This window comes from Rhinolophus sinicus, chromosome 3 (assembly GCF_057876585.1).
Source record: "Rhinolophus sinicus isolate RSI-liver-muscle chromosome 3, RSI-T2T, whole genome shotgun sequence".
NCBI classification, from domain to species: Eukaryota; Metazoa; Chordata; class Mammalia; order Chiroptera; family Rhinolophidae; genus Rhinolophus; species Rhinolophus sinicus.
Window position 1 is genome coordinate 84,053,034 of NC_142503.1, and position 144,179 is coordinate 84,197,212.

Below are 144,179 nucleotides of genomic sequence, written 5' to 3' on the forward strand. Positions count from 1 at the left end.
TTTCAAATGTTCTCTTTCTCCCACAGTTTCTCTGATGAGCAAGAGAGAGAGAGAAAATGTGAGTGTGTGTGAGAGAGAGAGCACACGAGAGAGAGAGAGAGAGAGAGAGAGAGAGAGAGAGAGAGAGAGAGAGACTGTTCCTTTTCCTGTCTTTTATGCATACTACCACAGAGGTAGGAATCTTCTCTATAAAACCACCAGAAAACTCTGTGAGCAGAGTCCACATTGTTTTTGATACACTAAAGGGGAAACAAAGGAATCTAAAATACCATCCCAATTCTGGTTTATATGGTTATTCCTCCTGCTATAAAGTTCTAAGGTGCATGTCAGAAGCTGACATCTCTGCTGGCTTTCTTTCTGTAACCAAATCTTAATTTTCCTCTAGGCAGATGGATTCTTCAGAGAGATTAGGGCAAAGTTAATGTGTTCAAAGAGGCAACAGAGAAAGCATACTAATAATAAAATATGACCCCCTAGTACATGTTATGTGTGGTGTCTTTGAAAAAATCTTTCAGGATCATGGAAAACTGGTGAGATTCCAGAATAACATAAATTTACTTACAAAGGTGATTTTTATCCAAATTCCAGTTACTCCTTGCCTGAGATAGAGCTGCAAATGTAGGAATATTTGCAAATGTCATGTCTTCCCACTAAAATGAAAACATCCCCATATCATCACACACAGAACCACCCTTTCTTAATATAGTACCTGGTACTGCCCAGTCACCTCAGCCCAAATTTTGCATAACCTTACGCTGCAAATAAACCCATATTCTTACAAGAACGTGTGTATGTGTGTGCGTAATCTCCATGAAGCCTTCATCTGTGTTCAAATCCATCAAGAAACATTTTTTTATCTAGCTCATTATCTTTGATATTAAGATAAATTAATTATAAGCAATTCTAATGTGGTTAGTATAAGCTTTAAATTATAACTGCTTTGTCTCATTGATGGATTTGAATGATTTTCACTCATGAGCTGTTAATTAAAATTTCTGGCCTGCTTATTTGTCAGATTTTTTACTTAAATAGTCCTTTTGCCAAATCTGTACCTGTTTAATTTATTTAGGAACAAGAGTCTTTACGTTCATTTCTTGTTCTGCTGCCAAAGTTAGCCTCCTGGAGTTTTAAAAAATGTGATTCGCTACATAGTGACAACACAAATGCTGACCAGAAAGAGAGAGAGGGGTTCTGCTTCTCCTAGTTCATTATTAGAACTGTCGGCACCAAACATAGTGCAGACTTGGGTTTTACGTTGGCCTATGGGAATTTTGCATGTGCGTCTGTAGAAGGTGATAAGTACAAAGCTGCAAAGTGCACTTTGAAAAGGGAAAAAATGTGCACCAACAAAATGTGCCTTTGGTGGGAGATGCACCCTAACTTTCTCCCACTCTGCCGGCTGTGGCACAGCCTCACACATGAGGTAAATGGCGCCCAGCACTGTGAAGCATTAGGTTTTTAGAAGTGAAGTTAAACTGATAAATTAGACCTCATTTATTGAACAGCAGTTAGAGCCGATCGCCTAGGGAGTCGTTTGACACCTTTGAAGACCCTGCTAACTTAATTGGTGATAGTTTGGGGGCTGAAGGAAACATTTAAGCCAGGAGCAGCAGGACACCAAGCTGCATGAAAATGGAGGAGACTCACATCCTCTCTGACAAGGGGAGTCATATATAGATTTTTGTGTCCATTGTTTTCGCTTATTTGTGTGTGTGCTTTACTCAGTCAATCAAATATAATTGACACCACTGGGTTCTGTTGTTTTGTAGATGACAGGAGCTAATGCAAGGGGAAAAAGCTGGAAGTAAACTTCCCCCTGAAAGCCTGTGAAAAGGTTTTTTCACCGGGCTGGTGACATTTTTTGCTCAATTGTATTAATTGATGTAGTGACAAGGCACTTGGAAAGATGATTGATACTGATCACTACACCCTTTTTAAGGATGGGTTATATCTTGCTATTAGCATAAGCAGTTGTTTGTGAAGAAGTGAGCAGCAGCTGGATAGAACAAAAGAAATAAGGTAGTAGCGTACCTGCAGTAAGCACCTGCGATGTGACAGACGAAGAGCCTTGGGTTTGCCGTTTAAGGGTGCCAAGGCTGCACTGGACATGCAAAGACAAGCTCCCAACTTCGAATTCAACATCTACTCCCCTGGATCTGTGGTCTTTGAAGAGGTTCTGCCCAGTTTTTAAATCATTTGCTCGGAGCGGTAAATGATTCTAAGAATTTCCTTAAAGTCCTAAGTGCTTAAGTGCCAGGACAGGAAACTGGGGGAACCCTCCCAGCACTGGGGCATCCTGGGACTAGTACGGCCAAATAATTGAGGTTAAAGGAGCTCTAGGCGGATGCTCATTTCGCAGAGTCGGTGACAGTGGCAATGAGGCCACTGAGTAAGCCACATGGCATAGCAAGACAGTACCAGGGCTGAAATGATTTTGACTACACATGGGTAGAGCTATTCAAAGAAAACCCCGAATACTTAAAAGGAGAGGATGCAGAGGAAGGAGTCCTTTTTTTTTTTTTTTTTTTTGGTCTGCAGAAGTCTACCTGAAGGTTGTAAGAATATAAGGTTCAGTTAAGGTACCTGGAATTGTGCAATATTATCTTGAGTCTTCCTTGGATCATCTCTGGTGTGTAAATCACCTTGAGTTGCTTGAATTTATCCAAAATTCACAGCACAAATGTGTTTTCAATCACACTAGGAAGAATCTTTAAAACATTTAATTTTATTAGTTTATGGAGTTCATTCATCAAGTGCTTTTCATAATTTCTATTGTTTGGCACTTAAATTTTGAACTGCATCATTCAATATGATGAAACTTAGAGCAAGGGTTGGGACACAGATTAAAGGAAAATATCTACTATTCAAATCCTCCAGAGGAAAATCAGTAGTTAAACGCACACTTCAAGGAAAATGGAAGCCCAGGCTTCACTTCCAAGAAAGCATTTTATAAACTTTATCACAGAAGAGTTTCCAACAAAACATCCTGAGCAAAAAGGAAAACTCAGTTTTCCAGAACAAATCTAGTTACTCTTACTATTTTTCAGGTGAGGCATCAGTAGATAGTCATGGCAAGTATATAGGAGAAATCTCTAGAAGGTCATTACAGTGGGTATCTCATGCTCTTTCTCAGAGAAAATCCTTCATTCATTCATTCATTCATTCATTCATTCATTCATATATCCATTCATTCATTCATCCAACACATATTTATTGAGCACCTGCTATGTGCAAGGTACTGGGATGTAACAATGAGCAAATAATAATAATAATAATAATAATAATCTCTTCCCTCCTGGATCATTCAGTCTAATATTTAGGCATTAATCCAATGATAAACCCAAATAAATTTAAAATGCAGTAAGCGCTCTGAGTGAGCAGTAAATGGTACTATGAGAGTTTATAACCGAGGGTTCCAGGAAGACTTTGCTAAGGAAGTAATGGCTGAGCTGAGATCTAAAAAAGTGAGTTACTCACACATGAAGGGAGGGGAGTGCAGGGAGGAAAGAGAGAATGTTTCAGTTGGACCCATGTGACAAGAGGATTGAATGTAATTCTAAGAACTCAAATAAACAAGAGTGTAACAGGGAGTATGGTAGGAGTTGAGCCACAGGTGGGATAGGCAGGGGCTGGACCAAACTGGAGCAAACAGCTCTAAATTCCAGGCACCATGTAGGTATACTGTCCAGCTCCACCAAACTCACCTCCTTATTAACCTTTTGCTATTTTTGTTTTTGAGATGTCAGACTGGTGGTAATAGGTTATCAAAATAATGGCAAAAGTCTGAAGACTGCCTTTGGCACAGATTCCTAAAAACAACAGCTGTAGCAGGAGTCTGAACAAGAAAAAAGGGTGAAAGGAGTACTGCCGGTAATCTGTGGCTAGGAGAATGCTACATAGCAATGAGTCAGCTCTCCCTGTTTATATCTGGAATGAGATGAATCCTTATTATTGGATGATACTGATTCTCTGCATTAACTTCAGTTTAGGAAATGATTCCGATTACTTGATGAGGAGGAAATTTGCCAGAGTGGTGAAATTATGCTGCAGTAACATGGAGCCATCTTGGTCTATATTCTTAATACCATCAGAGAACAATACACTTTTTAAAAATGTGGAGATAGATTTTTTTTTCCTGTAGTCCTTGCAACCAAAATGCTACTAGAGAGAATCTTTGGGCAGAGGAACAAGCTTTGGCCCTCACTGATTGCTGGCACCTTGGCGTGGCAACAGCAGTGACAGAAAGCAAAAGTACCTTATAAGAGTACCTCCAGTAGCCTTTGCCCACTTTCATCTCTGAATTCTAGAGAAAAGCAAAACGTAAAGTCAAGAAAGTCATCTATGACTTACAATGAGGTCCTGGAAAAAACTGAACGTGAGTGTAGTCCTCATGGTAGAGATGCTTCTGGCACAAGGAACCATGTCGACCTTGGAGACAGCGGGCTGCCCTGGGCTGGAGCCATTACGCAGCCTCCACCTGCGGAGCACAGAACGAACAGTTCACAAGTCTGCTTTATAAGACATTGCAGAAGAGTGAATGATCAGAAAACACTATCCGCAGAGATTAAGTCTACAATATACCTTGGGCCAAAACTCACATGGTTTCAAACCCACAAGATTGGTCAAGGTTCAGTTATTCCCCTACACACACACACACACGCACACACACACACACACACACACACACACACACACACACACACACACCTACATGACATACTACTAGGTATTCTGAAGCCACACATTCTAGGAAAGCTTATCTTGTCACTGTCCACTACCCACACTGTTTTCATTCCCATCTCCACACATTTGCCTGTGTTTTTCCTCTGCCTGGAAGCGCTCACACTCATCCATCCTCCTGTAGAATTAGATCCTGCATAGACATAGATGTCCACCCCAAATCCTTTTCTCCTTGGTATGTCCTTTTACTACCTCAGCCCACTCTAATTACTTCCTTCTCTCTAGTCAGAATTACTTTTTAGTAATTGTGTGTTCATTTGACCTACCCAACAAGATTGCAAGTGTAACAGAGAGTACACGTGAATAGTGATTAGTTATCTATTGCTGCTGACAAACCGCTCCCAAATTTAGTGTCTTAAACAACAAACATTTACCATTGTTCACAAGTCTGTAGGCAGGTCAGGACTCTCATTCTGCGGATCTGGGCCAGGCTTGGGTGATCTCAGTTGGGCTCATAACAGTCAGCTGCAGATTAGGTAAATGAATCTAGTGATTTGGCTGAGCTCTCTCGTATCTCTGTGGCGTCAGGACAACTGGCTGACTGGACTCTCGCTCATGAGGGCTGTCAACCTCTAGCAGGGTTTGTTTACCTGGTGAAGGCAGGGGTCCTAAGGGAGTAAGGCCTGGGCTTGGTGTGGACACTGTCGCTTCCACTTCATTCTGTTGGCCATATGTGTGCACATATACACATACGAAATGGGACAGAAATAATAAATATATATAACAACAAGGCAGTTATGTCAATTCCAAACTTCCCTCATGCATGGCTAAGGGAAATGCTGTGAGCCCCCTTCTGTTTCTAACTTTTATCCAGATCATCTGCTGTCCTCTTCTGTGTTTCGGGCCAGTCCATGACACGCTGATTTATATTGAGACACATCAAAATGGTCACCTCCTTATAACAAACTAGAATTTTAAAACTCTATGTAATTAATCAAAGTTCGGATTCTATTATGAAGTCTTCATCTAATTAGCTATGACTCCTCACTACTGCTGTAAAAATCTGTGCTAATATCAAAATGAAAAAAAAAGAAAGAGAGAAAGAAAAATGATCAGAAATGTGGCTGCTCTCTGATTCTGCAGATATGCCAACCCCAGGTCCCCGTACATGCCAAAATCCATCCACTTACCTGGCTTCCTCATAGCTTTTAACAAAAAAATAAATTATTTCCAGCCTAGGATCTGCCTCAAGGCCCTCAACCCATCAGGGACCAGTTCCTTACTTGATGCATACTTTGTCCTTTAAATAGCCCTCCTCATTCCCCCTCTTTCCAGCACCATGGCTAAAATTGCCTACTTATTGTTTTGTTGCATAGCTTCTTAATTCTTATGTATGTTCTGGCAGGAATTGTGTTTTATATATCCCTTTTTTCCAGTGCTGTGAAATAGTTTGAACTCTAAATAAGTATTTAATTAATTTATAACCAAGTCTAAATCTTTGCTAAAGAAACAGACAGGAAATCTCTTCCCAACCAGGGAGAACCACCAGTTTGAAATCATTATTTCATGACAAATTTTGTAGAAGAAGCGGGGTGAGCCAGAGCTATGGAGTCTAGTTTCCTGCCATTTTTTTCAGGCACTGTTGTAGACACCAGAAATGCAATGTTGAACAAGACACAGATGGCTTCTATCTGTAAAGAGTACTTCTAAATGGGGGAAATAGACACACACACAAAAAATCAACAAAAATGCTTGAAGAAAACCGAAGTGGATATTGCGATCGACACTGCCTGGAGGAGATTTTAGATTGTACAGTAGTACCTCGGTTTTCGAATGTCTCCATTGATGAACATTTTGGTTTACAAACTGCTGTAAACCCGGAAGTAAATGCTTCGGTTTTTGAACACGCCTCCAAAGTCAAACATGTCACAAGACTTCACCTGAGTGCAAAATCCTGAGGTCTACCTGTCGGCTGTTTTCGAACATTTCAGAACTCGAACGGTCTTCCGGAATGGATTACGTTCGAAAACCGAGGTACCACTGTATGTTACTAAAGGCTTCACTAAAGGCTTCACTAAACACACAATATTTAATCGGAGACCCAAGTGATGTAACCATCTATGCAAAGAGCAGTAAAAATAACATTTCACAAAGAAGAAAATGCTTCTGCAAAGACTCTACTGTAGATATAATTTAAGAGTGTTTGGAGAACAGCAAGAAAGCCAGGATTGCACACATGTAATGGCAGCTGTGTCAGGTCAGGTAATCCAGAAAGTGGACCCAAACCCGAATTAGAAATGCAAGAGATTCGTTGGGGGAAAATACCTGTGAAATACAGAGGGGAGAGGAAGCAGGGGAAGGCTGCAAGATTCCCAGATCATGATACAGGTCTGACACATGGGAAAGGAGAGGGAGGAGGAAAGAGGGTTAGGTAGAAAGCACTTGAGACTGCAGTGCATCTCTGAGGAAATTTCAGCCACGCCATGGGGAGCCGGAGTAAATAGTGCCCATTTGAAGTGTTCCATGTTGGGCAGAAGTGGTCCAGCTCCAGTGCCCTTGTTGTACTGAATCATTAGCTGAGAGCAGCATGGTGAAAGCATGGCCTTAGCCTGACTGCTGTGGCAGCTGGAGACCCCTCCCAGAAAGTTCTTTCTGGAAAGCAGATCTGAGTGGCACACCTCCTTGGCTGACAAAATGACTTCAGAACTTCTTTGTAAAAGTGATTCAAAATGTCAATCTGCGGATAAGAGGGAATCTTAAAGTACATGTCATATATTACTTTAGCTCAGTGTTTCCTAATAGGGAGCAAATTTGCCCCCTGGGAGATATTTGGAAATGTCTGGAGATATTTTTGAATGTCATATATGGGGTGGGAGATGGCATCGAGTGAGTAGAAGCCAGGTATGCTTCTATAATAAATATTCTACAATGCACAGGACAGCCCTCCACTGCAAAGAATCATCTGACTTAAAACGGCAGTAATGCGCAAAATGAGGAAAACTGCTTTATATCAAATTGAAATATATCTATATGTGTATATATGTATATATATATATATATATATATATATATATATATATATATATATATCAGCTATATTTATAAAAGAACATAAGGTGGTGAGTGTGGGAAAGCTGATAACACACATGTGGCACATCCACATAGCATTATAAACCCAAAATTCCACCTACAAACCTAGGTCATTTCCTAATTCAGTGTGTATAGTCTACAGAATAAATCACACCCACATTGAGAAGATAGTATGAAGACGGAATACACCCAGGAGTCCTGTTTCTGGACTGTTGGTATGTTAGTTGTTATGTTAGTCCCATGCTGTTTTCATTGACAGCAGGGCTGAGGAAGGATGATCTCTTTTTGTCAGAAGAGAAGAAAATGGCCCAAATTCTACCTTTCTATGCAACACGTACAGGGTTCTTCATAGAGTTACCATTCCAATTTAAAACCTAATTGTTTAACACATTTTAGTTATGGGTGGGGATAACAAAACCCCAATTTTCCTTTTCTATGAAGGTGCCCAAACACTACTTTCTTTATTACATTTCTCTAGGGTGAAACTGTAGTTGTGAAAATGTACTGTGACCATCCACTGACAACACTCTCGCGGCCAAGAGTAGAATTTCTCAGAGCAGATATGAGAATAAGAGTCTTGGAAATAACTTATTTGAAAATAGGAAAAGTAGCCCAGAATGTGAGATCACTCTTGGCAGCTTAAAAAATGGAAACAGAATTGACTCTTGTGGTCATAATGTGCAAAACCGTATCAGCCTTCAAAGAGCTCAGCTGAAGGTCGCAGGAAGACATCAGACACAGAGAAATTTTAAAAAGGAAAAAAGGAAGAAAAGAATAGAAAACCCTGTTCTATCCCCTGCCTCTGGTCTGCTGATGCCCACAGAAGGAACAGTAGATTATACTGAGGCAAAGTAATTTCATTGCCAGTAAATAATTCTGGGGAAAGATGAGTTGGAAAGGATCAACGGAATTGAGAGATAGAGGTTATCTATGGATTTCAAATATCTGTTCCACTCTTGTTCCACTTTATTATAAATAATTATTAAGTGACAGTTAAATTTTGTAAAAGTATCTAAAAGAATGAATAAGGAGAGTTGGCAGACTTCTAGGATGACTTTCCTTGGTTTGTGAAATTATCTGAATACCAGGTATGGCCTAACATAGTGTGAATGTTCATTGCAGCTATTACAATCTGATAATAAAATTATAGAATGTCTCTCTCCTCTGTGATTAATGGAGGCTTTACTTACAAGAAAAAAACCAGCATCAGTTTTCGATAGGAACCTGGCTTCCATTCATGGCAGAGATCCAAGGAACAGAGCCTCTGGGTTAGAGCTGCTTCTATGGTGTAAGGAAATTCACAGAAGAATATGCATTGAATCTCTGGGGGTTGAGACCAAACTGAGGGGTTTTAAACTTACTTGTGCCATTTTAAATCTGTATAAGATTCAAGAAAAGGATTTGCCTTCTCTTTTTTAAGTCCATGGGAGAAAGAGACCAATTTGGAAGTTGGAAAAGTGAACCCCATTGTGTTACTGACGCCATGACTTTGCCAAGTAAAACCAATGTCGCCGTGTCAGATTTTTTTTTCTTTTTTGTATACCTGCCTGTCTTACCTCACTCAACAGGAAATAAATTTCATAACAGAAATAAAATCCTTTGGCTCTTTGAAAAGCAGGATGCCATGGAAGAAAGACTTTTTAGATTATTTCCTCTACTGCGATGGGCTTAGATCGGGGACATAGAGTTAAAACCGCCAATCCCCCTGCTTGTGTATATTCACATTCACTACCTGAGGCTTCCCATTTTGATTGTTCCCCTCGGTCAGAAAATATAGAGTGCAAATGTGCGTTCTTAGATGCAGGAAAAATAAACATCCACGAGCTTCAGAAACACGCATGAGGAGACTTCAGATTACAGAGCAGGGGCTTCAAGTAATAACCCACGATGTTTACATGATTCACTACAGCTTTTGACACTTCACAAATCAAGTCTGATTGGGTTTCTCATTGAAGCGATCTGACAGCCTAACCAAGATGCCTCCTGGGGCTGTTCCCTTTTTTTTTTTTTTTTTTTTATTCTTAGTAATAGATAAAAATGAGCCCAGAAAACAGCAGTTTGGAAGTGGTAGCATCCAAACTTAGTTTTCTTTTTTATTTATTGTCATGCAATTGCTTCTTTAACCCACTCTATTGATCCTGAGTAGGAGGCAGAGGGGGTTGGATGGAAGAGAAGCATTACTCAGAGTCAGGCATCTGTGGGTTGGTCCTGAGGGAAAGAAATAAATAGTCCCAACCTAGAAGAAGCGGGGGAGGGGGGTAAAAAAAACCCAGAAGATTGACTGGTTTGCAAGGTTTCCCAGTGGATTCCTGCTTACACCAGAGCATCATTTAAGCCTGTGTTCTTCCATCTACCTTGTTTGCAGTAAATAGCTGCCCATTATATCAGGTCAGGCAAGTGCTGGGGCGTCACAGCTCAGTGGCCGTGATCTGCCCGCAGAGCAGCAAGCAAGGTCCCCCAGAGAGCAACCGCGTGTGTCAAGTTCTGGAGCCATCAAGGTTCTAAGCGACAGCTTATCTTGAGGGTTTAAAAGATGCAAGCTGTCCCTGCTTGCTTCTCTCTCCTCCCCCACCCACCACTCTTGCTCCTCTCCCATCCCCTCATCCCCCACCCCCTAGTCTTTTTTCCTCTTGACAATCTGCTTGAAAGAAGACAGATGCTGGAACAGTTTTCCTTAAGTCGGTTCTAATTCCATAAGGTGCAATCCACCAAACGCAACACTGTCCATCTTTTGAAAAGGCTAAGATCCTGAGGCAGCCCTATTTATTATTTGTCTTGACACTAACACACATATTTTCAGGTGGGTAAGAGTCTGTCACTTTACTATCCTTATGTTCTTTGCCCTCAATAAATAAGACACATTAAAGTTCTTAAAGGCAAACAAAGAGCTGTATCCTGGGTACTATTTGTCCTGCAGTTGCCACGTTTAATTGAACATTTTATAGCACTCTAATGCTATGTCAGGTTCTTAATGTGACGTGTGTTCCTCTCTTACATTATCAGAGGCTAAGAACATCACAGACTCTTCCTTGGATTCGTGTATATGAGAAATAAGATTTATCCTGTGCGCTTCGCTGAATCATTTATGAGTTACCTTATCTCACACAGGCAATTTTATAACTTGTAAATGGCCCCTCTGGTCTGCTGTCTGGATTTTGTTTACTGTAAAATCCCAAAATAGTATGACTATTTTCAAGATAGCAAGTTAAATTTTGCTGCAGTGTAGAATTACCCTGTATCTGTCCTTTACTTTGCCATTTATTGGTCCCAGATATGAGGCATGGAACCAATTGGGGGGGAGGGGTTGCTAATGTCTAGCATTTGGGGATATGTGGTTTTATAGTATAAAGGTAGGGGCCGCTGTCTGTAAAACCTCATAAAGCAACTATCGTTATCTATAGAGAATCTGCCCAGTTACAAGCTGAACAGCGGCAAAACCTCTAGCTGCTTACTTTGTCTCAGGAAGAGGCACACACCAAACCAACACTGAAAAGACACAGGATTTTGGTTAAACCAATAAGGGATTCACTATGTGTTAAAAAAGAGAGGAAAAAAAATACATGAATGTTAACAGTGGGCAATAAAAGGAGAATTGTGGGCAGCTGTGTTTTGTGTCATTTTCAATAAGGGACCATTTCATGAAGTAGATGGATGGGCAGTGAGTCCTTAAACCAGAGAGAGTCTGTTCCCTGCAGTGGATAAAGTCCTCGGCTCCGTACAGGGGGCTGTGAGTGGTCAGTCAGACAGCACAATTCTGTTCCAGCACAGACATGGACAATATAATTGAAACAGATTTCAGAGATGACTTATATAGACAATGCGGTTTTCACCAGCATACACCATAGTATAATGTTTCCCCCTGAGTATTCTGAGTTTTTCTATGTGTTTCTGGCAATAAATGCAACTCAATATTTACTTCTGATGTCTATTTATTTCAGGATGACCGCCTTAACTTTCAAAAGCTCCATGTAATATAGAAAATGTATAGGAGAGTTTTTGCTTTGAATCAAAAGCATATATTTGCTTTTCAAAAAATACCTTTAAAATGTAATCATCAATCAAACATGGGAAAGAATTTTTCAATATTTTTTATGGGAGGCAGTGTGGCACAGTGAACTGAATCTGGAATTCATAACTGTCTTTGCCATTTCCCTCTCAAGTCTCAGTTTACTTATCTATAAAATGGAAATAACGAGATTTATATCGTAATCCTGTTATAAACATTAAATATGAAGTGTCTAACCCAGAACTTGCAATATTCATAGGCACTAAAGAAATACCTGCTGTTATTTTTGTGGTTTTCATTATTATCAGATTCATGGAAGTTTGATCTGTGAAACCCTGGAAAAGACTATGTATAAAATTTGGCATTTTATCACTGTCTTTTTCTTAAACTTTCCATCAGAGATCATGGTAGTGAGAGGATGAGGGTGGGTGAGCTGAGAACATTCATTTATTATTTCCACAAATATGCATTGAGTGCCTATGACAAGAAAGATGGCAAATACTCCAGCTAAACAGTCATGAGGGTTAGAGTTACAACTGCAAACTTCAGTCCTCAAGTTCATGCAGACCCTCCTGATAGGTTTTCAAGGGGAGTGGAGAAGTTCTGGTTTTTATCCATCAATAGGGCACCCGTATTGGGAAATCCACTAAATCTAATGATTCCGACTTTTTGGTCCAAAAGCTCACTCCATTTCTATAGATTTCTTTAAATTTCCACCAATACTATCTTTACATAAAAACAATGTTGTATCTTTTATTAATTGAATTCATCACAAACGAAGGCTAACAGAGCCCTTCTTATCTCTCCATCCTTTCCAGTCATTGTAGAAACCTCTGTTATTAAAATATTCTTACAGATGGCCAATTCATATCATGCCTATAATAAATCTTTCCATTTTCCTCAAGATGCAAATGTGAGAAACATCAAAGAAATTCAATTATAAAAACCTATTTTCATTCAGTTAAGGGCAGGAAAATTTATTATGGGTTGCTGTTTGCCATGTTTCACATGGGCATAAATGAATTCAATTTCAATCAAGGTATCAACTCTGTCCTAATAGGTTTTGACTGAACTAAGCACAAGCTTCGTGGCTTGAGAAGATACAGTTTTATAAATATGCTTAAAAAATGAACATTCTATAAAAATAAGTTAGTAGATAACTAGACACAGTTAGGATTTGGTTCTGGGCATATTTATTTAAGCAGGGTACATATGAAGTAGGAAAGTTATGATTTTGATGGGTTAATTTTGTCCCATTTTAACAACCTAGTCTTACCCGAGAAAGAAAAGTAAGGAGATGCCTACCACTACTCTCCTGGGCACTCATTTGCTTCTCAAAGACTCGTTTCTCAAAGACTCCTGCTTGGTTTCTCTGCTTCATGCTGCTGTGGGAAAGATCCTGAGATGTGCTTAAGCACCTAGATATCAAGGGGCCTTGCCTTCTGTGTAATACGCTGGGTTATATATGAGTCAGCCATATATCCTCTCCCTAAAAGGCTTCCTCCTTCTGCTCACTCATCGCAGGAAGCGGCACAACAGAGAAATTTGATGTTCAGCCACAGGATCTGAGTAAAGTATAAAAATGGTGCTCCTCCAAATGAAGTCCACAACAGGTTCCCACAGCACCCCCATATCCCAGGTGGCAAACTGGGTCTTCAGCAGGAGAGGGCATATGGGTACAACCCCTTGTAACATAATTTGGCATTACTTTCAGATCATTCAAACCCTGCATGTCTCGAGTATATAATTAATTCCATTCCGGGGTATATACCACAGAGACAGTGTTGCCTACATGCACCCAAAAATCTGTACAAGAATCATCTTAGTGGCCCTGTTTATATGACAAAAACTGAAAGCACTCCAAGTGTCTACAAAGAGGAAAATGAATACATAAATTGTAGTATTTTCACATAATGGATTATTACAAAGCAGCGAAACTGAATAAATAGTATCTTCATGCAATAACAATATTAAAAATGTAATGGGCTATAAAGCTCAAAATGATACAAATCAAATCTAAGATACTATTTACCTCCAAGAGTTGGTGTAGGTGCAAGGAGGAGCACCTAAGTAGTAATAACAGTATTTGTAATTTTTGTGGTCTTTACTTGAGTAGCAGGTGTGCTAGTGGTTATTTTATTACTATGCCTCATAATCTATATATATTCTTTTGTGTGTATGAAATAGCACATGAAAAAAATTCCAGTTTTTAAAATTTTGCCTAAAACAAAAGGTCAGTGGACTTCAAACCAAACCACATGTACACAGACTTCGTCCTGATGGATCACTTCTGAGTACCCGACAGTGAAGAGATACATGTGTAGACGTGATTAAGATACAACACACTATGATTTCAGAGTTTATCTTTAAGTCTTGCTTTCAATTTGCCAATGTTATTTATAGGCCTGTTTCACATCTATCATAGGTCATGAATTAACTTCTAAGGGTCACATTTACTTGATCAAGCTTCCAGGAACTCTCTAAAATTGTCACGTTTAACATATCAAATGCAACTGTACATATTCCCATTTGGGACCTCAGAAGAGGGTCGTTCTTACTAAGGGATTTCACAGAGCTTTGCATGCAGACTCCCAGACTGAGGAGGTACTCATAATAACAATCCTACAGCAATAAATTCCCATTTATTATGTTTTAAACTGAGAGAAAGGCGTTATTCAAAGTCATGAGGAATTGTAATAATGAACGCATCTCCACCCCTTATATGCATAGTTAAAATAGATAAACAGTAACAAGTTAAAAATATGGAAAGAGAAATATGCGTTAGCGATTCTTATTTTGCAGCTGATATCATTGTGGAAAATGTTTAAGCCCTTTAGTCTGAAACATCAGAAATTGTTTTCATTACATCAAAAAAATGCCAAAATGGAAAGAAAATGTTAAGGTCAAAGTTCTGTAAAAGATCCTGATGGACCCCCCATTCTTGCAACTGTAGTTATTTTCACCCAGTGATTAGGAAATGCCATTACGAGAGAAATGATTGCTTGTAAAATCATGACAAAATATGTTGACCTAATGGCTATTCCTCAAAGGTAAGTCAAAATGTTCTACGAGCTTCTCGTATTGATTGTTGTTCCCTTGTGCGTCTCTGGGAACAGAACAGCAAAGAAATGTTTTCATCGAACAGAGTGACCTTTTCTATGGAAGCGTTTTAATGCTGTGATATGCTGAAATAACTAACTGAAAGGATAACAAAGGGGGGAAAAAAACCTTATTATTTTGTAACCCATGGGGAAATGGGCATTTTTACACTTTTCTGCAAAAGCAGGGCTCTGGTAAAATTCTTGAGGCTAGCTCAGCCATGCTGTGCTCTTGATTGGAGTAAGGTTTAATGTCATTGCATAACCAATGAAGGAGCACACACCGACACTCAAGGGCCCATAGGTGTGCTTCTCTAAGGATGTAAAGAACAGGAAGATACACACAAGTATGGTAATGAGAGCTGCCATCTCAGATGTACTCACCATGGTGCTCTGTACTTGCACCCGCATTATGACACTCCTCACACCAATACGCTCAAGTGGCCATTGTTATCCTCCGCTTACAGCCAAGGACACTAATCAATATAGCAGAACCCTGATTTGTCTGAGGTCACACGATAAGCGTGTGGCCGAGTCTGATTCTACGCCCTAAGGAGGGTTTCCCGCAATGAGAATTACAGGTGGGTGATCAAAGGACCTGTGATTTGTCTTTGGAAAAATTGCCAAATTTGAAGTGTATGTAATATGAGTAATTACTTAGTAGCTCTTTAAGAAAATGAGAACCAGTTTCTACATTAAGCCATTTGAAAAGATAAAAACAAACAAACAAAAAAGACATGGACTTACGGTTATTCTATCAGCATATTTCTACTTGAATTCAGCATTTTGGTCCGATCCTCGCTTTCTTTTTCCTTGTGAAGGGATTTTATCTTCTCTTATGATAAGAAACATTCCTTGATGTTAGCAGTTTGCTCTATTTATCAGCAATTTCATTCAACAGATCTCCATATTTAGATTTATCAGATAGGAGGACAAAAATATGACAAATAGCTCCAGAAAAGCAAAATATTTAATTCATAACGAAATAACTTGTCTATTTGAGCCTGCCATCTTTGTGAGTGATTCACTGATTTTCATGATTTGGTGTTGGTAGTCAGGATAAATCATGAGAGAGCATACAATCAAGGACATGCTGTTCTAATTTTCCCAATTAAAAACCACCTAAAAGTTATCATTCTTGAGAAAAGACTGTCAAATCCATGGACATTAAGAAATGGTTTGGTAACTCAAATAGCTGTTAGACCTACAGAAATTAGTTAGAAAGAAGATGCTATGTACCTGAAGAGTAGCAAATAAATGTTTCTTAGGTTTCTTCAAATAGATATCTAATCAAAAAATGAAATATTAGTACATAATAGGAATAAAGAGCATGGATTCTAGAGCCAGGCTCGCTGGGTTCAACTCTCAACTCTACTGTTTCTAATTTACATGATCTTAGGTTATAGTTGAAACTTGTAGGCCTCAGTTTTCTCATCTGTAAAATGGGAAAATAAACTCCCTTATAGGTATATTGAGAAGATGTATGATTTAATCCATATATAGCCCTTATGTGAGTTTTGGGCACATAGTAGTTCTGCAGACATGTTTTGCTATTATTAATAGTGCATTCAAACTGCTATATTTAGAGAAAAAGAGCCATGAAATGAGTTTTTCAGCAAAGTTGCAACCTCAAAGATATGTACTATACACAAAACTTCTATCCCACTGGGGTCTGATAACGATATACAGGGTCAATAATTAAGCAAAATATAAAATGAAGTTTGTCTCAAGCATTTCAGTTTTAGGACCTTCTATTCCCCCTCCTTTCTCTATGCTCCGACTTTATTTTAAGTGGCTAGTATTTTCTGAAACTTTATCAAAACACCTTCATTTATCTATTCAACCAATGTTTATTGAATACCTACTATGCACAAAGCATGTTCTACATGAGACAACAGTGACTAAGGTAATAAAATCTTTGCTCTCCTGGAAATTAATTCTAAACGTGTATGATGGGAGGGAGAGAAATACGTAAATAAATAAACAAGGAAGATGGTGATAGATTGTGGCAAGCTTCAGGATGGAAATAGCAAAATGAAGAGTAACGGAGGGCTGGCTAGACTACTTTAGTTGGGATGCATCAGTCTCTCTGAGTAAGGAATATGTCAACTGAAATCTGAGGGAGGACACAGCCATTCAAACACCTGGGGAACCACCAAGTGCCAGGGCTCTGGGGCAAGAAAGACCTGATGCTTTGAGGAACCATAAAAACACTGCGGTGGGATTTGGTGCAAGATGAGGCTGGAGAGAGAGGCAAGACATTTCTCTCAGATCCATGTCATCCAGGGTCAAGAGTTTGGTTGTTGAAATTTAATCTAAATGCAGTGAGAAGCCATTGGAAGGCTTTATGTGTGAAGGTGATGCAATATGAGTTATATTTTTTAAATATCATTTTTGTTGATCTGTGAAGAATGAATAATTTTTTTTAAGTCTGAATGAGTTTCAGTATAAATATTACTATATATATATATATATGTATGTATATATATATATATATATGTATATATATATATATATTTGTATTGAATGCTCAAAACAAACCTATGAAGTAAGTACTATTGCTCTTATTTTATAAATAAAGAAACTAAGGCTAAGAGATGTTAAGTAAGTTGGCCAAGGTCACACAGATGTTAACAAAAGTCAAGGGTCACACCCAAGTCGTCTCTCCTCAAAGGATGTAATTCTACTCCAATTCATTTTAAAATTGTGAAGCTTTATATCTGGTTATGTGGCACTATCCTTAATCCATGAGGTTGAGTGCTTTGTGGGAGTAGAACCTAGAGGAACTATCACAAGGATGTAATCATAGTTTTGACCATGAACTTCGTATTCAGCTGTGCATCCTCCTTTCTTACTACCGTACTGGGTGACTTTATTGCCCATGTACTTCGTTTAGGACACACCACAAATGTTTGTCCCAAAGACAGAGATGATTTCCTACAGGAAGCAATACCGAAGCTGAGTTGTAAGCAACATCTAGGAAATGAGTGAGGCAAAGCTCTTATACCTGTTAACGTCAGTGTCCAGGATGAGGGCAAAGCGGCATTACTTTACAAAGTGAAGACTTAAAATGTGAAAGGAATGGGGCTGTGGTATATCACTATCACAAGGGTCAGACTGCTATACTCGGTGGGTCTAAGAGCTTCATTTATAGAAATAAATATGCCTATTGGGGTCTTCCCCGTCCTTGGGCAAGATGACTTTAGTTCACTCTTACGAAATAAATAAACAAGTGGTAGATAATGTCTGTCAGTCTCATAGTCTTGATAAGGTCTACTCTAGGTTAGTTCCTGTTTAAGGGAGGCGTGTATTTTCGAGAGCCACTTTCTGTTTGGCCCTACAGGGGCGCCAGGATAAAATCAAGTCTCTCCAGACTATAGATCACTCTTTTTTAAAGTCTCAGCACATATTTGTATATTAAATCTAGCTACCCCAGAAGATAAGAGTGTATGCTGGCAAGATTCCTTTTTGTTGTGGTTATAATTATTATTATTTACCAAAATGGCTGAATATTTTTAAAGGTTTCTGTTTTCGTAGGCCTTTGGAGACACAAAAGAGATGTACCAATATGCTTAAAGAAATGCAGTTTTGCTCTGTCCTCAAGAAAACAAGTGAGTACTCTGTTGATGCTAGATATTTTCTAAAACTTGTGTACACAAAATCAGTCTTTTGGCTGTTGCATTGCTTTAAAAAAGCTCATTGCATCTGGATTTCTTAGGCAGCCACTTAGAGTTATCATGTGGGAAAGCAACCTTTGAAATATTTTAAAGGTCTGCGAGTTGCATTTTGAGGTGCCAAAATCAAGGTGCCAAAAATACTTACTAAAACAATTACTGTGCCAAAAATACATACAAATTAAATTTAAGTTGCAGAGTAACTCAGCAAGACACTTAATGTAGAGTTTCCAGTGGCTCGTGGGTCTCAGATAACAGACAGGCAGTAATGTGAGATTAGACATATTTTCTTTTCTACTTTTCATCTCAAAGTGGCTTGTTTATGAGTTCAGTAATATGTATTTGGGGCTAGAAAAATGTGGTGAGAATGAAATGAGAAAATAAAGTATGTGGGAACTACATTGGCTCGTCTGCCATAAAGATGGTCCACAAGGCCAGCATTGGTAGAAGACATAAAACATCCCTCAGGAGCTCCACATCAGTAATCTATCTTGACTACTATTGGCACCTTAGCATGGAAGACTAGCCTTCACTGGAGCATATGCCCAGAGTTCACAGCCTTCCCTTGGAAGCCCTCAACCTGACTCAGGTCTATGCACCCAAAGTAGCAGGAAGATTGTCAAGCAGATAATATTGACACTCTTAAAGTTGATGCCAGTTGACAAAAATTTCCCAAACATAAAGCCTTGCCTCTATTCTCAGCTCTGGGCTATTGAGAGACTTCTAGGGAACTGTAAATTTTCTACATGAAGGAAAATATTTAACCCTTTTGAACTTGATCACCAACTCAAGAGGTTAACCTCCTAAGTGGTTTTAGAGTAGGACTGAGGTCCATAGACCATAGGTGATCTATAGATGGTCTTAAATGGGTCTACGAACCCCTAAGAAAATAAGGAAAGTTGTGTGCACACACACACGTGTTGATGCAATTTTCACGGGATTTTCAAATTAATCTATGCTCAAAAAATGCAAGACCTATGGGTAACTATTCTCTGGCATAATTCATCTTGTTTGAGAATCCTGGAAGATCTTTGAGCAATCATCTAGCACACTGTGCATGGGGACTTAATTGCATTCAGATAATTCCCAAAAGTTAAGGTGAAAAGCTGGATCAACCCCAGAAGAACCATAGAGATCCATACCTTAAATACAATAGCGTATCAGGAATTGCTGGGCTAATTTCTGTGGCACTTCAACTGCTATTAGGAATGAGATAGGGGGAAAAATGAACCCTCTAAATTTTGCATCTGGCTTCCATCTACCTACACTGGGTAGAACATTGGCATGAAGTAGCCACCCCCTAAACCATCCTTCACAGAGCCATCAGGCCACCTTCCTAAAACAAATATCTGATAAAATAGTATACCCTTCCTGAAACCTTGTAATCATGGCTCTCTAACATCCATAGTGAGAAGTTCAAACGTAGTTCACAGTGTTCCATGATCTGTTCCTGCCATATCTGCAGCTTCATCTCCCACCACTTCCACTCTGGCACCTCGTGCCTCCAGCTAGATCAAAATAGCTGATGCCTTGATGGTTCCATGCCTTGTGATCACATACACAACGTCCCTTCTTGAAAATCCCTACACCTCACAACTCCCTGTCACCCTTTGAGACACAGCTTACGACAGTTTACTTGAACTTTCCTCAGAGTGTGGTGCGTTTTCTCCCTTGTCCCTCAACTTTCATCTATTAGCTCTTATCACACCGTACTGTGTGTGTGTGTGTGTGTGTGTGTGTGTGTGTGTGTGTATCTGCCTTCCTTATTAAACTGTAAGTTCCTTGAGAAATTGTGTTATTTATCTGTTGGTCCCCATTATCTGGTACATGGTAGACAATAAATACGTGGTGAATTGAGTATTCTGTGGGTTTAGGCAAACAAAGATTCCAGGCCAACAGGTCAAGTAGCATAGGAATGAGCAAGTGGTTCAAGAGAGTGCCCTAGATCAGAATGTCAACGTCTGATTCTGGAAGATGTTTGCATTCCATCCCAAATGTGTGAGCCCCTAGCATGGGATGATGAGCATGGGGTACAAAGGAGGCAGGACACTTGGGTGGGTGTTTGCACCATGAAGAAATGATATCATCCTGGTGATCTGCAGTTACAAAACCTGGAAAACTTCCTTTAGCATACCTGTTAAGGACATGGTCCTTTTCTTATTATTGGACTTACTCTTTTCCCTCTCTTGCCCCTCTTAGCATCCATTGGTTTTGACTCCAACATAATACTGGAGGAGAGATAGGAACAGGGAGCACAAAAGTTCTCTCTTGTCCATCCTATTACGAGGTGGCTTTCTATTCTCTGAATAGCTACTGTACCCATATTTAAAGATGACCTTTACTCTCTTGAGGACTTCCCTGTCTTCCTCTGAGGTCCCCATGGTGAGGATGCTACTGTGCTGCTGAGCTGCAGGGACTGCAATTTTCTCCAGTTGCTGCACTGACTCAGTTCCATTTTGTCAGCATTCTACTCCCTGCAGACTGCTGGCATCCCATTGCTTTCCCAGGCAGTCTTCTTAAACAACCTGTGAAGAAGCTTCCATCCAGCTTTCTCTCCACCTGGCTCACATCCGGTCCACAGAAATGCTCAGGAATTCTGGCTGCCCACCATTGGTGGAGATGTGCATGGTTTCTTTTCCTCTCTGCCACCTCAGGCAACAGTCACAGATTTTGCCCTTACGTTCCTCAAGCCTCTGTCAGACAGCGCTCCATTGTGCCTTCCCAACTCCTAGGGACACATATTGAGCTCCCCAGGAGTTTCCTGAAATTCCTCTCACAAGACTGAAGGCGAGGAGCCTTCTCCACCCTTCCTCTTTGAGGTGAAACGGAATCCTAGCAAAGCTCTCCCCCATTCTGGGTCTCGCTTTTCTTTGTACACACTCTCCTCTGGGAGGCAGCTCCTATTGTATCTTGTTTTTTCAGTTATGTGTTCCCATTTAGCATCTTATTATAGTAAGAGCCTTAGGGTTGCTGTGAGAAATGAGTAAAATAATCCAGGTAAAGCTCTTAGCACAGTATTCATTAAGCCCATTAGGACTCATCATACTATTATCACTGCTGATATGAATGCTATTACTTTGAAACATAGATCTGTTTTAGCACCTGTCCTTTTTAGCTTTCATTGTTACGTATTTTCATTTCCTTTAGGGAAGTATGTAACTTTTTGGTACACATGAAAGAGAACATTTTCTAACTTTAAAAGGAGACAGTTCCATTTCCAACTTTAGGCTGTCAGTTTAGAAATGTGTTGACCATAAGGATCCTTTTGTATTTTCTCTCGCATTTCCTGAGGTGAAATGAATCAAATTCCCATTTCCAATCCAAACTCCCATGGGAGGTGGTGGTTCTTCATTTCATATTTATCTACCTCATGAAGGGTCCAAAACTCTTCTTTTGACAGGAAAATTCCTTTCTTCTGATTGGTGTTTATAGTCTATTCTTAAAGGCTTAACATTTGCTAGCACCCAAGCATTTTAGAGGAGGTGGCATTTATTTCATTTAGATATATAGTGAGACAACATTCAATCTGACCCCCAAAATTCAGAATTCAGCCTAAATCAACATTTGCCTACAAGACAGTATGTTTCAGTGGAGGGAAGGAAGTAGAATTTGTGGCAATATAGCAGAGAAGTTTACTCACTAAAAGAACATAGAAATTCTGTATAGAATAGTACTGAAAGCATTTTTTCCTAAATATCTGAGGTTGAATAAAAAGGGAAATCTAGGGTAGTAGAAATGAAGAGTGAATACAGTGATTTTAGCTGACACTGTAGAGGCCTAGGCAGGATATCAGAGGACCCTAGTGGGGCCTGTAGCTTGAGAGCTCAGGGACGAAGCTAGAGTTTTAATAACCACAGAAGGCCAGCAGGAATGGTATGCAGTCCATGTAAAGCAGATAGCTGGTAATGAGATCCCCATTCTTGGCAAATGTACATGGAACAGTTACTAATATTGACCAGACGCTGGCCTCTTCAACAACTCTCAGTGGATTTCAAAGTGTTTAAATCTTACAGAATGTGTTTCCTGAATAGAACAGAATTGAGGTAGAAATCTAAAAACAAAAACAAACAAACTATCCCCACACTTCTCAATAATAAGAAAAATAACTTCTAAATTACTAATGGGTCAAAGAGGAAATCAGAAGGCAAATTAGATGATATTTTTAAATGAAGGGTAATAAAATACTACATATTGAAAAATAGGTAGATGCAGCAAACACAATGCTTATAGAAAAATTTGTAGCCTTTAATTTAGAATATTAAAAATATCAGAGGGCCAGCCTGGTGGTTCAGGCAGTTAGAGCTCCATGCTCCTAACTCCAAAGGCTGACGGTTCGATTCCCACATGGGCCAGTGGGCTCTCAACCACAAGGTTGCCAGTTCAATTCCTCAAGTCCCACAAGGGATGGTGGGCTCCGCCCCCTGCAACTAAAGATTGAACACGGCACCTTGAGCTGAGCTGCCGCTGAGCTCCCGGATGGCTCAGTTGGTTGGAGCGTGTCCTCTCAACCACAAGGTTGCCGGTTCGACTCCTGCAAGGGATGGTGGACTGTGCCCCTGCGACTAACAATGGCAACTGGACCTGTAGCTGAACTGCGCCCTCCACAACTAAGATTGAAAGGACAACAACTTGAAGCTGGCCGGCACAACTAAGATTGAGAGGACAACAACTTGAGAAAAAAAAAAGTCCTGGAAATACACACTGTTCCCCAATAAAGTCCTGTTCCCCTTCCCCAATAAAATCTTTTTAAAAAAATCAGAAAAGAAGAAAAGCTGAAAATCAAATAGCTAAGGGTTCATCTCAAGAAGTTAGAAAACAAACAGAAGATCAAACTCAAAAACAGGAAGAGGAAGAATAAAAAAATAAATAAATAAAATATACAATAAAAGGAATCATCAGTAGAAAGTCAGTTCTTTGCAAAGACATAAAATTGAAAAAAATAGTATCAAGTATCAAGTAAAAAATGAAAAGAATAACAAATAAGCAATATCAAGAAAGAAAAGAAGAAAATTGTTGCAGATCCTGCATATCTTTTAAAAATTATAAGTAGATAGCACTTCCCTTATGTGAGGTGATGAGAATGGCACTTCACTTCTCTTATCTTCCTCCCCCTCCCCCCAAAAAACCCTAGTTTAACCATAAAAAATACTTTAGAAAACCAAAATTAAAGGATATTCTACAAAATACCTGACCAGTATTCTTCAAAATGGTCAAGGTCATCAAAAACAAAGAAAGTCTAACAAAGTAGAATATGGTAACTAAATGTAATGTGATAGTTTGGAAGAGATCCTAGAACAAATAAAAAAGCAATAGAGGAAAACTAATGAAATCCAAATAAAGTAGGGAATTTAGTTAATAATAATGTATCAATATCGGTTCACTAGTTGTGACAGATGTACCATAATAACATAAGATGTTAGCAATAGGGAAAGTGAGGTGTGAGCTATTATGAGAATCCTTTGTACTATCTTTGTAACTTTTTTGTAAATTTAAACTATTCTAAAATTAAAAATTTGTTTAAGAAAATTACAAGGGGATTTTGTAAACATAATGTCAATGGATTATAAATTTAGACAATATGGACAAATTCCTAGAAAAACATAACTTATGCAAACTGACATAAGGAGAAATAGAATATATGGATGATCCTATAATTATTTAAAAATTAGATTTGTAATTTAAGACCTTCCTACCGAAACCTTGGGCCAGAGAAATTCATTGGTGAATTGTACCAAATATTTAAGAAACAATGCTATTCTTGCACAAAATCTTCCAAAGAATTAAAATAAAGGGAATACTGTCTAGCTAGTTTCATTCTATAAAATTTGACAAGAACATTGCAAGAAAGGATAATTGCAGGCCCATCTCACTAACAATATAGACACAAAAATCTTAAACAAAATATTAGCAAACTGAATCTAGTGATTTAGAAAAAGGTTAATACAGCACAACCAAGTTGAATTTCTTTCAGGAATGCAAAGTTGATTTAAAATTTGAAAATCAATTTGTGTAACTCATCATATTAATAGAATAAAGGAGACACATAATATAAGCATCTCAATAGATGCAGAAAAATCCCTATTTATGATAAAAATTATTAGCAAACTAGAAGTAGAAGAAAACTTCTTTAAAGTAATTATATATTAAACAAATAAAAATACATAAATAAAATATTGGACTTAATAAGTAAGTCAGGAAGGTCACTGGATACAAGATCAATATATGAAATGCAATTTTATTCCTATAGGCCAGGAACAAGCAGTTAAAAAAAGAAATTTTTAAGATAACATATGTAATAGTATCTGAAATTCCTATATACCTAGAAATAGACATAGTGAAAGATATAAAAATCATGCACATAGAAAGCTATAAAATATTATTGAAGGAAACTGAAGAAAACTTCTTGAATTCACCTGGAATTAATTTTGTATAGGACGTAAGGTAAAGATTTAACTTAATGTTTTCCAATTAGTGAAGCAACTATTTCAGCACATAAATTGTATATTCCTTTACCGATTTGAAATGTCACATTTCTCATACACTAAAATTTTATTCTTGGGGCTATTTCTGGGCTTGTTTTGCTGACTAGTCTAATATTGTACTTATATTAATTTAAATATGATAGTTTTATAATATATTTCATTATCCAGTAAAACAATTCCATCATTGCTGCATTTTAAATTTCCTTGGCCGTTACTATGTGCTTACTCTTTGAGATGAGCTTCAGAATTTCTTTGTTGGTTCTCTCTCAAAATATCAATAAGAATTTTTATTAAAATTGCAAAAACAAAAAAACTATTGGTTAACAAGAAGAGAGAAGGAAGGCATTGAGGCTTCTTTATGATGCTGAATCTTCCCCCCCCAGCAATACATAGCATATATAACTCACTATTCTTGGCAGACTTATTTGAGTCATGATAAAACATGATCTTGAAATCGCTAAATCTTTCTTTGTAAATAAGAATGTTTACTAATTCATGACGGATTTTGTTTTAGAGTGTCCTACCTTCAAACCACAGTTCCATCCCTTTCTAGCTGTGTAACCATATAATTAATCTCTCTGAGCTTCAATTTTCTCATAGAAAATCCTTTTCATAGGATTTCTCTGAGACTTGAAAGAGACCAAAAAGTACTTGGCACATTGCCTCGCACATGGTTCATTCAGATTACACTAGTTGCTGTTCTCGCCGCTGTTGTTGTTACTATTATTTTCTGTAGCACCCAATTCAACATCTTTCACAGGAAGGCACTCAATAAACATTTGTCAAATGAATGCATAAGCATATGTTTTGACCGGTGACATTTTAAATAAGGAATTCAAACTCTCTTTAATCCCCTTGTGATAATACTGGAAATAATGCAGGAATTAAATTGTGTGCTTTCTTTATAGCCTAAAAGGGAAACCTACTACCACGCAGCCTAATCTCCTTTCCCAGTCACCTAAGTGGAGCTCAGGGCAGACAACAATAAGTTCCCCGCTTAAAAAGGAGTGAAAAAAAGTCCCCTTACCTTTTCTAAGAACCAACTCCCATAAAGAAAACTATAGGGAAAATACTTCTGATTGGGACTATTTTGGAAAAAACAACAATAATTCTCTCATTTCAAAGAATGACTAACATTTATCAGGAGAGATTCGTTTATTTTTGTCTGGATGTTAGCAGTTAAGCCTTATCTGTTACCACATATACAGAAATCTCAGCCACTGAAAAATAGATGAACAAGATCTGAAGCAGGTCAAGTAACAGAAATGTGATCAGGAAAACAGGGCCTTCCTTGCCAGTGCTAATTCCCTCAGCTCCTCCAAACAGAGCACATTTCTCGCACTGCGTATTGCGAGTGAACAAAGAATGGTACCTTCAGATGAGGTGTAAAGTGATAACCTCGACAACAACAAAAACAGAAGCCCTCAGGTTCATTCTGTATTCGAGGTGGGCTGCGGTAGAACAATTTGTTTCACAACCAAAAGCTGACAGAACAAATCCAAAACATTTCTGTGTACGTGTTTACATGTGCAGCAATTGGCATCCACGGTGGGTCTGAAGGTGTGCCTGAAGTCCCTTATGCTTTTTGTAACATTTTCAAATTCATTGCTGTCTTCCAGATGACAGGAAATTTAGGTCTGCCTTCCTCCTGGGAGATCTTTATTCACAGACAAGTCAAAAACCCTTGACAAAAGGCAACCAAGGGAACTTGCTGACCTTTTAGCTGTCTGGCTAACATCAGTGCAAGTATTGTTCCCTGATAAAACAAGAAATTCAATTTAAGGGGAAATTTAGAAAGCATTTGAGGCACTCTCATTTTATTTTACCACTTGGGCTGTCTTTCAAACTGAGAACAAATGTAAATAAACAAGAGCTGCATTCTCATTCCACGGATTCAATAACAAATATCTGGTCTCACAGCGTGATGTAAATGAGACATTGTCTGTCTCCTTATTTATCTCTCCCTTCAGCTATTTATTTAATTTTTTTCTCACCCTTTCCCATACACACACACACACACACACACACACACACACAATTATTAAGAAGTTAAAGCTTCACTTTTTCAGCCAGATCATTTGTTTTCTTTACGCCATATCATTTGTTTCATCTTGAAAAGCTTTATTCTTTTATAAATGGAAAAACAGAACAAATCACATCCCATTGATGCGGTCTCTAATATTAATTCTTTGTGCGATTTATCCAAAGTGAAGATGTTCAAGTGAAGAGTTTGCTAATCTTCTAATTACATAGTGATTTATTTAGTTTGTACTAGTTTTCATTTTAACAGACATTATATAAATTTTTTTTTCTATTGGAGTTGATGAAACATTCCTTCATCAAACAATTATTGTCAGGCACTGTGCGAGGAGTATAGAGTCAAATAAGACAGAGGTGCGGCACTCAGGAAGGAAGAGCCTGAAGGAGACCAATGCCGGCCAGATCTAGAAGTTCACCAATGTGCGTGAATTGCATTTATCACTGTAAAAGGAAACTCCCCTATACGACGCACTCACAAAGTATTCTATTTCTGCTTTATAGCATCTCATATTCCCATTTTTCAATTTTTACAGAGACCTCACATTTTAACTATTCTGGCTAACCTCAGCACTTTTGAGTAATATGATAGTTCAATGTGCTACAAGGAACAATAGGTCAATGTTCCTTTCCCACTGCCTTGGAAGACGATGGGAAAGGAGGAGAGAGGAGTCTTCTTTAGATCTCCCAAATCTTACCCTAGTAAAGTAGGTTTAAAGTGCTTGCATGACATAGTACAGGAAAGCATAAAAATGGAGGAGACTCTGGGAGCCTTAAAAGTCTATAGAATTACCAGTTACTAAAAGGGATGTGCTATTGGTGGCTGCACTAAAAGATTTCTACCTCCTTAAGAACAAAAATTGGTGGGGGGGAGGTTAGAGTCTTACATTATCTTCTTTCTTTTACATTTGTACTTTCCATTCCATCCTGTCTTATCTACTGGGATGTAATCATTTATCACAGTTTCTCACAACAACCAAAAAGTCTCAGAAGAACACAGCTAGGCTAGAAAACAAAGACATATTTTTGGGGGGAGGGGTTGGTCCTCCCAATGAACCCAATTCTTTGAACTCAGAAACATCATCACCCTGTTTGGCTACATTCCAACTCACTCTCTAATAGCATAACCCCAGTCTAATACATTAACCCAAAAATACATAAGCTGGGAGTGACTGGAGTGGACAGCGTGGGCCACATGGAAAGTTGATACTTGTAGAATTTTGCCAGTGAATGATTCCTGAGGTCCTCCCGTGTGTCTGGAAGCCAGGTTCTCAGAACCAACCAGCCCCACCACAGGATGGCAAAGGAGAAACTGAGCAAAAGTACCAATGCATTACTATTCACACATTTCAGTCCCTGATTAAAATATCATTCCAAAAATCCATGGCCACCCTACTACCATCATGGCAAAATTCTGGAATTTTTAATAATCCTCAAGTGCTCACAGTGTTGTGCTTAGAATGTCTGCATAATGCCCCTGTCATACGACTTCCAGCTCAGGCTTCCTATCATATAACGCTCAGCCTACAGCCTGTAGCAGCAATTGTGGCGTGGCTTTGGCATGGCCACATCAGGAGGCCAGACATCAGACATCCAGGCCTGCTTTGGGGACTTTATCAGGAGGGCCAACACCAGTGGCTTTCAATTTGTTTCTGTCTTGACCTAGTAAGAAATATTTTAGATCAAAATCCAGTGCACATGCACGTATGTGCACACAAATACACAGTCAGAAAACTAAAAGAAAAAAATTCACAAAAAATAATAGTTACACTTATAGTGTGCATTGTACACCAATTTTTTTTCCATTTTATTCTATTCGAATTTTAAACTTCTGTTTTTCACTAAGTTGATTTTAAGAATGAATGGTTCATCACCTGTGGTTTAAAAATAATCCTATCTATATACCCATCCACCTCCTAACACACACACACACACACACACACTAGCTTGCTCAGTATAGTTTTAAGTCTGCTAATGGATTCTAAGTCCATGGGACAGAGTGAAGTTGTGTTGTATAATACAACTTAACAATGAAATGCCTACCACATGTGAAACTTTATATGCGCATTTAGAGATAGACCAGGATGCCCAGTAGAATTTAAGGTCCTTTAAAAGGGAGTTGCTAGAGTATTGTGAAGGGAGTAGGGCATCACTCTCTAGCTCTCTCTATTGTCTACCCATAGATTAAAAGGAAGTGAATGCGTCTGAAATGCTTACCCTTTCTGTCTCTGATTTTGCCCTTACCCTCTCACACACTGTGTGTGTGTGTGTATGTGTTTGCATGTGTGTGTGAATTAACTATATTTTCTCTTTACAATAAGGTTCACATCAGAAGTCAAACCTTCCATTATATGTGACACCATTAATTAACCATCCTGTTGAGGGCATCTGTTGCAGTCGACTTTAGCTACCAACCTTTACAAGGCCTGACACTGTGGGAGGCCTGCTTATCCAGTGCTCCCATAGTAACTTGCATGTTCCTTTCCCACTGTCTTCATCACAGTGGTGGTAAAGATTGCAGCAAAACTAGATGCTTTGTGAGGGTAACAAAGGGTAAGAATCTGATCTTATTCCTCTTTGTATCTCCTGAAAATAGCTCAGAACCTGGGCTATAGCAGTTGCTCAATAAAAGTTTATTGAGTGGATGGATGGATGGATGGATGGATGGATGGATGACATCAAAAAGCCCTTTCTATATTCTTTACCTCAACCAAGCTAAAGATCGTATGACAGTCTCTCACTGGGGAGAAATCTGCCTTCGAGGGAAATTGTTTTGTTTAGTTTTAATTGTGTGAACTTCTTTGTGACTACTCCCTACCTGTAGTGTAAGGCAGGCTGGACTACAGATGTATATTAGTTTGACAAATATAGCTGCCCCACTACACATATGCTTAGCTTTGTGCTAATGAGCCCTTAATATCTACTTGAAATGGATCAAAGAATTAGTCACATGCAATCCATGTGTGAGATCCACACACAAGCCGATTGTAGAACACACTGCTTAATCCACTCTGTGCCTTGTTCATCACCCAAATCCACCCACCACCCACAGCAGAAATGTCCTCATTGATTCTGTCCACAAGTAAGTAAACTTTCATTTGAAGAAATCAGTACCACAGTGGGATTCAAGTTTAAGGGAATTTCTTTCTCCCTTCTCCCATAACCCTTTAAACATGCCCCATCCTCAGACAATTATAATGTCTAAATTTTAAATAAGGATATATATATAGTTTATAAAAGGCAGTCATATAGATCATCTCAATTAATTCTCATAACAATTCTGGGCGGTAAGAGGGATCCTACAGGTGCCGGGTGACCTTGTCTTTCTGGTCTTTCATCCCAATCATTCATTTAGGTGAAGTCCAGCTTTGTTCCCTGTTCCAGGCTGGTTAGTATCAACAGATTGCTGGATAATCTCAATGTTGGCCAGCTTTTAACATCAGCTAGAACTTATTCCTGATGGCATACTATAAATAATAAAACTGTTAGTTTAATTTCTCTTACCATCCATATGGCCCTGATCCTATTTTTGAATCTAACCAACTTGTACTGGCCATCTCTAAAGTGCTAAAATACAGTACTTAGTGAATTATATTCAGAGCAATGATCCAATTCTTACAGGTTTTTATTCTTCTCCGAAAATGTAATAAATAAAAGGAATAAATCACACACATATTTTATTGAGTATTTATTTCATAAGAGAGTGCAAGAGATTAAGAGAGATTTGTATAAAAGGGCCCCCTCAGAGGAAGCAAAGGGGCAGGAAGTACAGAAGAAAGCACTGAAAACATAGGCTTGTCAAATTCCACCAAGCCATCAAGGAAATCAGTTAAATGCTGCTGAATAGAACTCTTTCTTCCTACACAAAATGCCCTGGTACTGACCCCATCCTGACTGAAGTTTAATATACGAGTATTCTATATCTACCAATTCTGGGGGAGGGACATTTCTACCACTTTTGAACTATGAGTCAACTTTAGCTGAAAGCGTTAGGTATAGTGATTTTGAACTGATTAAGACAGTGTCTGAGGATGTCATGCCCTGAACGGTCTTGTCATTACCCACTGGGATGTGGGCTTCCTTGCATGGGCTCTCGTAGTCCTTGTGTGGAGATGGCACTCTGTGGCAACGGCCGTTGGAGTGATTTATAGATATGTTGTCAACCTGTAATGATCAAGTTTAACAATTGGCTTCAAACTCAGTTCATTGCCTTGTAGCTGAAAATGGGAATGGCCCTTTCAGATTGAAGTGGCTGGTTAGTACCCTAGAAAAAGATAGAACATGTGGTCTTATAGTTGATTTTTAAAAAGGCTAAATGCCCTTTTAGAACTATATATTTGTTTGGCTTTACAGCCTTTTCAAAACTATGCATTTTGTAGAGATAGTAAGGAAAGGGATAAAAGTCTAGTTGCCTGTTTTTATTTAATCAGCCGCTCTCCATTTCCCTAAAAGTTGGCTCCATTGGTTACTCCTGTGGTGAAGAAGCCATCTTGTCTTCCTGACGCCCTTGAGAATCTCATGCAGACAAAATCTCAATAATGTAAATAGTATATCAAGCCCACAGTGCTGCTTGTCAGGAGTGGGCCTCATACACGTGTGTAAGACCCTAAGGTGGATTTACCATGAAGCAAATGAATGAATCCTAAGCTTTAGTATCTCAAGGCCCTAGACTTAATTTTTAATTTAGAGTTGTGGCATTTTGCTTAAAGGAGGCCCCTGAATTATGTAAACTTCAGGTTCCACGAAACCTGGACCAACCTCTGGCAAGAACAAAGTCACTGGGGCAAAGGGGTGGATATTCTTACCACTGATAAGCCTCCAGCACTTAATTGATGTTCACCTCTCCGAGATACATATTTACATAGAGGCTGAAAGGCAGACTGGATACTTAAAGTTTCTTATATTTTTATTATTCTGTGGCCTGAAGAGCCATTCCCATTGATTCTTCTTAACTGTGGACAAACCCAGATCCAGAAATCCTCTCTGGAAGAGAATAGCTAAACTAATTAAGAGGGAATGGATATATCTCACATTTTCATGTGGGATCCCAAAAGATTCACTTCTTCCGTTACAACTAACCTTTTAGTCCTTAACATCATGGTCAGTACAGGATGAATCCTCAAATCAGCTACTAAGATTCTAAGTGATTTAAGAAAGCTGACCTCGGGGCGAATGTCTTCAAAGGTAGTATCATTTAACTTACATTCTTTTAGTTATAAAGTGCCAAAGTGCCCAGGCTATTTTTGTTTTTGTTTTGTTTTTTAGAGGAAGCCAATAATCGATAGTAGTTTATTAAATTTGAAAACAGCATAATCAACTGCAGATTTTTAACAATATGTCTGCAAGTTCCTATCTACCTTCAGATACATAAAATAGGCAAATTGTACTTTGGTTTTCAAAGAAAATGTGTTCACTCTTAATTAAAAGTCTGTGAAATCCAGGAAGACTTTCCAATTATTTTAAAGACACCTTGCGTGAAATGTGCAGTACATCTTTGAAATATGCCACTGTCACAGCTGCCCTCTGATGAGGCTTGGGTTCCAATCTGTGCCTCTCCAGCAGTCTGGGCAACCATGGCTGCCAGGTGGCATCAGCTTCCTCACAGCGTCCTCCTCCTGTCTGCCATGAGGGAATAAAGCCGCATCGCCCTAGGATGCTTCCACTGGTGGCTCAGAAGAAATCTGTCTACAGAGACGAGATGGCAAGCGCACTTGGAAATATGAATTATTGCTGTCATCAGCACATTGCTTCCCCATGGTATTGAACCTTTGACATTGAAACAGTTTGCTTGTGTGTAGTTACAATATTTGTAATTTACCTTGGCCTTGCTGAAGTATACAGATTCATTGTTTGTGAATTTGTAGAAACAGAAAATCTTTCTTTGTAAACTTAATGAAAAGGAAGTTAGCAAACAGATACTCAAGTAGGGTGCCTTAAAATTTTTGCAATTACCAAATTTATTATTTAAGAAAGTACCATCAGAAATAACTAGCCTAATGGAACAGAGGCTAAAATTAAAAGGAAAATAACCCATAGCAAACATCTTTCCTGCTTCAAAGAAAAGTAGAGAATCCTTGGTTTAATTCTAAGCCTACCCCCCATCAAAGAAGAAAGAATCGGAAGGGAAAGGAAAATGCTGAGAGCATCTATAAACTTGGGCCTGCATCTTTTGTACTTCAGGGACAGTTGTGGCAATTGTGCTGATAAAAGAGAATTTACGGATGTAAGTCATTTGTGTCAATACAGCTCTGGCATATACACTAGCTGTGGGTGTAATTGGTGACTGCAAAATTAACCACTTGCAGGAAAACATTTTTTCACCTTCAGAAGAGCCTCAAAGGTTTTCCATCATTCTTCACTATTAACTAAACCATAGCTAACGTTTTTCTTCTTAGACCACTGGGAAGACATTGAGGAGATCCTTGATTAAAATTTATATTCCAACATTGCATGACATCCAGGAAGATATTTTCAATCACTTCAGAAATTATTTCTTAAGCAACTGACTTATACTATTATGGTAAGAATTTATAAAGCAGATTGAAGTAAGGTTTCTACCTATGAAAGTGTGACTTGAAATCAACTTGCTCTCTACCCACAATAGGCAGCCGTTAGGGAAATGCTAGCAAAAATAGTTCTTCAGAAGAAAATTTAAACAGCCATATCATAAAGTCATTTTCCTGCCATTGGTTCTTCATCCAACTCTCCCAAAACAGTATTATTTTATTTTTCTTAAATATTTGATTTATTTAACCTGAGGGTTTTTTTCAACATGGTGAAGGAAATTTAATGTAAGTGCAGGATAATACATAATAATTAATTATAATGCCCAAAGCTATGCTTTGTTTTAGTTTTTAGATCTCTGATGTATAATCTTCCACATATACAGTAGACAACTCATATAATTGATTTTTCTCTCCAGGACTGGGACTGAGGGAAGCCATACAAAAGTTAAGGAGACAGGCACTCTCAGGGAGTCATGGGAGTGCACTTCACCTCTGGCCAGATGCCTTCTTGCCTCACCTTAGTCCTGGCTTTATTATTTATTATTTACCCCAGGCCCACAGTAATAACAGCCAATCTGCTAACAGCCAATCACATTCACACAGCTGTTACTTTGTCCAATCACAAGTATTTGGTCATATTTGCCTCCTAACTCTCTACCCAGGTGAAAGATAATGATAATCACTGGCTTTCTTTTCAAATTCTACTTCCAGATTAAGAATTATACAAAGAATTTCTATTTGTATGTGCAGAAAACTCATGCCATTTTACTAAGAAAACTTTCTTCTTAGTTTTGTGTGAAAATATCTCAGGTGAAAATTATTGTATGATCCTGTGTTCCTAATGACTTGGGGAAATAGATGGTTCATGTTAAAAACCGAAACTTTGACCACAAAATTAATTATCACTGAAATGAGTGGACTGTAGATCCAAGATGGTGGAGTAGGTCAACACTGGGCTTGCGTCATTTCATGAACACATTAAAATTACAACTAAAATATAGAACAATCAACCTAGAGAACCATTTGAAGTCTAACCGAACAGAAGTTTTATAACTAAAGATATAAAGAAGAAGTCACGTAGAGACTGGTAAGAGGGGTGGAGACACGATGTGGGCCAGCCTCACACCTCTCTCTGTAGTGGTTAAAAATCAGGAGGGATATCCCAGCCACAGAGCCAGAGGATCGAGGGACCCCAGGCCCACACCAGGCTTCCCAGCCCAGAGTACTGGTGCAGGTGCGAGAAGCCCCCACACCATCTGTCTTTGAAAACTAGTGGGGTTCGACTGTCCCAGTGGGATGGAAGACTTCAGGAAACCCAGACATCCTCTTAAAGAGCCCATGCACAGACTCACTCATTTGCAGGCACTCACCCTGGGCTCCAGCAGAGGGACAGTGACTCCGGGGGAATCAGGAACATACAGGAAAAGATTGAGTTGTGTGGCTTCCAGGCGAGAACTGGAAGGACAGTTGCCATTTTCCAGGTGTGGGTTCTTCTTTTAGGAATCAACAGCAGGCTAGATGAAGCAGAGGATTGTAGCAGCAATTTGGAAGACAAGGCAATAGAAAACACCCAGTCAGAAGAGAAAAAGGAAAAATTATTTTTTTAAAAAATAAGGATAGTTTAAGAGACCTCTGGGACAACATCAAGTCTACCAACAGTTGCATTATATAGGTACCAGAAGGAGAAGAGAGATTTCTTCAAAACCTATTTGAAGAAATAATGATGGAAAACTTTCGTAACCTGGTAAAATAGACATACAAGCCCAGGAAGCAAAGTGTCCCAAACAAGATAAAACTAAAAGGCCCACACCAAGACACATCATAATTAAAATGCCAAAGATTAAAGACAAAGAGAGAATCTTAAAAGCAGCAAGGGAAAAGAAATTAGTTACCTACAAGGGAGCTTCCATAAGACTGTCAGCTGATTTCTCAACAGAAACTTTGCAGGCCAGAAAGGATTGGCAGTATATTTTCAAAATGATGAAAAGTAAGGACCTGCAATCAAGATTACTCTACCCAGCAAGGTTATCATTCAGAATCAAAGAAGAGATGAAGAGCTTCGCAGACAAGAAAAAGTAAAGGAGTTCATTACTACCCAAACCAGAATTACAAGGAATTTTAGAGGGACTTCTTAAGATGAAATAAAAGAAAAAGATTTTTAAAATGTTAATAATAAAATGGTCATAACTACATACCTATCAACAATTATTTTAAATGTAAATGGATTAAATGCTCCAATCAAAAAACAGGGGGGTGGAATGGATAAGAAAACAAGACCCTTACATATGCTGCCTACAAGAGACTCACTTCAGATTGAAAGACACACAGACTGAAAGTAAAGGGATGGAAAGCAATATTTCATGAAAAAAGAAATGGAAAAAAAAATCAGGGATAGCAATACTTATGCCAGACAACATAGACTTTAAAACAAAGGTTATAACAAGAGACAAAGAAGGATCCAGTAATTCCACTTCTGGGTATTTATCTGAATAAACTCAAAATGCTACTTCGAGGGGGCATGTACACCCATATGTTCATTGCAACATTGTTTACAATGGTCAAGATGTAGAGACAGCCTGGATGACCATTGATGGATGAGTGGATAGAGAGGAGGTGGTACATATGTACAATGGAATATTGCTCAGCCATGGAAGGGAATGGGTTCTTGCCATTTGTGGCAGCATGGATGGACCTGGAGCATGTTGTGCTGAGTGGAGTATGTCAGACAGAGAAAGACAAATGCAATGTGATTTTGCCTGTATGTGGAATCTAAAGAACAAAATAAACAAACAAAACAGAAGCAATGTAATAGATACAGAGAACATTTTGATGTTGAGAGGGTGGGTGAAAATGGGAAAGGAATTAAGAAGTACAAATTGGTAATCATGGGGATGTAGGGTATAGCATAGAGAATATAGTCAATAATTTGGCAATAACTATGTATCGTGCCAGGTGAGTACCAGACTTGTAGGCAGGGTCACTTCTTTAATGATATAGATGTCTAAACACTATGTTGTACACCTGAAATTAGTATAAAATATTTAATGTCAACTGTAATTGAAAATTTTTAAAAAGAGGGAAAGGTAAAGGTGAATAAGAGGTCCAAGTTTCCAGGTATAAAATAAATAAGTCATGAGGATGTAATGTACAGCATAGGGAATATAGTCAATAATATTGTGACAGCATGGTACGGTGTCAGATGATTGCTGGACTTATGGTGATCGCTTCTTTAATATGAATGTTGAATAACTATGGTGTATACCTGAAACTGATATAATGTATGTTAGCTATATTTTTAAATAAAAATATTTTAAAAACTTTTTAAATGCTGCAGAATTTTAAAAAAAGATTAATTATTACTTTTTGCCATCACTTATCATCATTAAAGCAAATTTTCATACCATGGCTTTGAAACCCCTCACATTTTTATAAATTATTTCACTGATTCATATTCATGCACTAGTTTTAATGCTGAAACATACTTTTTAGACTTGTTTCTACCACTGAATTACCTTAGGCAAGTGGCCATTGTTCTGTAGTGTATTTGTGTTATCTGAATACTAATGAGTTGTGAAAAGATACAGATTTTTACTGTAACAAGATATAAGTAATACTGAGAGCATTTAGAAAATGGCAATCATAAAATGTTGTGTTTGATTTTAATAATACATATCAAATTATAGTTTGAAAACTTATTGGTAATATCATTATAAATCCTAAAAGGGACTTCTAGCAATTGCTTATATAGTATGTCATCTTTGCTTTTCAATCAAAGCATAAGGCCCAGTCAGGGATACAAACATAAGTTATGATTTCTTTGTGTTGTATATTTATTAGTAACAGGTCCTGTGGAGAGATGTGTTTGGAAGTTTGTTTCTGAAGCATTTCAAAAGGACTAAATAGGGGAACAATGGGCTATTTTTCCATCGGAAGAACTTACAATTGCACTTCACAGGAGTGGGCCTGACAACCTCAAGGTAGGGCTTGTCCATCTCTAGTTTCTGGATAAACCTGAGTCGCAATCATCTGTCCTTTTCTGCAGAATCCACCTGGCTAACCTTTCCTTCCACCACATTATACTCTTCCTTATAATGTTCAGTGAACGCTGCCCAAATACTAGTGCATAGCGTTCATTCTGCATGGACAGAGGCTTGAGTGGTCCTCAGCTCACAGAAATGGTCTGAGTTACTGCCGGAATCCCAGGTTTGGGAGAAAAGAGGCCTCTCCATGCTCACAGAGTTGTCTTCATGTTTCTCACATTTCCCAGGCTGCAGGGCAGCCAGTTGAAGCACTGTCTCCATTCCTGACTCCCTGCCCTCGCCTCATGTAGAAGCTTCTGGAAGTTCCTCCAACAGAAGCACAGGCTCTCTGGAGACGCTGGTGGAACCCTAAACTGCGGCGAGCTCTTTTAATCAGAGAGATGAACAAACTCTGATAGCAGATCCAACAGACTCCTCACCACCTTTTTATTTTTCCTGAAGACCCTTTCAAACCCTTCTCTAGTCACTGAGTAGAAAACAGTAAATGAGGGCAGCAGGCTCAGAATTTGGAAGGCTCTGGCAGGCAGGGCAGGCTGAGTGATTGTTTTCTGTAACCCTCCCACCTGCCCAGGAGTCATACATAATGGAGAAGGAGGTAAATAAGAATTAAATACCTGAAGTCTCTTTTTTCTTCTGTCCTTTGATTACACCACTATTTTATTTATGATTCCCCAAAGAAAGGAAACTTCCCTTATGTGCCATTGCTTTTGTAAATTGTTAAAGAATCACAAAAATGGAATACTTCACAGCGGGTTTTCCTCTATTGCCTCTTTCCTGTTGTACAGATCCCTTTAAAGTGATGGTTTCCCTACCTGAGCTCCCCTCCTCCACAGCCACCCTCACCCCCCACCTCCAAATGAAACGAGCCTTAGTTTCACTGTATCTTATTTACCAAAGGAGATCAAATCATCTTAAGTCCCCCTGAGCTTGGTGTAGTGTGTTCACTAACATTGCCCAGGTTTTGCATTATGTGATATTGTTTTGTGTCTCAGGGGCCATGTTTCAGGTGGACAGTCCACACATGCTTTGTTTCATGTTTGCATGAGAATTGAGTGAGCTACTACACAGTGTGAACAATAAATAGAGGAAATGCAAAAAGCCCAGGTTTAGTTTTAAATACTATTCTCAATAGCTTGTGTGTGGGGGAGGGGGAGTGAAAAGAAGATGTTTATCTGAACTATCTGTGCAACCTCTTCAGGTTTCACATTTCTTTGCCTAAGTAGATAGAATTTGATATAAGGGCTCTCTAATTCTGAATCTATTTGAAAGTTCCTAGCATTTGGTTCTTCTTCTAAACAGAACTTCAGGAGATATATAGATATAGATATAGATATAGATATAGATATAGATATAGATATAGATATAGATATAGATATAGATATAGATATAGATATAGATATAGATATATAGATATATATAGAGAGAGAGAGTCAAACAAATGTATACACATTTTTAAAAAGGAAAACCTGTATTAAAAATTGTAATACTCACTATATACCGATGACAAAAGATGACTACAAGTCACGTTTAACTCCTGCAATTACAAGAGGTGCTCAAAGTGGTGACCATCAACGTCCAGACACTTCTGATTATGGGGAACTACTGCTTGAGCAACATTGACCAAAGTGTCTACTTGTATACATTTGGCACCCCAAAAAAATAAGATTTCATATATATATCTTACCCCCACCACCATCAGGAAATTTAAGAGATTGAGGATACAGGTTCTTCTGTCACATTATCTTCTAGCTGCAGGGAGTTCCTTTTAATAGAAAGGATTTGGAGTGTGAATAACAGGTTAGATAATGTGGAAAGAGAGACCACCGTGACACTGGAATGATGAAAAGTAAGTTTGTGTAAGAATTCGTAACAGATTTAAAGGGGGAGGAGGACGCAGTAGGAAATAAAATCTGCCATGCATGACAGGTAGGATCCTTTTTTGACTGAAGGTTACCAAATATTCTGACTTTCTACCCTTGAGATTTTTTGGTATGCACCACTCCATCAGAGCAGAATAAAGCAAGGTTGAGGAAGAAATAAAGCCCAAGATAGAGGACAAGTTACACTAGAATGACAGTAAGGGGTATGTTTTTCATGGGAACTTGAAGCACTCAGAGCCAGGAAAATTGTAAGTTTCTCTCACATTCATTCCTGGAATTCCCTCAAGCTCTGCGGTCTGCCTTAATGAACCCTGGAGTATGTTGTCCCCTGGGTGGGTCTCGCCCTGTATGCCCTCATAATATGTGCACTGTGTTTTTTTATAGGTATGTTATTTTACACTACACATTGCTATGTATATTACATATAATGTATATTAGACTGTACTATGTTTATATCACATGCATAAAGAATTATATACTAAAATCATGTTCTATTTGTGCAATCTAAAAGAATTCAAGAGTACTTTTGGCTGTACTCAATTTTCACTTTACACGCTGACTCTACAAATTAACCCCCATGTACGGTCACTATAATAATTATGCTGTTTTAAGTTTATGTGCCTAGCTCAGACAAATTGCATCTGCAGTAACTCAAAGACCCTTCAGGTGCATTCATGCAAAATATGTCAGAGATTTTTGAGGAAACACAGAAAATGGAAGAGGTGCGAGAAGAGTGGGAAATAGGAAAAAAGGTACCAATTTTCAATAGGAGGATAAAGATATCTTCCAGAAATTTGACACTGATTTCCAGTTACAAAAAAGAAAATGACAATTTTAGGATATTTAAATAATTTGGAAGCAATTTGGAAATGGTTGTAATTAGCCAGCATGATTGTACTAAGAATAATTTATAACAAGCAAGGCTAATTTTATTTTTCAATCATACCATTCACCTGTTTTTAAGGAATAGCCATAAAGATAATATATCTCCATTTTGTGATATTCTAATGGAAAAAAATGAAGAATAATATAAATTTATGAATTCACATTAAATTAGAGGGAGCTTTCAGTAGAGTCCTTCACTAATTTGCACTTAATTCCATCTTGTTCAAAATTTTTCTTTAATATCTTGGATGAAAATTGTAGAACAATTATACCTTGTTTGTGGATTACAAAAATCTAGATAAGAGAAAAAATTCAGACAATTAGTATTACCAAAAAAAAAAAAAAAAAAAATCCTCAGCAAACTGAATTTGAAGAGCAAATCTAATAAAACTCCATTGAATAAAGAGAAATGTAAAACTTGTCACTAAGGTACAAAATTTAACTTTGCATGCACAGAATTAGGCAGATCTGTCTTAAACACAAGTCGTGTGGAAAGAACTGGATTTTCATTGATTGGAAGTGTAACATGTGCCAATTGTGTGATATACCATGTTTTCCCAAAAATAAGATCTAGCCGGACTATCATATAAAACCAGGTATTATATTAATTTTTGCTCCTAAAGACGCATTAGAGCTGATAGTCCAGCTAGGTCTTATTTTCCAGGAAACATGGTATCTGCTAAGAAAGCAACTGCAATCTTTGGTTACATTTTCCATCCTCAAGGAAAAGGAAGAGTATCTTCCCACTGAGCTCCATACTGGTTGACAACATGTGGAGTATTGTATTGACTTCAGGCGGACACATCTTAAATCTAATCTATCTTCAACATGACAGCCTTTCAAACATTTGAAGACAGCTTTCAAGCTGCTTTCTTCAAACCAAGTATACCTCTTCTTAATAGGACAAGGTGTTGTGTCAACAGAACAATTCCTTGTCAATAATAGTGCCTTCTACACATTTGTCAACAGCTCTCTGTAAATGTGTCACTCAGGACTGGACCGAATGTTCCAGATGTACCCTCACCTCCCCTGGGCAAATTATTCTTATATTAATCTAGTCTGATATTTCAATGAAGCCACCTCATACTGTGGCTTCATAATGCATTCAATTTATAATGCATTCAATTTATAATGCATTCAATTTATAATGATACTACTACATATTTCAGCAAAAATAAATAAAAAGGGATACTGTCCATCCGATGAACATATGGCCCGAGTAAACTGTTAGGACTTTTCACATTAACTTAAAAATATCTTCAAAAAGATTACATTGGGATTCAACTTTGAAATAAAAATCTATTACAGATAAGAACAGCACAGAAACAGAGTGGTGGTGGTGTACATTTGATGTTAGTGCAGCAAATAATTGCCATTGGAATAGTGACCAAAACTTTATATTTTCTTGAGAATACAGGACCTAGGAAAAATGGTCACCACAGGTACACCAAGCCATGTGACATTTTAATCTTAAAATAAGCACAAAAGGACCATTACATGGCAAGTGGTGTATGTATAAGAGAAATTAACAAATGCTGAGACTAGATCAAAAAAAATTTCATAGTGAGAAAAAGCTGGTGTGCCAGTGTCATGTGACTTAAATGATAAAAACACAAAACCAAGTGTAGTCAAATAGGAAATGATGACAAAAGCTGAGGGTTCTTTAAAACACCTCAGAGTTATACTGTCAATGCTAAAGGAACTGCAAGAAAGACCTAGGAGTATAAATAAGTCTAAAACAAAAATTCTAAGTCATTGGAAAGCATCATCATAGTTTAATAGGCAGCACGTTTTTCTTATATAAGTATATATAATAGTATATATATATATATATACATATATATATATATATACATATATATATATATATGTGTGTGTGTATATATATGTATATATAATAGTATATGTATTAGAATGTAAAATAATGGTGAATCTTATAATCAATAGTGTCTCAAGTCAGAGAAATACGATCTTACCCACTGATAGACTCAGTCCACACATTCATTCATGATAAAAATTCCATGGTCCCTTTGAACAATTGATGGACAAGTAAACTGGCTGGTGAGTATTTTCCCTTGATAAGTTTGAAGGGAAATGTAAAACAAATGCATATTCGAGGTCTACATAGAACAATAAAACAGACTTGTGCATGCTTGTTAACAAGCGAATACAATCAATGGAGACAGCCTAATTTGATTAAACAATTTAATAAAGGAAACTTGATGCACCTGGAAGCATTTCAAAAATCATCACCATCATCTCTATAATCTCAATAAATGTCAATAGATTAAATTTGTCTATTAAATTACAGAGATTCTCAGATTTCGTGAAATACAAAACAAAAATGGGTAAAAGAGAACATACAGATGGCCAATAGACATATGGAAGGATATTCAATGTCACTAATCATCACAGAAATGCAAATTAAGCTGTAATGAGATATTACCTCACACCAGTCAAAATGGCAATAATCAATTAATCAACAAACGACAAGTGCTGGCAAGGATGTGGAAAAAAGGGAATCCTGTGCGCTGTTGGTTGGGTTGCAAATTGGTTCAGCCACTTGGAAAACAGTATAGAGTCCTCAAAAAGTTAAAAATAGAACTATGTTATGACCCAACAATTCTACTTCTGGGTATTTATCTGAAGAAATCCAAATCATTAATTCAAAAAGAGAGATGAGCCCCTATGTTCACTGCAGCACTATTTGCAATAGCCAAGATATGGAAGCAACTTCCGGAAAAATGGCGGAGTGAGGTGAGCCTCTGTAAAGCTCCCCTGGAATTTACAAAGAATTGAACAACAAAAACTCCACAAAGGACTCCCTGCACAGCAGACAGGCAAGACGAAGAGGCCCACTACCGACTGAAATCACCTACAGGTGGGAGATCCGCGGAGTGGAGGGAGGAGGAAAGGGAGAAGTGCGCGGAGACGGAGCCCCGCGGGCGCAGGACGCAGACCTCGCTCAGTGCGCCGAGCTCGCTGCCTCCCGGAACTACCGCAGCTGCGGGAGAGGGAAGACCTCGGACTGCTAGGGCTCCGCCAGGGCTCCACAGGGCTGAGGGGACAGCATATACCACGGCTGAACCCAACGCTCACGGCAGAGACCTCGGAGAAAGGACTGAGGGAAGAAGGCTGAAAACGGTGGTTTAAGCCCGCACTGCCGAGCAGAGAACGGAGCCTTAGGCACTGAGACTAGCCGCCCCCTCCCACCCCTCCCAGAGCTCGCCCCACCCCCACCTCGTGGTGCTAGAAACGAAACAGTAGCAGTGTCAGATCAAAACAACAGAAAATTTGCTGTTTTGAGAACTCTGGACTGCAAACACAAATTCACAGCCCAACTAGTTCCGGCAAAGGGGAGAGAGCTGTGGAAGCAGGACCGGCTGTGGTGGTGGTCACCGCCATTGCTCCGGACCACCTCTCACAGCTCACCCCGCCCCTGGCCCCACCTATCTGGGCGGATCCCTGCAGGAGTAAACAGAACTGCTGAAACATACGGGCTCTGAATCAGGAGCTGGAAGAGCTTTCGAACATCAAAAGCTCTCCGCATACCCACCGGGACACTGCGCCCTGTGACCTAGACGAACTATTAACAGAGGAGAAGCCCATCTCCCAGGGAATCCCCCCATTGTGTGAGAAGTTGGAATAGTGCAGAGAAAACATAGCACTACCGTGTGGGAGAAGAAAAATAAGTTGCAGTTGGAGAAATAATAAAACATTCTACCAACAAGTACTGGCAAACAAAAGAAAGACCGTTTTCTATCAACCTGTTGCAGAAGTCACTCCTGTAGATGTCTAGGAAGAGAAATAGTAAACCAGTAATCGCCATGAATAACCAAGGCAACAAGATAGCTCAGAAAGAAAGTGAAAAATCTCCAGAGAAGGCACTTAAAGATACAGAAATATGTGACTTAAATGACAGAGAATTCAAGATTGCAGTTCTGAAAAAACTCAACGAGATACAAGAAAACACAGATAGGCAGTTAAATGAACTCAGAAACTCAATCAAAGAACAGCATGAGCATTTTACGAAAGAGATTGAAATCTTAAAAAAGAACCAAATAGAATTTCTGGAGATTAAGAACTCAATAGAAGAAATTAAGAATGAAATAACCAGCTTAGGTAGTAGAGTTGACCAGATGGAGCAAAAAATCAGTGACATCGAAGATAGAAACCTGGAAATGACACAAATAGAAGAAGAAAGAGACTTGAGACTTAAAAGAAATGAAAGAACTCTACAAGAACTTTCTGACTCCATCAGAAAGAGCAATATAAGAATAATGGGCATACCAGGAGGAGAAGAAAGAGAGAAGGGAACAGAGAATATACTCAAACAAATTGTCGATGAGAACTTCCCAAAATTGTGGACAGAACTGGACCCTCGAATCCAAGAAGCAAATAGAACACCTAGTTACCTCAATCCCAACAGACCTTCTCCAAGGCACATTGTATTGAAGCTGTCTAAAATCAACGACAAAGAAAGAATCCTCAAGGCAGCCAGGGAAAAGAAGACGGTAACTTACAAAGGAAAGCCCATTAGATTATCATCAGATTTTTCAGCAGAAACTCTACAAGCCAGGAGGGAGTGGAACCAAATATTCAAACTATTGAAAGAGAGAAACCATGAGCCAAGAATAATATATCCAGCAAAGATATCCTTTAGATATGAAGGAGGAATAAAGACCTTTCCAGACATACAGAAGCTGAGGGAATTTTCTAATACACGACCTGCACTACAAGAAATACTAAAGGAGGCTATTCGACCACCAGCAACAGGGACAATTTGTGGCAACCAAAACTCAAAAAGGGGGAGAGTAAAGGCCTGAACCGGAATATGGGAATGGAGAATGTAAGCGTGCTGAAGAAAATGGAATACTCTAAATATCAAACTTTCTTTTACATAAACTTAAGGGTAACCACTCAAAATAAATCCAGAATTGAAATATATACTGAAATAAAAGAAGAAACAGAGGGAAACATCATAGAATATCACCACACAGAAATAATAGACAACAACATAAAGCCAAAGAAACCATGGAGACACAGCCTTACCAGAAAACTAAAGATAGAATGACAGGAAATCCTCACATATCAATAATCACCCTAAATGTAAATGGACTGAACTCACCAATAAAAAGGCACAGAGTAGCAGATTGGATAAAAAAACTAAACCCAACCATATGCTGTCTCCAAGAGACACATCTCAGCTACAAGGACAAGCATAGACTCAAAGTGAAAGGGTGGAAATTGACACTCCAAGCAAATGGTACCCAGAGAAAATCAGGTGTAGCCATAATGATATCAGATGAAACAGACTTCAAGGTGAAAAAGGTAACAAGAGACAAAGATGGACATTTCATAATGGTGAAGGGGACTGTACAACAAGAAGACATAACAGTCATCAATATTTATGCCCCCAATCAGGGAGCACCGAAATACACCAAGCAACTACTAACAGAACTAAAGGGAGAAATTGACCAAAATACAATTATACTAGGGGACTTAAATACATCATTGACAGCTATGGATAGATCATCCAAACAGAAAATAAATAACGAAATAGTAGCCCTAAATGACACATTAGATGAAATGGACATAATTGACATTTATAGAGCACTTCATCCTAAAACATCAGACTATACATTCTTTTCTAGTGTACATGGAACATTCTCAAGGATAGACCATATATTGGGACATAAAATCAGTCTCAACAAATTTAAGAAGATTGAAATCATACCATGCATATTCTCTGATCACAAGGCTTTGAAATTGGATATCAACTGTAAAAAGAAAGCGGGGAAAAACACAAATACATGGAGATTAAATAACATACTTTTAAAGAAGGACTGGGTCAAAGAAGAAATTAGAGGAGAGACCAAAAGATACATAGAAACAAATGACAATGAAAATACATCCTACCAAAATTTTTGGGATGCAGGGAAAGCAGTTTTAAGAGGGAAATTTATCTCATTACAGGCCTATCTCAAGAAACAAGAAAACTCCCAAATAAATAACCTCATGTTACACCTTAAAGAACTAGAAAAAGAAGAACAAGTAAAACCCAAGGTCAGCAGAAGAAAGGAAATAACAAAAATTAGAGCAGAACTAAATGAAATAGAGAACAAAAAGACATTAGAAAAAATTAATATGACAAAGAGCTGGTTCTTCGAAAAGATTAACAAAATTGACAAACCCTTGGCTAGACTTACTAAGATGAAAAGAGAGAAGACACTGATTAACAAAATCAGAAACGTAAAAGGGGAAGTTATCACGGACACCACAGAAATACAAAGGATCATCCAAGAATACTATGAAGGACTATATGCCACCAAATTCAACAACCTAGAAGAAATGGACAAGTTCTTAGAAACATATAGCCTTCCAAGGCTGAACCATGAAGAACTGGAAAATCTAAATAGACTGATCACCAGTAACGAAATTGAATCAGTCATCCAAAACCTTCCCAAAAGCAAAAGTCCGGGACCAGATGGCTTCACTAGTGAATTCTACCAAACCTTCAAAGAGGATCTAATACCAATTCTGCACAAACTCTTCCAAAAAATTGAAGAAGAGACAGTACTCCCTAACTCATTTTATGAGGCCAACATTACCCTGATACCAAAACCTGGTAAGGACAGCACAAAAAAAGAAAACTACAGACCAATATCTCTAATGATTACCGATGCAAAAATCCTAAATAAAATTCTAGCAAATCGAATACAACAATGCATTAAAAAGATTATTCATCACGACCAAGTGGGGTTCATCCCCAGAGCACAAGGATGGTTCAACATCCGCAAATCCATCAATGTGATACATCACATAAACAAAATAAAGGACAAAAATCATATGATTATATCAATTGATGCAGAAAAAGCATTTGACAAGATACAACATCCATTTATGATTAAAACACTTAATAAAATGGGTATAGAAGGAAAATACCTTAACATAATAAAGGCCATATATGACAAGCCCTCTGCTAATCTCATAATTAATGGAGAAAAACTGAAGCCCTTTGCTCTACGTTCAGGAACACGACAGGGATGTCCCCTATCACCTCTGCTTTTCAACATAGTGTTGGAAGTCCTTGCCAGAGCAATCAGGCAAGAGAAAGAAATAAAAGGCATCCAAATTGGGAATGAAGAAGTTAAATTATCACTCTTTGCAGATGACATGATGCTATATATAGAAAACCCTAAAGACTCCACCAAAAAGCTATTAGAAACAATCAACGAATACAGTAAAGTTGCCGGCTACAAAATCAACGCACAAAAGTCCATTGCATTCCTATATACTAACAATGAAATCTCAGAAAAAGAAATACAAAAAACAATTCCTTTTGCAATTGCAGCAAAAAGAATAAAATACCTAGGAATAAACTTAACCAAGGATGTGAAAGACCTATATGCTGAAAACTATAAGACATTTTTGAAAGAAATTGAAGAAGACACAAAGAAATGGAAAGACATTCCGTGCTCATGGATTGGAAGAATCAACATAGTTAAAATGGCCATATTACCCAAAGCAATATACAGATTCAATGCAATCCCCATCAAAATGCCAATGGCATAGTTTAAAGAAATAGAACAAAAAATCATCAGATTTGTTTGGAACCACAAAAGACCCCGAATAGCCAAAGCAATCTTAAGGAAAAAGAACAATAATGGAGGTATCACACTTCCTGACTTTGGCTTGTACTACAGGGCTACAATAATCAAAACAGCATGGTATTGGCAGAAAAACAGACACATAGACCAATGGAATAGAATTGAGAACCCAGAAATAAAACCACATAAATATGGACAGATAATTTTTGACAAAGAATCTAAAAACATACAATGGAGCAAAGACAGCCTTTTCAATAAATGGTGCTGGGAGAATTGGATAACCACGTGCAAAAGAATGAAACTGGACTGCTATTTGTCACCATGTACCAAAGTTAATTCAAAATGGATCAAAGACTTAAGCATAAGACCTGACACAATAAACTGCATAGAAGAAAACATAGGTACTAAACTTATGGACCTTGGGTTCAAAGAGCATTTTATGAACTTGACTCCAAAGGCAATGGAAGTAAAAGCTAAAATAAATGAATGGGACTATATGAAACTTAAAAGCTTCTGCACAGCAAAAGAAACCATTGACAAAATAAAGAGGCCACCAACTGAATAGGAGAAGATTTTTGCAAACAGTGCCTCCGATAAGGGGCTAGTATCCAGAATATACAAGGAACTCATGCAACTCAACAACAAAAAAACAAACAACCCAATTGAAAAATGGGCAGAGGACTTGAAGAGACATTTCTCCAAAGAGGACATACAAATGGCAAATAGACATATGAAAAAATGCTCAACATCACTAATCATCAGAGAAATGCAAATCAAAACCACAATGAAATATCACCTCACCCCAGTCAGAATGGCTATCATCAACAAGACAAATAATAACAAATGTTGGAGAGGCTGTGGAGAAAAAGGAACCCTCATACACTGTTGGTGGGAATGCAGACTGGTGCAGCCGTTATGGAAGGCAGTGTGGAGGTTCCTCAAAGAATTACGAATAGAATTGCCATATGACCCAGCAATCCCTCTCCTGGGTATCTACCCAAAAAATCTGAAAACATTTAGAGATAAAGACACGTGTGCTCCAATGTTCATTGCAGCTTTGTTTATGGTGGCCAAGACATGGAAACAACCAAAATGTCCTTCGATAGATGAATGGATAAAGAAGTTGTGGTATATATACACAATGGAATACTATTCGGCAGTAAGAAAAGATGATATAGGAACATTTGTGACAACATGGATGGATCTTGAGAGAGTAATGCTGAGCGAAACAAGTCAGACAGAAAAAGCAGAGAACCATGTGATTTCACTGATATGTGGTATATAAACCAAAAACAACAAAAGAACAAGACAAACAAATGAGAAACAGAAACTCATAGACACAGACAATAGTTTAGTGGTTGCCAGAGGGTAAGGGGGGTGGGAGGTGGGGGGTGGGAGATGAGGGTAAGGGGGATCGAATATATGGTGATGGAAGGAGAACTGACTCTGGGTGATGAACACACAATGGGATTTATAGATGATGTAATACAGAATTGTACACCTGAAATCTATGTAATTTTACTAACAATTGTCACCTCAATAAATTTAATTAAAAAAAAAAAAAAGATATGGAAGCAACCAAAATGCCCATTGATAGATGACTGGACAACGAAGGTGTGTACATATATACAATGGAATATTACTCGGCCATAAAAAAGAATGAAATCTTACTGTTTGTGACAACATAGATGAACCTAGAGGGTATTATGCTAAGTAAAATAAGTCAGACTGGGAAAGGCAAATACCATATGATCTCATATGTGGAATCTAAAGGACAAAATTAATGAACAAATAAAACAGAAACAGACTCATAGATACAGAGAACAAACTGAGGGTTGACAGAGGGGAGTAGGTTGGGGGCTGGGTGAAAAAAGTAGAGATTAAGAAGTACAAATTGGTGGTAAAAAAAAAGTCACAGCGATGTAAAGTATAGCATAGAGAATATAACATTTTCCCCAAAAATAGAATAAGCCCTAGCATGATTTTTCAGGATGACATCCCCTGAACATAAGCCCTAATGCAACTTTTGGAGCAAAAATTAATATAAGACCCGGTCTTATTTTCAGGGAAACACGGTAGTCAATAATATTGCAACAAATATATATGGTCAGGTGGGTACTAGACAAATCGGGGGATTGATGCATAAATTATATAAATATCTAACCACTATGCTATAGACCTGAAACTAATATAACATAATATTGAATGTCATCTATAACTGAAAAAAACAATTTTTAAAAGCCCAGCATTTATAGATCTTTCTAATGATGAACTAAAAGAGCAAATTGCAGAAAGAGAATAAAATCACTACTATAAAATTTTAAAGCACAGAACAATTCTACATGTAATGTACAAATACATTCATATGTACTAGAAGTACAAAAACATCTGCACACATCTAGTTCAAGATGGTGGTTGCCTCTGGGAGCGTAGAAATGGGGTTTGAGAAGGTTACAAAGAGAAGAAAACTAAGTGTTTTGCAGGCTATGTTCTTTCATGGTTATCACCTGTCCTGTCAGGTGAGTCCCATCTGAGTGACCAGCTGTTCTATACCAAGGTTCAAAACAAAGTCCACAAGTCACATGGAAAGGGTTAAGATATGAGCTTCATTGAGCAAAGAGAAAACTTGTGCACAGGTATACCTCGTTTTATTGCACTTCGCTTTATTGTGCCTCACAGGTGTTCCATTTCTCACAAATAGAAGGCAAGACCCTCCACCAGCAAAAAAAGATTACGACTGGCTTTATTTTGACACTTGCTTTACTATGGTGGTCTGGAAGGGAGCTCGCGAGGGATGTCTCCGAGGTACGTCTGTATAGATACTGAGCATCAGCAAGAGAAGACTCGGGGTTTCCTCGTCTCTCCACCATCCCACAGACAAAGGTGAGTCTACGGGCTAGTGGAGGGACATTGCCCTCCTGTTTCTGTGTGTTTTGTAGGGGAAGGCAAGAAAGGCGCCCTGTGGGTGGGGGAATAGACAAGCTGCCTGGTGCCAGGAGATCAGGATTTTGTATTGTTATGCGGGGAAGCCTGCGGGGTCTCTGCTCCCGCTCCCCATACAAGAACGCAGGATATGGTGAGGCCAAAAAGAAACACCCACGGAGCCATAGGTAGGGGAGTCATACCACTACAGTCTCACTGGAGGCTGGGTTCCCTGGACGTGCGACCTGCTGTCCGTTTTGTCTGCAACCCACCGTCGACTCTCTTTCACTCTCCTCCACTCTCCTCCGTAGCCACAGCAGTTATATTGGCGGCTAATTGGCTAACTGGCTACAGCTGACGGCCAATCAGCCACAGCTGACGGCCATCTACTACCCGAGCCAGCACCCCTCCACGTGAGGCCGAGAGCCTGTAAACTACTTTCTGGGGCTCTGTCCCCACATGTATATCAGTTGTTTAGAAAGTTGTCTGGGAAAATCAGCTGCCCTTCATTTGAGGATCGTGGGGCCCATGGAAATTTGCTGAACCCCTGCTAAGGTTAATGCCCACCGGTGCCGTGGGAAGCTGAGTTTGGGTGTAGCCTCTCCAACAAGGAGATGGGGGTGCCCCTAGTCCCGGCTGGACTGTTACCCAAGCAACCTAGAGTGAGTTCCAAAATCCTTTGCAGGAAACATAGACCAATGCATCATGGTATTTGTAATGTTTTATTTCTTTAAAAAAAAAAAATGAGAGAAGGAATCTAAAACAAAGACTGCAAAATACTAACAGTTGTTACATCGGAATGGCATGTACCTGAGTGCTTGTTACATTACCTTCTGTAGTATGTTTACAAAAAGAGATATAAAGTAATATTTGAAAGCCCCCTTCCCCATCCTCCAGTCCCGCTGCTCCCCTAAACTGCAATCACTGCTAAGATTTTGGTGTTTTTCCAGATCATGGTTTTCTATGGATTAAAATACATACACATACAAATATACAAGTTGTGTGTTTGGTGGAAGAGGATTGTTCCTGCTGTTGTTTTGAGTTTTTTGTGTCAAATTTTCCTCTTTTGTTTCTACTTCAAGTTCTGGAGATTCTGGATTGCTTTATATTGTGTTGGCTTTGTTCCGCTTTTTGACTATAGTAGACTGGGAATTAGTCTCTTATAACATAAATATAACAAAGAGCCAAAGTCAAATTCACGCAATGTAAAAAGATGGTTAAGAAATTTTTTCTTGAGGGTTGCTGGATATTAATTCCCTTCATTATATCATCCATTAGAAATAAAACATATCCCCAAAATGTTTTCCTTTTAACTCCACATACAACCTAACTTTGATCAACCGTAAGAAAGTTGGTCTTTTGACCAACCTTCTTCCTGTGCTTTGACTTGGACTTTAATCTTTACAAAAAGCCGTGAGCATGTTTTGAGCACATGCACGTTCCCACAGGCACTCTCTCTCTCTCTCTCCTGATGCTAATATTTCTTAATCTTCTGGTCCCTTTTGCTTTCTTCAACACTGAGGACAAGAAAAAGGCTCCTTTCCTCCGTGTTTGAAGCTCCAATTCACAATCTTTTTACTTCCCACTTTCCAGCTAGTCCTAGAATGTCTCCCTTTCTCTCCATTATAAAGGGATAAAATAAAATTCCTCATTTTACACCTATTAAAAGTAATTTTTATTTATACCACAACTCTGAACTTTCAAATTATTTTTTCAAAGGACTCTCCCCTGGCCACCCCTTTCCCTTTGAAAGGCCACTGTTTGATCTAGTTATATTTTTATATGGAAAACATTTTAAGCAGCTCCAGTTGCTGATTTTAGAAAGAATAAAAACAGAAATGATCCGAGCATTTGGCAGGAACCCTTAGACCTGAGCAGCAAGCCACTGATATATTCCTGCTGCAGAAGTGATTTGTTTTGTTTTATGAACTTGTACAAGCAACTCTCTTTTTCACAGAATAGTTGGTGAAGGGGGAAAGACCAGCACACCAGGGGGGAGCACATATTCTGTTCTTTAACCAACTTTTAAAAACATGCTTTATGTCAGTATCTAAATTACAGAGAGCAGGCTGACACACTCTCTTTTTGTTGTTGTTCAGACTCGATCCTCAAAGTGAATATGAAATAATCCTTTTGCCTTTAATTCTGGATTGGCTTTGATGAGTTAGATATTAAATATGACTGGTTCAGATGTCACATATCAATGCAGGGCCTAAGTGTCAGCATTTAGATGAAGACTAATTGGATTCATATCTGTGTTATGTGTTGAAAATGCTGGGTCAGTTCTAGGTCTCCTGCTGTAAATTCTTCACTGCAGACCCAAGTAAAAGGAATGTGACAGATTTAATACCTAGAATAAGTTATTAACTGTAAGGATGCATAAAACAGTGGCACTGCTGAGCAGAGAACATTACACTGCTCATAATTCTGTAAATTAAAATTAAAATTTTTTTGCATATAAGTGAAATATTTTTCTTCATTAACTCCCTTGCTTGACTCAAGGAAGTTCTTTATGTCTGATCTAACGTAGAACCATCACTTTTACGTGGCCATTTAACTCATGAATGTTTAAATTCTAACACCCAAGTGTGAGAGATTTGTGAAGAGAAGGGAGTTGTTCATAATGTTTCACCTCCCAAAAGGCCAAGTGGCTGTTGTTGAGTGTCACCAGGATCTTTCCTGAGAACAATATCTAGGCCAGATCCCACTGTATAAACTTTATGTAACATCATCATTTTTCAAATCGTAGTGTACTTGCATTTCTGTCATGGCTACAAGGAGGGAGAACTGAAGTCTAGCCCTACCAATTAATTTGGAAATTATTAGGAATAAGGAAGGGAAGGGAAAGGAGAAAAGAAAGGGAGGGAAGAATCCAGGAGGAAAAGACAGTGTTTTTCATGCCTTCCCGAAAGCACCAGGACGTTGAGTGATGGCTCGTGCTGGCAGATGATGAGCTTGGATTTTTTATTTCCTGTGGCAGAATGTCAGCCATGACACCTATAGCTGTGTTGCCAGGCCACACTTATCCCATGAAAAGTCTCCATTTCTACAGCATCTTTTATCAGACACTCCTAGGTTGAGCAAGGAAATTCAACTTCCACTATTACTTGCACCCCGCCATTCATTTTAATTTTATTAGCTAAACATTGATTGAATACCCCCTATAGAAGCCAGTCCCCAGGATAAAGTGCATTGCTATAATTTTGCAAGTTTCTCAAACTTTAGTCATTCAATACCATCTTCTCTATTTATTTAGCACGCATTTATACAGCTACTCTTTTAAGCACTTTATGAATATTAGCCCATTTAATTCTCATAAGAGTCCAGTGCCCCCTTTTGTTACAGATGAAAGGCTCAAATAAATTAACTTGCCCCAGGTGCTTCAGGGATACTGCAAATATTTTACTTTATTTATAAGGTAACTATTCATGAATTTTGTCAAGGATACTGCAGATATTTTATTTACAAGGCAGCTATTTTTCTTTGCAAATAAGGATTTCTCTTATTCTATAACACTGAAATAAAATGCAGGGGGAAATGGATTGTGAGGCTAGTAGAAATAAATATACAGAAAGATATAGATACACACACACACACACACACACACACACACACACACACACACATATATATATATATGCATTACATTTAAAAAGATATGTTTGTATTCCACCTAAAAATAATTTCATATATACTACCAGAGATAAAGTTGCCAAAGTTTGAGGAATATTATTGAATATCATAGTGGTTATGCTCAAGTATCAACAAACCTGGGTTTGAATCCCAGCTCTAACACTATGTGAATTGGGAAAGTTCCTTCACGTCTGCAACCCTCGGTTTCTTCATCTGTAAAATGGGGATAACAATGCCTGGTGATGCCAGTATCAGGGAAGCCTGGGTGTATTAATTTAAGGGAGTAACATTTCCTGAGCTCCTGCTCTATGCTAGCAAGGCAATATGCTAGAAACGTTATGTGTAATTTTATCAAATCCTCACAGAAACCTCATGAGATCCAATTTAAACATCATAACCAAGTGGATAGTCCTTGCTATGTATAATTACACTAAGTACTACTGAAAACTTAATGCCTTCTAATCTCACATCCACTCAAGAGAACATTGATTCAGAATCATCACCTTCTTCAAACTCCTGAAATTCAGATTCTATTATATTACAGATCATATTTTGTTTTTGAGATTTTAAAACATCAATTTATGATAGAATAAAAAGATTATTTTAACTTCTCATAAAAGCTGTACCAAAAAATTATGTGTATTTTATATATAGTTTACATTTTACCAGTTGCTAGTGTCTTGCATCTATTTTCAAAAGGATTATATCTTAGAATGCTGCTTTCAGCATTAGCCCAAAAATCTATAAAATTTCCCAAAAAGAAAAAAATAAATACGGAAACCATAACTCAACTTTTAATTGACATTAAGGTCTTGGTGTATCCTATTGGCGTCTGAGAGACTCACTCATGTACAACAGCAGTCATTAACTAAAAATAAATTTCCAATGTGTTGATTCAGTGACAATAATAATAAACAAATGCCAAATTACTGAAATATATTATACCCTTGCACCAGTCATCAAAACGAGCTTGGAGTCTTGGAAAGTCCATGTGGCAATAAAAGTAGGCCCCCAACTGAATCAGAAACACAAGTGTGAAAACCTTTTTCTTTTAAAGAGTCATTATAACTTGTCCTGGAGTAATAATTCAAATAGTAAACATACTGTTACTTCTATCTCTTGGTCTTGTGTTTGATTGAATGCTTAGGAACCTACCTCACAGGGAGATGTTATGTCGACCAGTCAACTTTGCAAAGTAGTCAAGGTTACTAAAACAGGCTATGTTTATAAGACAAAGTCAAAAAGAATTTAAGCAACTCCTGGTACATCTGAGTTAATCCCTAGTTTAGTTTTTTCAGAAGTTCCCATTCTGTCCTTAATTATTTCTATTCAACTCACCCTTTACATGTACAGAGCCAAGTAGGGAGAATTGGACCCATGGGTTTTGCAATTTCATTAAAAGCCAGAGGTAACATATAACTAACTTGAATTGTGGGTGACAGCTCACTTCATGATTTCTTCAGAGGAAATTTGACTGAACACATGTGCAACAAGATCACTATTTGCTTTGCAAGTGTGTGAGTGTAAATGGTATGTAAATGGCAAGCATTCACCCAAACTTCTTACATTGGCCCATAGCTGAATCATTGCCCTTTCTGCTACCTTTCAGTTACCAAAATAGAAAGATCAGATTCATGACACTTAAAAAAATAGTGCAGATGTGAGTTCTGTTAGCAATAACTACTTGTAACAAACTTCCATTTCTATTACCCACATTATGGTTATGTTATTTTCTATAGTTCATACATCTGTGAGCTCAATAAATGTTGAGTCATAATGTATGTATATCTATGAATATATGCAAATATACACAAATTATCAAGTTGTTAAACATCTGTGTATGTTTCCACATAAGTATTAATATTAATATTTCTCTTCACAAGAGGCTAAAATGTAAAGCTATGTATATACATGCACATATGTACTTATATACTAAATTATAAGTGAGTTAGAAAATTATAAAAGTATGTGCGTGTGTGTCTTCTAGTACACACACTAACTGGGGAAAAAGACATTCTAGTTCAAATTTTAAATAATGTCTAAACACTTAGAAAATATCATCTGCTTACAATTACAAAACACTGAAAACATTCATTACTCAACCTAGATAGTCACTCCCATATTTTATTAATGGTCTTATATTAGATTTGTTTTCTATAATTGAATCAAGAAAGAACAGTAACAACAGACAGACTCTCTGGGAAAACTTTAGTCAAATTTTTTTAATTAGAGATTTGAAAATTCTGTATGAAAAAGAAAAAAGAAAGGAAAACACATAAGTAAAGATATAAAAATGAACTGGGCAAATGTGACATATATGACAAATTAAAAGTAAATAATGAATATGTCAAGAACAATTTAAAATCTGTAAGAAAAAGATAAATATCTGAAGAGAAATATGGACAAAGGCCATGAGCAGGCAAGTCAAGAAAGAATACAAATAGCCACTAAAATGTAAAAAGATGTTCAACTTTACTTGTAACTCAAATAAAGCTAATTTTAAGAGAAGATTTTTTTTTTTAACCTAGAACAGTCCCAAGTATTTAAAAACTGATAATACCAAGTATTAGTGATTTGTCTTAATATAAGCAGTCTCATTTTGTGGGTCAGGGGACAAACTGGATATACCTTCCTGGAGAGCAATCTTTCAGTATTAAATGATAATGTAAAGTTATATTTAATAACAGGAAAATTTCAAGGTAAATTATTGAGTAAAAAACCTAGTTTGAAAAATAGCTTCGGTCTCATTTTTATGCAATAAATGTGTGTAACAAAAAGTCTGGAGTTACGTTAAAATAATAATATTTTTATCTTTGAGCATCGAGATTGTGTATGATTTTTTTCTTTCTATCTTTCTGTATACTTTAACCTTTTTGCAGTGTATTGATTATACTTACAATTAGAAAAATATTTCTACTTTATCTTATTTACATTCTCTTGCCCAGTTTTAGGAGTAGCAAACAACATGACCCTACAAGTCAAGCTATCTAATACTGAACCTTCCAATTACCTCTTTTCACCTTAATAGTTCCCTTCTCTATTTGGAAATATTCAATTTCTAAATTTCAGTTTCTAACTTTCCCTTGATCAGTGGAAAATAAGAAATCAATTGGAGTGATAGAACAGTTCAGGTACTTGTGCTTCTTTCCTTTCCCCCACATTTCTAGCACAGTTCTGCTAGAAATACATGTGTTATTTATTCAATATATACTGCTTCACAAAAACCCTGGAATCTCTCTAGTTTGGAGAGTTTCAATAATGGCAGTGTAATACCCATTTAAGGGCTAAGTTGGGTTACCTAAAAGAATGGAAAACACTACACTTCCCTGAGGTTTCTTCTAGATTGAATTAACACGAAACAGAGTTAAACTATAATATACAAGAGGGAGGGATTCCTCTCTCTTGAAAATAACATAAAACAGAAAAGTCAGCAGACTGATAGGACAGTCATTTTTCTACATTATTTAACAATTGTGCAGTATGACAATACGAATTTGGGGGCACTTTAGTTGGCATATGACTTGAGGAAGTTGAGTACCGAAAAGCCTTAAAGACCTTCTCCTTGTCACTCAGTCAGAAGCTGTCAGATATCAGGAAGCAGGAGCCCACTAGCAGGCAAGATGGAAGGCAGTGCTTTTAGTTTGTGCAGGAGGTGACCAGAGCAGGGGAGTGTTTATCTTGTATATTGTGCCCTAGGACCTTTTACCACGATAAATACAAACAATTATGTCATCTATTCATCACCATCCAACTTTTAAAATATAATTCAGGTCATTAGATATACCGGATTATATAGTCAATTCTTGACCACTGACCCATCCTTGATGAGATAACTCACTACAGTGCAAAGTTTTGATATCTTTACGTGTAATGTTAAGATAACATACAATCCTTAAAGATTTTAGTTGAGACTGCTAGATTGAACCCTGAATTGTATGATGTCATTTGAGGATCTGTTATTTATTACTATGAAATCTTTCCCGTTGTGGTCACAAAATATGGTGAGTGCTGCTGCCAAGTGCCATCCAACAGAAAGGCAGGGATCTTCAATATGGGAAGTGGCGCAATGAACCTTAGTAACAGTGTGTGACAGGTTTCAACTTGTTTGGTGCAGTCAGTCAGGTGTGAGCTACGGTTGAGAGAAGGTGTGTTTTGAAGTGTGCCATAAATCACCCTGATCATGACAATGCTCTGTGTCACACATCGCTTCTGGTATATGGGAGTTTCTGTCAAATAAAAACATTACAGTGTGTCCTCATCCACCTTATTCACTGGATCTGGCACCGTGCGACTTCTGGCTCTTCCCCAAAGTCAAAATGATTCAGGACATCAAGGCAGCCATGACAGCGCAACTAAAGACACTCAGGAAAGAGGACTTCCAGAGCTGCTTCAGAAAGTGGCAAGAATGATGGGATAAGTGTGTTTGAAGCGAAAGAGAGTGTTTTGAGGGGGATTAATGGCAATGTGTCTTTTACTATAATAATTTTTTTTATTTAAATATTCACCATATTGTTTGATCACACCTCACATATTACTATGTTTCCCCGAAAATAAGACCTAGCCGGACCATCAGCTCTAATGCATCGTTTTGAGCAAAAATTAAGACCCAGTCTTATTTTACTATACTATAAGACTGGGTCTTTATAATATAATATAATAATATGATATACTGGGTCTTATATTAATTTTTGTTCCAAAAGACACATTAGAGCTGATGGTCCGGCTAGGTCTTATTTTTGGGGATACAGGGTATATTATTATATTATTTCCATTTTCTCTTCACCCAGTCCAAGTTCTTCAAAATCATGGATTTGCACTAAATTTGAAGATTTGTTTTTTGTACGTGAAGAGAATCTGACATACCTACAGGCTCACTGCTTTGGACTTGGCCAAATTCATTCACATTCTAGATAGATTAATATGGGCACATATTTTCAACACTAGAATTTAGTTCGTGACTATGGACCGAACAACCTTAACTAAGAGACACCAAATACTCAACTTTGGCCTCATTTTTTTTTTCATTAGATACTAACCAGTGGTTCCTAAACTAGCCATGACTGAGAATCACCTGGGAAATTTTTAATGCAGATTTTCAGACCCAACCTCAAACCTGTTGAATGAGATACTTCAGGAATAGAGTCCTGGAAATTGTACTTACAACGCCTTCCCCAAGAAATACTAATGAAGACCACAGACACCTGTCTCTGGACTGAAATTTGAGAGCTATTTCTCTAACCACCTGAGTTTGACCATTCATATAACCAAGTATTTCTAAAAACTAGTAGATATTTCCGTGGTAACACAAAAGAAATAGAGGACACAATCCCTGTACTCACACCTACTGAGCCAGCATTTCTCAAAATACATTCCATATGATAGTTATAGGTGTTATATGAAAAAAAGTGATTCATGATAAAAATGGCAAACAAAATAAAGGTGGCAATCTCTAGGTTTAAAAAATTTGACGTATTTCTCCACTTCAGAGTTTCTCAAGACCTTTAGTATGTTATGACTTTCTAAGAGGAAAGTCAAACTTCTTTGTAGGTGGAATTGTTTTTCCACAGAACATGTCTTAGAACTAGCATTCCAAAGAACAGAGTTTTTAAAATGCTAAGCTAAATTATCAATTTCTAGAGGACAATGACCATGACTTTATACATTTTTTTAACCCCTCATAGTACCTAAAAGAAGAGTTAATAACACATAGAAGGTTAGCTTAATGAATTTTCACAGTCTGAAGGCTAGGTTGATCACCCGAGATGATAAAGATTGCAAGTGCCCATGGAGTAAATCTGTCTTGCATTCCATCCTTTATTTGTATTTCACGTCTCCTCTGGGAGTGTTGGCTCATATTGGTGCCACCAGCACTGCACTAGTTCCCTTCTGAATTGCCATTCCATGTGTCTTCTACCTATATTCAAAAATCAGGCTTTGTAGGTGCTAGTACTTATGCTAAAAAGGAATTTGTGGCTGTGGGATGCTGTTGGAACTGTGACAGCAGAGACACTGTAGGAGCCAAGGAACTTAGCACGTCGAGGGAGCTGAGAATGGTACATGCACGTACCAACCTTTCTAATCAAAGCAGATCAGGTCTTGGATATATAAGGACACCAAGAGGAAGACAAATCACAACCCAAGGGGAACAGCTTACAAGTCCTATGGCTAATTCTAGCATAAGTACCTTGCTGGGCATTATCTTACCAAGCTGTGGTGGAAGACACCCTTATACAGTATGGAAAAGTAAACATGGCAAATAAAGGAGAAGAGGAAAATCAAAATAACAGTTTCTGTCATCAATTTGCCTTTTCTGGGACTGAAGCAAACTTGCTTGATATTTTTGGTTTGCTTGATTCCAAATTGCATGCAGTGCTTCCATTTCACTGGGGGAGGGCCAGCTGGAATAAAAAATCAAATGACTAAGCACTGAGGTTTTACATCTTATCATTTAATATAGGGAAGAAAACTTTAAAAGACCATATCTTAGAGTAGTTTGAAACCAAATTGGTTTTCATAGTCTGCATCATGCTTGATGAAATGGGGGTGGTTTTCATGATGTTATACACATGGTTTAAATAAACAGTGTACTAAGGTTAATAAGCTGCCATCGTAACAGAACTAGTGGGGGATTATAGTCGAGCTAATTTGATCAATTACTTTTAGTTCCAGAGGTCTCTAGATGAGACAGAAGCCAGTATACACATGTTGGCAGATGAAAAATCAGTCTGATCAACACATACCCTGATGGTAATGAACATTCTTTCAAACTTCATTTTTCATCCCCAAGAGAGGAGAATCCCACTAATGCCAGTCTCTGCTATTCAAAAGCAGCCAAACGGATAACTGTAAATATTTTTAGGAGCCAGAAACTTGCATTCTTTGGGTGAATGAAGACTAGTCTATTGGCTCTTCTATTGGGGCCTTTCAATGTTGTGTTTTAAGTTTTCCTCTCATTCTTTTCCTATTAAAAATTAACCAGAACTAGAATTAACTATGTAAAGTTTTTACTCACCATATGCTAGGCCCTCTTTAAAAGCTGATATTTTCTAATTATAAATTTTACTCAATTACATGAAGTTAGGAAACAGTTTCATATAGGTGGGATACGTGAATGAGCTAAGCAATGAGCTTAAGATACAGGAGTTGGTTTTATCAGCCTTATAACATGTTGAATACAAGGAAATGGTTTTTTAGTATGCAAATGGGAGAAATAGATGATTTTTTTAAAGCTATTCAAATTACACCATTACCCACTATAGACAAGACACAGGTTGGTGGACAGGGTACTAAGTTGTGTAAGTCATAAACCCTGATCTCATCATCTACTACAGGCGATGCCATGTGCACCAAAAACTATAACACAAGGTAGACACGCCACAAAAGAGGCATAAAAAGATCTTTAGGGAGTCAAAAGATGGAAAAACTTCATTGGGTGGCAGAAACCAAGAAAAAAATTCCTGGCGAGATTTCGCTTGAGATATTCAGGCCAAGATGTAGACATTTGATCATAAGGAATAAGTCATAGGTACTATGGGGAAGGGAAATGAGTTGTGTCCAGGGTGTACTAAGAAATTGCTTTTGGCTTGCCTAGAGAAATTGTGTACGTAAAAGGGAAAAATGAGAATAGAAAGGTAAGTTGGGATCATTGTAGAAAGACTTTGAATTCCATGTAATTTGAAGTTGGGCAAAATAGTGTGGGGAGTTGTTGAAAGCTTTTGAGAAGAATGTATCAGAATCAGAAAACTTAATCTAGAAACAGTATCCAGACACTATTGGAGTTGGGAGAGCCCAGAGGTGGAGTAAGTCAGAAACTGTTATTAGTAAGTCTAGTTGAAAGGTAATGAGAGTCTGAACTGGGGTGCTGGCAGTGGGAATTAAAATGAAAACACAAGAGGTATTGTGCCCAAAGAATCCACAGGACTTGACTTGCTGCTTGTGTGTAGTAAAAAGGTGGATTTCAACCAGAGGTGGATAAAAAATGATGATGCCAACACTCGTGATATGAAAAAAACGAGAAAGTGCAGTTGTTTTGCTGGGTTTAGTTACATTTAGAATTTGGACATTCTAACCCCAAAATTCATATACCGTGTTTCCCCCAAAATAAGACCTAGCAGTACAATTAGCTCTAATGTGTTTTTGGAGCAAAAATTAATATAAGACCCAGTCTAATTTTACTATACTATAAGACCGGGTCTTGTGTAATATAATAATATAATATAATATAATATAATATAATATAATATAATATAATAATATAATATAATACCGGGTCTTATATTAATTTTTGCTCCAAAAGATGCATTAGAGCTGATTGTCTGGCTAGGTCTTATTTTCGGGGAAACAGGGTAACTTAGAAAATTTAGTTGAGGGGAGATAAAGTGGGAATTTGGGAATCAGCTGATGCAGAATAGAGTTCCCTCCAGCAAGAATTTGGTGTTCTCATTCAACAAGTATTTGATGAACTCTTAATATGTGCCAGGTACTGTGCTGGGCATGGTTAGGAAAACAACTAGGTAAAACAGAGACCTTAAGGAATTTAGAATCTAGTAGTTTCTCACTCTGGCTCTCCCACTTATTTGCTGCATAACTTAAAGCAATTGACTTAACATTTCTGGAATACTCCACTTGTTTATATCCTGGGAATATTGTGTGTTTAACCACTTAAGTGGTGGTGGTAGATTTTTAGGTGTAAAATTGTTTAGGATCGTGGAAGAGTTAATGTTCATGCTAATGAACAGTCATAAGGGCTGGTGGGGGCAAGCGATGAGGTGAAAGCCAGAATCCCAGTGAATGTGGAGGAGCACAGCACATAGGAAATGTTTTAAAGAGGTCTCTGAGGTTAGAACCAAAGCCAAAACTTTCCATCAGTGCATCACTTTCCAGTAGTGTGAGCCAGTAGTGGTTCTGAAGCACTCCCAAACTGAGTTTCAGCACTGGATCCAGAAGCCAGAGGGATTATGTATAAGTTTCTGAAAAGGGACTCTACAGTAGGAGACAGTAGAGAAGTATGGTGATTTTTGGAGTCTTCCTACAGGGCTAGTGTTTAGTCATTAAACTGATACTGCTCCTTGGTGAATGTACAATGGTGAGCAAAACAGACATGGTTCCTAACATCATGTAGTTGGTAGTCTAGTGAGGAAGGCAGATATTAATCAAATCTCCACTGGAATGTAATACCGTGTTTTCCCGAAAATAAGACCTAGCCGGACAATCAGCTTTAATGTGTCTTTTGGAGCAAAAATTAATATAACACCCGGCATTATATTATATTATATTATATTATATTATATTATATTATATTATATTATACCCGCTTATTTACTACAAATAAATTTATATTAACTTTTGCTCCAAAAGACACATTAGAGCTGATTGTCCGGCTAGGTCTTATTTTCAGGGAAACACGGTAGGTGCTGTAAAAAATAGGTACACAGTTCAGTGAGAGCCTCCGGTAGGAGATCTTTCAGTTAGAATGAGAGGTCAAGAGGGCTGCTTCAAGGAAATAACATTTGAACAAACAAGGAATGGAGCCAGTCTCCAACAAAGTCTGTTACTGGGCCAGTGGGGGAACTACTCCACTAGAGTGTGAATGTCCAGGTGTAGAATCCTGAAAGTACAAAATATCAAACAGTCTAAAACCACCAAAGTTAACCCCAGTCTGCAATACAGAGAGAACTAAAAATCATTCAAGGTCTAGCCATAATTATCACAGAGGCACTATTGCACAGTGGTAAAAACCAGAACCTGGTATCAAACCCCATGTGATTTGAGGCAAATTTTTGAGTTTCTATACTCCTTAGTTTCCTCCTGTGTATGGTGAAAATAATAAGAATACACATCCCTATGGTTCTTGTTACAATTAGATAAAATAATTCACAAAACTCATAGCACATTTTGTAGCACTATCCCTTAATAAATTTTAGCAATTACCATTGTCTTGGACAGGGATATATTTTCTTGAGATATAATTCATATTTCATAAAATGCATCCTTTAAAAGCATGAAATCAATTAATTTTAGTACATTCACAAAGTTGTGCAACCATCACCACTAATTCCAGAACATTTTCATCACTGCAGAAAGAAATCCCATACCCAATACCAGTCAGCCTCCATTCCACTTTTCCCCAGCCCATAGCAACCAGTAATCTACTGTGTATCTCTATGGGTTTGCCTATTCTGAACATTTAATATAAGTGAAAGAATATAATATGTGGCCTTTTGTATCTGGCTTCTTTTGCTTAGCATGTTTTCAAGGCTCATCCATGTTATAGCATGTATCAGCACTTCTTTCCTTTTTTGGCTGTATAATATTCTATGGTATGGATGTACCATGTACATTTCATTTATCAATTCATCAGTTAATGGACATTTGGACTGTTCATAGGTTTTTGGCTATCATAAATAATGCTGCTGTGAACATTAGTGTACAACTTTTTGTGCAGACACGTTTCTAAGTCTCTTGAGTATACACCTAGGAGTAGAATTACTGGGTCACATGCTAACTTTATGTTTAATTTTTGGGGGAACTGTCAAACTGTTTCTCAAAGCTGTTGCAGCATTTTGCATTCCCACCAGCAGCAAATACAGATTCCAATTTCTTCGCATCTTACCATCACTTGTTATTGTCCATCTTTTTTAGTTTGGCCATCCTAGTGAAGTACTATCTCATTGTGCTTTTAATTTGCGTTTATCTAATGACCAATGATGTTTAGTATCTTTTCACACACTTGGCCATGTGTGTATCTTCTTGGAGAAATATCAATTCACATCATTGCCCATTGTTTAATTGGGTTATTTGTTGTTTTATTGTTGAGTTGGATAAAGATTTGATTAAACAATTTTGTTTACTCCCTCTGACCCTCAGCTCCAAGAAGGAGTGAGTAGGTCATTATTACTTGTTATCTGCCTTAGTAAATAGATGCTTCAGAATTGGAGGCATGGAGGTTCTTTCATGGCTAGGCAGATAAGCAGGGCAGACATGTTCTCCACACTCTCACCTCCCTTTCTCCAAACTCTGGCCCTCCTCTCTCTCTAGTGAGAACTCAACTTCTATATAACATTGTAATTATAGCTGAATAAGCTCCAGAAAAGTAAATCTCTTTATACAACAACACTTTCAGGTAATTTCTGCAATATGCAGTTTATACATGGAGTGTAGTTCTAGGTTAAAACTATATAGCCCCCCCTTTTCTTACCCTGAGCTCTCCCATTTCAGTTTCACAGTGCCATATTGAGACATTTCTATATCCAGGTAGCATCCAGAGGGGCAGGAAACTACTGTGTATCCCCAAAAATAAGACCTAGACGAACAATCAGCTCTAATGCGTCTTTTGGAGCAAAAATTAATATAAGACCCGGTCTTATTTTACTATAATATAAGACCGGGTCTTATGTAATATAATATGTCATATCATAAATCATATATCATATCATATCATATCATACCAGGTCTTATGTTAATGTTTGCTCCAAAAGACGCATTAGAGCTGATTGTCCGGCTAGGTCTTATTTTCAGGGAAACACGGTAGAGGGTTACCTCTCTCATGACCCTTTTTAAGGACAGGGCCTGGAAGACAGTAAGAGTAGGAACAAACACCTTCCCTTCTCTGATCTCTTATATTTAACTCTGAACCTTATCATTGCTGGGGCTGACAGAGGCAACATGGGATGGGGGAGAGGGGCAGGAATGCAAGAACTAGTGACACAGAAAGTGAGTTGTACCTCCTTAGGAACTCTGTGGCCTACGACAAGTTATTTACCTTCCTCGGAGTTTGGTTTTCCTCACCTGCGAAATAAAGTATTTTACAGCTAGGTTTGGTTTTCCTCTATCTGTCTTGGAAGAAGTCTGTGAAGACAAAATGAACTAACACATGTAAAAGTGCCTGGTAAAATCTCCATAAATGAAAATATTATTACCCAGGAGTGAGAACTCAACTTCTATATAACATCGTAATTATAGCTGAATAAGCTCCAGAAAAGTAAATCTCTTTATACAACAACACTTTTGGGTAATTTCTGCAATATGCAGTTTATACACGGAGTGTAGTTTTCATTTGGGGTATTGTTTTATTCTGTAAGTCGTGGTTGTTTGCAAACGCTTCATTTGAAAATGAGCTAACAAGTTAAAATCCCCCACATTCAACTCATTCACACATAGGTACATTAAATAAGAACTTCTTATTTCTCACACAGGTATTTTATCCCCAAACTAAATTAAAGATTCAAATTTTATACTTCAAGTCAGATTCTGAACTAGAATCATAATGTAATTTCTTTTGAGTACTTACAAAATCCCAAGGAGTATGTAAGCATTACTTCATTTTATCTCTCCAACATTCAAATGAGAACATAACCATTATTCTCCCCATTTTCCAGATGAGAAAACTGAGACTTAATAAAATCAAGTTCACCCATAGTAAAAGATTAAGCTGGGAATGGGAATTTAGTCTGTTTGACTTCAGATCTCACCCTCTCAAATTTTTCCAGAGGGAAAAAGAATTCTGAAGAATTAGAGGATGATTCTTCTGCATTCATTGTGTTATTTATTTTCATATTGCATTAAAGGGTTACCTTGGACAGAATCCACAAAAGAAAGAAAAAAAATGGAGAAGATAATTGATTTATGGATGAGGGTTAATTCTCATTTGAGCTTTAGTTAGGAAATAAGAAAAAATTACTGAAAGTCAGAATTGTGAAGCAAAAGTATGAATTGTAAAAGGAAGTTAGTTGCATACCTACTTTTCTAAAGAGAACTAAGCAGGGTAAATCTCATCTTCTATAGCCTCTGCTAAATTCAATTAGGAATCTAGAGTAAAAGTAATGACTAAAACTAGTTAAATTATAACCAGCGTAGGAATAGTATAGTATATGAATGTTTATAAAGGAAAAATTCAAATAATAAAGAGAACAAAGAAAAAACAAAAATGTCTTTAAGGACAATTATATTACTAAAAGGACAAAAAAGAACTTTAAAAATTTACTGAAAATATTTGCAATGGATTTGCTGCCGGAACATAGGAATAGTGAAAACCACCACTAAATAACCCAAAATCGTAAAGGAAAAGACCTTTATCAACATCGTCATCATTGGACACGTAGATTCCGGCAAGTTTACCACAACTCGTCATCTGATCAACAAATGTGGTGGGATTGACAAAAGTACCATCGAAAAATTTGAGGAGGAGGCTGCTGAGTTGGGAAAGGGCTCCTTCAAATACACTTGGGCCTTGGATAAACTGAAAGCTGAACATGAGCATGGATGGTATCACCGTTTCACAGGGATGATATCTTCCTGTGGAAATTCGAGACCAGCAAGTATTACGTGACCACCATTGATGCCCCAGGACACAGAGACTTTATCAAAAACATGATTACAGGCACATCTCAGGCTGACCGGGCAGCCCTGATTGTTGCTGCTGGGGTTGGTGAATGTGAAGCAAATGTCTCCAAGAATGGACAGACCCGTGAGCATGCCCGTGTGGCCTACACACAGGGTGTGAAACAACTAATCATTGGTGTTAATGAAATGGACTCCACTGAGCTGCCCCACAGCCAGAAGAGATACAAGAGAATCGTTAAGGAAATCAGCATCTACATTAAGAAAATTGGCTACAACCCTGACACAGTAGCATTTGTGCCAATTTCCAGTTGGAATGGTGACAACATGCTGGAGCCAAGTGCTAACATGCCTTGGTTCAAGGGATGGAAAGTCACCCATAAAGATGGCAATGACAGTGGAACCACGCTGCTTGAAACTTTGGATTGCATCCTGCCACCAACTCATCCAGCTGACAAAACTTAGCATCTGCCCCTCCAGGATGTCTGCAAAATTGCTCATATTGGTCCTGTCCCTGTGGGCCCAGTGGAGACTGGTGTTCTTAAACCTGGCATGGTGGCCATATTTGCTCTAGTCAATGTTACAACTGAAGGTCTGTTGAAATGCACCATGAAGCTTTGAGTGAAGCTCTTCCTGGGGACAGTGTGGGCTTCAATGTCAAAAATGTTTCTGTCAAAGATGTTCGTTGCAGCAGTGTGGCTGGTGTGGCTGGTGACAGCAAAATGATTCACCAATGGAAGCAGCTGGCTTCATGGCTCAGATTATCCTGAACCATCCAGGTGAAATCAGTGCCGGATACACACCTGTGCGGGACTGTCACACGGCTCACACTGCTTTGCTGAGCTGAAGGAGAAGGTTGATCATCGTTCAGGGAAAAAGCTGGAAGATGGCCTGAAGTTTTGAAATCTGGTGATGCAGCCATAGATATGGTCCCTTGCAAACCCATGTGTGTTGAGAACTTCTCTGACTACCCTCCTCTGGGTTTTTTTACTGTTCATGACACAAGACAGGCAGTTGCTGTGGGTGTCATCAAAGCAGTGGACAAGACAACAGCTGGAGCTGGAAATGTCACCAAGTCTGCCCAGAAAGCTCAGAAGGCTCAATTAATATTATCCCCAATGCCTGCCACCCCAGTCTTAATCAGTGGTGGGAGAACGGTCTCAGAGCTCTTTGTCTCAATTGGCCATTTAAATTTAATAGTAAAAGACTGGTTAATGATTACAATACATTGCAAAACCTTCAGAAGGAAAGAATGTTTTATGGACCATTTGTTTTTTGTCTGTGGCAGTTTTTAAGTTACTAGCTTTTAAAATCAGTGCTTTTTAATGGAAACAACTTGACCAAAAATCTGTCACAGAATTTTGAGACCCATTAAAACAAAATTTAATGAGAAAAATAAAGGCACTAAACTGCTATTACCCAGTTTTTTACAACCCTAGATATAATAGTATAAGTTAAATATAAATTAATGAATAAATAAACACTCATATACACACTTTTAATCAGATCATTTAAAATAGACAGTGGGTGTTTGTTTTGTGTAAAGATGTGCATACAAATTAATATAGGAATTAAATATACATCTTATGGATAAACATATTTATATAGATAGAGATAGATAGATAGATAGATAGATAGATAGATAGATAGATAGATAGATGACTTTAAGGGTGGAAATTTTGTTATAGAAATAATTAAATCAATCTAAACCAGGTTCTATAAATATACTTGGGTATCACACTCACACCACACTGACTCCCACCTCTTACGTCTTTTATAATCTTGATTTTGTCTTTTTTCTTTGTCTCATCATCTTGCCAATTATAAACTTGCTATTTTTAAATTATCCACTTGGTTCGGCCTTTTAAAGAAAGAACATGAACTATACTGTTAAAAACAACAAAATGAAAATATTTATTGCTTACCAATCACCAGTTTAAAATAAAACCAAGCAATAAGCGTTTTTTAATTAAAAGCTTGTTTCTGTTTCTCTTATCTTTTCCAAGTCCAATGCTAGATAGAGCATAGATTCTAACATAACAATGAGTATAAACTTGAACCTCTAATGAGCTACCTAATTCTTTTTCCAGAATGTTAGACTACCAGTTTGCTCAGCAATCTGTGAAGAAGATTTTTCAGAAATCCTGCCAACTCAATACTTCTTTTGTATCAAATGTAGTTTCTTAACTCCATTCCAGTCGGAGAACTAAGTTTGAAATACTGTCCAGTATTCTGCCTCAAAGCTTGACTTGAGACACTGTTTGATGGCTGTCAGGAGCCTATTAAATATAATCACACAGTAATGTATTTACTATGGAAGCAACTGAATCACATGAGTAATCCCAACAAAGCAAATGCTTCTATGAATAAGAGTTGAGCTCTATCAGAGCTTCTAAACAGGCCTAGACCAACTTAATGTGTAAAAGTGCACGTAACACATGAATAATTATCAGTGGAGAATGGTTCAAGGGTAGAAGACATATTTACAGATGGCTTTTCATTTACTAAAACATGCACTTTGGGACACTCAGAAACACACACACACAAATGTATACATGCCTTAAGGACTTGAGCAGGGATAAATTTATTCTAAACATTTCCATTTTAATGATCCTTCCAGATATTTCACTGTAGAAAGCGAAGTCTAATGCCAACTTTTACACGGACATCTTGTTCCCCAAATACATTTTAGTAAAATAAAGTTAATGCTAATGAAAGTGTATATTTAAATCTAGTTCTTAAAGATAGTTATAAAAAATAAACCATACATTATTTTAAGAAAATAGTTGTTACCTGTTTTCCCTATAATCTGGTTTACCCTTCTTCTGGGTGGGGGTTGAGGGGAGACCCCACTACATCAAAAGTATTTGTTAAGTACATATTCACTTGGGCTCCTAGAATAAGGATAATTTAAGTACTTTTCAGTGGGAAAATACTATCCTCATTGCTATTTCCCTTCCCTCCCCAAGAATTCCTTGTAGGTGTTATAGTTCTTGGTTTCCAGTTTGCTCATTTGAAATAAATGATGCGTGAATTCAGAGAATTCATTTAGAGTTACTCAAAACATTTATAAAAAGGGTATATAGTTAATACACCAGACATTGTCATCACAAATTTTAATTGGAATAAATGAAATAACAAATGCCTTGGAAGAGACTAAAAGACACTTGGACCTAAAAAAGAAAAAAACAAACAAACAAAAAAAAACTTGGTGGCTCTGTGTTTGAGTGCTAGAATTGAGGATAATTCTTTATTTTTATTTCTATTATTTCTGCAATTAACATGTATTAGTATATTTTGTAATAAACGAAAAAGGCAGCATTGCCTGCTCATCAAGGTTGTGGACCTCTTTAAGTCTGACGCTTTTCAAGTTCTTGGAGGCAGTGACTGTTTTCTATAGAACCTGGTTTTATCGTAGTTGCATGTCCTCCCAGCTGTCTGTTCAAGCAATAGTAGAGGTTTCTTAGTTTGCTAGTGGCAGCATTTAAAGGAAGCATATTTGATCAGTTTCTTTTCATCTTCGATGTATGAGACTTTTTGGTGGCTTAGTTGGAGATCTTTTAGCATATTGATGTGATCTGTTGGATCCTTGTTCCTGGTGAAAAGTGTTTTTCTACCTGTTTGGTTCCTGCAGATGGCCCTTCTTGCAAGCCTGTGGGAATGCATGGTTCCTTATAATCCAATATGCAAACCCTCCTTCAATCTTTCACTGAGTTTTCACCTGGCAGAGATTTGTCTGAGTCCCAGCGGCCACTCACCACAGTTTCTGTCTCTGTTCATTTGATTCTGTCCATCTATCTTTGTGCCCTTCCTTCTCCATCCAGCATGGGCATAGTTAGGGGCAAAATAATTTCAAAATAATTTCCTGCAAAGTGGGTAACTAGATTTAAGGCAGGGGGGCACTTTGTAAATTATATAAATGTCTAATCACCATGTTGTCTGTACTCCTGAAACTAATATAAAATAATACTGAATATCAACTATAATTGAAAAGTAAAAAACAAAACAAAACTGCAGTAATTGTTTGCCATTACAAATATAATTAAATTATATGGATTTAGATATAAACTAGATGTGGGACAGCACCACAAACCTAAGAAAGATTTATTCAGTCTATATAAACAATCAGAAATCTTTCTAACGCTATCAGGTAATCAGTATGTCACAGCTTTCCCCCATGAGGGGAAACAAAATCTAATGATCATTGACTCCATCTGAAAACAGCCAAATATCACATCAGCAGATGGGTGACTGTCAATTAGCCATTTGTTAACCAGTGTGCATGTCTTGGCAGCTCTCACGCAACCTCAACAAAATGAAGGCGGGAAGGCATAAACGGGGATGAAGGGATGAGCTCTCCTGAATCTCATTTTTAATGTTTCATGACAGTTTACATTCTTGATAGGAAAATACTTTGATGGGAAAATAATAGCAAGACAAAAAGAAACTCTTGACCAACATGAATGGGGACTCTTTCTCCAAGACCTTTATGCATTGCTATGTTTCTCAGAAAAGTTGTCTTTCTGACTTTCGATCTGCTCTTGTCAGAAATATCAAAGGAGTACACCTGAAATCTATGTAACTTTACTAACAATTGTCACCCCAATAAACTCTCATTAAAAAAAGAAATATCAAAGGAAGCAATTACAGCTCTAAATAACTCTCCAAACCTATTAAAATTATAAACATATTAATTCATAATAAACTTATTCAGTATTTTTCTTCTAATAGCATTGATTTTCATGCCAATCTATTTGTTAGAATATTGATAATTATTAATGTTCAAGGGCAAATTTGAAGATTTAAAAAACTATATTCAAGACAAAAGTTCATAACTTTTAGACCAAAATGTATGAGAATCACCAAAATGCTTCTTAAAAATGCAGATTTCAAGGCATGCCTCCATAAATTTTAATTTAATTAAACTGAGATATAGTTAAGAATATGAATTTTAATCAATACTCCAGAGGATTTATCTGCAGAGCACACTTTAAGAAAACTGTCATGAAAAAAAGAGACCCCGATTACTCTTATTCTTCAAATGTGTTAGTTTAAGAAAATTAAAAACTTAGCTCCTAAAAATGTAGTGCAAAAATCAAGATACAATATTTTAATATCATCCTCTATTTTTTATATGACCTATTACCAGAACACGGCAATCTAGGTAGATTCTAGATCAAGTGTTTCTCAAACTTTAGGGTTCATAAAAATCCACTGGGCGTCTTGTTAAAATGTTAATTCTTGTTCAGTGTGTCTGGAGCAGAGCCCATGGTTCTAAAGTTCTAATAAGTTCCCAGGTAACACTGAAGCTTTTGGGCTGCAGGCCACATATTTAGTAGCAAGGTTCTAGTCCTAGACAGGGATGCTCAAACTTCAGCATGCATCAGAGTCACCTGGAGGGCTAGTCAAAACACAAACTGCTGTTCCCACCCAGGTGACCACAGAGGCAGAGATTGAACTGATGTGGCTTTAAGTAAAGGAATGCTGGCAGCCAGCAGAAGCTCCAAGAGGCAAAAAAGGATTCTCCCCTGGAACCTCTCCTGGAACCCTGTCCTACCAACACCTTGAGTCGGGGGTGGTGCCTGATAATTTGCATTTCTAACAAATTCATGGGTGATAATGAGGCTGCTTATTGCAGGACCAGACTTTGTAAATCACTGTTCTAGGGCATATTCTTGGGGAGGTATTATCATTGAGAAATAAATATCTTTCAGAACTTAGATTTTCACTTTTCTCAAACTCAGGGAGTTCTGGCAAACAGCAAAAACATGGCGTCTCCACAAATCCTGGAGAAGATCACAATCACTATTTTCTATTACTTCCCTTCTCTGGGCTTTTTGGAAACAGAAGGGACATGAAGGGTAAAGGGCAATACTTGTCTTCCATTTAAAACATGAATAAGGACTCATTTTCAGCCAAGATAAGAAGAGTTCGTGTACTTAGAGTTTATAGCTTATTTTACCTTAGTACAAAGCTTTGAAATGACATCACTTCCCTCTAAAACCTATAGCCTAATAATAGGTAACCACTGTCAGACAGAACTGCCTCTAGGGAGGCACTCACAGAATGGGGGAGGGTGAATCTGGGTTGACAAGCTCTTTCCATCCCCTGCATGAGACTCCAATTAGTCCTTTTGGCCAGAAAGTCCTTTCTGTGATGGAGCATGCCAGCATCTGTATGGAGCTGGTTCCCACCATGACCCAAATGAGCAGTGTGTGGAGGGGTACCCAAACTTCCCCCATTTTTCATTCCTTTGAGTTAAAGAATGAAGGGTCTTGTTAAAATGTAGTTTATCCCACAGACCTAACCTATAGACATTACTAATCTTCACCTTGGCTTGAATGCATTCATGTAGTCAACAAATATTTGTGTCAAACATAGGTCCTGGGACTGGAGATAATGTAGTCAGTAAGAGTGACAAGATCTCAGCTCACACGGAGTCGATACTGAAGGTGGGGAGGGAGCCAGTAAATAAATAAGACAAGGCCATTTCTGAGAGTAGTAAATGACGTGGAGAAAATAAAGCAGTGTGAGATGATAAAGAACAACTGCTTCTTTACATTGGGTGGTCAGGGAAAGGTTCTCTGAAAAGGTAATTACTGAGCTGAGACATTAATGGCAAAAAAAAAAAAAAAAAAAAGCCAGTCATGGTGTTCATCAAATTACCTAGCCACAGTCATTCATTATTTTAGTGCGTGGTTAGGGCACAGGAGGCAACTTTTGATGCGGGAGGAACAGTGAGGAATCAGGAAAGTCTAAAGAAGTGGGTGCTGCTTAGGAACGGGACTGGTGGGTGTGAGCGGTACCATAACGTCCTTGGGTTGCTAGAAACTACATGAGTCTATGAGTTTTTCTGGGTGGGTTATATTCTGAGCCACATCTCTCAATTATTATTAAAATTCGTGCATTAGAAATAGTCGCGCTCCAATCTGGTGATGTTCTAACCCCAGCTGAGTCATTACAGTGGTGAAATACTTAATGATTTTCAGACTTGAGCCGCTGTGAGGCCCAGCCCCACAGGCACACACTTCAAAGACTTGGCAGTTTTTCTCAATCTTTCCATTTCTGAAACAACAAAGAACAGCACTGAAACTTTGCCAGTCTAGACAACATGGTCAATCAAAGTTTACCAAGGACCCCCACCAGGCAGAGCCACATCGAATGTTCTCACTTGAATTCAATGGAACAGTATACGGTATCCCAACGCCCCAGCCCAAACCACACCTAGCATCTCAGTCCCTTCTCCACCCACTTGCACTGCCCGCCTCCAATTTCTTCCCATGATTCATTTGAATGGATTCAACAGTAAAGGCAGGTAGAATTTCTTAGTCATTCAACAACGATGGTTGCTTCACATCTTGCTGATTGATTCATCATTCTTAAAGTTTACTTTACAAAGGGTATGGCACTCAGTGTTCTGAAGGAATATTCATACGTGAAGGAAATAGGAAGTGCGTGGATGGCAATTGTAGGTCACAGCATTGGCCTTGGTCAAGTGTGTGACGAGAGGATGATGAGGTCCTCTTCTCTCTGCCTTCCTGTATTATGCTTCATCCGTCTCTCATTGGTTTCTCAGAGCTCCCGTCTGGGGAACCCATGTGTATATTCGTTCTTCATTATGCCATTCCAAAATTCTGAAACATTTCTCATCCTCCTTTCTACATTACATCCTGTTCTCTTTCCCATTCCTTCAAATCCCCATTAGGTAACTGGTTAATCTGAAAACTTAATTCTAGAATAGTGTTACTCAAAGTGTGATGCCCCGACCAGCAGCAACAGCATAACATGGGAACTCATACAAATAGGAATTCTCTGCCCAACCCCAAGCTAATGAATTGTGGGAGAGGGAGGTAGGAACCTGTGTCTTCATATGCTCTTCAATGATTCTTATACATACTTAAGACTGAGAAATAGTGTTGCGGGGTATAAATAAGAAATAATGGATTATTGTCACTTCCAGATGTCATGCATCTTCTTTTGAAAGGGTCCTTTGAAGTCTCATTCTAAAATCACGGCTGTGTAAAAATTGGGGAGAAAGTGTCCATTGTGTACCCCAAACTATCCTACGTAGTGGCTGCTGGCTCCCACCACTCTGAGAACGGCACTAATTGCAGGGAGGCTAGTTTCACATAAGGACCTCTGAAGGTACGCTCAAAATCCACCAGAACATCTTGCTTAAAGCTCCTGACAGGTAGATTAGAATGCCGTGGCACTCAGCCACAGCGCCAATGTTCAGAAGAGAGAGTAAAGGGGCTCCTAAAACATCCTCCCTCACAATGTTAATGGCCTGCCTGTAATCACACATCATTTATTGAATGTGAAAGGAGGTCTGATACGAGCAAGCTGGCAATTTATTTTACTTCTTGGTGTCACAAACATGTTTCTTTGAGCTCAGTGAGGTCAACGAGCTTAAAACATTATCTAGAATAAGACAAACATGTAATTTTCCTCTTGCTTTATTCTTCTATTTTTTTCTTAATGATTAATTAAGAGACATTCCTCTACTTAAGAAATTTGAGATGAGGCTGTACCAACTATTACGACCATAAAACTATTACGATCATATTCATAAAAGTGAACATCCACAAAATGAAGCTTGCTTAGGAACCCATGTACCAGAATTTCCAGCTGAGGATGAATTTTTACCAAAATACGTACCCTCCATATCTTTTCTGTATAGTAACATCCTCCCAGGCATAAAGTTTCCATCAGGACTCAGCCTTCTCTATAAAAGCCTTTTAGAGTTGATGTGTCTTCTGGCTGGCAGCATTTGAAAGTCAAGCAAACAAGCCTTCCAGGGCTCACATTGAGTTAAGAAAACATTTTCTGCTGACATTTAGGGCCAAATATAGGGACCAAAGTCCTCATTCTTTTACTAGGTTTATGTCTCCACAGGCAATGTGAAATGGAGTGTGGAGAAATGATCTCATGAAATAAATTAATTTAGACAGGATGCTTGGTTTGCTCATACCCCACAGAGAGAGAAAGGAGAGAGAGAGAGAGAGAGAGAGAGAGAGAGAGAGAGAGAGAGAGAGAGCATGTGTGTGTGTGTGTGCACACACGCATGTGTATTTTACAGCAGGTTAGGGAAACGGTGACACTGAAGAGATGAAGGAAAAGGGCTCTGTGCCAGCAGTAAGATTAGGTTTTTCCTTTAGGCTCCAGCACTTACCAATCATGTGCCCTTGGGCAAGCTTCTCTGAGCCTTTGTTTCCTCGACTGTTAGAGATTTTATGAGACCCATTTGACAACTTCCCAGGGTCAGTACAAACAGAAGGATGATTGACAAGAGTATTCCACGTTGATATATCAAGTTCAATGTCACTGTCATTAAATGTCCTCTCTAATATTTGCACCCAGTTCTGTAGAGACACATGGCCATTTTCTTGGGTACATGCTGACATACCTTGGCTTTGACCTTTCATTCTCTCTCACCAGGACTTCAGAGCCACACAGTTACCAACACCAGATGAACTTGCTATCTCAGTAATGACCCCAACCATAGCTGCCTCCAGAACAAGATATCAGAATAGGAAATTGAATCTGAGTTTCTTACATGGAAGGCCAGGGCATTAATCATGGCGAGCGCACTGGGGGTTTTTCATCTGAGTTTGACTGGTTGGGTTCATAAAATCTCTTTCATTTTTTTTCAACAGGAGATTCCAAATTTTATATATTTATTATCCCTCTCATTATTTCACAGCCAGCAGCATATTTTGCTTGTAGCAGTGCCTAACTTGGAATAATTTTGGAAACCACAATGCTTATGAGGCATGGCTTACTGGGGCACCAGCAGGCAAACCTTGCTCTTTATTAACAGACTGGGTTAAATATTACTTACATTTGCACCCCAGTGTGCCCTGCCATTTTAGCTTTTTTCCCCCTAACAACAACTACAGAACATAGGGATAATTCAACCCGGGTTTTCCCATCCCCCTACCTCCAACTTGTCAGAGTTTCAAGGAACTTGGCATAAACAAAATTTATATAACTCCCCATATTCATACTGAAAGGCACTGACCATTGACTGGCAACAGCAATAACTGTTATTTTCATGGCAAATGTGCCTCAGTGAAATATAGTACAGGGTTTCCTCTGCCTCCTTCAAGCCACAGACTACTCTTAAAAAATTAGTGTCCATGGGTGGTTGTCAATATAGATCAACCTAAGGGGAAAAATATGTTCACTGAGAAGTCTTTTGGCCTGAGACTACAATGCACAAGGAACATGGTGACTACAGATGGATTTTTGCCTCTTTATATGTTTCTGTTCTTTTCCTACACTGCCTCCTCTGTGAGTTCATTTGGCTCATATTCGACTTACTTGACCATAAAAGTGTGAGTTTAGGTTACCCAATTCATTTAATAAAACACAATTTAAGTCTCTACCTTCAGAACTAAAATGTTTATATATTTCATTTAGCGTTGTTTTTTATATATTTAGTGAGATTATTGAATTAACACATTCCTCGCTAACAGGGTAGATTTGTTTCAGTCATTCTTCTGAGTTACCATTCAGGCAATAAGATGAAAATATATGGGCAGAGAAAGATGGGAGGAAAAGAGACAGGTAGTATTAGAAGAAGAGAAAAATGCGGAAGAAAAGGACAAGGAGGAAGGTAAAATGCTTGCTTATTCGTTTTGGAATCCAGAAGAATAGTAGAGTCTTTCAACAAGGAGTACCTAGAATTTCGTACACTGTATCCCAGCCTTGCTCTTGTGCAGCCAAAGGACCCTGACAAATCAACTACACTGTTCCCTTTCTTCAGTTCACCTCAGAAATTCATGACAACACTACTGTTTCAAAACTCCAGGAAAATACAGCCCTACAATTTTCTTAGTTTAAACTGAGCCAAAAATGGTGCTATTGAACCTCTTTACTCCAATAGCTAGCACAATGCCTGGAACTCTCAAAAAGTCATTTGGGAATGGTGAATGAGTGAACGAAGAATATTTCCCATGGATGCGTTCTAACTAGTTCAGGGGCAATATGACACAGTGGTGATGAGCTCAGTCTCTGAAGCCAGATTTGGTTTCATATCCCCAGTTCTGCCGCTTCTTTGACCTTGAGCTTCTTGTATCTCAGTTTCCTTGTCTGTAAAATGAGGACATCAGGATCTACTGCATAGGATTGGATAATGATTAATTGAATAGATTATTCTCATGACACACAGTAAATGCTACAGCAGTGTTTGCAGGGCCACTGAGTTGCATAACTCCATGGAGTGCTGTCCACAACGAAATATAAAATGGCACCCCCTAGACTTGTGCAGTGTACAATCTGCAAGGTCACACAATGGCCCTGATCCTTTGCTATTATTATTAAATTCTGCTGAGGCCCATTTTCTCTTATTTTTTTTTTTGTTCCGATATCCAAAAGTTATGCAGAGAAATATGAGCATGCGTTATCTGGAGTATAAAATAGGGAATAACTTTTTGTACATATATAAGAAAACCAAAACATTTTCTGTGCCATGTTTCTTTTTAAATATGTTCCTTCCCAAAGACAAGCACAAGGAAAATGACCTTCACTAACAGAATGGTCTATTTATTCAAACAGCTGATAATACACTTGGCCCAGGACCACATCAGTCCCTTGAGGTTAACAGCATGCATACTTTCCAGTCTCAACCTCACTGCATGACAGCTTGGAAGAGAGGGACAGTGTTGACATCAGTGCCAAGGGGCTGCCCAAAAGTACTATATCTAGCGGAATGTTCACATCCCATCTTCAGAAACCAGGAACAGACCAAAGCAGAGAGAGCAAGCCTCGTGCTGTCCCTTTCTAATGGAGCGTGATTTTTGCCTCTTCAGAAACATACAAGGACAACTGTCTGAGAGCATCAAGCAACTGATTTCCATCCCATGAGTTCTTGTTGTTCCCTCCCTCTCAGTCGTCACCTCAGTGTCCTTACGTCATTTACGAGGACAATTAAGTTCGCAAACTCATCCTAGAAAAAGTGCTACATACCTCGTTGCTGAATGTCACTATGGTCACCCTTGAAGTACTCCCCTTGGGAAGCTATGCACTGATGCCAGCGCCTAGTCCATCCTTCAAAGCGATTTTGGAACTCTTTTTCCGGAATGGCCATCAGAGCTGTCATCAAAATGTCTTCCTTTTAATATTTCCTTTATCTTTGTGTAAAGAAAGAAGTCATTGGAGGCCAGATCAGGTGAGTAGGGAGGGTGTTCCAATAGTATTTGTTTACTGGCTAAAAACTCCCTCACAGATAGTGCTGTGTGAGCTGGTATATTGTCATGATGCGGGAGCCATGAATTGTTGGTAAAAAGTTCAGGTCATCTAACTTTTTCATGCAGCCTTTTTGGCACTTCCAAATAGTAAACTTGGTTAACTATTTGTCCAGTTGGTACAAATTCATAATGAATAATCCCTCTGATATCAAAAAAAGGTTAGCTACAAGTTCTTGAACTTAATTGTCAGTCCTCTTATAAGGATAGCTTAAAAGAAACAGAAAGTATGATACTTTTGAAAAAAGAAAAAGGAAACAAGTTAACTTTAAAAACTCAAATTCCTTTCAAATCGAGATTTCCTTCCCTCTAAGAAAAGCAAACACTTTGAATTTCAGTTAACAGAAATCTTCTCAGAAGGTGAAGTTTGTTTTTTCATGTTACCACAAGATAGTTAAATAGCCACTCACTAAATTCCAGTGAGGAAAAGAGGATGAGATGTATATAACTAGTAAGACAAAGGATTTGCATTTTTATTGCATCCCTGAAACTTAAAAGCAAACAATTGCTGCCCCTAAAATTATTATATAAAGATATTTGGCTATAGAAGGGTTATAATGCCTAGAATTACAAAGAGGGAAAAAAGGAGAATGAGAGTAGTTTCTTTCCCACGATAGGTTTCTCCAGCCACACCACCACCCTTTGCTCAACACCCATTGAATATTTCCTTTACAGAGGCAAATGCTGAATTCTGGATTGATCTCAAGTTGCCACTGTCTGAAGTCAGAAAAGTAAAAAAGCAAGAAAGGGAGAGACAAAGAGGAAGAAAGAGGGAAGAAGGGGAAAAGGAAGGAAGGGAAATGGAAGGAAAGAAAAAAGGAAGAGAGCAGAATTTGGAGGTAAAACATTCAGTGCACATGGATTGCTTTCTGCAACAAATCATAGAAACTACCACAAGAGATAAGCCCTCCAGGGTGGATGTATCAAGGTCCAGTAGAAACTTTCCATCTTCCCTCTCTGCATCCCTATCTTCTAGGCCTTCATCCTCAGGTAAGTGAGGTGGCCAGTGCACTTCTGGAAATCGCATCCACATCCCAGGCAAAAGTAAGGCAAGTAGGCCCAAAGACTTTTCCTTAAGGGACTTTCTCTTTTTATTTGTGATGGGAAGCCAGTCTTAGAATATTCCCTCTATATCTCATTGGCAAAACTGCACCTGGTGACAACCACTGGATGCAATGGGTCAAGGGAATCCCAGCTTTCCACTTCTGAGTCAGAGAAAAGCAAGCAAGAAGATGATCAGCAATACGTGTAAACTCAGTCAACTCAACTCAGCAAAATGGGCTACAACACACGCATTTGACATGAAAGTAATTGAATTAAATTAGAAAACTTCCAGAATGTCCTCAATTATTTAATGATAACCTGAAGGTTAAGTGCCAAGTGAAACAACACATTCATTCTTTGTGCATGATATGTATTTTGGCTCTCTGGAAAACCTATCTGAAGAAAAGAAATATTTACAATTCATTAAACTCAATTGATTGCGCTATATTACAACTTTTGTTATACTCTGGCATAGAGATTAAGAACATGGAGTTTGGAGCCAAACAGGCCTAGTTTCAAATACTAACTCTGTCACTTACAAGCTGTATGACCTTGGATAAGTACTTAGCCTCTGAGCCTTGGTTATCCTTTCTATGTAATATTTGTTCACTACAGTAATTAAATCTGATAATTATGTAGAATCTACCAACTATACTGCCTTTCTTTTATGGTGTGGTAGAGCCCAAGTTGGGAAATAGCTGCCCAGCCAGAGACATTTCCCAGTCCCCTTTGCAGCTACTAATGGCCGTGTGACTCAGCCCCAGCCAATGGCCTATAAGTAAAATGACACTTCCTAGACCATGCACTTTGCACACACAGTCTTCTACACTGAAATTCCACTTCCTGCTATCTGGAATGACATCGAGGGATCTTAAAAGACCACACAAACTACTGTGAGGCTGAGTCCCTGAATGACTGAAATGACTAACCCAGCCTATTTCTTAAGAGAGAAATAAATTTTGACATTCCTTAAACCACTAATTTATTGTTCGGTCTCTATATAGTAGCTTAGTCTACCTTGACATTGGTCCAGGCATACAGTAAACCCTCAATAAATCATAGCTACTCTTTAAATAATCAGGAAAAAGGAAATGTCATTGTGTACTTTTTTCTTTGCAATGAAAGCATGGTATTGACACAAATAAGCTACTGAATCCCTATGTTTCCAAGTTCTAAAATTAATAAAGTTATTGATTTACAAAGACTATGTTATGTTTGTTAGATTGTTTTCAGAGTATTGAGAACCCAAGACTACAGTCTACTAATTTAGTGAAAAATAATAATAAACACAATTAACAAGTTACTCTTACATAAGAATTCTTAATCAAAGACTGTTATTTTTTTTAAGAAATAATAATATACTAATCTAAAAAAAAAAAAAAAGAAGGATAAAACCCTTGGAGAAGTTCTAGTCAGATAGTTTCAAATAAAACTCCAGTAATTCTATCAGAGCCATATTGACTTTAAGAAAACAGTAATTTAAGTAATCATAACTGAGTTCCGTTTAAGTAAAAATATTTAACATGCTCAAGGGTCAAATATTTTCAATCATAAAAATAAATTACCTAACTACACAATGATATGAAATTTAGGGTCTTTTACATCTTTTACTTATTAGTTTTTTTTTAATTCCTGAGCCTTTCCTTTCAGTAAAAGAATTTATGTAAAGCATACCTCCTTCATTTTGACCTCTACCTCACAGTGAAGTAGAAAAGAGCTTTAGAGAAAATGGGTCATTCACATGTACATACATATATCCCTTTCTTTTCCTCATAATTTATAAATCTAAATTTATCTCAGCTCTGGGGAGCATTTTAGAGCAATTATAAAAGAACTAACTTATTTGAAACAGAGAGTATCATGGATTCTTTATGTAGCAATTAGACAGGCACCTTTGATTGAAAAACAAAAAGACAGTGTGGACACCTTCTGAATCAATATATAAGAGTCTAGGAGAATAACGGAAGCACCTAACAGACAACTTGTCTCAAGTCCAATATAAATATACTTTTCTCTTAAAAAATGGGAATTTAATCACAAATTCCTTACTTTAAAGAAGTATAATACTCCCCTAAGAAATGATCACCAACATATTTTTTCCCTTTGGTCCCTAGAGATCTGTGTTTTCTGCCTTTAATATTTAGGTTTAATATCTAGATTCATAAATATGTTCTTTTAGTGTGAAAAATTACCTCAAGCTCTGACTTTTTCACTTTATCCATACTTTTGAGATGAATTTATAAACATATATTTAAATTTTGGGCACATTTCAATGCTGTGAAAATTAGATCAGCTACAATACAATCGAATGCTTCTTTAGCATCTGCTAAGTGTACAGCACTCTGGAAAGCTCCAGACCCCTCAAAGAAGAACCACAAAGTAGAGCAATGAGCAAGAACTTTGAAATCTCCTGGTCAACCACCTCTTTTCTGAGGAGGGAGAAAAAGCTGGGAGGAATTTGTCCCACATCTAGGATCACAAACCCAAATCACAATCCTAATCCTTGTGCCCCAAATATGTCATTTATTCCATTCAATGAACATACTTACCAAATATATCCATTTATTGTTTATATAATTAAAGTTTAAAAATAATTTTAAAGTTAAAAGAACATATTTGTGAATCTCGATACTCTACATATTACTTAAATAAATCAAACTTAACTTTAAATATGTTAACATCTTTAAAGTAAAATATAAAGAACACTGACAAACTAGTTAAATATTTAGATCTATAATGAATAAGCAAGAATATTTAATAAAGAAGAATATCTATGAAACAGGATGTGTTTAATATTCTTAAATTATCTCAAAATAATACTATTTCATAAAATTACTCTCATAGGTCTCACTTCATATTTTATTGGTCTATTAATATTTTCCAAGAGAATATTTACAACTTAAACTGTCTTTGATCACAAAAAGTATCAGCTACTGAGGACTAAATTTTTGTAGTAGCATGAAATAGGTAAGTAGGACAATGAATACTAGTCCGCTTTTAGCTTTAAGAAGGAGCAATCAACAGAAGATGACATAACATGCAACTCAGTGTGGATCAAGAAATTTGACTTATTTTATGCATAAGTCCTTATGTCTTAGCAAAAATATATTAAAACACAATTTTAGTGGGAAGTTTTGAAGCTATTTGATATCTTTTGATAATCAAGAATACAACTCCAACTCCCTTCTTTCTATATAACAAAAATATTTGACTCAGACATTCTATGAGTTTCTGCTCACTTCAGCACCATTTCTCAATCTATGAAGTTTACCTACAATCTATGTGAGATTATCTTGACTCTAGTCTTAAGAGTGTTGTATTTAAAATTCTGAGACAGTCAACTCCATAAATCACCTGTCACTATGAAGAACATGGGGATGGGAGACTAGATCAAGCCTGTTGAGATTCAAACGTGTTTTTCCAGGAAAATCAGATCTGCACTTAACAATTATCCTCATGAGTAAAGGCAAGCAGCCAAAAGTCATTTCTATTTTAATGCAGAAGGCACTAGGTAATTTCTGAAGTGCATTTGCCTACTTAATTATGTTTGTTTCCACTGATGCTACAATGAATATGCTTTGCATTCCTGGGTATGTACAAATTTTGAGAGAAGGTGCTCAGAAGTGAGACAGGAATACACATAATTTTAATAATGACTATGGATACCCTACAAAGTATGTAATCCACATAAGGATAATAAAAGACCTTTTAGTTCACTCAATTATCTGGTTAGATAAATAGAAACTCTAGCTGGCTTCCCTTGTCCACTTAGCATACTTCTAGGGAATCTCCTTCCAGGTCAGCGGGTATAGGCTCTAGGAATACATACTCACTGTCTTTCTAGGTGAAACATTTTTTTACAATCAGTGAATACTTAAACCCAGTGAGGATCACTCACACTGTTAATATCTGATGGCAGAATATTCTTTCACAAGGCCCCACTAGAAAGGCAGGCAAGAATTCAACCTATGTGACTTAAGGGCAATTATAAATACTCAGAACGAAAGTTTCTCTGTCCACCCTGCTTTTGTTATGGTCGTCTTGTCCTTCTTACATCCAGATCTGAAGTATTTCCCACAAGGAGCCAGGTCAGATCCCAGCTCTCCTAGGACATGACATGTTGGTTTCTCAAGCAAAAGGCCGTCTGAAGTGTTTTTTAAGCCAAAATTAAGAAAGAGAGAACAAAACCAAAGATCCTGAGAGACTACCTTCTCCTTCCAACATTAATGCAAATTCAGATTATTCACAAAGGCTCAAAGTCAAATAAGCTCATACGAGGTCTGACAATTAAGTTCTCGAACTTGTAACGATGTTGCTAACCTTTTTTGATATCAGAGGGATTATTTATTACGAATTCTTGTACCAACTGGACAAACAGTTAACCAAGTTTACTATTTGGAAGTGCTGAAAAGGCTGGAAAAGGTAGATGACCTGAACTTTTCACCAACAATTCATGGCCCTTGCATCATGACAATGCACCAGCTCACAGGGCGCTGCCAGTGAGTGAGTTTTTAGCCAGTAAACAAATCACTGTATTGGAACATCCTTCCCACTCACCTGATCTGGCCTCCAATGACTTCTTTCTTTACCTAAAGATAAAGGAAATATTGAAAGGAAAACATTTTGATGACATGCAGGACATCAAGGGTAATACGATGACAGCTCTGATGGCCATTCCAGAAAACGAGTTCCAAAGTTGCTTTGAAGGGTGAACTAGGCACTGGCGTTGGTGCATAGCTTCCCACAGGGAGTATTTTGAAGGTGACCATAGTGATATTCAGCAGTGAGGTATGTAGCATTTTTTCTAGGATGAGTTCGTGAACTTAATTGGCAGACCTTGTATACAGTTAGAAATGGAAGAGAACCTGGCAACCATCTAGTTCAGAACCCTAATTTATGGATGGGAAATGGAATCCCAGAGAGAATGGGTGATTTGCCTAAGTGATGCACCTTAAGAGTTGATAGCCAAGTTTAGACTAAGACCCTAGTTACCTAGAGCCAAGACCTTAAGATTTTCAGGGAAACCCTGCAAAACAAAAAAATATTAAGAAGTTAAATCTCCTTTAGAAAATATTACATATTTCAATATAAACCCTAATACAATTAGCTTGAGAATTATGTCTGACTTGGGTTTTTCTATAGTGTAACACTTCGCTATTGTGCTGAAAGACAATTTGGCCTTGAAAATATTTCAAATGTTTTGTTTTTTTTCCTAATCATGAATAGCTATTTATCTGGATGAACCAGTCTCTTATTTTTCTGGTTTGTTTAAACTAAGTGTGTGAATCTGTGCAAAAGTATTATTTCTTGAGCTATTTTTCTGGGCCCTGTTTGAGGTCCCACTGTGAGAACTATTTGAGCTAGACTATGATAATAAAAAATGGAACTCTTTCCACTGGTAATATGGTTTCCATTAGAGCAGAGTCTACATTTATAGTTGAAAACCTTATTAGTTGAGTAACTATTGCATGATCAAAAACACTTCACATTTACAAAAAGAAAAACACATTATACTTTAAGGTCAGTTTGACAAAAGTGATACTTGCAGAGAGAGCCAAGGGTTATCCATTTAAAAAGCCAAGTTAAATAAGACAAAATTAGATCTCATTTAGCCTCCTACCTCTCAGGATTCATAAACTCACTTTTCAGCTATCTAGAGGGAATGAATTTCACTTTAATTGTGTCTTGTTTCCCTTGGCCTATCTACATTACTCAGACTCTTCCGACAGGCGCTTTCAGCAAATATCACACGTCCTTGTGTCTTGCTGACCTTTTTTTCAAGCTTGTTTTTCTTTACTAAATGTTTTTGAGCAGATATCATATTTTATTTTGTTTAGAAAGACAAAATAAAGGGTGCGAATTTATTCATCTACACGGCTGTGAGAAGAAAATAGATATCAACAACAGAATTTTTAGAAAAACATACTCCCAACCAGTCCTGAAGATGCAGACTTTTCTACCAAGATGTACTAAACCCGTGGTCTCCTGCTACTCAGTGTGATCTCATAAAAAGATGAAAAACAGTTCATAGGAAGGCATCTAAAGAGCCAAGACTCTACACAATGTAAAAAGTTAGACCAAAGGCATAAATTTCAAAGGCACTAAATGTAAACTGAATTGAAAGTGATTTAACTCATTACTACCCTTCAAGAGGATCCGAAGCTGCCAGGACCCTCCTCCAGCATTTCTCACCCCCCTAGGTCATCATTATTTCACATCAGTCCCCAATTCTAGTTGTCTCTCATCTATGTTTCCTGTCCTCAAGTTGCCAAGACCCGTGTGGGCAAGATACTAAGTGTACCAATGGGACCGCCTCCTGGCTCATTCTACTCTGCCATTGGGGAGTAGGAACACACGGGCTTTGGCAACAGACAGGCCTCATCTCCACCCTCTGTACCATCTCCCCATTCTCACAGTCTCAAATGTCATCTCCCGGTGTCCTATGCCACAGCTACCTGTGCTGGGCTGTCAAGTTCTCCAAACTTCATAACACCTGAATGTGAGTGTAAGTTCTGCCACTTAGCTGAGTAGCCATGAGCAAATTGTTTAAATTCTCTGCTTTTCATTTTCCTCCTCAGTTAAATTGGGGTAATAATCTTTATCAAGCAAAGCTACTGTGAAGGAAGGTATATCATATACACAGTATCATGTCTGGTCCATAATTGGGCCATAATAATAATAATACTTTAATATGACTCAGCAAATTTTTCCTTTCTAGCGGTTTGACTTCTTATTGCATTCCTCACAGAAGCTACTCCAGACAGTTTTTACAGCCCTAAGACTCCCAGTCTCCTTTCTCACTCTCAGTCAATTTGATCTCTATGTAGCAAGAAAATCTAACTCATCCTACCAGTGGTTCATAACTTCCTCCTTCTCCAGCAGTCCGACACCAACTCAAGCTCAGAATTTCTCAGAGCTTCACTCAGACCTTACCTTCTGGCTAACTCACAGGGAGAGGCATCTCCACGCCCAAACGAGACCGTGTCTCCTACCTGCTCTTTTCTATCACCTATTTCCTCTCGTGTGTTAGTGATTGAATAAATGTTTAAACGATAGGTTGTCTTCCCGTTCAACCAGTTCCTTCTCTTCTCTCTACAGCTGTTCAGATATCCTTGATCTACAACTAAATCCCTGGGTTCTGCTTTCCGCTGCCCTTTCACCAGGACCTCACCCTCCACAGCAGCACGTAGAAATTTAGGAGCCAGGCTGCCTCGTCCACTTAGTAGCTATGTGTTCTCCTTGGACAAATACCTTAACCAGTCTGAACCTCAGTTTCTGTATTTGCAGGGGGGAGGGATGTACTAGAGTTGTTTTGAGGATTAAATGAGTTAATTCATCTAAAGCACTAAAACAGTGCTTGCTATATAGTAAGTGTTCAATAAATGTGAGGGATTAAACTGCCTCACCCACCATGTACACCCTTTGCCTTCTTGTTCTTCTTTCATCCTCAGACTAGCCAAGGCTTGAAATTTCTTAAAGGTAATAATGGTCTTATAACCTCCAAAAGAAGTGTTTCTCTTTTCCCCTCATTGTTCTTAAACTTTGTTCAGCTTTATAAGGCTGACACCCCTCCTCCTGGGATATCCCTTGTCTTAGGATAAGGGAGGAATTAACTGACATGTTTTTCCTATGACCCCGTGCTATCTAGGCCATGAGATTTGACACTGCTCCAAGGGGGCAGGATGGAAGTATCAGGAAGGAACTAGGAACAGACACTATAATTTTTGGCTCTTCAGTCAAAAGTTTTGGCAGAAAGGCATGTGATTCCCCACCCCTTGCCTGCATTGAGCTCTGGGAGCTGGGGAGAGGAGGCAGTCTAGAGAGAGAGACGCAAGATGGTTAGGAGCAGCAGCGCTCTGAAAGGAGACATGGAACGTGTGCCCCATCTGCAGCCATCAAGGCTGAATCTACAGCCAGTGGTAAAGTGGAAATGAAGCATGGGAGGCAGACACAGTTCCTAATGAAGCTTCCTTTGGGGCCCCAGAGTGGCACAACAAAGCAACAGGAAGTTTCCCATGCCCGCCATCCCCCTTCCCCCAGGGAGGTGAGGAAGTGCTGAGAGGAGGAAGACCATAAGATCCAAAGGAGTCTCATGGTTGTGTTACAAGGACTCAGCTGTGGAGGGCAGCATGGACCGTGGGACTGGAAACCCAGTGGGATCACAAACATCTCAGAGGACCCTGGTGAGGAAGGAAGCCAGCAACTAAAAAAGCATGATGGGAAATAGCACAGCACCTCCCACCCCCCAGCCTGTCAGCACCCTGGGGCAGAGACTGTCCTGTAATTCTTTGTTTACCTTAATACTATATACACACTGATCAATAAACTTCTGTTGAATTGAGTCACTGGATTACCTCATTTCCTTTTGTGCTAAATTGAAATGGCACAAAAATCATCCCTCCATCTTTTATTTCTTAAATGATATATTTAAAACCTTAAATGATATATTTAAAAACAATAATTGTTCCGGATAGACAAAGACTATGAGAGAGCAAATTTAAACATCAGTACATCTAGCAGTACAGCTAGAAACTAAGTTGGTCTGGAATGTTCAACAAATATTTTAAACAGCTTGAACCACTAGAGGGAGTGTGTACAGGTATGAGTGAAATAGGATAGTAATTGCATTACGAGGTTTAATTGGCAACCATGAATATTATGGCCAGACACAATCCTCTCTCTGTTTGGGGGAAAAAAAAAAGTAAATGTTTTTAAAAAGATAGAGGCTGTGTAGAATATTTACATATTTAAGTTACTTCTCATCATATAAAACACCAGTTTATGCAGACGCTGTGAATTTTTTAAAATATGAAATGGAATTTGCAGCAGCTCTGTACTAGTCAGCCTTAAATAGCAGTTTAATCTGACTTAACAGCCCAATCCTGATGTTATAATTTAGAACCATCCCATCAAAAAATCATACGTTAAATGCGTCCAGTTTCTCATTTAAAAACTACAAAAGGAACTTGAGTGATCATCGTTTTACAGTTGAAGAAAAGGGCTCAGAGTAGTTCATCAATTATCCAAGGTCACATATCGAGCTGGCAGATAAACCCAAGCTAAAAACTTTTGGTTTAAATGGATAGAAAAACATTTTAACAATCCAAGAGTCACTCAGCAGATTCCCTACGTAAGATCCCAAGTAACAAAGTTTTCTTAAAGCTTAGTGCATCCAAAGAAATGTAAAACAAAATAATTCTATTCCTTGCCACTCAAGCTAAAAAAGATTTGGGATTTTTTAAATGATAGTATACAGTATTGGCAAAGGTACAGGGAAACGATCTTTCTCAATTATTTTGGTAGTAGAAGTATAAACTGGAACAGTTTTGGAATGCATTTTAGCAAGAAGAATTTCACAATTTTAAATACCTGGATTCACACATTTATATTCAATCATGTTCATTGCTATATTACATATAATCATGAAGTAATAGAAACCAACCTAAATGTCCAGCAATCAGGGAATATTTAAATATGTAGTATGCATCCAAATGATGGCATTCTATACAGCCATGAAAAGTCATTATTCTAAAAACTGTTGGATAACATAGGGAAATACATTCAGTAAAAATGTACAGAAACACAAGTATGTGTGTGTAGGTGCACACATGCATATGTGTGTGTAGAATGAGAGTTATTTTTAGCAATGGGACTCCAAGTCATTTTCTTTATAATTCTTAGTGTTCTGGGTGACTGTGAACAAGCTACTTAAAAGTCTTTGATTCTCAGTTAGGGATGGTGACAGGAGAGACTGCAACCCAACTACTTCCTTCTAATCTCACTGAAATCTTAAACTTCCCCTTCTATGTCGGGAGACCACCTCCATCACCCTCAGCAATGATGACTTCTGGTTGGGTCCCTGTACTGCCAGGCTGGAGACTGGGTTAAGCACAGCCACTAGGAAATACAGACAGAATTCTGCTCATCACCAGTCCTTGGCAGAGTCTCCGTAGCAAGACAATATCCACCCCTCCACCTCAGCATTATGTTCTAGCAGGGTAGTGCCCAACAAAAACTGGATCACTTTCTTAATCTATCTAAAATTGCCACCCTCTCTATACCTGGCACTCCCCAACCCCCTTACCTCATTTCATTCTCTCCATACCATTTATCACTTTTTAAAATATAATTTACTCATTGACTAAGTTTCATGATCTGTTTTGTTCACTGATACAGCCTCAGCACCTAGAAACACATAATGCATTCTCAGTAAGTAGTTTTTTGAATAAATAGATGGGTAAAGAACGAACTAACCAATGAATGGATATTATAGCGCTTTAAAATTTCCTTAACCTAAGAATCATTTTTAGAGCAAAATTTATAACTGACAACGTATAAGCCACATACATTTTAGTACCTGCAATATTTTATTTAAAATTTTTCATTTAGAAATGATTTTAGGTCACAAGGTGTTGCAAAACCAGTATCGTGAATTTACATGTACCCATCACCCAGCTTCCCTCAATAACATCTTACATAGTCCTCACAACATTTTATGTTGGAACATGCCTGCATTTAAAAACCAGGAAATTAAACACAAAAACACTGATTTATAACTTCTGCTTAAAAATCGGTAGGATTATGATGCTCGGCCCACTTTCCTGCCTGCAATGATCCCCTGGGCTAACCATGGTTGCCCGCTTCAGACAGGGCATGTGCAGTCCCGTTTGGCACACACCCCACCTATTTTATTGCCAACACTGAGAGTGTTAGCTGACATTTACCTTCATACAACTCAACTAGATGTAAATGCTCCCTGCTAGAATGTAAGCTCCCCAAGGATACGGATTGTTTTGTATTGTTGTCTTGTATTGGGTTGGGTTGGTTTTTTCACTAGAATATTCCAAGTGCTCCGGCAAGTGCTTGACAAATAGCAGTTGACATAATCAATTCATCGATGATTCCATCAAGCCAACTCATTTATGTTGCCTGCCTGAAACCTCTTACACGTGAAACCTCTGGTCTACAGCAACTAAGTTTCTCCATTGTGGAGGAATTTTGCTACGGTGAGGAATCGCTCACTCAAACAAAGGGACTTGCCCGATTTGATATGGCTGGTGCCCCCACTGTTGTCCAGGTGTAGATTCCTGCCTCTGCTGTAATTCTTCTTGAGAAGAAAAACTCATTCTTCAGTGTTTTGCTGGAAAAATCACTCCACATCGACTTGGGCAGGGTTCCCAAAGTGACAGAAGCTTTGATTCAGTTACACAGCTACTACTCCAGGTGAAAGTCAACTCACAAGAGTACTGGGTGGAACAGGTCTAGAGTCCACCAACGTCTGCTTTTGTTACACCCCAGCTGAGTTCTAGACTCAACCATTGGTTCTATCCATTTTAAATACATGGTCATCTTATTCCAGTGCCTTTGTTACCTTTTCTTACAACTGGACTTAAGACCACGTCAATCCATCCCCACAGGTTTTCCTAAGTTAAGTCTCAGGCAAACAGTTTGGGTCTTGATAGCTCCAATTTCAGAAATCCTCTGCACTCCTTAGGCAAAGAAGTACACTCTCTCAAAATGTTCTATATTCCAGAGTTAGTGGGAGGAAGAGGCTTTCTCTGAGAGAAAAAATTATCTCATTATAGACTTTTCATAGACCAATGTAAATATCTTGCCTTACTTTTTAAAATTAAATTTATTGGGGTAACATTTGTTAGTAAAATTATATAGGTTTCAAGTGATGTTTCTATAATACATCATGTATATACTGCATTGTGTGCTCCACCCAGAGTTAGTTCTCCTTCTATCACCTCCCTTCCCCCTTCCCCTCTGGTAACCACTAAACTGTTGTCTGTGTCTATGAGTTTTCGTTTCTTTGTTTGTCTTATTCCTTTGTTGCTTTCAGTTTTATAGTCCACATATGAATGAATTGATATGGTTCTTGACTTTTTCTGTCTGACTTATTTCACTTAGAATAATAATCTCAAGATCCATCTATGTTGTCACAAATGACAATATTTCATCTTTTCTTATGGCTGAGTAATATTCAATTGTACATATGTACCACATCTTCTTTATCCAATAATCTATAGAAGGACACTTTGGTTGTTTCCATGTCTTGGCCACCATGAATAATGCTGCAATGAACATAGGAGTACATATATATTTACCAATAAACATTTGCAGATTCTCTGGGTAGATACACAGAAGAGGGATTGCTGGATTGTATGGTAATTCTATTCTGAATTTTTTTTAGAAACATACATACTATTTTCCATAGTGGCTGTACCAGTTTACATTCCCACCAACAGTGTATGAGTGTTCCTTTTTCCCCCACAACCTCTCCAACATTTGTTATTATTGTCTTGTTGATAATAGTCATTCTAACAGGTGTGAGGTGGTGACTCACTGTGGTTTTGATTTGCATTTCCCTAACAGCTAGTGAAGTTGAGCATGTTTTCATATATCTGTTGGCCGTTTGTATGTCTTCTTGGGAGAAGTGTCTGTTCAGCTCCTCTGCTCATTTTTTAATTGGATTGTTTTGTTGTTGTTGTTGTTGTTGTTGTTGAGTTATATGACTTCCCTATATATTTTGGGTATTAGCCCCTCATTGGAGATGTGGAGATGTTGTTTACAGATATTTTCTCCCATTCACTTGGTTGCCTCTTTGTTTTGTTGATGGTTTCTTTTGCTGTGCAGAAGCTTTTTAGTTTGATATAGTCCCATTCATTTATTTTTGCTTTACCTCCCTTGCCTGTGAACTCAAATTAAAATCCTCTCTGAATTCAAGGTCCATGAGTTTAGTACCTATGCTTTCCATAGTTTTGGGAAGTTCTCTTTGACTATTTATTTGTTTGAATAGGCTCTCTGTGCACTTCTCCCTCTTTTCTCTTTCTGGTATGCCCACTATTCTTATATTGCTCTTTCTGGTAGAGTCAGATAGTTCTGGTAGAGTTCTTTTATTGCCTTTAACTCTCAAGCCTCTTCTTCCATCTGTATTATTTCCAGATTTCTGTCTACGATATCACTAATTCTTTCCTCCATCTGGTCACCTCTATTTACTAAGCTGACTATTTCATTCTTTACCTCTTTTATTGAGTTCTTCAGCTGTAGATTTTTTTTAAATTTCAATCTCTAGTAAAATATTCATTTTGCTCATTGATTTTATTTCTGAGTTCATTAAATTGCCTGTCTGAATTTTCTTGCATCTCGTTGGGTTTTTTCAGAAAAGCAATCTTCAATTCTCTGCCATTTAAGTCCCATAGTTCCATGTCTTTAAGTTTACTTTCTGGAGATTTTTCCTTTTCTTTCTGAGCTGCCTTGTTACCTTGGTTATTTGTAGCAATTAATGGACTATTTCTCTTCCTGGGCATCAGCAGTAGCGAATTCTGCAGGTTGATATGAAGAGGTCTTTAGTTTGCTGCCCAGTAAGTAGTGCTGGAGCATTTTATTTTCTCTTACTCTACTGGCTTCGCTTAGTGGGAGATTTCCTGGGTGGGGTCTGGGCTTCTCCTCTGTGACCCATTCGCCTTGGTCTCAGGGCAGCACCCCCATGGGAGGATGTGGTGGGCGATGGGGTTCTGAGCCCCTAAAATTCCAGTGCCACCCCTGCAGCCAGATGCAGAGCTATGTGTCTCTGCAGCCCTGGGTGCCCCCACTGTGATCAACCATGAAAGATGGGAGCGGGGTTGGCTGGGATGGGTGGCTGGTGTGTTTGTGGCTTTGTTCGCCTCTGAATAATGGCGACTACCAGACCACAGCTGCCTTGCCCCTACAGCTCCTCTCTTGTCACTGCAATTAGCCACAGTGTGCACCTGCCACTCAGGAACTGTCTCTCCAGCTCTCGGGGCTATAAATATTTTGCTCTTTAATCCAACACTGCTACTGATTTTTCTGGGCCTGCTGCTAACACTGGGAGGGAGAGTGTGGGGGAGATGAACTCTGAGAGGTTGGGGGGAGGCAGTCAGGCTTCATGGCTTTGTTTTCTGCCTGGCAGTGAGGGCTACTAGACCTCAGTTGTTGCACTTCTGTATTCGGTCTCTGCCCCATCGCTGGGTTCAGCTGTATTATATGCTACTCCCTCAGGCAGAATTGCTGGGGCCACAGAGAGCGCACCTACAGTCCCAATCCTCCCCTCTCCTGGGGCCACAGTGAGCTCTGGGCTGCATCCCAGGGCCCTGATCTGTGCACTTCTCCCTTTCCTCTTTCCCTGTTCACCCCAGTTCTCCCACCTTCAGATGATTCGATGCATGGATCTCTCAGACATGTTTGTGTATTGCATAGGGAATCCTTTGTTGAATTACAGCTGTTCAACTTGTAACTTCAAGGGGAAATATCAAGGAGCACCTTTCATGCCACCATGTTTGGTCTTTTTTCTCTAATAGTTAAATCTATTTATCTAAAGGATAGCTGATATCATCTAAGGAATATCAAAACTGATGAAATCATAAAAGGAAAGTAGCAAATTTTAAGATAAATGTAATTTTTTTCTTTTGGACTCAGTCTTTTTTGGTTTGTTTTGCTTTAGATATTCTCTTTATATTTCGTAGTTTAAGTTATGGCTGTGAATAATAAAATATAGAAAACGTGTTCCATGGTATTCTTTTCCCCCAAAGACCTACGATACTCAAACTCCTAAGTACCAATAATCAGGTTAAATTTTGTTACAACATTTTCGGTTTTAACAAATGTTCGAAACCAAGCAAAGGCAGAAAGAATCAAGTATATGGTGAATGATGAACAGTAGTAATAGTTAACAAAACCTTCCTTTTGGTAACAGAGTACCAACCAATAAATTTACTTAGATAAAAATCTGAATTTTTAGAGTTGGTGCTATAGTTGTGAGGAGGTATGTAACTCCAGTTTCTTGCCATGGGTTAGAAAATATGGACAGAGAAAATAGACATTTTATACATTGCACTGCTTAAAATGTGAAACGATGATTACGTTACTAATCACTGAACTTCTAGACAACAATTCGTTTTTCTGCCCCAAATTATTTTTGAGATCCCTTTTTATCTTAAATGCTCTAAAAGTGTCCCTTGTGAAATTCACAGAGATTGAATAAAGCAGAAAGATATTAAATGAAAACTGGACGAAACAAATATTTCACAAAATGTAAGTCCATAAATATCTATGTTCTATGCGGCACAGTAACTGAAAACACATGAATGGGAAGTATTATATCTTGATAGAAAATGTTTTATCCTTACAGGTATAATTTACTTAAGTCCCTAATTCCTTACTTACATTATCAGGACAACTTAATAGAAGTCAAAGCTTCTGTTAAAATTAGGTGTATGCGAAGCAAAATTGTGAATTTGTAATTTAAAATCACTTTTAAAGTTTGGTCTCTAATAGGTTAAAAAATTGCCATTTCCAGCTATTATGTAGAGATGGAATAAGTACTGTTTAATGGATGCCAGTAAGGATGTAATTTTTTTTAATGAGATCTAGAAGTAGAGATATAAAAATAAGCATATGCTCAAGGCCCAAGGTAACTCCAAAAGGCCTAAGAATTAGGCCAGAGACCTTATGCAAATGAATCAGTTATCCTTTATTTTTTTAAAAGATTGCTGAGTACACTGTGTTCTTGTTTTGTTTTCTTTTAATGGGTTTTCAAAGAAATATGATTCTAGAGGAAGCAGAACCCCTACGTGATTTGCCAGAAGTAAATATTTATGCTACTTAAATGCATCAGAGAGTAAAAACCATCTAGAATCTGTTAGAAATTCCCTGGGATTGCCTGAATATTTTGAGATTATGGCATTCTGGAATAATCACAAACTCTAAATTTTGTAGACAAAGTTCAAAATGATGTTTTTCTAGGTGTTATGTAATCTTTGAGCCTCTGTTTTCCCATCTGAAAAATGGATATACTACTGCCTCAACAGATTAGAGATAATATGTGTAAAATGTATATAGCATATGGAAAAACGGTGATAACAGAAACCACTGAGGGAGACAGCAAAATTCTCATTCCCAAATGGTTTTGAAGTTAGGGATAATTAGATCCAATATTATATAGGCTACATGAAGTTCCAGTCCTGTTTGATTATGTTGCATGTCTTTAAGAATGACAAATACCCATAAGTTTTGAAAAACGTTAAGGAAATTGTTTATTAATAGCAGAAACAACTATTATGACCAAGAAATGGTAAAGAAAGGTAATATATTTTTAAAAGGTCTTACTGGTCCATGTTTAGACTTCTCCCAATAACAACTGCAGAGAAGACACACCTTATGCAATTTAACATCTAAACTAAACAATCCAATAGAATTACTGGATATATTTGACTGACAGTAAACATTATTTTGTTACTGAGAGCCCTGTTTGAGTATGATAGCAGAGCTGCTGAAGAAATAAGAAACATAGAGAAAAGGTCTATTTTGTTTGACCTCTAATATATGGTATTCTTGCTGTCATGATTTCCTTTATTCCTGGGCTGGATTCTGTGGTTCTCTCTGGGACCCTCCAGCTCTTAGCTTCTGAGCTATAGGGGAGTGACTCCCTACACATCTGTGTTACATTTTTGTAAGGAATCCAATGTCATAGCAATGACGCCAGTGCCATAGTTTTAAGTATGTATGACATAATTCAGTGGGCAGATCCTGTTTTACCAAAAATTTCCTTGCTCTATGTTGGGCTTTGATGGCAGCCAAATCCCAAAATTACACCATATGTTATTCAGATTTGCCTCCCACTCCACAATCTACCGCCATCAGCCCCCCTCCCAACTAAGACTTGTTTCCTGGGTCATGCTTGCACACCTGGAGCGTTCATCTTAGGAACTCTCTCCTGGAAGAATCCTCATGGACTTTTACTATTTACAGTCTTCTGTAAGATTGCCCCACCATACTGTCAGAAATGCTCAGATTTGTCTGAACTTGCATGCAAGGATTCCCATGCATTTGTTTCCAGGGAGCTCTTCAACCTTCATGCAAATAAGCTCCAATGTAGCCATCCCGGCATTGAACAGATAGCGCCAACCATGTCTGAACATGCCAGATGCAAGCATTTTCTTCACTGCAGAGGAACCATAGATTCTGGTAATGCATAGAAAAAAAGAAAAAAAACACACAAAAGAAATATTCATGCAAATTGGGATAATCTATTGTGGGGGTGGGAGGGACAGATAATCCAAGTCCTCTAACAAAATTGTAAAGCTCGGTTCTATCATGATCTGGAGAATGGATCTTAAAATCCCATTTACAGATCTCTCAAAACATAGACCCAGCATGTTGTTGCAGCCAAAAGTTAAATAAAATCCCAGGTCTTGTCAGGAAAGGATATTGGATACCAAACAGTATCTCATCCCAGTATTGCCATATCTAGAATACTTCATAGAGTTCTGGTTGCTAAGCTATAATACAGAGTCAAGAAAAATAAAAATCTAGAGAAGGGTGAATTAGAAATTTGTGATATACAATATAGGCTTTGCTTTAAGAATACATATAACACAACCCTTTCAAAGATCAACTCAACTACCTTTGAGGGAAAGAAGAACCTACGCAATGCCTGTGATAACCTCCCAAGCTTTATTACCATTGTATTCCTTTTTAAAAAGTTTTTATTTTGAAATAATTTAAAACTTAGAAAAAAGTTACAAAAACAGTGCAAAGACTTCATGTATACCCTCACCTAGCTTCCTCAAATGTTATCTTTCATAACCATAGTGTAATTCTCAAAACCAAGAAATTGCTATTGATATTATACTATTAGCTAACCTGTAGTACGTTTTCAAATTTCATCAATTGTCCCACTAATACATTTTCTGAATCCAATTCAGTATCTCTCTTTGCATTTACTTGTCATATCTCCTTTATCTCCTCTAATCTGGACAGTTCTGCAGCCTTTCATTGTCTTTCTTGACCTTGCCATTTTTGAGGAGTATTAGCTAGTTATTTGTACAAGTCTCTTAATTTTGGTTTGTCTGATGTTTTCTCACGATGAAATTCAGTTTATGAATTTTGGGCCAGAATACCACAGGAGTTATGTTGTTGAAATCAGAGGGCAACTGAGTCTGGGGCTCGTGCTGCCTGCACCGCTCAGCCAATAGATGGACACTGGGAGTTGGGCTATAGGATAAGCGTTTATTGTCAGCACTGGTGATCTGAGAAGGCAGCAGATTAACACCTCCAAAAACTGCCTTAACATTCTCAGACCGGCTTAGGGTGTTAGAGGGGAAATCTGTATGTTACTCCAGAGGCTACATGACTGTTGGCAGGGGAGGCCTACATGGACCCTTTCCTCTGGTGACATGGTTCTTCGGTGGCATCAGCAACCCAGGAACAATGATGGGAGTAGCCTGGAAAGAATGCTACACCATAGAGATTGTGATCAATAAGCCTAAAGGTATTAATCACAAGTTTCAGGGTGATTTTCTAAGACAATGAACCCCAGAGTAATCTTCTAAGACAGGGGACATTCCAAGCTCACGCTGCAGGGGCACAATCTATTTTTAAGCTATCGGTAGGTCAAGGAACAGTGAGTCCGGGGACATTGCAAGGCCTCTACTACGGGGGTCCCAACCAGGACCTGCTTCATCTTGACCTTCTCAGTGCACCTTACCTGGAGGAGCATGATACAATATGGCTCATTACTGATGATTTTTACTTTGATCTCTTTGTTAAGTCAGGTCTACCAAGTTCTCCCACTGTATTAATTCCTCACTGTAACTAATAAGTATTTTATCAAGAGATACTTTGAGCTTCTGTAAATATCCTGTTTCTCATCAAAATTTCACCCACTAATTTTAGCATCCATTAATGGCTCTTGCCCATAATAACTGTCACAGAGGTGTTTGCCAAATAGTGCTTCTCCATTTCCCTCATTGCTTCTACATTTATTAATTGGAATTATAGTGCAAGAAAGAACTACACTCTCCCCCATTTATTTATTTGATTATTTATTTATATCATCTCTGGCTCATGAATATTCATTTTATATTATGGGTTATAATTTTGTTTTTTTCTCAACTATTGGATTTGGCCATTAGGTACTCCTTCCTGTTGGTTCCTATGTCCTTTTGACATGCCTCCATATCACTTTTTAACCGCTTTCTTACTTTCTGGCACCATAAAATGCTTCAAGTTGATTTTGTGCTTTCCCTGCTCCAGCCCTGGAATCAGCCACTCCTCCAAATAACCATTATCTGTACAGGAAAGGAGAGAATGAAACAGACTATTTCTAACTCTAGAGTCAGTCCTCGGATTTTTTCTTTTATTTAAGTCTCTTTTTTATTGTAATACTTGAAGATTGTGATAATTAATTTTATGTGTCAACTTGACTGGGCTAAGAGATGACCCAATAGTTGAAAAAACATTCTTTCTGGGTGTGTCACCGAAGGTGTTTCTGGAAGAGATTAACATTTGAATCAGTAGACTGAATATAGAAGACCACTCAAGCCATTGTGGGTGGGCATAATCCAATCTGTTGAGGGCCCAAATAGAACAAAGATGCAGAGGAAGTATGATTTGCTCTTTCTTTGAACTGGGACATCCATCTTATCCTGTTTTTGGACATCAGCACTCCTAATTCTCAGGCTTTCAGACTTGAACAAAATTACACCACTGGCTTTCCTGGTTCTCCAACTCACAGATGGTAGATTGTAGGACTTCTCCATCTCCATAATAGCGTGAGCCAATTCCTTATTTTATATGTTATATATATTATATATATTTAATATTGGTTCTGTGTCTCTGGAGGACCCTGACTAATACAGAAATACTTGCCAGAAAGTAAGTTATTTCAAAAAAAAATTTTAAAGTCTTACAGGGCCATATTAAACTTTGGCTAAGACAAACTTGGTTGTAATTTCCCCAGCTCTTTTCTGACCTCCTTGTTATTATAGTTCCTCATACATCAAGAAATAAAGTTCCCTTGGAGACTGGAGGATTCCATCTACCATTTCAACAAAATATTGAATTATGTGATTCTTGGTAGAGAGTAACAAAAGACCTCTTTTTCAGGGATTCTTTTCAACATTCAGAGAGTTCCAGAGAGCTAGCTAGATCTTTAGTCTGAGTATTCTTGGAGATAAAATATTTGAGACCCACTGAAGAAAACTGAGGAGCCAACATAACTCATTATTGTAGGGTTACAGACATCTGACTTTTAAAAGAAACATTATTTAGAGTCAAATATTGTGAGAAAAATTGCTAGTTCTTTCCAATATTTGTTCTCCTCTTCTTTCTTAATTGCTGGAGCCCCAAAATTTTAGCTGGGCATATAGCCACCCAGAGTAAAGCTATACTTTCCAAGCTTCTTTCATGCTTGGTATGACAATGTGATCAAGCTCTGGCCAATGGGTTATGAGTAAAAGTGACATTTACAACTCCCTGGTTATATTTTTTTAAAAAATCGTTCATGCTCTCCGCTTCCCCTTTTTCTTCTTTTTCTTCTTCCTGATGTCTGGGACACAGACATTCTAGCAGGAACTAGAGAAGCCATCTTAGGTAAAAGCATGGAAGTCACATGTTAAACAAGTCACACATTAAAGTCAACAAATAGAAGGGACCTGCGCCTGTTTTTTTGTTGTTGTCTTTTTTTTTTTTTCTTTAGGTTGTTAATATGCTGGATTATATTGATTAATATTCAAGTGTTGAATTACCTTACATTCCTGGGATAAATTTTTGTTTCTAGTGTTTATATATATATATATATATATATATATATATATATATATATATATATATATTGCTGGGTTCAATTTACAATATTTTATTGAAGATTTTGTTTGTTGTTTTTGAGGATTTTTGTATCTGTGTTCATGAAGGATATTGTTTGTGTTTGTACTGTCTGTCTAATTTTGGTATCAGGATATTACTGGCCTTTTAAAATGAATTGAAAGATGTTCTTTTGTATTTTCTGGTAGAAATTGTGTGAAATTGTGTTATTTATTCTAACATCTTTTCTATTGCTGTTCCTTCACTTGAATGTTTCCAGTTTCCTTCCAGAATCAGTTCCCTTCTTTCTGTAGAAACTCCTTTGGCAATTCTTTTAGAACATGTAGAAACTCTTTTAGCAATTCTTTTAGAACATGTATGCTGGCTACAGATTCTCTTAATTTTCTTTAGTTTCTGAAAGATATATTCTCTGAATGTTAAATTCTGGGTTGACAGTCTTTTCTTTCTTCAAATAATACTTTAAAAAATGTTACTCCACTGTTTCCTGGCATCCATAGTTTCTGAGGAGAAATCCACAGTAAGTTGTGTGTTTGTTCCCTCTAGCAGGAGCTGGCAAACTGGCCTGTGGACTGACTGCCTGTTTATCTTCTAATTAAATTTTAACAACACCACCCCCATTTGTCTACATATTGTCTGTGGCTGCTTTTACAAGGCAATGGAAATATTGAGTAGTTGTGACAGACATCATATGGCCTGCAAACCTGAAATATTTATTTTTTAGCCCTTTAAGAAAAACTTTGCTGATCCCCGCATTATGAGCAATGTGTTCTTTTATTCTGACTTCTTTTAAGAGCTTTTCTTTGTCTTTAGTTTCATCAGTTTGATTATGATGGATTTCTTTGGCTTTAACTTGTTTGGGGTTTTCTCACTTTCTTGAATTTGTAGGTATATGTATTTCATCAAACTTGGTAAGTTTTCAACCACTATGTCTTCATGTGTTATTTTTACACCACATCACCACACTCTTTCTGTTCTCCTCTGGGATTCTGATAGCGTGATGAATGTTAGACCTTTTGTTTTTGTCTGCCAAGTTCCTGAATCTTTCTTTCTTTAAAAAAAAATAAAAATAAAAATAAAAAAACTTTTCTCTGTTGTTCAGATTGGTTGATTTCTGTTTGATCTATATAAAGTTTACTGGCTCCTTCCTCTTTCATCTCCATCTACTGTTGAGTCCATCCAATGAAATTCTGCCCCCCCCCCAGTTATTATGTATTTCAATTATAACATTTTCATTTGTTTTTTTCTTTATATCTTGTTTCTCTGCTGATTCTTCATATTTTAATTTTTGTTTCAAGAGTGTTTATGATTGTTCATGTGAGCGTTTTTTAAATAGTTGCTTTAAAGACTGTCAGATTACTCCAACATCTGTGTTATGTTGTCATTGGCATCTGTTGATTGTCTTTTCCCTCATGAGTTAAGATTTTTCATGGTTCTCTGTTTGCCAAATAATTTTATATTGCTTTTTGGACATTTTTAACATTATGTTATAAGACCTTGTGTCTTTTTTAAATCTTATGGAAAATATTGATTTGTTTTTGTTTTAGTGGGCACTTGACTTGGTTAGGTTTAGTCTACAAGTTTCTATCCACTTTTTAGTGGCTATGGTTCTAACATCAGTTCAGTTACAAATTTTTTTCAGTGCAACTCAGGTCTCTACCACGTGTGTGCCTCCCACTGGTCAGTCTGGAGCTGAGGTGCAGGACTGTCCATTAGCTTAGTTTCCAAAGTCGCTAATTAAGATCAGATTCCTGAATGTGCAGATTGGAGAAGATCCCTGTATTTCATAAATACCTATATGGGGTTGCTTTCCTCACCTTCTGCTCTGCTAACATCCTTGTACTTTCTGGCTACTTTGGGCTTCCCTTTTCTGTCCTCTGAACAGAAACTGCCACTTCTGCAGGTGTGCCATAGTGGCAGCAGGATAGAGAAAGAAAGAAAAAATATGTATCAGTGGGGCCCCTGTTGGAGCTGCAGCCAACTGCACAGAGAGGAAATTCCTTTCCTTCACATTTTTGATTCCATTTCCCAAGCCAGCTGCTTTCACTGCCTTTGCTGCTGTTGCCGCCACTTTCCCCACAGGACTGGCTGCTGATCCGGGTGGGAGAAAATGAAGAAAAAGGAAAGAGTGAAAAAGACCTGGGAAATGTATTCCATTCTCCCTGAGATTTAGTTCTTCTTTCTTGTTCTTTGAGCCAGAACTAGAGGGTTCTGAAGACTTCTCTGTGTGTATACCACACTGCTTGGTTTGGGGTTCATACTGTGTTGCGTTCAAGCCAGGTGATACCAAAGGGGGAAAAGTCACCATCTGTTCAGTGGTACTTTGCATTCAGTATTCTTCCCAATCCACTTTCTGTTTACTTTTCACAGACCTCAAATAGTTCCAGCATACGTTCTGGGCAGGTGCTAAGTTGTAATCAGTGGAAGAGGAAGGTTGGTGTGCGTTCACTCCGTCTTACCTGGATCAGGACATCATGGAGCTGCCATAGTAAGTATGGTCGGCTTACATAGGCTGCAACATGAGAAAGAAATAAGCTTCTGTCTTTCTTAAGCCACTGGTATTTAGGGATCTTTGTTATATTAGTTATATAGACATAGTATCTGGAAGTGGGACTGCTGTAACAAAAGATGTATGTGATGCTAGCTTATCAATTGGACAGAGAACAGCACTTACCCAGACAATCAAGGGTAGAAACCTGTGATTCTTGTTATGCTGGGACAAGAATTTGGTTAAACTGTTACCTGCAGTTTAGAGATAAGCCACAAACTGTCACAGCCTATTATGATATGGACACTAGTTGGAAAACTCAGAATCTTTGTGCATATTGGCTGCGTCTTGCTACTTTAAGCAAAGTCATACAAAATAAATGAAGTCAAAAATAGATTTTCATAAAAGAAGAATGAATTTTGTTAAAAGAGGCTTTCTGTTTCACCTCAAATCTAAATTGAGTGAGAGGGCAGAAATGTGGGCTCTCAAAGAGTAGGATAAACCACTTCTTCTGTACCAAACACTGAAACGATATTAAGAGGTAGCTCCAAAGAGCAGCGACAAGAGGAAATTAGGATGCGGTCCCCAACCTTTCTTAACAACTGATATACAAGTCCCTGAAAGACAATGAGAGCCAACTCAATCCAAATACCATAGGCCAGCTGTGGACTTTCCAAACAATCCACTGTGTTAAATGGCCTCATCTTGAGCCAGCATAAAACTGAGAGGACAAAAGGACAGAGTACAGAAGCCAGTAAATAAAAGATCAGATATTTCAGTCTTAAAACTGTGTCAAGGTGAGATCTATGTTTGTGGTTACTTGTACCTAAAATCGATATGAAGTAAGTAAACTAGAAAATGAATTTGGGGGGTAATTTTATTTCTAAGAAAATCATAAGCCTTTTGTTTTGTTTGTTTGTTTGTTTTTTTGCTTCTGTTCCCTGTGTTAGGTAGGGTCCATCAGGAAATTCTCAAATTGTGTGATTTAAGGGGAGTTTAATAAAGGAATTATTTATAAACTATGGGAAGTAGGTAGTGCCCACAAAAAAGAGTACAGCATCCATTTGGCTAGGAAAAAGGAGGTGCTGTTACCACCCTTAAACCTCAGCTAAGGAGATAAAGCAGTTACTGAAGCTGGGAGACAACAAGAGTTGCCTGATAGAAGCTGTGGCTTTCCTTGAGGGCCACCACCAGCCTATGGCAAGCCTGCAAGGAAAGAGGCAGGGAAAGAAGTATCCCAACCTCTCTCTTTCTTCTCTTACTCTGATTAATTTCTCTGGGTTCCATACTGGCTGAAGCCAAATAGAAAACGAAGAATAAAGAAAGCTCTAATAAAGAAAGCTCTAATGATGAAATCCACACAAACCAGTCTTCCAATAAATAGATCATGACAGAGAAGGAGAAACATCTGTGATCTAGAGGAACAAATGAAAAATATCCCACATATCCCTAAACCTACCCCGGCAGGAAAATGGGCTTCAAAAACTATACTGGTTCCAAGAAAGGTTTAGTCTTCAATGTGGATGCTAGATGAGGCCACAGAGGACAATGGACAGGGACTATCTCCCAGAAAGTAGAACAAGAAGCTGCCATGCGGCCTCAGCAAGGAACTACATCCACTCCCAGGGAAGGGGTCCGCACAGTTCTTGCTCATCTGCATTGGGAACAGCCTTCTTTCCCTTCTAAATGGGAGTTCTAATTGTGGTTATTATGTTGTTGGGAAGAGATTACTGGTCTTTTAGTTCGTAGGTTGCTGGGCCACAAAGAACCTCATCGAGACATAATGAGAAGATTACACATCACCCAGGAATCCTGGGCTTTGAGATATAGTGAGTACCTAAGACTTCTGAGTTGTAGCCTCTTTGGAATGGGAATAAATATGCTTTATTAGTGAGAAAAAGCATGTACGCAGATATTTGGGTGGTTAGAGTAGTAGACTGTGGCAGAGATTATTAATTGTCCTCTAATATCTATTCTCCACATCATCCTTTAACAATAAATCCCCAAATTATAGATGATGGCCAGGAGATGGCCATCAGTCTTTTTTACACTCAGCTTTGGCCATTTGACTAAGTTCTGGCCAATAGTATTTAGGCAAAAGTGATGTTGAAATTCTCTATTGTTCCCTTAAAGAAAAGGAAATGATCTCTGCTTCCCTCATTCGTCCCACCTGCTGGCTGCCATGTGGACATGGTGGCAATAGCTAGAGTAACCATGTTGGACTACATGTAGAAGCCACGTGTTGAAAATGGCAGAGGAACAAGTTGGATGGAACAAAGCTTCCCAATACCAAGAAACCACCATATCATCCCTGGACTGCATATTCTTGGATATTATGTGAGACTAAAAAAATTTAGTATCTGTTATTATGAGCATATGTTGCAGAAGCCAAACTTCCATACTGACAAATATTTAAACAGGAACATAATCAGAGAGAAAAACAGAAAATGCAGTCGCTCTGGGGATAGCCAAGAGAAAAGAGCCTACTCATAGGTTAGAGACCACTATGTCTTCTCTCATATGCACACCCAGAACAATCTCTGTGTTTATAACACTTTTGAAGAAAATTGAAAATATATATTGATATCAGAGCCTAAGTATTTCCTCAGTGGAACTACAAATGGAAAGTACCTATCGGATACTAAGTCCAGATACTTAGCATTTTTCTTCTGCCCCCAAGCTGAGGTGGCCCCTATGTAAAAAGGACCCAACTTGGCTCTGAAATTAAGAATTACTTGGGCAGTGGGATGACATCAACAAGAGGGCAAAGTAGGAGATCCCAGCCTCCATCTCCTCACAAAAGGCAATAATTAGCCAGCTATCCATGAACCAAAACGGCTCTGGGAAAGCTCAGTAGTTCACTTTAGAAAATCCAACAACACATTGGAATGAACAAATCTGAGAACAATCTCACAAAAAGGGAAGAAAAAACAACTTCATTGGTCTGCATCATCCCATTCCCCAAATCAGCACTGCTCCTCAGAGAGAAAGAGTTCCCCTCATCAGGAAAGGGAGAGAGGAATGAGCAACGGGCTTTCTCAGCATTTGAAGACACTGCACAAAGGATCTGATTCAGTTTCGCCACACTCAGAGACCCACAAAGCTGAGATATATAGAAATAGCTCAGAACAAGGAAGAGCAGTACATACCAATCTCAGCCTCACAGGAGAAGCCACTACAGTTCAGTTCCCAGTGACATGCTCTACAGACGACCCCAGCAGCTTTTACCACTGAAGAAACCAACAGCCAGCACAATCCTTTTGGACCTCCTGCAGATTTCACTGGTTTTTCACATCATAGGAATTTATGTTCATTTTATGAGGCCAGCATTACCCTGATACCAAGCCAGGGAAGGCTACCACAAGAAAAGAAAATTGCAGGCCAATATTCCTGATGAATATAACTACAAAAATTCTCAACAAAAGACTAGCAAACCAAATTCAACAGCATATTAAAAGGATCATGCACCATGGTCAAGTAGGGTTTACCCCTGGGATACAAGGATGCTTCAACATACGCAAATCTATGTGGTATGCCCTATTAATAGAAGGAAAGACAAAAATCTTATGATTGTCTCAATAGATGCAGAAAAAAAGCATTTGACAAAATTCAACATTATTTCATGATTTTAAAAAACACTCATCAAATTAGGTAAAGGAAGAATATACATTAACATAATAAAGGCCATATGTGACAAACCCATAGCTAACATCATACTCAGTGGTGAAAGCTTAAAAGTTTTTCCTCTAAGATCAGAAACAAGACGAGGGTGTCCACTCCTATTCAACTTAGCATTGGATGTCCTAGCCAGAGCAATTATGCAAGAAAAAAAAATAAAAGACATCCAAATCAGTAAAATAGCCTCTGTTTGCTGGTAACATGAGCTTGTGCAGTCATGCACTACTTAATGACATGGATACATTCTGAGAAATGTGCTGTTAAGCAATTTCATCATTGCGCAAACACCGCAGTGTGTGCTTATACAAACCTAAATGCTATAGCATTTTACTGTAGCTATATGTGCTGTACTTTTATACAACGGGCAGCATAGTAGATTTGTTTATACCAGCATCACCACAAATGCATGAGTAACGCATTGTGCTATGACATTACAATGGCTATATCACTAGGTGATAGGAATTTTTCAGCTCCACTATAATCTTATGGGACCACCCATGAGGTCCATCATTGACCAAAACGTCATTATGCAGCACAGAACTGTATAGAGCAAATCCTAAAGCCTCCACCAAAAAACTGTTAGAACTAATAAGCAGATTCAGTAAAGTTTCAGGATATAAAATTGACATACAAAAATCACTTGTGTTTCTATACACTAACAATGAACTATCTGAAAAAGAAACAAAAACAATACCATTTACAAAATATAGAAAAAGAAAAAATACCATTTACAATAGCATCACAAACAATAAAATACCTAGGAATAAATTTAACAGAGAAGGTTAAAGATCTATACACTGAAAACTATGAGACGTTGATTAAAGAAATGGAAGAAGATACAAGTAAATGGAAAGATAGTGCATGTTCATGGATTGGAAGAATTAATGTTATTAAAATGTCCATACTACTCAAAACCATGTATAGATTCAATGCAATCCCTATCAAAATTTCAGTGGCCTCTTCCACAGAAATAGGAAAAGCAATATATAGAGAGGGTGCCAAAAAAAAAATGTATACACATTTTAAGCAAGGAAAAATTTGTATTAAAATTATAATAATATCTACCGGTAGCAAAAGATGAATTGAAGTCATGTTTGACTTCCGCAATTACAAGAGTGCTCAAAGTGGTTACCATCAGCATAATTTTAATACAGTTTTTCAGTTTCTTAAAATGTGTATACATTTTTTTGGGGCACCCTCTGTATATAAAGAACTCATACAACTCGATAGCAAAAAAAAAAAAAAAAAATCCAATTAAAAAATGATCAGAGGACTTGAATAGACATTTTTCCAAAGAGGGCATACACATGGCCAACAAGTACATGAAAAGGTGCTCAACATCACTAGTCATCAGGGAAATGCAAATTAAAACCCAATGAGATGTTACCTCACAACTATTTGAATGGCTATTATCAAACCAGTAATAGATAAGAAGTGTTGGGGAGGGTATGAAGACCAGGGAACATGGGGACACTATTGGTGGGAATGTACACTGGGGCAGCCACTATGAAAAACAGTACGGAGTTTCCTGAAAAAAATTAAAAATAGAACTCCTGTATAATCCGGCAATCCTACTTCTGGGTATATCTCTAAAGGAAATGAAATCACTATCTTGAAGAAATATCTGTACTCACGTGTTCATTGCAGCATTATTCACAATAGCCAAAACACGGAAACAGTTTAGGTATCCATCAATGGATGAATGGATAAAGAAGATGCAGTATTATATACAATGTAATATTATTCGGCCATAAGCAGAGAAGGACATCCTGCCATTTGCAGCAACCTTAACATTATGCTAAATCAGCACAGAGAAAGACAAATACTCTAGGAGCCCGCTTACATGTGGAATCTAAAATCATTAAACTCAGAAACAGAGAATGGAGCAATGATTTGCCAGGGGCTACGGGGTAGGGGAAATAGAGAGATGTTTGTCAAAAAGTACAGACTTCCAGTTATAAGATAAATAAATTTGGGGGATCTAATGTATGGATGGTGACTGTAATTAATAATACTGTATTGTATACCATAAAGTTGCTATGAGAGTAATGTTGTAATAATGCCACCGTAACAACAACACTAGATGATAATTATGCGCGGTGAAGGATGTAAGGGGTAATCTTATTGTGGTGAACATTTTGCAACATACACCAGTAGTAAATCATTACATTGTATATCTTAAACTTACGTATGTCACATGTCAATAACGCTGGAATGAAGAAAGAATGACTTGCAAACAGCAAAGTCTCCCTTTGAGGAGGCAAAAAGAAAAAAATTCTTTATGGTATAAGAAGAGCAGCATAGAGATAGGAAAACATTTACAGGAAAATGAGAACAAGTACTTGATAAGACTAGAACAATGGTGTGTAGCCTGGTTCAAGAAAAGAATCTTGCAAAATGACGGGTGATTGGGGGCAGGAGGGAGGGAGGAAAAGGAGAGTAAGGCTGTTACTGAGCGTTGTGGTGAGAGCTGATTAAGAGAGCTGAGCCAAATACATAATTGAAAACAGAACTGGTTGGGACGAAAGTAGAAGTTTAGAAAGTGAGATCATAAAACCAATTCCAAATAGGCACAGTGTTCATACACAGAGATGCAATGGGTCCTGAGAGACTTCAGAGATCTCTTGCCTGTTTTCTAAACAAGACTCAGTCAGATGCAATGCCCAGAAGGGACACTTTAGGGCAATAGGTAAGCGCATTCCCATTTGATAGTCCTATTAGATGGGAGATTCCAGGGTGCTTTGTATATGTTGAAGCTTTCTTTTGAAATGCTGCAATGGAAATAAAATTAAGGTTAAGGGCAGGTATTAAAAGTCTTGCAATAGAAACATAAGTTCTATTATACTTAACTAGAGAGTTTGTTTAAATAATATGATTTTAATATAGGGAAGGGGCATGAGGATTATTTTTGCAGAAGGAACTAAGAAGTTAGATTCCAAGCCTGCTGCCTAAGAGCTCCAAAGACACAAAATTCAGACGTTAATCAATTACACAGAGCAAACTCTCCAAAGACTAGAGATTCCATTGGAACCATCCCTGTAGTTAAGCCCACGGAAAGAAAACACAGGTTGTGCTTTACGAGAGTTAAAAACAAACCTGCCCGTATTCGTCTTGCATCTTACAGAAGTTAAACATAAACTTACCATCATTCTTCTGTCTTCGTTTCCCCCCACACCAGTGGATTTTCCATGAAGGCAGAAAACACTTATAAACCCTAGCCTAGGGCATGGAAAGTGTCTCTCTTCCACTAGTGATTAGAAACCTCCACTCTATCTGAGAGATGGCTCTTCTTTTCTTAGTTACCCTCCGCTAAATAAACTTATCTTTACTTTAAACTCTATGCAGTTCACATTTGAATTCTTTTCTAAGCGAGGCGAAGAACCCTCTTTTTCTGTAACAATTCATATTTAAGTGCTCAGAACGTAAGACAGTCCTTTCATGGACTCAGGGCCTGTCAACTTTTCACAAACTGAACTAAAAGTAGATATTCACTGTATCGGTAAATATTCCTTTCTTCTTATTCCCTTGAAAAATCTTTACCTGCTCAAGAGAGTTCATTGCTCATTAAAGGATACTCTTACTGCTGGTTTCCTAAATATCGTATTATTTGAAGATGAAAAGAAGCAATAAATAAAAAGAGTGGTTAGAAAATAAAATTTTACCTAAATTTTAAGAATGTAAAATGGAATAGTCTACACAAATATTGTATACTGATTTCTAAAAATATCTTCTTTCAAATGTACACTTCTCAATCATGAGTTTCAGTGTCCTTTTGTCAATTTATAGTAACTGGGAAATTAGTACAGTGAATTTAAGTAATGCAATATGAGTTATGAAAAATGATCATTATAATTAGGTCTGTCGATGTAACAAACGTCCAAACCTGTAGAGAACTTTTAATGAGTTTATCAACCCAAACTGGCAACAATTGCCAGGAAGCAAAATCTCAACAGATTAAGAAAATGTCCTGGAGAATGACAGTTTTGCAGCTTATTTTATACATTAGAATCAAAGGAGAAGATGTAAGGAGGGTTCCATGAAATCCATTGGTAGTAGATATAGGCAGAGGGAGAAAGCAAAGCGGGGAAATCTCTGGGATTGGATAAAAAGTAAAATGCAGAGGCACATACTTCTTGTACATTGGTGGGTACAGGATAGTTAATAATTAACATTTTACAGCACATAGAGATGGTATTCAGGGAAACAAGATAACAATGAGGGGTTCTATGGTTTCATGCTGTAGTAAGGTGGGTTGTGCCCTGAGTGGTCCAGGAAAGGGATTACTCTGACATTCCGAGGGTATGTCATCTTAGATGCACAAAGACAACAGACAGGCTCACTTAAGGTACGACTGACCTTTGTCAAGGAAGCACCAGGCCAGGGATGTGACTACCCTCAATGACCCGATTTTCATTAGGAATTTTTCTATTCACACCATCCTATGTAGTTAATTTTGGTCTCTGAGTTTGTAGGACCTGCGATGATTGCCTCCCCTGAGCTTGTCAGATTTATTATGTGGCCCTTTTTTCGTCCACAGGCCGGGAGGCCTGGTTTTGTGATTAGCTAACCAAGATATTAATTCTCTCTAACACCTCTTCCGATCTGTATGACTTGTACAAACCACTTAACCTCTCTGCTTTATCACCTTTAAAATTTTCTTTTGTATCTAGACACAGGATTAGGGGAGGCACAGCGAGAATATTTGTGAAACTATAATATATCGTCAACTGTCACTCCAGGGTTTCAGCTTCTAGAGCACATATTTCCAACTCTACGTCCTGCTCAGGCCTGTTCTGCTAATGCCAGTCTCCCTCTCTGCATCCTGTTTAAGAACAAAATTCAACCAAGCAAATTTGAAGATTGAATTGGCTTTATTAAGCGATTCATGAATCTGGCAGCATCGCATCTAGCAACTAGAAGGGTGCTCCCAGGAATTGTATAAAATGGAAGGTTTTATAGGAAGAAGAGTGGGGCAAGGGAGCTATTAACAAAAGAGTTATTTTTAGACCATAACCTCTACTTTGGGGTGAGGGGGGCGAGAAGAGCAAGGGATTTTATATGCAGATTGCCTCTTCTTTCTATGGGGGATGAAGAGGGCCCATGTGACAGATTACCCCATTGGTGTTGCCCAGAAAATTCCAGACAAGTTAACTGAGAGTATCAGTCTGGGAGACACTGAAACAGAAATTAGGCCAGGTATTAAATCTAGGTTTGGCATCATGGGCTTTAGCACGAGTGATGCCATTTGAGGCCTGTGGTTTTCTCTTTAACACTTCTGAGTTCTTACATTCTCTTTACCCTCACTCTGTCTGTGTGAAACTGGGGATTATATTATCTACCATTTGGAATTGGTATACAGACAATCTGGAAAGCCCCTGCTGCAGTGCTTAGCACGTGATAGACTCAGGAAACCCGAGTAGGATGGGCAAGAATCTCAGAGACCATCTAATTCATGTATCTCTTTTGCACATGAGAAAACTGGAGTCCAGAGAAGTAAGAAAATTACCCAGAGTTACTGTTAACAACAACAACAAAACAGTGGGCTGTAAGAATAAAAAGTGTTTATATGGAGGGGTTAGCAATCCAGAGACCAGATTCAGGTAGCAACTTACATTGTGCTCCGAGGGAACAGAGAAAGGCAGGGTTTATGAAGGATAAAACCTTAAGAGTTGTTCTCATTTAGGTCCTCCATGTAAATAAAGGATGTTGGCTAGGTCAGTTGAGACTGGTTAGCCCCATTATGTAAATGGAAGATGCTGGTTGTCAAAATGGATTAGTTCCTTTCAGGGTGAAGAATGCAAATGTTCTGGTCATCATGATGAGGAGGAAGTAAAATCCGTACAAGTCCATGTGGCAATCCTGGATTCAGGATGTTTGTTTGGCCTTGAGCTGAGTTTAACAACAGGTCAGCAACTTCACCATAGTTCTAAGAACTGAGACATAAGATGTGCATTGGCCCCACTTCCTCAGTTGGCCTCCTGCCTCTGTTTTAAGTGACTCTCTTAGCAATGCTTGTTCTATTTTATTTTCCCCATTATCATTACACACTGAGCATCCGATTTAGGTTCAGTCCCTGGTCTCTGGACTCTCAGAGCTCTTTCCACAGCAGCAAGCCCTTGCAGACTGGGAAATAAATGACAAGGGGACAATCGTGAAGGCAAATTCCTAATGGAGTCTTCTAGTGAAACTAGTATGAGAATAACTGAGGAGGGTGGAGGAAAGACATGAAATAATCTGCTTTTCCAGTGTATTCAGTGAACTCTGATAGCCCCCATCCTACACAAATCTTCTAATTAAGGTTATATTTTCTGGTAAAATATTTTCTAATACACCCACATAGAGAAATAGTATACAGCCATTAAAAGAGGGAGGTTGATCAACAAGCATAGCATAGAAAGATGTGCCTGGCATAGGGAAGAATGAAACAGCTGTATGGTATCTATATCATGGTCCTATTTTTGTTTTATGTGTATATAGACATGGTAATGAGTCTGGAAGGACATCTTCCATCCAGACCATTAGCAGTGGTTAGACTTCCACATTTTGAAGATCCCGCCCCCTTTTTTTTAATGTCTGTATTGTTTAAATTCTCAGGAGTATCTATGACTTTAATTATTAGGGGAAAATAGAGGTTTTTTGAAAAATAAAAAATACTATTGAAACAATTAATGATGAATTATCCATGTACACTGGCAGCCTACAGGTGTAGGCTTCCTACTCTACAAGAGTAGAAACGGGAACCAAAAGAAAAAAAGAAAAAAGAGCTTTTGGCAGCTGTGAAGCTGGGAGGTCCAGACCAGACAAGGAGGTCAGATCTGATTGACCTCCCAGCTCTTCAACCCTCCCTCAAAGGCCCTCAATAAAATGGTTTCATTCCCCACCCCCCATAAAAGAAAAAAATGAAAGTACAATGAAAGATTAAGAGCTTTGACAGGAGTAATGGAAATAATCAGACCCTTTTTTCTTAGGGATGTTTGCTATCTAATTGCATTTCTTTTACATGAGCAGGGGGAAAAAATGAAACAATAGATGAAGGCACTTTTAATACTTTTAGTGGTACATCTTTTCCCACATCTCAGACTTAACAAACAAACAAACAAAAAAAGCAAAGCAGGCCATCTTGGAAGTAGATGTGAAAACTCTCCCTGGCCCCAGTCTTAAGAAGAAATAAATCCAAATTATGCCCCACAGTTCATGCACAACCCCCTGCATTTTCATCTACTGTTACTGTACGTCTTAGTGTTAAGGATGTGTCAGGGTTCAGAACAGGCCTCCCCAAAACGTGCCACTTTGGCACGTGAATTATAATGAGTTGCAGGCAATCAAGACTCTGCAGGCTCACAAGGAACTTGTACCCTTCCCTTAAAGAATTTAAATTAGGGGCCTTGCTCATGAAAAGAGTTATCACCAGAAGTAACGTTTTTAACTTATCCATACGGCAGGGCAAACACACTACTCAAGAAACATCTGCTCTTCTTACTGACCTGCAATGACCTTGCTCCCCTCTGAAGCCCCAGGCACCTTACCTCATCCTTAGCTCAGAATGTCACATATACTCATTTTCCCTTTCTGTCTTTGAAGCTCTCATGTATGTGAGGTCTCTGACTCTCTACTGTATGTGGGGTTCCCATGAGTACGTATGTAATTAAATTTGGTTCTTTTCTCTTGTTACTCTGACTCAGGTAGATTTAATTATTAGACCAGCCAAAGGAAACTTGGAGGGTGGTGGAAAGTTTCATCCTCCCCGACAGATCTTTAGCTAGTGTGGAAATCCCCTAAAGTGGTCAACCAAAGAGTGCAAAAGCACGTGTGTACATTTTTCTGGGGAGAAGGATAATAACCTTCATAAGATTCACGAAGTGATCTTTATACAAATCCACACCCACCAATATTAAGAACACTCAGAATTCATGTATTCATACATATCCAAAATCAACAAAAGTTTAAGAGTTTTTACCCCTCAATTTATTGTTATACATATAGTAGGGATGTCATAAGCCACCTTACAGACATCTGATTCTCACAGCAATACTGCAAGTAAACAGTATCCCTATTTTACCAATGAGGACTATGGAGAATTAAAGATGGTCACAAATTCTTTGATACCCTTCACATTGAAAAATGGGGGTCTGTGCTCCTTCCCCTTGAATCTAGATGGACACTGTGCTACTTTGACCAATTGAATATGATGTAAGTGACACTGTGTCAATATCCAGGCCCAGGCCTTAAGAGACAGCAGCTTGCATTTCCTATCCTTTGGCATACTAGCTCTTGTAAGCCAGCCGTCACATTGTGAAGAAGCTAGTGCAGTCCCGTGGAGATGACCACATGGAGAGGAAATGAGCACCAGTGACAGTCAGCACCACACGGCCAGCTACATGAGTGAGCTGTCATGGAACTGGATCCTTCAGACCCAGGCCAACTGCCCCAGCTAATGCTGTGTGAAGCAGAGTTAAGCCATCATCTCCACGGAGCCTATAGTAGGCAGAATAATGGAAAAGTGTCCACAGCCTACTCCCCACAACCTGTGAGTATACGTTACATGGCAAAGGGGAATTAAGGTTGCAGATGGAATTAACATTGCTAATCAGCTGATTAAAGTAGGGAGATTTATCCTGGATCATCTAGGTGGGTACAAGGTAATCACAGGGATCCTTAAAAGTGGGAGAGGGAACAGGGAAGGTCAGAGTGACTCAGTGGGAGAATGATTTGACCTGTTGCTGACTTTGAAGATGGAGGAAGGGGCCATGAGCCAAGGAATGCAGACGGCCTCTAGAAGCTGGAAAGGCAAGGAAACCGATTCCCTCCTAGAGTTGCCAAAAAGGAGCATAGCTCTGTGACACCTTGATTTTAGCCCAGTGAGAACTGTGTTGCATTTCTAACCTACAGAACTGTAAGATAATATATCTGTATTGTTTTAAGCCACTGAATTTGTTATAATTTGTTACAGCAGCAATAGGAAACTAATACAGAATCCCTCCCAAATTTCATACTTGTGAGCAAAATACATTATTGTTGTTTTATTTTTTTATTTTTTTTTTAACTGGGGAATATTGAGGAACAGTGTGTTTTTCCAGGACCCATCAGCTCCAAGTCAAGTTGTTGTTTTCAGTCTAGTTGTAGAGGGCACAGCTCACTGGCCCATGTGGAAATCAAACCGGCGACCTTGGTGTTATGAGCACTGTGCTCTAACCAATTAAGCCAATCAGCTACCCAATTATTGTTGTTTTAAACTACTACAGTTTGGGCTGCTTTGTTCCTCAGCAATAAATAATTGAAACAAGAAAAGTAAGGCTAGAATAATTAAATAATCTCTCCAAGTGACCCAAAAAGTTCCATTATCCAGCCCCGGTATTACTTTTTTTTTTTTTTTCTGTGAAAATTCTCAAACACATCCACTGCCAAAATTTCACCAGCTACATCCTCCTCCAGATTCCCTGGGCATCACTTTTCTCCTTGCCACTCTCTGAATCTGATCTCCCAGGGATCACAAGTTTTCTTGTGCCAAACCCAGTGTGGCCTTTCTCTGTCCTCATTCTCAGTGATGACATTTCTGACCACCACTTCTCTTTCTCCAACAAGAGGTTCTTACACCATTACTTCAAGGTCAACATATTTAAATAAAAACACACCATTTATTTTAAAAATGATGACTATTTAAAAAGTTAATAGTACAAAAAAAAAAACCTAATGCCTTTTTATTAGACTATTCAACATTTTTATTAATGCCTAGGTTTTTTTAATTTACCTATTTGAAGATTCATTACAGATTTTATTTTCTCTGTTTAAGTATCTTTTATCAATGGAGCCATAAATGCCCTTTTAAATTAGTGGTAATGAAAATAGTTATCCTGGAGATAATTCTATTTAGTGATTAAGTTTTACAGCTTAAATAACACTCTTTACTGGCCATTAACGTACCAGATTAGAAAAGTTATGTTTTTCAGACAAGAAAGAGACACATAAGTTCTTCAAAAGAAACTTTCAAGTAAATCTTCCCCAAAAAAACGTCCAAAGTAAAGAGAGAATTATTGGAAAATAATTTCTTTTCTTTTCTTCTCTTTGGTTGAAGACCATCTCTTGAAGTTTTTAAAGACCCATGGTATTTGTATGATTTAAAGAACATCAATTTCTCCTGAATGAAACCAGTAAGAGCAGTTTCAGATACCAGAGAAACTCAACTCTCTCTAGCCTACCAATCCAAATACAGATCTGGTGGAACCATAGACAACTTTAGGATACAATGAACCAAGTAGCCTTTGAGTCACACCTTCCAATTCCTGTAATACTACCAAAAGTTTGGCCATGAGATAGCAGGTGAAATATAATGTGACACATGGCACTATTTGTTAAAAATATAAACATGGTTTTTAAATGTATATTTACAACATTACTCAAATATAGAGCAAACATGAACTTATTTCTCTATCAACTGAGTTGAATGTTTTTGTTCCAATTGCAATTTTAGTAAATGAGGAGAATTGACAGAATGTCCACCGAAAATCCAACAAAAAGGGAATTTGAAACTAGGCTTCATTAAGAAAGTCAAAGAAACAATGCATTTCCAGGACAGTTGGGGAAACCTATCTATATACAAGTGTAAAAGTGACTGGGTGCTGAGTACCTAGCCTCTGTTTCCCTAGAACCCGCCCATCAGAATGGTTTCAGGCGCAAATTAATAAAGGACACATTTGAATCACGGGAAGGATTTTTGTTGGACTCCAAAAAGAACTTAAAACTGTGATGGTTTAAGTCATTCTATAAGTTATGACTTTTTCTGTTGCAAATGATGGAAAATCTAACTCAAATTGATTAATTACTAAAAAGAATTTGTTGGTTTATATATCCACAGGCTCAGGGATTACTCTAGCTTCAGGCACAATTTGTTCCAGGCGTTTATGGAATGTTTTATGAGCTCAGTTTATCTCCAAATCTCTGTTCTGTGTTTTGGCTTCATCCTGAGACTGTCTCCCATTCTGATACCAAAATGGCAGCAGCATTGTCAAGCCTCATATCCTTGCCACCACCAAATTCTGTGGACATGTGAATACTCTTCTTTCTCAAAAGTCTACTCAAAGTCTCCATGTCTCCTTGGCTGTAATTGAGTTAAGGGCATATCACTAACCCTATTACTTGGCCAGAGAAATGGGATGTGCTAATCGGTTTTCTCCTGGAATAGGGGAAACCATCACTCCAATATAAATATAGCTGAGCAGAAGGAAGTGGTTTCTCAAAGGAAATTTAGATACTAGAAAGAGTCTGTTGGGCAGCAATGAGTGTCTACTATAATAGTATTGTTATAATATATTAGGAAGAGACATTTTGAGTATTGTTTTTATTTTTTAAATAGGAAGTAGACTCATTGAGGCTCACAAGCACCAGTGGTCTGATATACAAGTATAAAAATTACCAAACCCAACCGGTTTGATACCTAATGGGATAATGATTTCTATTTCCTCTTGAAATCACTTTATTTTCTTTCCAACTTTGTCTCCCACAACATCTGTCCATGAAAACTTTGCTCCAGCCTCACCTATTGGCAGTTCTGGATTGCTTATGTCTACATCTTTATGTTCCAGATTCCTATTGCCTAGGATGTCCCTTCCCCTCTTCATTCTCTGATGTCTAAATTCTTCTTTTCTAAGGCCTAATTCATAATTCCTTCCTCTATTAAAACACTGAGAAATAACAATACTTTCTCCTAACTTTTCTTATACTTTTTAGGTTAAAATTTGCAATTTCCACCAATTCCCTCTCTAGTCAATGCAAGATATCACTTTGATGGTGGCAGTCTTGCCTGCTGACCTTGTGCATAGCTTTCTTCTCCACATAGCAACTCCTGAAAGGTCCCACATAGCCAATCAAAGTTTGCTCATAAAGTGAAAGCTACTGGCCATTTTGGATGAACACTGGGCACTATATCCTCAGTCTTTTACATTTGTAACCATAATAGCATATATCTTATGAGCATAAAGCTTTGCCTCTAGAAAATATTCAATAAATGTTTCAGAAGTAGAACTTAATTGAATGGCGGGCAAAACCTAAAAGTAAGTTAATGACAGTGGTAACTAGTTAAAGCTAATCATGAATTAAGGATACATATTTCTAACATGAACGTTTAAAAATGTGACAACACAGTTTCCATTCTCCAAAAAAGTGTGTTTTCACAAAGTGTGAAATAAAATCTTTATATAAAAGCTTTCCCTGAGGAAATGACTGAAAGTCATTTAAAGCAAATACTGGCATTTGGTCCTGAGAAATAAAATATTTTAACAGATTCACTTATTTAGAAAATATGATATATGCTAGGTGATGTATTTGAAAGGGGGCGGGGGGAGGGCAGGAATCCATCCGCATAACCAGATCTGGTTGGGGAATAATTTCTGGAATTGCAGACAATTACTGTGTGTATTTTTAGGCATAATTTTAGATGACCTTATAGCATTGGGAATTGCACCATTTTATAGCCCAGAAGTGATTACATAAAGTTGTGTTAAAGTGATTATAATAAGAAGTACATAGGCAGTAATGTTTGCTGCTTTGCAAAAGACTCAGCCCAGGAGACTCTTTAAAGCTGACTGGAAAAAAAAATGCTAGTAGTCATATTAGATCTGTCCCTCCAGTAAAAGTAAGCACTCACTGGCAACCACAACCAGCACCACTTGCTCTGAATCTCATGTCTTATTCACCACTTGACATTAAAACTGCCAGTCACATCCTTGAAAAACAGAACAGATTAGTTATTTAGTATCATGTCATAAATGCCCCCTCACCTCACCCTCATGTCACTTTAATTTAAAATTCTCTGATTTGAAGATACTGACTTTGAATTCAGTTTAGCCAATCAATGAAGGGGATGTAAAAACAAACTAAAATTTAAAAAATGTAAGGTGTCTCTTAATTTAGCCTGTATAATACTTCTAAGTTTCAATCACTTTTTAACGTCAAATAATTACTTCTTTGGTAATTTTTTCTACATTCATCACTAAGAAGCTTTTAAATAGGGTATTTATCATGCTTTTTTTCTTTACAAATAGTATTTCAGTGATTCTAGGTAGTTGATAAGGGAATATTGTTCTTTATAGGAGAATCATGATTAATAAATGTAGAAAAAAATTATATGCAACCCCCAATAAAGTAATAAATTTAGTCAGTGAACAGCAATGGTTCTTAATAGCATTCGGTGAAACGTTTATGGAGAACTTTATAATGGATGGGTCAGATTGACAGTACCTGCACCCATCGATCAATCTTAGCATCTTTAAAAGTATGTCAGACAAATAGTTTGTGATACACTGGTAATTTTTTTTTTTTTATTGTTGCTTAACATAGTGTCTTACTGGCTTAAAACAACAGTAAATATTTATCATCTCATACAGTTTCTCTGATTAGGAATTCAGGAGTGGTTTAGCTGGACAATTCTAGTTCAAGGAATCTTGAAACTGCAGTCGAGATGTCAGCTACAATAACGATCATCTGAGGGCTGATTGGGACTGGAGGATCCACTTCCAAGATGGCTCATTCACATGGCTCTTGGCAGGAGGCCTCAGTTCTTCATCACATGGTCTTCTCTATAGGACAGCTTGAGTTTGCGCCTGCCTTGCCATGGGGCTTCCTCTAGATTGAGTGATCAAATAGGGAGAGAAGAAGAAACTACAATGTCTTTTATAACTTAGCCTTATAAATATCATTTCTGCTGCACCCTATTTGTTCACAAGTCAGTCCTTCTATTCCATGTGGGAGGGGACTACAAAAAAAAGGATGAATATAAGAAAGTAGGGGTTACTGGGGGCCATCTTGGTGGTCAGCTACCACAGATGGGAAGGAAACCTATGAAGCATTCTTGTCCCCTCTCCCAAAAAACCATCCCAGGATGTAATTACACGTCTAGCTCTAACTACCAATTTATAAGAAATAGGGGAGGGATAAGGAATGGGTAGAGGAACAAATTAAACAACACAACTGGGAAACAATCAGTCAATTCCAGAATGTGGGGCAATCTAAAGAACAAGATCTGATTTCTTTCTTTAGCCAATAAATAGTGTGGGGGAATTGTTATGATTCTAAGATATCAATTACAAAAATACTAAAATACTTTTTTCCCCACAGCTATCAAATTTCAAGGATTGGCTATTAGGTTATATTAAAGAACTGTTAGTTTAGGCATTCTTGGTAGGATAATGGCATTGTGGGTGGGTGGGTCTAAATGTCTTTATTTCTTATAGTTATCTGCTGAAGTATTTACAGTTGAAATGTTATGGTGTCTTGGATTTGTTTTAAAATAATTCAATAGAAGTAACAAAAAGTTTGGGAGATAGATAGATGAAACAGGATAGATAGATAAAACTGGCTGATGGGGTTATGGTAGCACATTTTACTACTCTCTTTAGTTCTGGGTATGTTTGAAAGATCTCTACAGTTTTAAGCCACTGAAAGTTTGGGGATAGTTACAGCAGCAAGCATTACCTAAGGCACCCAGAGGTGCGATGCAGGATTTTTAGCTGAATTGGGAGACACGGGTCGGTTTGTAGTTGTTGTTCTACACTTCTATGACCTTGGAGTCTGTAGCAGGAGAGGAGATAGACTGGGATGCAAGGGAAGGGGAGGGGAGGCAGGAATGTCAATTCTGAGTCAATGCAAAAGCCTGCACTTACTGGTGCTAATGGTTTCTTCTAGGGAAGTTACAGTAAGACCAGAAAGGAAGGAAAAAATTCTGTACTCATGGGTGGCTATATCCTCCAATAATCTGCAGTTGCTTCCTGTCCAATAGCTACTATTTCCTGTGTAATTTCCCTCTCTGGGGTAATGCTTTATTTTTACCTAAAGTAAATCTCTTATCATTTCAACTCAGATTTCCCTAACCTTTATGAAAGTTTTTGTTCTGTTTACAGTTTAAGGCGTGTTTTCAAGATGAAAATATAATAGTTGCATTTACTCTTCTTTTCAACCTATATCTCTCATAGGACTATTGTGACAATATTTTTAAGTGTGTGATCCATATTGAGAAACTTGGGAAAAGCCACTATGTAAATATCAAGTGATAATATCATGAGGATAAATTGGGTGTCACAAAAGAAAACTAAGAAAGAGTTTTCTTTCTTATATTTTGAATCCTCATATTTAAAATATATCTGTATTTGACTTGAATGAACAGGCTCAGTTTGAGGTTATTTAAAGTTTTTATATCTATTCCCGTCTTTCATGGATGGAAACATTAGCAATTAGAAAATTCTGACTTCATGAGAGAGAATAAAGTATTGTCCAAGGGAGTGGAAAACCTTGGACTCAAATCATCAGAAATGGTTTTATTAAATCCTTGCTACTAAAAGATTGTATTTTATCCCAAAATGGAATGGAGTTCCCTGGCTCAGGAAATGAATCATTTTGTTCGTCAACCTCAGATATGATTTGTCATTGGACGTGGTAGTTAAGAAAAAGAAAAGATAGTCAATTATAGCTCAATAATTCTGGGGGGGGGGGGGAAGAAAGAGGAAAGGCAGCAAGTTTCAGTTTCCTTAACTGAAATAAAGTTAATTACATGACTGAGTGTTCAAAACATATAAAAACACTTCATTGTGTTTAGAATGCTTTTGCTTGGGGAATTTGTTTAATTTATTTCTATATCCTCCACATAGAGATGTCACAATGATTTCAAATAAAGGAGTCAAAACCTGGACCGCTAATGAAAAATACAACACATTCGTTTTAAAATTTAAAATTCTGTCAAACTGATCACTTGGGGTTATGTAGAACCATGAAACTTGATTTAATTAAAACATCGTGTTCAATAAGGAATAATTCAGTAAAAGAACATGTGTTTTCTTACCAAAGGGGCCCTGTTTCCTAACCCATTAGTGAGCTCTAATATATGTGTTCATGCAAGACCACTGTCTTCATCTGGGTTGGAGGCACCACATGAAACTAATGATGCTTCTGCTCTCTAGTCTCTTGATATTTCCAGTGTGGCCCCTGGACCAGAATCTTCCCTATTAACTGAGCAGCTTGTTACACATGCAGACTGTCAAGCCCCACTCCACACCTACTAAATCAGAAACTGTATTTTAACAGGATCCCCAGGTGATTCATATGGGCAGGATATGTTAAGAAGGGCTGCTCTACAATACATAAGAATGATTCAGATTCCTATTGCCCCCTTTCACTACAAATCTTACTGCTCGTTTTCATCTCAGTCGCTGAGATATTTGCTCCACATATCTGGCCTGGGCTTTCAGGATATCAGATGTAGCATACTGGCCCAGACCCTACCACCTCAAGTTGTAAGCCCTGTGAGAGCAGGAAACAGGTCAAAAATCATGTCTATATCCATTCATCCATTCCAGTTCCTGTCATAATAGAAATCAAGTACCATTTGAAAAGTGAATAAAATGGATGGCTAACATGGCCTTTGATATCAAATAAAGGTAAATGAAGCCTGACACCTCCATGTACTAGCTGTGTGACCTTGTATAGTTTACTTAATTTCTTTGAGCCTCCCTAAAATGGGAATTAGGTCTCTATCTCAAAGAATTCTTCTGAGGGTTAAATGAAACTAAATGTATCTGGCATAACGTACACGTTCCATTCTAACGGTTCTGGGTTGTTGTTGTTTTCATGTATTAATACAATAGTACTATATTTTTTTCAATTTTTTAATTGTTTTCTCCAGTCTTAATCAGGTTGCCATAAAAAAAAATACCACAGACTGGTAGCTTAAACAACAGACATTTATTTTCTCACAGTTCTGGAGGCTGGAAAGTCCAAGACCAAGATTCCAGCAGGATTTGGTTTCCGGTGAGAACTCTCTTCCTGGCTCACAGACAATCCACTTCTCACCGTGTGCTCACATGATGGAGAGACAGAGTCCTCTGGTGTCTCCTCCTCCTTTTGTGAGAATACCAATCCCATCAGATAAGGAACCCACCTGTATGACCTCATTTAACCTGAATTACCTCTTAAAGGCCCCTTCTCCAAATGCGGTTACATTAGTGTTTAGGGGTTCAACTTATGAATGGGGGGGATGAACACAATTCAGTCCATAGCATCCCCAATACATGGTGTCACTGTATGCACAATTATAGCAAATATTTTCTGTTAGACACATCTACATTGATTATAGGAACACTATTTCTGTTTGGCCCTATAATATCTTAATGTTCCCTCATTCTAACTTTTGTGTTTCCTTGGTGTTCTCTATCCATCGTACTTACAGAGTCTCATTTGGATCTCTTCTCTAGTATTTAACCATTTTTTCTAGGTTCCTCAGAGTTCTAATAACACAGTTCTGTATTTTTATACTTCTGAAATATTTAAACCTTGGATTAAATAAATAAGTTGCCGGAAATGCAAGTAATAGTTATAAGCATTTTCCTATACTACATCAAAATAAAAATAGGTTAAATTTATAATTAAGAAAAATCTAAAAATTACTTTCAACAAGATTTTACAAACTTGCATCCCTCCTTTACTTTCTGAATTCATCTCTGATTATTCCTCTACTCCCTTATTCTGATCGAAAAGAACGTATAATTCTTTAAAAAGAGCCCGCTTTCCACCTGTGATTGACAACATTTATTTTTTAAATGGACAGGCTTTTCACCCAGTCCCTAGAGGCTGATGTGCTCATTGACTGCTGTGATGATATGAAAACCATGCCTGTTGAACTCTTAAATATTCCCAAGAACTATATAGAAATAGACAGAGCATTTAACTCAGAGAAACACTTAATGAAAAAATGGTTCTTATTCAATAAACATCTATTTCATGATTGTACTTGGCAAGAATAGAAAGATGAGAAAAACATATTCTTCTCTCTAGGAGCTGGTTGGCTAGTGGGAAAGGCACACAGATGAACCAAAATTAGATAAAATGTCATCATTGATTCTCTAATGAACGTGTGTATAAGATACAAATGATTGGTGGTGCTTTAAGTATACTTGACTATGGTTATAAATCAATATTGATGACATGAAAATTCCTCACGAGCATTGTCTAGGTTTGCTGTCTTCCATTCCTCTTCCCCCACTTAATTGTGAACACACGCCAGCCAATCTGTGACGCCACTGAAACAGCCCTTGTCAAAGGCACCAGCTCCCTAGATAATCTCAGGCTCCCTTATGGTTGAAATTCCATTGTAACATCCCACAAATTTATTTCTCCAGCCTGGATTTTCCCTCATTTGAACTCCAGATCATCCACTTGAATGCAAAATAAATATTTTTTATTTTTTTTTAATAAATATTTAAAAATTATCATGTCTAAAACTGAATCTTCAATTTTCTCCTACAAACTCTCCTCCATGACCATTATCTCATCTTACTATTCACCAAGTTGCTCTAGGCCAAAACCCCTAAATTATCCTTAATTCTTCTCTTTACCTTACATTCTTCATGAAATTCACCAGCAAAGCCTGCTGACTACACCTTTAAATAATATCCAAAACCCAACACTTATTACCACCAATGCTCACACTGCTGTAACCACCATTATCTCTTGCCCAAATCCTTCAATAGCCTCTTAGCTGGTCTCCCTGTTTCCATTCTTTCTCCCTTACAGTTGATTCTCCACACAGCTGCTAGGGGCATCCTGCTAAAATTTCAAGTGATTCTGCTCCTTTTATTGAACCCTGTATGAAATAAATGGCCTAAATGAAAAGGAAATTTCTGAGTAAAGACCTAAAGAAAGTGAGAGAGCAAGCTATGTAGATAAATTAATATCTGACATAAGAGCATTTCAGGCAGAGCGAACCTCAACAAGTTGGAGGCAGTGAGAACTTATATGGGTTTTAATGTGTCCTGTTAGGTTCCAGTTTGTTTACCCCAATTTTATATCCATCTTTCCTTCCCACTCTGATCTGTGGACTTCATGCTCCAGCATCAGATATGTAAAAAAACAAACAACAACAACAAAAAAAAAACAGCCTTATAGAAACTACTTAACAAACTCCCACCATTGGGAAAGTCAAATCTCTGTAAGAAATCAATCTCTCAAGTTGTCTCAATAAATAAATAAATTTATATATAAATTATATGATATATAAACCTATGTATTACATATAAATCCATTTCTATCTCTATATATGATACATATAGATAGATCTGTTACAGGATTTGACTTTATGCAGACAGACAGATAGATGATAAATATATATATACATATATACATATATTATATATGTATGTATATTATATATATATATGTGTGTGTGTGTGTGTGTGTGTGTGTATATATATATATATATATATATATATATATATATATATATATATATATATAATTTGTCTATCTGTCTGTCTGTCTGTCTAGCTCCAAGACAGACTGAACAACAAAAGCAAAGGCCCTAAAGCAGGAGCATGTTTTGAAGCAGGAGCAAGGAAGCCAGTGAAGCTGGATCACAGTAAGTGAGGGGGAGAGGAGTTGGAGATGAGTTCAGAGAGGTCAAGGTGAGGGTGGGAGGCCATGCTACACTGTGTAGGGCCTTGTAGACCACTGAATGCATTGGCTTTTACTCTGAGTGAGATGAGGAGCTATTAGTGGGTTTTTTGAGCAAGGACATGGATTTTCTGTTGTTGTTGTTCAGTGTCCTAGGGCCCAAAAGAGTACCTGGCACATAGTAAGCCCTCTGTAAATATTTGTTGAATAAATGAAATATGTAAGCATTCTGATTAACATTTTTAATAAATGTATAATTATGATTATTTGTCTCTAGGATAGTCAGGCTTTCAAACTGAAGCAATGAGAATTAGAGGTGATGAATTCACAACCTGTGAAATAGTGAGAGAGCTAAAGAACTCAGGGGCTGTAACAAAGTCTCATTCCCTATTCTTTAGGGCAGGGAACAAATTTATACAAAATAGTGAAGGAGCAAGAAGGTGTTTTGTAGCACGTTTCAGGTAATATGGAATAGTGAGGGTAAGAGTTTGTTAATGTGAAAAAGAATGCTTGTCACCAGATTTTGCACATTTAATTAGTCACTTGATAAATATACTTGGCTGCTACTGATGACTATGTTTAACCTTATATCTTATCATCCACTCTTTTTCTTCAAAATATGCACAGTAGATGGAGACCTGGGCTCAAACATGATTATGAGAACTACAGCTCAGTGCTTCATTTTTCCTGCACTTTGTTCAAACCTTCCTCCTCAAAGAGAACTCCTCCATCACCCAGTGGTAGTATGAATTGTTCCATTTTATGGAATCCTACTATATTGGTTTATCTGCAACAAAATTTATCTCTTTATGAATATCTCTGTGTATGTCTTACAAATCCAATATAGCAGTCAGGGTCCCAATGCCAAACAGATGGCACACACACACTGGGATAATTCACAATTGACTTGTTACATGTGTCTAAACAGGATATACAGGAACCACAAGAGGTTGTCTAGGAACCCAGGTTACCTAAGGGGTGCTGTCACCACCCTAGGCACAAAGGGAGGAAGCGTTTACCAGAAGGAGAGAGTTGTGGACAGTGGGCCTCCCTGAGAGGAGCTGAGAGTTTCTGTAACAGCCAACTTAAGGTGATTTTGCAGGGAGATCACCAGGGTCATAAATACCCTGACCTCATTCTCCTTTCCCATAATTTCTTATCAGGACAACTCATTGGTTGACCAACCAGAAGCCGGGAACCATAGGAACTCATTGATGGAATCCCTACCAGTCACCTTCCTTGGACAAATAGAAGGTTAGAGAAAACTGTGGAGTAAACCTAGAATGACACAGGGAAGCTAGGCAGCTTTCACAAAGTACGTGTTGTATACATTTTATACTCACAGTGTATACCTGTGAAGTCTACCAACCTGTCTCAAAAGAGTTGGGCAGAACATAAACCCATCACATAGTTGTTTATTATCATTATCAAGTACCATGTACTGTACATAATTGTACGTGCTATACTTTTATATGGCTGACAGCACAGTAGGTTGGTTTCCACCACAGTAAGTTGGTTTCCACCACAGTAGGTTGGTTTCCACCACAGTAGGTTGGTTTATACCGGCATCACCACAAATACAAAAGTACTGTTGCATTATGATGTTACAATGGCTGCTGTGTCACTAGGTGATAGGAATTTTTCAGCTCCATTTTAGTCTGGTTATTTTACTCTTTTAGTCTCATAACTTTATATGTATAATTTATGTGTTATGTTTAAATGTTGGTCAGTGACAGATATAGAGGAAGCTCCATAAAGGAAGGAGAAAGTTGCCTGAGAACTTTGGAGCTTAATTTTTAGATGTCAAGCTAAGGAAATCAGAGAGGGCAACTGAGAACATGGCATATATCTTAAAGATCAATTAGCATTCTTTTATTAATAGGTACCTTTTACTAAAAATATATATCTTTTAGCTGTATTACTTTCACTCAACATCCTAATAACCTGGAAAGTAGTAAAACTAAATGTCTACCTTATTGATCAGCTGTCAAAAATATTATATTTCACCTTTCTCATAAAATATGTGCTAAAAATTTACTAGGACATTAATATACAAATTCACCTCTCTAGTGGGATGTGCTATGAATCCAAAACAATGATTCCTTTGATCTTTTCAAAGGGAGCATTCCCATACAGAACTGCAGAAAATATATATGAGAGAGAAAGAGAAAGAGAAAGCAAGCCAAAAACATGTATACAGATTTTAAGAAAGGAAAACTGTATCAAAATTGTAATACTCAATATATACCAATAACAAAAGATGAATACAAGTCACGTTTGACTTCTGCAATTACAAGAAGTACTCAAAGTACATCAGCGTCCAGACACTTATTACGGCGAACTTGAGCAACGTTGGCCAAAGTATGTCCACTTGTATACATTTTTTCTGGCATATATGTGTATATATATATATATATATATATATATATATATATATATACACACAATGACATTTTCATATATATATACATATATATGTATATATATATATACTTAGAGAGAGAGAGAGAGCAATTTTCAGAAATAAGGGTTTGTCCTTGAGTCTTTCACATATGTTTTAGTTCACTTTCCAGGGTTTTAAACATAGCATAATTTCCTTATAATCATTTTAAGATTTTAAAGAAAGAAACAAACTTCATAAATACATTAAACAAAGCTCATTTTTTTTATTTCTGGAAACATGATAAAAATTAAAATTATTGGAAAACAGTCATGTTTTTCTCCCAAAGGGAAAGGAACCACATGACCTGTTTTATTTTCCTTTGGGTTCCCAAAGCTTAATGCCTAGAATATGATAAGAGTTTTATAAATGTTTTAACCAACTATATAGCATATATGCTAAACATGTAGCTATCTACCTCTATTGTCATTAAAAATTATTCTCTATGAATTATCAAATGTGTATACTACACACATGGCTTACTCCAAAATATTTGGAATGACGCCTGTAGTATATTTTATTAGTTAGACTGCTTTCAAAATCTGGGAACAGAAAGCTTTATCTTAATTGTCCAATACAATAGGAAAATTGATTTTCATATGATAAGAAGTCATGAGATAGGATGGGTTCATGATTAGTAAAGTTACCAGCTCAATAACATTTCCAAGAACCCTGATTCTTTCCATTTTTCTGTTTTGTCTCCTCAGTACATCAGCCTCATCCTCAGGCTTACTTCCCCCGTGGATAATTCCAGAAATTATTACAATATGCAGAGATGGGGGTAGAGGCGGTGGAGAGACCTTTTTCTTCTCTGAGTCTCTTTTTAAAATCAAGGAAAAGTTCCCCAGAATCCACACGTTAGGCATCTAACAGGTCTCCTCAAGTCTCATGGGTCAGAACTGTGTGTATGAGTATGTGTGTGTATGTGTGTGCGTGTGTTTTTATGTGTTAAGGAGACTACAACATCTTAATTATTTCAGAAATAATTGTCCTCCTACATTCTAACAGAGCAATCAAGAATATTGCTACAAATTTAATTGTAAATAGCATTTTCATTAAAATTCAAGATTTAGCAATGCTATGTTTTTATTTGTGTAGCAGATGCTGTTGACTACCTACTGAACAACAAGAAATTATCTCCTTCTCCACAAGAATACCCTGGAAAAGAACAGAATTATGTATACAGGAAATATATCTTTATGAAAAGTGGAAAACAAGATTAATTGCTTACAACGAAATATTTACAATTCCCCATAAGGAAGAGAACAGACTGTGTAAAATTCAAAGGATATCCATAAGGAAATGTGTGCTAAAGAGGACTCCTCAGAAAACTGGGTGTGGTTCTCAGTCACGCTAACCCCAGAGGCAAAAAATACCAAATTAAAGAGGAAGCATTAGCCACAAGAGTAACCACCAGAGTGAATGGTTAGAGACTCATATTCAGATCTGCTGGGTATGAAATGCCCCGCTTCGACTTTGAGGTATTTACCCCCAGGCCACAGTATTAGGTGCTCAAGTATACGGCCCTGGATCCCTGGGGATACACAGAAGGATCCCTCTTCCAGAAGACAGCTACCATTATACCAGGATGTTTCAGTTACCTATGGCTTTCTAACAAACCACTCCAGAATTTAACAGCTTAAACAACATGATTTTTGGTTTGACTGGGCTCACTTAAACAGTGCTTCTGCTGGTCTTGCTGGGCATCTCTCTTGCAGCTGCAGTCAGATAGTAGCTGAGACTGGAACGGGCAAGATGATTCATTCACATGTCCAGTGCCCAGACAGGGAAGTTTGGAAGGCTGGGACCCCACTCATTTATTGCCTTTTACAGGTCATTCTTGGGCTCCTGCTAGCTAGTTCTCTCACAAAACTGTACACAACTGCCAAGTCTGGTCCTTTTTATCTCCCAAGTAGTTGATACATTACCTTAAACCTAAAAGCAGCTTCAAAATAATAATAATTAATAATAATAATAATAAATTTAAAAATAAAGACAAACAAACCTCAAAGCTATACCAGAAAAATTTTTTGGATTAATTAATACATGAAACAGAACTGGTTTGTCTAAAGATTATAAAAAGATAACCTTCGTTTTTCGGCTTATTAGTCAGTTGTAGAGAAATCCTATCAATTACTGCTTTTCTCTCTTCCTTTCTGTTGCTGAGGTTCACTCTTTAATAGCTGGAGATGAAGCATAACAAATTTATGTTTTGCTAATCGAATGCTGGTTTAGTAATAATACTTTATGGGGTAAAGCTTAAAACTATTCTGTTAGAAAAAACTTTTTAGATTATTTGTGGTTTTCATTCAATGCAAGAGATCATGAAAAGATAAATGAAGGAATCTCTGGTAAATAAAACAGACAGGTTCCCTTTCCTCATACAACCTACAGTAGTCTAGTCAGGAAGTAAGAACATAGCTTATCATCAGTTAGAATTGTATCAGACACCTTCCATGTACCACTTCCTCAGCCTCTTAGCCTCACTCTTAAACCTGCCACAGTTGTGACCAGGGACAGTTCCACTAGCTTCCTGCTTTGCCTTTAGGGACAGCACCTCACCTGAGCCTTTTCTAAGTACCTCCTGCTCCCTAGTCTGGGGGTCCTTGGACACCATTCCAGGAGATACCTGCAAAACCTGCATAGTGCTCACACATATGCTATTGCACATGTGTGAGTCTTCTGCTCCCCAAGGGAGCCACCCTTTGTAGACTGCTTCACCTACACCCTGACACCCTCTCACTGCTAATTGGATTTAGCCAATGAGAGGCATTGGCAGCAGAAAAAGCAGACATTTCTTCCTTCGCTCCTACTCTGCTTCAGTGGGAGTTTCTGAAGGAGAATCTGTCCCTTTACAACTATAGCTCTTGTTGGGTAAACCCTCTTGCTTGGCTCCCAGAACCTACACCTACCAGGCCATTTCCTCCCCTGGCCAGAGCACTAGGTGCTCAAATGCAGAGCCCTAGACACCTAGGGAAAGTCATAGCTTTCAATTGTGGCTGGTCCCTGGGTGCCCCGACATTCCTTGCTGTTTTCTTACCCCTGCTTATACCTCTGTTAATTGCCCCTTCATTGAATTATCTTCAAAATCCCAGCTGAGCTTGCCTTCTGTTTCCTGCCAGACACTTCTGATATAATTACACTTACTGAGATTCTTATCTAAGAACTAATAAATTATCTCTTTTGTAAGAAAAATACGGGCAAAAAGAACACAGTTACCTGTGTAGTAAATTTGCACAGTAATAAAAAATGAGGTCTGTGCTAGGAAGCTGAAGGAAAGAAATTAGGTTGAAGAAACTGTATCATAAGAAAAAGGTCTTGAGCTAACAAATCCAAATCCAAATTTCGATTGGAAAATGAGAAAAAGATTATTATTTTCTTATTTTTAAAACTAAAGATACAACGACAAGACTAGTGGAAATTTCAATGTAAGACATGCACAACTTATATTTATTGTTTTTGATATTTAACAAAATGAGCAGTTATCTTATCCATGTAAACAGTGTCCAGATATGTTCATAGGAAGAGATACAGTGGACCAGCAATGCTTTTCACTTTAATAAAATGTGTGTCAGCAATTCACATGTTTAAAATGGTCATAAACAATGACTTCAAGTCTAAATACTATTAACACACGTCACTTGATTTATGAACACTATGATAAATAAGTGAGTTTTTAGTAAACAGTAACCATGGGCCAGGCTCCATGCTGACATATTCACGGAGATCATTTCCACTTATTTTCTTAAAAACTGTGCTGGAACGTGTGGTTGTCCACTTGATTGATTTGACTGCTATGTTTCTCAGAATCCCTTCCTCTTTATTGTTCTAAATTAGCGTTGGGCAAAGAAGAACCTCTTGGGAGGTGGTCTGAGATAGTAATGGACAATGCAGAGGTGCCCAGCAGGTCTCAGCTTGTTGTCACTGTCCTCCATGCTGCGTCCTACTCATCTTTCCAGTTGGCCCTGCTGATGACTGTGGCCCCATGATCACTACGCGATGCTTGGCTGTGGACGAACACTGCCCATATCTTGGATGAGAAAGTATTTTCCTTTCTTGCACCACCTCACTCAAGAATCAAATTTCCCTGAGGCAGAAGTCAGGGATCCAGTCAGATTGGCTTGTATTACTTGCCTGCCCAGCAGGACATGCCCCCGGATAGTTTCACCATGGGTACTGCACATTGGGAAATAGGTAACTTCTTGGAAAAAGAAATCAAGGCTTGGGAAGGGAGAATGGACATTAAATGGCCAAAAACAACAACAGGGACATGAGGTGTCCACTATATGCATTTATCCAGAATGTTCTATCATTGACCAACTAGTAATAAAAGATAATATTTATTCAGGACCTCTCTGTGTTGTAACTCAGCCATTTACATATACTGTCTTATTTAATCCTCACAGCAGTCTGAGGACACAGGTGCTTTTCTTTATTTTACAGTGAAGAAAAGAGATAAAGTTGGCATTTTGCCAGCTTCCATCCTGTAAATTATAACTGGCCTGAGCTGAAATTGTTTAAAAGTTTTGATTCTAATTTTAAAACTACTAGATTTTCAATTTTGCTGTAATTTTGGTTAATTCACTTTACAGTGAACTCAGTACTGTTAATTTACATTGTAATGACTAACTATGTCATATAACTCTCATTCTTTCATTCCATAGGAAAGTTCTACGCATGCATGAAGTATTCTATTTTGTTATTATTATTCAGTTTATTAAGATTACATTTTAAAAATCTACTTTTGCCTCAAGGTTTAATTATAATTTATAAATCCTATTGTTCTATTTAGCCAATTTTAACAATCACTTTTAAGGGAGTTTTTACAATTTAGTTAATCTAATCTTTTTAAGTATTCTTACATTGAACTTATAAGTGTACTATATTTTATTTTTCAATATTACAATGGACTCATAAACAAACCTCAAGAACTCAACTGGATTCTTTAACAGCTTTATTGAGATGTGATTCACATGTCATACAATTCACACATTTAAAGTGCACAATTAAAGTGTACAATTTAAAATGTATACAGATAAGTCCCCGACTTCATGATTTTTTGACTTTATGATGGTGCTAAAGAGATACGCATTCAGTAGAAACTGTACTTTGAATTTTGAATTTTGATCTTTGCCCAGGCTAGCAAAATGCAATATGATACCCTCTTGTGATGCTGGGCAGTGGCAGTGAGATAATTTTGCCCAACTATAGGCTCATATAAGTGTTCTGAGCACCTGTAAGGTAGGCTAGGTTAAGCTATTTTGTTTGCTAAGTCAGGTGTATTAAATGCATTTTCGACTTAGGACATTTTCCAACTTATGATAGGTTTATCAGGATCTAACCCCACTGCAAGTTGAGGAAAATCTGTAATTCAGCACCTTTAGCATATTCACAGAGTTGTGCAACCATCATCACAAATCAGTTTTAGAGCATTTACAGTACCCCATAAAGAAAGCCCACACTTCTTAATCAAGTAATCTGTATACATCAAATATGTTAAATGTATAGATAAGATCAATTTTAAGTTCTTTTAACTGTTCTAATTGTACTCTTCATAAACTTAGTAAGATTTTAATTGAAGTCACAAATATAAAACAGTTATTCAATTACTAACTTTAAATTGGAATCATGAGGCCCTTCTAGCAGGCCAAATTGTCTAAACATTATAAATATCTAAATCTAGGTTATTCCTTAACAAAAAATATATTAATAATATTGATTATCAAACAATTAATTATATCAATGATCTATTTCATCATTTGTATATTTAATTCCAAATCTTCCCAGCCCACTAAAGAAAAATTGTCATACAAACCTAATTTGATGTTTGCTTTCTAAGGTAAGTTTGGGGAAATATTTTTTCCAGCTAAATGAAGTTGCATATCAACAAGAGATTTTGGCCAGGATTTGAGATCTAGAATCAGAGACACCTGAAACAACTTTTCTCATAACCGTGAGTGACAAGCTAAGCCAACTTTTATAGATACCGTATCAAGAGAATTGGCTGTTGGTACCTTAGTGGCAGCTAAAGGACGGGAGTGTGGGATAACCTAGCGGAAAGAAGGTCCCAAGCAATATGGTGGCAGGCAGAGGCTGGAGAGAAAGTTGTACAAATAGAGATTTTATATGGTAAAGGTAGCTGAGGAATTTTAGGACAGGAATGTTTAATACCCTGAGCTGTGATTACCCTCTGTGGTGTCCCAGCCTTCAGTGGAAGTCTGATAGTGTTATATCTGAAACATTGAAGCAGGACAACTGAGATAGCCAAGAGCGATGTAGGGAACCAGGAGGCCGTGTAGATGAGAGTAGTGGGAGTGGATGCAGAAGCAGCCAGTAAGGGTTATTGGGGGGAGCTCTGGACTGCAGTAAGTGGGATAGGCTTGGGCCATGTAATTTGGATATGAAAGGAAAAGGTGATTCTAGAAGGACAGAAGGCTTAAAGAAACCCCAGATAGCAGAGGCTTAGATTAAAAGAGGATGTGGCTCAGTGCTTCTTAAGAAAAACTCTACTCAGGAAAAGAGATGATGGGTTATTTCCTGTCATTGTTCCTAAGAAGACTAAGTCATTGAATGTCTCGTTTGTGCTGAGTTACAGAATTCTATAGTTGCATTCGGCTACTCAGCACCTCACCATCCAAAGAAGGCTTTCCATCCTCTTTTTCAACCAATGCTAATGAAAGAAGGTGCAGCTTCTCATATCATTAGTGGAGAAATGAATCATTTAACTGTTCTAGTACCAAGTGCTCTGGAATTGTCTCAGTAACTCCAAGAATTTTGAATTTTGGTCTTTCTACGTATGCAGAATGTTTTTCTAATTTTTTCATCAGGGTTGCTTGTTTGTCTTCATAATCCTTTGATTTGACTTTATTCAAAGATTTAAAAAGAGTGTTATGTAGGACGATACTTAAATGTCCCCAAACATGTGATCTGTTTGGTGACCTTAAGTCAAGTGACTGGCTAAAAGAAAAAAGGAAACAGTTAAACTGGCTACTGCCATCATGAAGACTCAAACATTGGGCCTTATTTCCCACTTTTAATAACAGTTCATTAGCCCTTTGTATCTAAATCAGACCAGCACTTTGAGCCCCGGAGTGTATATAAACAGAGTTTTGAGAATTAGTGTTTCTAAACTGCCTTTTAGTTTCCTCTTGCCCAGGTGTATAATTAGTAAAGGGATGAGAAAGAGAAAGAGTGTGTCATGCTTCATGCCATTGTGCCCTGGCTGCTGGGAACTCTTTCATTCAAACCACCAGAGCTGGTCCTGGCTGTCCCTGACAAGTGTCTGTAGCCAGAAAAGCCGTCATGCCCTCTCAGAAAAGTCAGCAAACTCTTTGGTGAGAGAAATTTTAAAAATATAAATGGCAGCTGGAACTCTTCCCCTTAACCTCAGTCAACAGTTCAGTTGACCACAATTTAAACTATAGCGACATTTTATAGCTTGCTCTGTGGTGGGATTCCTAGTACTGACAGACTGGACAACTCACTGAACATATGTGTACCTTCACAACTACTTTGTGTCTAGGGAATGTGGGTGGACACTTACATGAAAAGAAACACATTTTTCTGCCCGAGAGAGAAGAAACGTTCACACAAATTTGAGCAGAGCTATAGTAATAAGTTTGCTTCTTTCTTTTGTCAAGGAACACAACGTCCTCTGCATTGCCCATTCTCATATGAAAAAGCCTTTCCCCACAGGATGGAGAAATCCTTCTGGGCCTCAGCATAGAGCATATCAGCTGCACAGTGACAACCAAGAATGTGGCATTCCTTGCAAAAGAAAGGAAATTCATTTCAATAGCACATCTCAAGTCTTGTATAAAATATACCAAAATTTCTCCAAAACAATAGTAGGCTTTCTACTTGAAAACATTTTGAATTTTTTTCGCTATCTTTATATAATTGTGAAATGCATGTGAAACCAAGTAAGTAAATATGGTGTTGTGAGTTGGATTTTGTGTGCCCTCCAAATTCATATGTTGAAATCCTAATGCCCAGTTCCTCAAAATGTGACCTTATTTGGAGATAGGGTCTTTCCAGAGGTGATCAGGTTAAAGTCAGCTTATGAAGGTAGGCTCGAACTCAGTATGACTGGTGTCGTTGTGAAAGGGGGGAATTTGGACACAGATGTGCACATACAGAAAATGCCATGTGAACATGAAGATGGCCATCTATAAGCCAGGGAGAGAGGCCTGGGACAGATCTTTCCCTCACAACCTTCAGAAGGACCCTATCCTGCCAACACCTTGCTTTGAGGCTTCTAGCCTCCAGAACTGTGAGACAGTAAATTTCTAAGTCACCCAGTTTGTGGTACTTTGTTCCAGCAGTGCTAACAAACTAATACCTATAGCCAAACAATAAGCTTTCCTTCACCCCAGTCAAGACAGTCCGTAATTTGGGTTTCTGCTCCAGAATCACAAGCTCAAATGCCAGCAGTGCCCAAGCAGGTGATCCAAAGCAGTGAATCTAGCTGGAGGGACTAACCGGGTTTGTTAAAGGGGATTGAAGCAGACCAGAAAGTAGACAGAAACCGGCTCCAGCCAGTGGTTACCATGCAGAATTATAGGCCTAGCATTGCCAAATAATCTCACTTTTTTCACAGAAATCCAAAATGCAGATTTTTTAAAAATGTATTAAAAATCTCCCTATTTTTAAATATTGACTACTAATTGAAAAATATTTAAATATTGTCCTGACCAAACACCACATGGGCCAAATAAAATTTGTTTGAGGCCCAAGTCAGCCCACAATCTAATGGCATTTTGAGGAGAGATTACACAGGATGCTCACAGAGTCAGAGAGGATTCTGGGAACTTCATTTCAGCCCAGAACTTCATTTCCAAGCCTCCCTGCACATAGGTGAGGCCATGTAACTAGTTCCGACCCATGGAATGTCACCAATAGAAACGAAATAACGTCACTGCTATGCTGAGATTGGCACCTACCTGAGATGTCTTCCTTTTATTCTCATCTCCTTCCAGAACAACCTTGGAGGTACATACTTGCCTTGACAATTTAAGAGGTCATGTTTAATCTGACAAAGGCAAGGATCTGGCCTGTGAAGAAAATTACAAGCTCTACACATACGGGATACTTCTCCTTGACTCTGACCGTGAAAGAGAGAACAAGAAAAGAGACAGAAAAAGTTGCCTTGTAGTAAGATAGAAAATCAGGGTATACCATTCCAACCTCCTCCCTCAATCTTGAGGAAGAGAAAAAATATGAGTTAGGGTTAAATTCCCAGCTCCCTCTGTGAATGGGCACAGAGTAAGTAGTGGAGGGAAGTAAAAATGATCCCTTGCCCAAGTACATCTAGGAAGGATTTGCTGTCCTTTCTGAGGAATTCATTCCCCACAAGAGGTTCACTCAGAAGCACATAGCACATGTTTTGATGGCCAAGGTGAGCCTCTGCCTTCTGTCCATTGCTTTTTCCCACTATAGATGGTGTGGGACAGTGGCTATTACCGTGTTCTCTGAAAATAAGACCTGGCCAGACCATCAGTTCTAATGCATCTTTTGGAGCAAAAATTAGTATAAGACCCGGTCTTATTTTACTATAATTATATAAGATTGGATCTTACATAAGACTGGGTATAATATCATATAATGTCATATAATATCATATAATACTGGGTCTATTATATAAGACCAGGTCTTATATTAATTTTTGCTCCAAAAGATGCATTAGAACTAATAATCCAGCTAGGTCTTATTTTTGGGGAAACACTGTAAGTGTTTGCACTTCTTTTTTTACTCCAAAATTATACCATCAACATAATCATTATAAAATTCTGATTGAATAATCTTATCAGACATAGCTGTACTTCTAACCCCTAGTTGGTTACAGAACTTAATGAATAATGACACTATTAGAAATGTAATGTATTTTCTGGATACTAGAGAATGCCACAGAAAGGCTGGGCCCCTCTTGGGATCTTGTAACTTGACCTTTGGACTCTTTCAAAATTCCTATTCTTGCCTACATATAAATCCTTGGTTTTATGACTCTTTGTTGTCACACAGCAGCCTAGCCGTTTGTCCCTACCATCCTTTCCTTAGGGGAAAGAGGGTTGCGGGTTGTCCCTCTTAGGGGTTGAGTTTTATAGGTCTCCTCTCTTGGTCCCAGTATGCTGGGTCTGCGGTCAAAGACGAGTAAGTTTCCTCAAGGGAGGGACGACTTAAGCCAGACGGGACCCCAGGGACCCCCATGAGTTAGCCTTTGAAACTAGGAGGGATGCCCCTCCTCCAATGTTTCCTGGGAGCTGCTGACTCCTGCTTCAAGTGACCAGCACCCTATTGTGCTAAGGAATGATTAATTGAGTGAAACCATCTCACTCCCCGCTTGGCTCATGGGATGATTGCCATGAGAGACCTGCTCCCCCAGGGATTGTATACACCGCACCTTGTTCACATGGGGACAGCATGCACAGGTTGCTTTGGGACAATATGATTGGATATTGGGAACATGCTAATTGTATTAGCGGTGTAAGAGTTTTACAGACCCTGCCCAGAATCATGTGATGCCTATTGTAAAAAAGCAATAAATACCCACGACAACCGATTCGGGGCTCCAGTCCCTTGAGGCTGTGAGTCCCTTGGTCCTCTGTGGTTTCTCTGCATTCAGTGTCTCTGGTCTCTTTATTTCTATAATAGAATTTAGCCCTTGCCGCCTCCCTCGCTTTCCCCACTGCTTGTGTTGTGCAGGACGCAACAACTCTTAGATGAAAACATTATTAACTTGCCTTTGCTTGCTTATCTACCATCTTTTACTACTCACATGGGTTTATGTTTGTCATTCCTCTCTCTGTCACCCTAAAGGCTTTTGCTGACTACTCCCTCCCACACCCCACCATCATTTCTTCTTCCTGGACAAGCCCTTATCTCATAAAGCTGACTTCCCTGCACTTCCAACATTTTCATACATTTGTTTAAGTCTTCACATATTATAAATTCCTTGAGGGCAAGGACCATACATTTTGTTTGTTGGTTTATTCCAAGTACCTACTACACATTTTCGCCTTTTTAATTGATCGCATCTATACAACTTTAAATTAATTATACATACACATTATAATTGATGATACTTCCTACATTTCTACATGTCAAAAATAAACCTTTCGTTAGGAAATAAACAAGTTCATTTAGTTAAGGACTGGCCTATATAAACATAGAAACTGGTTCTACCTTTTGCGTCACTATCTGTGAGTTCATTTTGATTTTTTTAATCATACAATTTGACAAATCTAATAGCATTAGGGAGTTATTATTTATTATTAATTATTATTTAGACCTTGAACCACATGAGTGTTTATCCCATATGTTGACACTTGCAAACTAGTTGTAAAGTCAAATAAACAAGTAATGTAGATACTATCCACGGAAAGCCTCCACCTAGAACACAGGATGTAATAGAAATAGAACAGGGGTGCATATTATTCTTGTAGACTTTCCTCACTCAGCTGGAAGTTTTCCTTTGTCATTTAAACATTAACTTGAAGAGACTGCATTTTACATAAACATAAACCTGTTAATCTTCCTTTCTGATGCAACTCAAGAACGTTGTGTTTCACAAGTCTCTGCACTGTTTGCAATACTTCTGAATAGATTCCCTGGTCAAAAACTGAACACAGTAACATAATAACCCGGTGGCTTCTGTTTGTTCTTTGACACTTCACGGATCTGATATGTGTTGTGTTTTTGCTCTTCTTTGTACTTTTAAATCTCTAAATTTTTGCTCCAGGGATGACTTGCTAATGGGTATTTGTCAGGCCATTTAGGCACAGTCTGTTGATCCATTTAGCAAAACGCCTTGGAGTGGTTTGGGAGTAATTGTAGAGATCTGAAGGCAGGGAGGTGATGGGGAAGCCAGCAGAAGGGTAGGGAGCAGAGTGATTTAGGATCAGATAAGATATACACCTTTAGGGGGTTACAGCGGGGATGCTGGAAGATCACACAGAGCCAGGCAAGAAAAAGAACCACTAAGTAAAAGAGATTGATCAGGGCTCAGGAAATGGCTGGCAAGAATGACACGGAAAGCTGGAGTCAGTGTGAAAAATGTGCAAACTTGTAGAAAATTTTTATGACTATTTGAACCAGACTGATGACATATGCCAGAGAGCAAGATCTCAAATGTTCCACAGAATAACAGTTTTGCAATTTCTTGTATGCATTTGAAATTAAGTAAGGGACGGTAAGGAAGATTGCAAGGAGGTAGGAGAAAGAAAGGCCAGGATTGAATTACAAACTAGTTAAGATTATATGCTCTCATACTTTAGAAGGAAGGGTCTGAAAGGGGACATTGCAAAGACGTGTTAACCTAGATGCACAGAAACAATGGACAGGGCTTGCTTAAGGCAAAGATAAGCCTTTTAGTGAAGGAATTATATACTTGGGACATGACTACCCACCATGACCTGCCCAGTGAAAAATTTATGATCAGATCACCCTGTGAGGTTACTTCCCATAGAACCAACCCCTTCTTCTTCCACACCAGCTAGCAGAGGTTCAAGGTGAGTTTCCACTTTGGGGAAAGGTCAGGAACAAACATGAGCTCTGGGCATAAAGAAGCCAAGCAATCTTCAGGCCATCTCCCCAGAAGTAATTAAGGGGCTGACAATACGGCTGACAGCCAAGAATAGCACAAAATGCTCAGGGCTTCAAAACTCCATCGAGGAGCAACTTTTCGAATTTCTTATTAGGAGGGAAAAATCTAATGCTTAATCATCCTTATTTACTGGAAAGGGGAAACCAATCCGCAAATGACTGTGTCCTTAGAGCAAACATCTAGGATGGAGTTAGAAGTAGGATAGAGAACTGGTATTTCTCATGCAAGTATTTACCTGAGCAAAAATGTATAGCATGCTACCCACTCAGTAAGGCATTAACACAAATTCGTTAAAATTAGGAAGCATTACTTTTAAATAGGATTATTTTTAAATACTATACGTGAATACAGCAGTATACCGTTATTTCCCCGAAAATAAGACAGGGTCTTATATTAAGTTGTACTCCAAAAGATGCATTAGGGCTTATTTTCAGAGGATATCCTGAAAAATCATGCTAGGGCTTATTTTCCGGTTAGACCTTATTTTCAGGGAAACATACTAGATACTCCTAGATGCAATTAGGTGCTTCACTCATTATAACTGTCCTAAGTAAGTGTTTACTTTAAATCCAGTTTAATTTCGGGTTTGTGTAGGACACACTGTTCAAAAATTAAAATGACCAGGATCTTGATTAAGTGTATTCACAAAATTCCATTTAAGCTGCTGCCATTTTTCCCTTTGAACTTACCGTGTTTCCCGGAAAATAAGACCTAACTGGACAATCAGCTCTAATGCATCTTTTGGAACGAAAATTAATATAAGACCCAGTCTTATTTTACTATAAGACTCCGTCTTAATATAATATAATATAATATAATATAATATAATATAATAATACATAATATAATAATACATAATATAATAATACATAATATAATATAATGTAATATAATACTGGGTCTTATATTAATTTTCACTCCAAAAGATGCGTTAAAGCTGATTATTTGGCTATATCTTATTTTTGGGGAAACACGGTACCTCTGGCAAAGGAGATTAGACTACTCTCTGCTTTTTTTTTCAATCATTATTAAAATATACTTGATATATAACATTCTGTAAATTTAAGGTGTACAACAATTTAATTTCATACATTTATATATTGTAACATGATGGCCATTGTAACAATAATGAGCACCTGTATCATGGTACATAATCATCATTTCTTTTCAGTGATTGGAATAATCAAGTCTCAGTCTCTTAGCATGTTTGATGATTATGAAACAACATTTTTGTCTATGTTTATTATACTGTGCCTTACATCTCTAGGGCTTATTTACTACTGGTATTTGTTGCAATTTTTACCCTTAATATCTGTCTTACCCTGGCACACCCTGCCGCGCTGCCCAACTCCTGGTAACCACCACTTTACTCTTTGTTTTTGAGCTTGGCTTTTTGAGATTCCACTGTAAATGATACATATAGTACTTGTCTTTGTCTTTCTCAGTCTGATTTTCTCAGTTAGCATAATATGCTCAAATTCCTTCCATGTTGTTGCAAATGTCAGGATTTCCTTTCTCATGGCTGAATAATATTCCATTGTGTGTGTGTGTGTGTGTGTGTGTGTGTGTGTGTGTGTATATGGTATATATATATACACACACACACCATCGTGTGTGTATATATATATGTATATGTATATGTATATGTATATGTATATGTATATGTATATGTATATATGTATATATACCATATCTTCTTTTATCCATTTATCCATTGGTGGGAACTTAGGTTATTTCCATATTTGG

The 144,179-nt window shown here is 37.9% G+C and overlaps 1 pseudogene; it reads left to right on the forward strand.

Moving 5' to 3' along the window:
* Positions 1-67,591: 67,591 nt before the first annotated feature.
* Positions 67,592-69,979, forward strand: LOC109445548 (elongation factor 1-alpha 1 pseudogene; annotated as a pseudogene).
* Positions 69,980-144,179: the final 74,200 nt, after the last annotated feature.